Source organism: Ammodytes marinus, assembly GCF_949987685.1.
Source record: "Ammodytes marinus genome assembly, chromosome: 14".
NCBI lineage: Eukaryota > Metazoa > Chordata > Actinopteri > Uranoscopiformes > Ammodytidae > Ammodytes > Ammodytes marinus.
The window spans coordinates 30,588,255-30,702,879 of NC_137218.1; the positions used below are offsets into that span (position 1 = coordinate 30,588,255).

The following is a 114,625-nucleotide window of genomic DNA, read 5'->3' on the forward strand; positions in this document are numbered from 1 at the left end:
AGTCGAAACACCTGACCCTGATCCACGACTCCAAACTGCCTAAATCTTTCCACAGCGCCAGATGGAAACGAGGATACAACCCAGACCTTGTTTGTGTGAGCAGCGAACTATCATCCAGAGCTGTGAAAGAGGTGCTGGACCCTATCCCCCACACGCAACACCGGCTATTCACCATAACCATCCGATCCGTTCTCCAGGCAACAACCGTCCTTCTGCGGAAGGCCAAGTGGATGTCATTCCAAAAGGAGACTGAAGACTCCATCACAGGCATTCCACCACACCCCAACAACTATACCATGTTCACAGAACTGCTGAAAAGGTCAGCCAGGCGACACATACCAAGAGGATGCCAGACTGAGTACATCCCGGGCTGTCGGAAACATCCAGCATTCTACTGGAAGCCTACCACAGGGCATACCACAAGGACCCTTTCTCCTCCACCACCATGGAACTCGGAGAGATCCTGCTGAACGCAGTCGGGGAAGACCGGAGGCAAGTCTGGAAGGAGCTGATAGAAAACACCAACATGACCAATAACAGCAGGAAGGCATGGGCCACAATCCGCCGCCTCTGTGAAGACCATACCACACCGCCCACGCTCACAACAGTCACAGCAAACTCAGTTGCAGCACAGCTGAAGAAGAACTCGAAGTTGCAATGAGCATGCTGAAACCTGAGAAAGCAGCAGGAATCGATGACATACTGGCGGAAATGATACAGCACCTGGGACCTTAAGCGAAGACCTGGCTCCTGGAAATGCTGAACTCATGTATGGCACAGAAAACCATCCCACCTGTATGGAGAAAGGCCAAGACTGTCGCAATTCCCAAACCTGGAAAGGACCCATCATCCCCCAAAGAGCTACAGACCCATTTCCCTCCTCTGCGTCACCTACAAGCTCTACGAGAGGCTACTACTCCAACGCCTTATGCCACTCATAGACCCCAAGCTGACTGAAGATCAAGCTGGCTTCCGCCCTGGCCCCTCCTGTGCTGGGCAGCTATTGAACCTCATCCAACACATCGAGGACAGTTTTGAGCGCAAACGCATCACCGGAGCAGCTTTCATAGACCTCACTGCTGCCTACGATACGGTCCAGCACCGCACCATGATCAGGAAACTTTTGGACATGACTGGTGACCTCGATCTGTGCCAAGTCATCAAAAGCCTCCTCAACAACAGGCACTTCTTCGTTAAACTAGATGATAAGAAGAGCAAATGGAAAGCCCAAAAGAACGGCCTACCACAAGGCAGTGTACTGGCCCCCCTCCTCTTCAACATCTACACCAACGACCAACCACTCCCCCCACAATGCTGCCGTTTCATCTATGAACTTGATGATCGAGTCTGTCCTGGAAAGCGTCCTCCAAGAGATGACAACCTACTACAATAACAACCACCTAAAACCCAACCCTTCAAAAACCCTACTATGCAGCTTCCATCTAAAAAATCGAGATGCAGGAAAAGAACTGAGCATCTCATGGGATGGCCACAGGCTCTCAAACCACTCCCACCCCGTGTACCTCGGAGTCACACTCGACAGGACGCTGTCTTTCAAAGCCCACCTCCAGAACACCAAAGCCAAGGTCAACACCCGCAACAATATCCTGCGCAAACTGGTAAACTCCAAGTGGGGCGCTGATCCACCAACCATCCGTGCAACTGCCCTAGCCCTGTGCTTCTCCACAGCTGAAGGGCGAGGACGAGCGGACAGCACAGAAGACCGACACCAGGCACCCCCTTCACGGACACACAGCACCTCCACCCCGACTGAAATCCAGAGCCAGCTTCCTGCATACAGTCCCACCCCTCCAGACAACCAAAGAAACAGCAAGGACCAACATCTGGAGAGATGAATGGAACCAGCTCTACATACGAGCCCATGACTGGATGGAGAGAGGAATCACTCCTACAGAATGCCTCGCCAGCGGGCACAACCTCCCATGGCCAACCTGGAAGACTCTCAATAGGCTACAAGTGGAGCAGGGGAGGTGCAAATCACTTTTGAAAGCATGGGGCTACCAGCCAGACACATGCAGCTGTGGAGCAGTACAGACAATGTCCCACCTACTGGAGTGTGACGACGCCCCCCAGTGCAGCCCCCAGGACCTGGCTGAACATTTATTGGTACATGGTAAGAAACATTTATTAAATGTGGAACACAACACACAAGGCGGCAATGGTGCGCAATATGAACAGACAGAATACATAGTAGGGGAGAACGGGGTAATTTGTCACACGGGTTGGTTGTCACAATCGTTATATCTCGGAACCAGAAGGCGCTGTCTGTGAAATTTTGGTATGTAAATATCCAGAATTGGGATAAGAGGTCACCTACATAGTCTTTCTTGGAGTTAGACTGCTGAATTTGAGGTGAGAGGACTATTTGTGTTTTTCATGTCAAATTGAAAATATTTAGCTCCTCAGTATTTTTCTTCTAGGCTTTTACACAATGGGTTTATAACAAAACACTTGTTACCCATAAAAAGTGTGAAGGGTAAACTATAGTTTAGATTGTGGTTAGCAAGCTAATTAGTTGTCAGATGGTTGTTGGCCTTGATGCTAGCAAAAAATTCATGTTGGGGTTGGTCGTCACATTTTTGGGGGGACTCTTTTGGTTGTCACAAGTTATCCAAAGGCTACAGCCAGAAAAGGAACCCAATAACGAAATAAATTGTCAAGCTGTATCCTCACTGACACCCCAGAGAAGGAAAGAATAGAGCAGGAAAAGGCAGCTAGCATGCAAAGGAAAAAAGGGCAACAAAATCAAAACAACCCAGTGCATCCCAAACTAGACAAGCTGCCAAGGCTACAGTAAGTTACACTCAACAAAAATATAAACGCAACACTTTTGTTTTTGCTCCCATTTTTCATGAGATGGACTTAAAGATCTAAAATTCCTTCCAGATACACAATTGTACCATTTCTCTCAAACATTGTTCACAAATCTGTCTAAATGTGTGATAGTGAGCACTTCTGCTTTGCTGAGATAATCCATCCCACCTCACAGGTGTGCCACATCAAGATGCTGATCTGACATCATGATTAGTGCACAGGTGTGCCTTAGACTGTCCACAATAAAAGGCCACCCTGAAATGTGCAGTTTTGTCTCACAGCAAAATGCCACAGATGCCACAAGCATTGAGGGAGCGTGCAATTGGCATGCTGACAGCAAGAATGTCAACCAGATCTGTTGCTCGTGCATTGAATGTTCATTTCTCCACCATAAGCCGTCTCCAGCAACTTCGCACAGCCATTGAAGAGGAGTGGACCAACATTCCACAGGCCACAATTGACAATCTGATAAACTCTATGCGAAGAAGATGTGTTGCACTGCATGAGGCAAATGGTGGTCACACCAGATACTGACTGGTTCTGAGTCCCCAGACCCCCAATAAAGCAAAAAAATGCACATTTCAGAGTGGCCTTTTATTGTGGACAGTCTAAGGCACACCTGTGCACTAATCATGATGTCAGATCAGCATCTTGATGTGGCACACCTGTGAGGTGGGATGGATTATCTCAGCAAAGCAGAAGTGCTCACTATCACACATTTAGACAGATTTGTGAACAATGTTTGAGATAAATGGTAATATTGTGTATCTGGAATGAATTTTAGATCTTTAAGTCCATCTCATGAAAAATGGGAGCAAAAACAAAAGTGTTGCGTTTATATTTTTGTTGAGTGTATATAGGCCTATTTGTCAACTTGACAATGCGATTGCATTTTCAAATTTAGTTCTACTTTCTTTCCTTCTTTTCAAGATTATTCCCATTAAGATAACATTGTGACAAACAACCCCATAGTGTATGACAACCGACCCCTTGATGGGGTTGATTGTCACAATGTGTTTAGGTGAGTCAATCTAGGAAAAAAAAGGGCTTAACCCCAAAAAAATTGATACAAAAGGTTTTTCAATGGATTCCAGTAGTATTTGGTGTGCTGAATAACATACTAAAAGTCTACCAAAATCTACCCCCCAGAAAGCCCTCATTTCCAAGATGGCGGCCGAAATGGCGGCAGGGAGCTTGAAATGGCTATATCTCAAATTGAAAAAATGTTGCAAAGGAATTTTCAACTGATTTTGGTACCTCTGGACATGCTTACAAACATACTAAAAATCTAGGAAAATACACCTTCCGGAAAGGCTTAATTTTCAAGATGGCGTCCAAAATGGTGGCCGGCCAAGCTTAAAATGGCTATATATCTCAATAGAAAAAGATTATTCGAATGATTTTTAACTTGATTCTGGTACCTGCAAATATGCTTATGAACATACTAACAATCTAGGAAAATATACCTCCCAGAAAGGCTTCATTTTCATAATGGCGTCCAAAATGGCGGCCGGGAGCGTAGAATGGCTATATCTCAAATGGAAAATGTTACAAAAGAATGTCAACTGATTCTGGTACCTCTATACATTAATAAAGTGCGACAAATCTAGGTAAATATAACTGCTAGAAAGGCATCATTTTCAAAATGACTGCCTGTAAGCTTACATTGGTTAAATGGTTCAAATTGGTTACTATTCAAACTAGAAAGGTGGTGTTGTTGTTGAATAACATAAATGCCACACTTATTGTGGTCTTTATTCATCATCATCTTCGGGCTCCTCTGGAAGAAACTTGTTAAGTGGATTGTCACATTCCTTAAGTTGACATGGTCCACAGACAGTAGTACAAGGTAGTCCATATTTTCTGCAAGAACAGCGGAGTGTCTTGCAGGCAGTGGTACAGTTACAATGAATGACCTTCAAGAGACTGTCTGGAGCAACATTCGTTGTTGACATGAGTGGGACAAATCTATTGTCCTGCAGGCTCCACCCCCAGTTCAGGGCATCCATACCATCTTCTGTTCCCATCCAGACCATGACCTGGTAGTACGCTCTACTATTCAGTTGGTGGCAGACGTTCAGGCGTTACAGTTGATGAAGCTGAGACAACCTTCTTGCTGAAAATGTTATATCGCATTGCTGCAAGGGAATCTGTGCACTTTCCACCAAAGAGGACAGTCATTACTTGGCACCCAAGGTCATCAATCACCTCTGTGGTCTGGTTTGGGACAATGAATGCATTGGCACAAGATCGAAGGACGGGATCCCCTTTTACAAGCTTCTGGAAAGCAGTCTTTTTGCAAACCCCGAAGATCCGAGAAGTTGTGTCACAGCCAGTGAGAGCATGGATGAACATCAACTGAGAACACACATCATGTCCAAGTACTTCTTTTAAATGGTTTACGGCATACACTTTAAAACTGCCATCAGCTTTTGACTTGTCTGATCTGAAATATACGCCCTTACTATCTCTCTGTGCATAGTGAAGTAGTAAGACAAGGAGATCTGTATCTTCTCCAATCAGCGTAGTGGTGTGAAGAAGAGATGATTCCACTGCGGCCCTTACGATGTCTACATCAGCATCTCCAATTGAATTGACCTCAGTGCAACCCCTTTCTTTCAGTTCATCGCTTATCATTTGGATCAGCCTTTGTTTATTCAGATCTCTTGACATGAACTCCTCCTTCTTACCTGAGAACTCTGTCTCAGCAGTGAAGTTGACAATGGGATGAATATTGTTTCCTCTTCTTTGATGTGTGTTGTCTTTAATGGATGGCCCATCCCCATAGCCATCGAACACAATGGTTGTAGCTGAGCCATAATGTTGGATGGTGAAGTCTGCATATGACTGCACAATTTTACTATAGCTTTGTCCGTGCTTCCATGGTATTCGGTGAAGGAGTGAACCTCCATCAAGAACATAATGATCTGTTTCTGGTACAGAATCTAGGATTGCATCACTTGCATGATCACAGATTGCGTGCGCAAGTTGTGGTTTATCAGCCTTGCGGAAGATGTTTCCAGCTTCAAAGAGGGCAGGAGGGAAAGGACTGAGTTCGTAACGCATAACCTCCTCCAATGATAGCTCTCCAGTTTGGGAGACAATCAGGAAACGTTGAAAAAGAAGTGCAAAATCAATTGTTCGATCAGGAGCAACCTTGATAGACGATTTTTGTCCAAGGGTTATGGCTTTATCCTTTCTACTAAATGAGAACGTGAATGCAGGCTGTCCAATCATTTTGTGCATGATATTGCGTCCAACAGAGTCATAATCATGCACGTTCACTCCGTCCTCAGCAACAACACCTGTAAAAACATTCCTTAAAGAAGAGTCTGGAGAGAAAGGTGACCATATAGCAAGTTTTGAAGTGATCTTCTCCAGGTCAGCAGCATCCCTTTTCATCCTTGCCTCTGTTGAGTCCTTGTGCTGTTCTGATGTTGTGTATGTCTGGTTTGTGAACTCCTGCATTGCGGTGTTGTACTGTGATGTTATGCACTTTGACATGGTCCAAAGGGCTCTCTGATTGTCAGTCATTCCACTTCCATGCGTCTTCAATGACCTCATCAATGTCGTCTCGATGACAAGATCTGAGCTGAAGCCTTCCACATCAACAACGTTAACGGGCAGGATATCCCCGGTTCATTTTAGCCGTAAAGCCACAGGGCTTTTCTGTGCGGCGGCTCACACTGGCGAGGTGTCACTGTGAATGACACCGTTACCCACCGTCACGGAGTTTCAACTGGCAACTCGCTATTTCGCTCACGCAAGGCTTTTGTGTTTCGATTTAACATCAGTCTTGGGCGAGTACTTTAACTTTATGCTGAATAAACCATTGCATTGCAATCGCTGAAAGCGAAAGTGTTTGGGTGGGGGCACAGAAGGGTTCGCTGCATTTACCACACAAGACACGGCGTGCGACACAATAATCAATTTATTACGATTATCTTGTTTTCATGATCGAGGGACGCCAAAATCGTAATCGAAATTGAATTTCAATTAATCGCCCAGCCCTCCCCTATACCATCAGGCAGTCATTTTGAAAATGACGCCTTTCTAGCAGTTATATTTACCTAGATTTGTCGCACTTTATTAATGTATAGAGGTACCAGAATCAGTTGAAACATTCTTTTGTAACATTTTCCATTTGAGATATAGCCATTCTACGCTCCCGGCCGCCATTTTGGACACCATTATGAAAATGAAGCCTTTCTGGGAGGTATATTTTCCTAGATTGTTAGTATGGTCATAAGCATATTTGCAGGTACCAGAATCAAGTGAAAAATCATTTGAATAATATTTTTCTATTGAGATATATAGCCATTTTAAGCTTGGCCAGCCACCATTTTGGACGCCATCTTGAAAATGAAGCCTTTCCGGAAGGTGTATTTTCCTAGATTTTTAGTATGTTTGTAAGCATGTCCAGAGGTACCAAAATCAGTTGAAAATTCCTTTGCAACATTTTTTCAATTTGAGATATAGCCATTTCAAGCTCCCCGCCGCCATTTCGGCCGCCATCTTGGAAATGAGGGCTTTCTGGGGGGTAGATTTTGGTAGACTTTTAGTATGTTATTCAGCACACCAAATACTACTGGAATCCATTGAAAAACCTTTTGTATCAATTTTTTTGGGGTTAAGCCCTTTTTTTCCCTAGATTGACTCACCTAGTTAAGGTGCGAACACACTAGGCATTTTACACGCGTAAGATTTACGTGCGTAACGCGGCTAAAATGTTGCTTGATCATTGTGTGTCAAAAAAGGTTATACGCGCGTAATGTGACGAGTCTCCCTCCCGATATTGTATTTCCCTTATCAACTATGGCTGCGATCAGAACCGACCCGACACAACAGCGTGCATGTCCACACAAAAACAACAACAATACGGCCAACAACTGTGCCAAAAGACAAACTGAACAGCACAAATAGCCTAGCATTAAAACAGCATTGCATATTCACGGCAGCTACATAACAAACACAGTTACAGCAGCATCGGTGCACGGCGGCACAACATAAAGGCAAGTAGCCAAAATTACCCTACCTGGCTGTGACAGGGGACCGTGACAGGGGACCGTGGCTGGCGTAGATCAACACCGGTGCTTCGTGTACTTGTCGTGAAAGTCCCGCGGACAGTCGTCATGTTTGGGTTCATAATATGAGGCGCTAGCCGCCCGCACACAACAGGGTGAGTTAACTAATGCTATACGGCGCTAACTTTGTTTATCGGCTAAAGCACAGCTACACATATTCACTGAATTAACCAGGAAGTCCATTCTCCTGGTTTACTTTCCCCACGTATAACCCCGAGCGGCTTCATACAGCACCGGCCGCCGCAATACATTTACTCCTCGGTGTCTCGCATCAGCCTCTGTGTACAGTACACTATTCTCCGACCCTGCCAATGTATGTGACGTAGGGTCAAGCTCAACGCTGATTGGCCAACGCGGCTAATCGTCTCGCGTAGGAGCAACAAAAGTTCAATTTTTTGAACTCCTCGCGTAGCTATACGCGCGTAATATATACGCACGTAAAGCTACGCGCGTAAAAATGTTGCTTTAGCGCGAGTGAAAATGTTGCTTTAGCGCGAGTGACGCATTTACGCGCCATGTACGCGCGTAAACCAATGGTTCCCTATGGAAAAGGGGCGGGTTTCATACGCGTCTGTACGCGTGTAAAATGCCTAGTGTGTTCGCACCTTTAGGGTGTCTTTGATGATTAATTTCTTCTTTATTACAATAAGATAGAAAAAGTGAGGGGTACACATTTCAAGCCAACACTTTAAGCTTCAATGTAATGTAGGAATGACTATCGAAAGATGTTTAGGTGATGAGCAATTCTCAGTAGAGTAAAAAGTGTGCCTACTTACCCCATTCTCCCCTACTTCTGCTTCATCAAAATAAAACTTAAGCAGACACTTTATATAAATTGTCATTTGTTGGAGAGAAAAAATAAGTAGATTGTTCAGGCTTAATCTTTAAGTGCAAATAAAAAAACATGAAATTAAAAAGTACCCATATATTTTTAACGAAAATGAAATATATATTTATAAGGAAATGAACTAAAAGGGGCTGGATAAATACATTCTGTAACACGTTTACTTGGTTATGTCCTTGTTGTGCGCTAGGAAAACCAATATATTGACCTTATGTTTCTCCGCCGTGGAAAACGGCACCATCTCCTCAATCAGATGTAAGGCGTTTATGTATCTCGCTTTCGGTTTTGTATTTGGCAACTGGTGCAAAGGCTTCATCGACTCTAAGCTGTCGGCTTGAGCTGCTCTGCAACTCTGTGACGACGAAGGCTCTTATTCCCTCTTTTGGCAGCAATCTTTTTAGCACATATTTTACATATGACTGTCTAAATTTGCTGGTTCTCCCTTCCACCTGTTTTTGGTGGTAAAACACGTTTTATAATAGGTAGGACGTCACGTGCGGTTGTTGCGGTGACCGACCATGCACTGCGTTTGGCTTGTAAATATTGCAGTAATTAATTTCTGCGGTTATCGTGACAGCCCTACGGTCTGCAATGCCTAAATTGACCCCTGCCATGGAAAACATTGATGATTATTATTTATTTTTTCGGACGACCAAGGATTATGCAATGCAATGATCAGATAGCCAGTAGGATACTGATCATGATGCAAACTGATCATTTCCTATAGCTAGTCTCGCAAAGCCAGACCAAACTACATCAAATACATTAAAACAATTTAACTGGCGTAACGTGAGTTTACTTTTATTTTGAAACAGGCAGGAAAAAGCAGTTAGCACTTAACAGCTCCACAGCGTTTCAGTCACTACTACTAGCAACATGTCTGCAATGTGGGCGTTATACTCGTTGAAAGAATATCACAGAAAGCATGTAGTTTGCAATACTTATCTAGCCTGGTCCTATCCGGTCCTACTAGACCATCGTGCTTAATTTAATTTGTACAGACGGTCTGGAATCGCTCAATTGACAAACGTTAACTCACTTGAAGGCGGGTGTCTGTTGAAGTTTAAAACTATTGGAAGTGCCCAGTGCCACTCTGGATCTGCCAACCAATCGTATAACGTTTGGTTGTGACGTATGACATGCGCCGACTTCTGACTTCAACTGAAACTGGCGCACGACCTCAACGTCATTGTTCTCAACCACTCCCTCTGTTCGCTGATTGGACAGCCAAAAATCTGCCAGGGAGAAAACCCGCGAATATACCGCGGTCCCAGACTGACTACAGAAGGGAAATGAAAATTGAGCGGAAGTAGGTAAGCGAGTGGTGCCAGGCTAATACTTATCCCTGTTGGCTCATAATAAAAGCTTTGTGAATGTTATGGCAGCCATTAATTTTCTATGTACACTCACAGGCGTAAACGCCACATGAAGCTCTATGCTTCAAAAGTCTATCTTTTCAATAATGTGCGAGTTAGCCCAGGTTGATGCCCAATAAAAAGGCACTGAATAGGCTAATATAGTCTATTATCTGAATTTTGCAACATATTCAGAGTGATTGAGAATCTCCAATGATACCAAGATGATGCTAAAAGGTAATAATTAGGTAATTGTTTGTTTCATTACCAAGCACCTTGGCAAATAACACTGAAGTTAAAACCAGATAGTGACACTAGGCCTTAACTACAGCTGATACAGTGCTGCTCAATAGTGTGTGAACCCTACAGAGATATTCGGTTATTGTCCTTAAAAATACTAACTAAAGTTATAAATGATCATTTATTCTCCAATTCATGACATTGACTTTTCACATCATGGATTCAAACAAAAAGAAAGTATATGTTGTCATTGTTTATTTAACGATGAAAGAGATTCATTTACGAAAAAGGCTAATTTCATGAGTGCAAAAGTATGTGAACTTTTGCTGCATAACGTCAACCAAACGGTTTTTGTAACAACTAACTGGCTTGAGGTTTTGTTCCAGGATATTACAGAATTCATGATTCTCTGGAATACGTGGAGTTGTCCAGGCCCTGAGGAATAAAAGCAGGCCAAGATCTGTGTAACTGTTGTGAGAAGGATCTTTTGGTGGCAGGCATTATTGCGTTTTTGCCTATATGGCGGTTTGGTTATGACCAAGCAGGTCAATTTTGGGACTAATCTGTCCATAAAATAGACTTCCAAAAGGCTTCAGGTTTCACCAGGGGCTCTCTGGGAGCAAAGTCTTCTTCAGCAACCCTCCCATGAAAGCCATGTTGACTGAATTGTCTTCTTATTGTGGAAGTATTCGCATGTGTCCAACACGCAGCAAGAGAGGTCTGCAAATCTCTACTACGTAATGTTTGGGTTGGCTTATACCTGAATTATCACTTTTCTTGCGTCTCTTGTGGATAATTTTGAAGGAAGTCCACTTCTAGGCAGATGTTCAGTCACCATTTGTAGATTATTTGCTTCACAGTGGACCGATGGAGCTCAAACTTTTTTTTAGATTAATTTATAGCTGTCCTCAGACAAATGTGCTCTCACAACTCTCTTCCTGAGATCCTATGAGATTTCCTTTTCTTTTTGCATGTCTGATCTGTATGACACTTTGGTGAGCCTAAACTGACCTGGTTTGATCTCTGCATTATCTAGTGATGCTGAATTTCTTCCCTAAAGATCTCTCATTCATTTTTGCATGTCTGATCTGTATGACACTTTGGTGAGCCTAAACTGACCTGGTTTGATCTCTGCATTATCTAGTGATGCTGAATTTCTTCCCTAAAGATCTCTCATTCATTTTATTTCATTTCATTGATCCATTTCATCACTCAATTTGTCCCACCTTATTGTCTTTACCTGTTCGGTTTCAGCAATGCAGCTCAGGGTTCACTAACTTTTGCACATAAAAAGTTAGCAAATATTTTGTTTTATTTTAGTCTTTTGACTACAGTTGATTTCCTTAAAAAAAAATTTTTTGGAATTGATAAACACACACCTGTTATTTAATAAAATACTGATATTGATAAATGGAATTAATTATGGTTAAACTAAATAAAACTCCAAAATGCTCTAGAGGTTCACATAGTTTCAAGTAGCACTGTGTATATGCATATGTATGTACAGGTGAAACTCGAAAAATTAGAATATCGTGCAAAAGTTCATTTATTTCAGTAATTCAACCTAAATGGTGAAACTAATATATTATATAGACTCATTACATTCAAAGTGAGATATTCCAAGCCTTTATTTGTTATAATTGTGATTATTATGGCTTACAGCTTGTGAAAACGCCAAATTCAAAATCTCAGAAAATTAGAATATTACATAAAATCAATAAAAAAAGGATTTTAAATACAGAAATGTCGGCCCTCTAGAAAGTATAATTATGCATATGTACTAAGTACTTGGTTTGGGCCCCTTTTGCACAAATGATTGCCTAAATCATTATTTAGGCAATCATTTGCCTTTGGCTTCTTCCGTCTCCCTTCGGACAACACAAAGTATGATGTATGAATATTTGCAAGAGAAAATTGTGTATTGTGTGGAATTGTCCGAAAGAATAATAAATAAATAAATAAATGCGGCGTGGCATGGATGCTATCAGCCTGTGGCACTGCTGAAGTGTTATGGAAGCCCAGGTTGCTTTGATAGAGGCCTTCAGCTCGTCTGTATTGTTAGGTCTGGTGTGTCTCATCTGCCTCTTAACAATACTCCATAGTTTCTCTATTGGGTTCAGGTCAGGATAGTTGTCTGGCCAATCAACACAGTAATACCATGGTCAGTCAACCAGTTACTTGTGGTTTTGGCACTGTGGACAGGTGTCAAGTCTTGCTGGAAAAAGTAATTCAGCATCTCCATAAAGCTTGTCAACAGACAGGAGCACTTGTGGTGACTTTGGACTTGATAACACAGTGGACCAACACCATCAGATGACATGGTGCCTCAAATCATCACTGACTGTTGAAACTTGACAGTGATGTTCAAGCCCCTTGGATTTTGTGCCCCTCCACTCTTCCTCTAGACTGTGGGACCTTGATTTCCAAATGAAACGCAACATTTAATTTGGATCAGTGATGATTTGAGGTATCATGTCATCTGCTGCTGTTAGTCCACTGTGTTATCAAGTCCAAAGTCACCACAGCCATCTACCAGAAGATTTTAGAGCACTTCATGCTTCTGTCTGTTGACAAGCTTTATGGTGATGACAATATCCATTTCCACTTGGCACCTGCCCACAGTACCATAAGCCACTGGTAACTGGTTGACTGACAATGGTATTACTGTGCATGAATGGCCAGACAACTCTCCTGACCTGAACTCCATAGAGAAACTATGGACTATTGTCAAGAGGAAGATGATACACACCAGACCCAACAATACAGAGGAGCTGAAGGCCACTATCAAAGCAACCTGGGCAGTGGCGTAACTTTGATGTTCATATTGGTGGGGACACATTTTGGCGAAACGTCACACAATTTGGCGAAACGCCCTCGCCCCAGACCCAGCATCCAACCGCTCACTAGTTTATTAACCAAACCAGTTTTATCATGTATGTACAGTTTAGTCAAGAGTTGAGCGGCTATCAATCGTTTTGTACTAAAAAACGTATTATATTCATCAAGGACGTAGGATTATATAGGGACGATAGGGTCCCGACCCTACCAAAATCCAGCCTCTACTGTGTAGTCCCTACCAATAATACACCCGCTGTCCGTATTGTTTAGGCAATAATTATAGTACACAAAGGGTTAAAAATCAGTCTCTGCTAGAAGTCCCGCCTCTAAACAACTATCGCGCTTTGATTGGCTGTAGCGGTTTCCCGCAAACCTATATTCAACCTGATTGGCCGTCCCCGCTGTCACTCCATCTACTTGTTAAAAAAAAAAAAAAGCTACCGGCAACTTGCTAGTCCCAGACAGGAGGAGCAACAGGACGCCTCAGTGCATAGCTAATATCTGCATCTGCGAGTGTAAGTTCTGCCTTCGGTCACGTCAGCGAGACGGATTGCGTGCGTGCGTGCGTGCGTGCGTGTGCGTGTGTGTGTGTGTGTGTGTGCGTGTGTGTGTGTGTGCGTGCGTGTGTGTGCGTGCGTGTGTGCGTGTGTGTGTGTGTGTGTGTGTAGGATGTCGAAGAAACGAAAACTGGACATAATAGACTTCTTTGGAAGTGAACGTGTAAGTTAATTAAAAGGTTATATATTTTAGAGCCATAACAATACTGATATTGATTATTAGTCAGCATAGGCTATAATGCCAAAGAGATCCGCATTTTAAGGTATAGGCCTACCATTATTTTCATGTTTTATTTGTGTGGAAAGGGAGCAATGGTTTAAAAAAATGTTTTGGGATAAATAAACATTAATTAAATTTAATAACCTTTATTTTCCTTCAAGGTTTCCCTCTCATTTACAGTAACAACAAGCACATTGCAGATGCTCATGTGATTTTATACATATATATTTTGGGGGAATAAAACATAATAATTGTGTGAACATTTTGTCTACCCATGTATGTACCCTAATATATCTGTTCATATGTCATGCATCAACATACTTCTGCCAGGTGACAGTGGAGAGACTGGAGGAGATAGAGGAGGAGAGACTAGAGGAGGAGAGACTGGAGGAGATAGAGGAGGAGAGACTATAGGAGGAGAGACTGGAGGAGAGGATAGAGAAGGAGACAGAGGAGGAGATGCTGTAGAAGATGAAGGAGAGGCTAGAGAAGGAGAGGCTGGAGGAGATGGAAGAGAGGCTGGAAATTCACAGGTGAGGTTCAATAATGATTAATATGTTAGTCATGAGATTCAGTTGCACCAGAGTAAAGTTGAAAACTCTTCTAAGTTGACTCATTTTCTTTCATTAGTTGCTTTAACCTATAACATTACAGAATGCATATTCTCTTTTGATATTCAGATATGCATTATAAACATGTTAATTAAGCCGATTTATTGATTTTTTTTTCAATTATCATTGCGAATACAAAAAAAACCTATCAACTTTAGGAAGCACTTTCATATCCCACGGACCCCACCAATGTCCAAATCAAACCTACTCCCTTGGTATTCATACATCCTTGGCTGCTTATGTTTCACAGTAGGGCTGTCCCCGACTCGGAATTTCAGTTTACGAGTGAACCGGGGAGTTGGAGCGCAGCTGAAGCGCGAGCGTGCCCGAGCCTCGACGAGCCGGTGAGAGAGAAACAACACAGAGCCGGTGACGGCTGCAGAGAATGGTGATTTGCGCGAGTAAAAAAGACAAGATGCTCGCGGTCTACGGTCTACGGGGGCTTAATTGTTTCCAAGGCGACCTATCTTTACTACAGCACATAGCAGAGCAAAATCAATAGGCATATATGGTGCGAAATTTGCACAGTGCTATGGTTCTGCTTTCTCCTTTCCAGTGGCGTGGCGTGGGGATTTTTTTTGAGGAAGCCAAGTGAGACAACACCTTTAATCTACATGTGTATTGGAAGGTGGGGGACAGAAAAGAGTAGGCTACGTCGCAGCTTGTATTTAATGTAACTACAAGAGCTATTATAGCGCCTGGTCACTTTACCAGGACTTACACACGACTGTAATCTGTCCGACACCGCTCGTTCGCTCTCTCTCTCTCACTCACTCACTCACTCATTCACACACTTCCTTATCGTCTTATTAAATTATAAATTTTATTATAAATGCACCCCCCACCCCGACCGGAATGCACAACTAGCCGCTTAATGCCCAATGCAGATTCGAATTCATTCACAATATAATTAGGGAACGTTTAAGGCTATTTTAAAGAGGACCTATGATGCTTTTTGACTTTCATGACCTATAAACGTTGTTATGATGATTCATAGTCATGCTTAACCATACTAAATTATCAAATAATGACTTACATGCATTTCGACGTATTCCCTGCTGACCGTCTGGGGTGTCTGTGCAGAGCACTAAACACTATTCTAGCCAGTCGAGAAGTCACGTGTTCAAAGCGGTCTACCCTTTGTAACTTTGTGACGTCGCATGTAACTTTGTGAAGTCACCACGCGGATGTTTCCATGTATGGTAATGCTGTCACTTCCCTGTTCGCGTCTGCCTCGCGCCCTTATAGGTCCATGCTCGCGCTTCCCGCCACTGAAAGTGTTCCGGAAAGAAGGTAACCAATCACAACGGAGTGGGGTTTGCAGGAGGGGGGGGGGGGAGGGGAGCGGAGATTGCCGAAGCACAGGCGGAGATCGCGGGGATCGCCGAAGCACACACACTCAAGTGTTGACAGGACGTGCTGGATCGCCAAAATAAGAGAAAGAGCTTCCCGAAAATCTACATAGTTTTTTGTGATGTGATTCGTGTCAGGTTGCTCTATAGCAGTGTAAAACAAGAAATTAAGACCAGAAAAGTAGTATAATAGGTCCTCTTTAAGTTTCACGTTCACATGAGACACGACTCACACAATCAGTTGTAGGTGCTTGACATACACACATACTTTTTATACATCCTTTTCGTTTAAGAACTAGGCCAAATGTTCATTACAACACTATACTTAGACAACCCAGAACAACTTCAGTGGATATACAGTAGGCCTACCAATGCAACTTAATCCAGGCAATCAAGGCACAATTAGCAATAAAATAACACAAAACATAACACACATAGTTACACAGACAGTTAAGGGAACAGTTAACCCGCGCCGGGAGAAGGTGTGTATTTTACTCACTATTTGTAGAGGAAGGCCATTAGCTGAAGTTTGCCGCTACCAGCTAGCCACTCGGTGCGGACATAGTTATTGTTGTTAAATTTCAGTGACGTTGATAATGATGCTTTGATTTGATTGGTGTGAAGCCAAAGGCCGAGTGGCTTCCCTTGGCACCCTCCTGACACCCTCCTGACCAATCACAGAGGGCAGTGTCATGGTAATAGCCTCACCTGATTGGTCAATTATTTTTCTTTTTTTTACCAAGGGAAGCCAGCTCGGCCTGGCTTCTCGGCTTCCTCGCAGACATACAGTGTGCAGTGTCGTGTTTCGCCGTGTCTTCAGAATCTAAATGTAAAGGGGCGCTGTTTCGCGCATTGTGAAATGCTCAACGAGAGGAGAGAAATGGGGAAGAAATGACAGGAGCACAGCACCAAAGATTACCAAAACTGTTAATATAAATGTTTGTATTGGATGACAACTACAGCCTAAAAAACAGGGAAGCCTTGGCCACCGGGAGAAAACGCCACTCCTTTCCTTTATTTCCCCGACATTCTTCCTCAGTTGACGTCAAACTTCAGCCGCATTCATAGCGCAGCAGCTGAGCTGATAGATTCCGAAATGACAGCAGAAGCTGTTTTGCCGCTCTCAAATTAAGCAACCAATCACCGCTAACCGAAACACAACCCACGACAACCAACAGGAGGCAAAGCCAATCACAAAATACTTAAGGCGGGACTATAAAGAGGCAACGCATTAACCCTTTCTCGTCGTTGTCATATCCTTCTCATATTGGTGTGGACAATTTCAGCACATTTGAATATAGGTATGGACACGTCCACACCGTCCATACGCAATTTTACGCCCATGAACCTGGGCTTCCATAACACCTCAGCAGTGCCACAGACTGATAGCATCCATGCCATGCCGTATTGAGGAAAGAATTCGTGCAAAAGGGGCCCAAACCAAGTACTTAGTACATATGCATGATTATACTTTCTAGAGGGCCGACATTTCTGTATTTAAAAACCTTTTTTTATTGATTTTATGTAATATTCTAATTTTCTGAGATTTTGAATTTGGGGTTTTTATAAACTGTAAGCCATAATAATCACGATTATAACAAATAAAGGCTTCACATATCTCACTTTGCATGTAATGAGTCTGTATAAGATATTATTTTCACCTTTAAAGTTGAATTACTGAAATAAATGAACTTTTGCACGATATTCTAATTTTTCGAGTTTCACCTGTATATTAGGGCTGTCAAACGATTAACATTTTAATCACTTTAATCACAGGATTCTGTGGATTAATCACGATTAATTTTACCATTCGAAATATGCCCGAAAAATTTACATTTTCTCGGTATATTGCTGTATGAACGGAAAGATAAATGACAGAAGGTGGATATGTACATTTAAAAGTAGTATTTTTGTTCATTTAAAATCCAAATGATGGTTTTAATACTGAACCACACCATAATTCAATCAGTTTCTCTCACTATGTCTTTGGGCAAATATAGGCTATATAATGGCATTTATTTGGTGAATCTATATGCATTCTTGAATACAGTTGATTACAGTGTGTGTGTGTGTTTGTTTGTTTGTGTTTGTGATTTTCTTTTTGATATTCTGTCTATTACTGTTAAAATAAACCTAGCTTTAAAATTATAAACCGCTAATTTCTGTGGGCAAATTTACAAAATCGGTGAGGGATCAAATACTTATTTCCTCCACTGTATACACCAAAATACTTTCAAGCAGCACTGTGTACAGGTATATATATATATATATATATATATACACAGTGCTGTTTGAAAGTTTGTGAACCCCTTGGGCCTTTTGGAATTTTATTTATTTCAACCATTATTAATTCATTTTTATCAATACCAGTTTTTTTATATGAAATAACAGATGTTTGTTAATCTATTCAACATTTTTCTCTTCAGGAAATCAATTGTTGACAAATTATTTGACAACTTTTGCATGTGCAAAAGTTTGTGAACCCTGAGCTGCATTGCTTAAATTGAGCAGGTAAACATAATCAGATGGGCCAAATTGAGTGATGAAATGGACCAATGTAGTGATAGATCTTTAGGGAAGAAAATGGGGCGGCACTAGATAAAACAGAGATCAAACCAGGTCAGTTTAGGCTCACCAAAGTGAACCCATAGAGGTCAGACATGCTAAAAGGGAAAACAATCTCAGAGGATCTCAGGAATAGAGTTTTGATGTTGCACATTTGTCTGGGGACAGGTATAAATTCATATAAAAAAAAATCAGCTTATTGAGCTCCACAGAATAAGACTTCAGGTTTGAGATTTGTTTCCCCTTTTAGCATGTCTGACCTGTATGGGTTCACTTTGGTGGGCCTAAACTGACTTGGTTTTTTCTCTGTTTTTACTTGTGCCACCTAATTTCTTCCCTAAAGATCTCTCATTACATTGGTCCATTTCATCAATCAGTTTGGCCCACCTGATTGTTTTTACCTGCTCGATTTAAGCAATGCAGCTCAGGGTTCACACACTTGTGCACATACAACAGTTGGCAAATTATTTGTTTTATCTCTTTTAACAATTGATTTCTGGGGGGCGCCCTTAGCTCAGTTGGTAGGGCGTCCCCCCCATGGGCCTCGGCCAGCAGCGGACCCGGGTTCGATTCCAGCCCGCGGTCGTTCTTTCCATGTCACTCCCCTCTCTGCCCCATTTCAACTCTGTCTCTACACTATCAATAAAGCATAAAAATGCCAAAAGAATATTGTAAAAAAAAAAAAAAAAAGATTTCTGGAAAAGAACAAACATCTGTTATTTCATATAAAAAATACTGGTATTAATACAAATGAATTAATAATGGTTAAATTAAATAAAACAGCACATGCTGAACCCATACAGGTCAGACATGCTAAAAGGGAAAAAAATCTCAGAGGATCTCAGGAATAGAGTTTTGATGTTGCATATTTGTCTGGGGACAGCTATAAATTCATTAAAAAAAATTGAGCTCCATCGGTCCACCGTGAGGCAAATCATCTACAAATGGAGAGCTTAAAAGGTCACATATTATGCAAAACACACTTTTTAAATGTGTTGGAACATAACTATGGGTCCACGGTGTGCCTAGGGACTGCCAAAGTTAAAAAAAATAAAAAAAATCTCTCCATTCCTCACCCTCCCCCTTTCTGAAAACCTCTCCAATATACTCCAGTCAGAATTCTCGCCGACTGTAACGTCAGTCGGCACAGCCACTTCCCCATATTTTCTTTATATGTCCATGCTTCCCCCACATTAGTAGTCTATGATAACCCCACCCCCTCCATTTCTTATTGGTCCACGGCCACGAGATCCGATGGAAAATTTTCCGAGCGACAGCCATGTTGTTTTCCCCGCTAAGCGACAAGATGTCCGCAGTACAGCAAAGCATGCTGAATGTTACATACACCAACACAGAATGCTTTTGCTCATACTCCACTAATTTATCTTAACCACAGCAGTCTATTAATGTCTCGTTTTTAATAACACAAAGAATAGTAAGCTACTTGTGCTTTTTTTAAACGGTGAAACTAAAATATTTTTTTTTTTTTTTTTTTTTTTAAAGATATTTTTTGGGCATTTTTTTTTATGCTTTATTGATAGTGCAGAGAGACAGAGGTGAAATGGGGCAGAGAGGGGAGTGACATGCAGAGAACGACCGCGGGTGGGAATCGAACCCGGGTCTGCTGCTGGGCCCGGCCCGGGAGGGGGACGCCTTACCAACTGAGCTAAAGGCTAGATTCCAAACAAAATAACACAAGTGTTGTGGTTAGTCGGTTATCTAAGTATGTTTAATCCAATAGGTATAACCGAGCTCACAAGAAATGTCGATCGAGGCAGGAGCGTCTGTTTGGAGTCTGGAAGAGCAGGTAGCCTAAAGGTCTAGATATTCGGGAAACATTTACACTCAACAAAAATATAAATGCAACACTTTTGTTTTTGCTCCCATTTTTCATGAGATGGACTTAAAGATCTAAAATTCATTCCAGATACACAATATTACCATTTATCTCAAACATTGTTCACAAATCTGTCTAAATGTGTGATAGTGAGCACTTCTGCTTTGCTGAGATAATCCATCCCACCTCACAGGTGTGCCACATCAAGATGCTGATTTGACATCATGATTAGTGCACAGGTGGGCCTTAGACTGTCCACAATAAAAGGCCACCCTGAAATGTGCAGTTTTGTCTCACAGCAAAATGCCACAGATGCCACAAGCATTGAGGGAGCGTGCAATTGGCATGCTGACAGCAGGAATGTCAACCAGATCTGTTGCTCGTGCATTGAATGTTCATTTCTCCACCATAAGCCGTCTCCAAAGGCGTTTCAGAGAATATGGCAGTACATCCAACCGGCCTCACAACCGCAGACCACGTGTAACCACACCAGCCCAGGACCTCCACATCCAGCAGGTTCACCTCCAAGATCGTCTGAGACCAGCCACTGAGACAGCTGCTGAAACAATTGGTTTGCATAACCAAACAATTTCTGCACAAACTGTCAGAAACCGTCTCAGGGAAGCTCAACTGCATGCTCGTCGTCCTCATCGGGGTCTTGACCTGACTCCAGCTCGTCGCCGTAACAGACTTGAGTGGGCAAATGCTCACATTCGATGGCGTCTGGCACGTTGGAGAGGTGTTCTCTTCATGGATGAATCTCGGTTTACATTGTTCAGGGCAGATGGCAGACAGCGTATGTGGTCGTGTGGGTGAGCGCTTTGCTGATGTCAATGTTGTGGATCGAGTGGCCCATGGTGGTGGTGGGGTTATGGTATGGGCAGGCATCTGTTATGGACGAAGAACACAGGTGCATTGTATTGATGGCATTTTGAATGCACAGAGATACCGTGATGAGATCCTGAGGCCCATTGTTGTGCCATACATCCATGAACATCACCTCACGTTTTAGCAAGATAATGCACGGCCCCATGTTGCAAGGATCTGTACACAATTCTTGGAAGCTGAAAATGTCCCAGTTCTTGCATGGCCAGCATACTCACCGGACATGTCACCCATTGAGCATGTTTGGGATGTGCTTGACCAGCGTATACGACAGCGTGCACCACTTCCCACTACATCCAGCAACTTCCCACAGCCATTGAAGAGGAGTGGACCAACATTCCACAGGCCACAATTGACAATCTGATAAACTCTATGCGAAGAAGATGTGTTGCACTGCATGAGGCAAATGGTGGTCACACCAGATACTGACTGGTTCTGAGTCCCCAGACCCCCAATAAAGCAAAAAAATGCACATTTCAGAGTGGCCTTTTATTGTGGACAGTCTAAGGCCCACCTGTGCACTAATCATGATGTCAGATCAGCATCTTGATGTGGCACACCTGTGAGGTGGGATGGATTATCTCAGCAAAGCAGAAGTGCTCACTATCACACATTTAGACAGATTTGTGAACAATGTTTGAGATAAATGGTAATATTGTGTATCTGGAATGAATTTTAGATCTTTAAGTCCATCTCATGAAAAATGGGAGCAAAAACAAAAGTGTTGCGTTTATATTTTTGTTGAGTGTAGTAATATAAAAAGTCAATGTTGATGAACTGACAATACCTCTAAACAGTGCATGAACCTAATGTCTAAAATCTTTTTAATCAGATGGAGATGCCATGACACCAGTGGAGGCTACCTCCAATATTCCCCAGAGAAAGTGGTGTTGTTCATAAAAGCCACAGCAGTGCTTCACAACATCTGTAGATTGGCTAATCTTCCAGACCCTGAGATTGACGCAGCAGAACCAGAAGGCCATGCTGTTGAACAGGAGCCGCAGGGACTTGTTGCTGGGGTCAACACCAGGAATCAATTGATTCATGATTTCTTTGAAAGACCTAGCCAAGATAATTAGCCAAAAATCTAAACTAAAATAATAATGAGTAATGATAGTGTAAAGATACAAAAATATATAGTTGAATAATACCATTTAAGAGTGTAATATAAATTAATTGATAGGACTAATACACAGGTGAAATATTCAATGCACATTTAATTATATTTTATATCTTATAATACTAATGATAACAATATATACATAGGACTAATGATTTAAATAAAAAAATCTGTTAAAATATAACAATTGTTAGGTATTATTAAATTTCTTGGCAGCACTTTCTGCAAAGCCTCTGTCTGGTCTTTTCCCACTCAAATTTTTCTCTCTCCAGCTCCAGCCTCTCTCTCTCAACAGCCAGCCTCTCTCTCTCTAGCTCAAGCAGGGCCATGGTGTCTGTTGATGAGTTTTTTCTTTTTGCTGTAAAATCAAAGGGGATATAGCTTATTAGACATTGATGACAGGCATTTGAAAAATGTCACAATGGTAGTGCAATTTAGTTTACTTTACACATATCTGATAATCATTATTGGTTTATTATTATTGGTTTAATTATAATTACCAGGGGGTGGTGCTATTTCGGACGGAGGGGTCTCACAGGTTGCCCCCTGGCTGCACTCCTCTAGGCCTACTAGCTCGAGTGTAATGAGGCCGTCGGGGAAGAGATTGCCGCCAACCACTTCCAGTCCAACCTCACATCCACCAGGAATACCTGTATGAATATGGTATATGTTAGTCTATGCCTATGAGCACAATTAAAGTGTGAAGAAAGATAACAACTAATAAACAAGCAGCCTTTCTTACCTTCATAGTGGACTTTGTCCAACAGCCCGATGATGCGGCACTCAGCGGGTGTAAGGGGAGTAGCAGGGGATGAGCCCCCACCCGTTTTCTGCTGTTCCTTGGACTGGAAAGCAGCTTTCTTTTTGACATCGCTTGTCATTGTTGACAATTTATTTTTTATTGTTTCCACGCTCCGCCGGACCCCCGAAACCGCGGTGACAGCGTCCGCTATTTTTGCCCATTCAAGGTGTTTCTTTTCGGCGCTCAGAGTAGGTGATAATTTACCAAACAAAATGTTCTTCACCTTCTCCACCGACACAACCAACACCTCCAACTCGTCCGCTTTGAAATGTAATGCTCTCCTATTATTTTCCATCTTTTAAAGAGATTGTCTGTGTAAACAAAGAGATGTCCGGAGTCAGATGGAATAAAGTGGTGGCGTTTGCTTAGCAACAGACATAAACGTTGCGAACAGAGGTTGAATTTAGCAGTTAGGATTTCCTAAACAGACTTAGGATAGGATTTGGTAAGATAAGATAGGATTCCTAAAGTTAGTTAGGATCTGCTTCTGTAATACCAAATCCAAAAAAATCCTATCTTGGACCATCCTATCTTAAATTAGGACTTAAGATAGGAAGTTTCTGTAATACGGCCCCTGGTGTATAGCTATTAGCTTTGGGACATGCAACCAGCTTTTGCTCATAACACGCTGTTTATATTCCCCACAGCAGTCTGAAAATGCCTCGTTTTTAGCAAGACAAAGCATAGGAAGGTAATAGAGTCGAAGTCTAACTTTGAAGCTAATTTTTTCACTGATTTTCGTGATATTTTTAGCAGTTAGCTTCTGAGCTGGCTTCGGGGAAAACATTGATCTTTTGCCCATAACTGTCACAACTTCAGCCAAAATGTAGTTTTTCATATGTCTGTTTCCTGATTCTAAACTCTCATGTCATTTCAGACCCTGCCACTCCCTCCTGCTCTGCACTAGCTCCTAATTACATTCACCTGGTCTGCCCATACTCACCTGCTCCCCATCAGCTAATCAGCCCCTCAGTATATATTCCACTCCATTTCCCTCAGTTCTCTGCCAGATTGTCTCTCCAGCATCCGTTTACTATCCTGCAACCTGTCTGTATACCTGCCTGCCTGTTTGTGTTTTTGACCCACCCTTTGGATTTTGGATTACCCTTTTGCCTGCCCCTATTGGACTTGTTTGCCACGCTACTACCTGGTTTGACTTCTTATTAAACTTTGTTTCTGCACCTGAACTGTTTGCTGTCGTGCTATTGGGTTCTTGCCTGCCATTTTGTGTAAACCTGACAGTACAATCTGGCCAAAAGATGAACCCAGCCGACACAGAGCTAATAAAGCAAGAAGTGGCAGCACAAGGTGCCGCTCTACACCAGCATTTGAAACAGTTGGAAGTGGCTTTCCGGGAAGCTTCTGCACACCACAATCAACATTTTGAGACTCTGAGCGGCCAGCTCCAGCAGCTCACGCAGGCCAGTCAGACCCCAGCGGTTCAACCACCCCCCAGCCCTCCTGTTCCTGCTGTCTCCCGTCCAGAGCCCCGCTTAAGTGCTCTAGAGCGCTTTTCTGGAGCTCCAGATACCTGCCGCTCCTTTCTGACTCTGTGCTCATTGACTTTTGAACTACAGCCCCTCACATATCCCACGAAGAGGTCGAGAGTGGCTTTTATGATCACCCAGCTTACTGGGCGGGCCCGGAACTGGGGTGCCGCCGAGTGGGAGAAGCAGTCGGCTCTCTGTTCTTCTGTGGCTGCCTTCTCTGAGGCTCTTCGGAAGGTGTTTGACCCCTGGTCGAGAGGCTGCTCGGGTTCTGTTTAACCTGGCTCAGGGGAGCCGGAGAGTGACTGATTATTCCATTGAGTTCCGGACTATCGCTGCGGAGAGTGACTGGAACTCTTCCTCTCTGGCTGACGCCTTTTACAACGGACTTTCTGATGCCATCAAGGACGAGCTGGCGGCCCGGGACCCTCCAAAGGATTTGGACGTTCTCATCGCCACCGCTATCCGCATCGATGGACGTATCCAGAAAAGGAGACGAGAGAGGGCACTGACCAGCACTTCCCGTAGCCTTCCACGTCCTCCAGCTTCACCTTCCACTTCAACGTGTTTTCCTACCGCTGCTGCCTCTAGTGACCCAGTTGAACCCATGCAGCTTGCCAGGACCAGGCTGTCAGCTGCTGAACGACATCGGCGCCAAAGGGAGAACTGTTGCATGTACTGTGGGGAGGGAGGCCATTACGTGTCATCCTGTCCAGTAAAAGACAGGGCTCACCAGGAATCCAGAGGGCGCTCGTGAGCCGCATCTGGAACTCTGAAAGGCCCTCTCGAGCACTACTTCATGCCCAGCTCAACTGTAACGGACTATCCCATACTGTCACTGTCCTCATTGACTCTGGAGCTGACACTAACCTTCTGGATCGGGGCCTTGCCATGCAGCTGGGTATTAACCAGGAACCCTTGGCCGAGCCTATTGAGGCCACTGCTCTCGATGGGCGTCTCCTCTGCACTGTAACCCATCGCACTGTTCCTCTCCATCTGGGCATATCAGGTAACCACACTGAATTACTAACCTTTCACCTGATAAATGGACCTCAGCAGCCAGTTATCCTGGGGTATCCTTGGTTGATTAAACATAATCCACACATTGACTGGAGGACTGGTTCCATTCTACAATGGAGTGATCAATGTCTTGCGGTCTGTCTGAAATCTGCTTTGTTACCTGCCTGCAATACCCCTTCTTCTAATGAGTTCCCAGATCTCTCAAGTGTCCCGTCGGAGTACTACGACTTAAAGGAGGTGTTTAACAAGGTACGGGCCACCTCTCTTCCCCCACACCGCCCGTATGATTGTGCCATTGACCTCCTCCCTGGCTCATCCCCGCCCAGGGGGAGACTCTACTCTCTGTCAGTTCCTGAAACCAAGACCATGGACGAATACATACACAACTCACTGGCAGCAGGCCTCATCCGTCCCTCTTCATCGCCTGCTGGAGCAGGGTTTTTCTTTGTGAATAGAAAGAAGGACAAATCCCTCCGGCCCTGCATCGATTACCGCAGTCTGAATGATGTCACTACTAAGAACAGGTACCCCCTCCCACTCATCTCTTCTGCATTTGAACTTTTGCAAGGGGCCTCTGTGTTTACCAAGCTTGATCTCAGGAATGATCACCTAGTTCGCATTCGGGAGGGGGATGAGTGGAAGACAGCGTTCAATACCCCTAGGGGCCACTACGAGTACCTGGTAATGCCTTTCGGACTTACACATGCTCCTGCAGTATTCCAAGCCTTAGTGAATGATGTGCTCAGAGATTTTCTCAATGTATTTGTGTTTGTATATCTTGATGACATCCTCATCTTCTCCAAGTCTGAACAGGACCATGTGCAGCATGTCCGCAGGGTTCTCCAGAGGCTCCTAGACAACCAGCTGTTCGTGAAGGCGGATACGTCTGAGTTCCATGCCACTGAGGTGTCATTCCTGGGTTATATGATTTCAGTCGGTAGCATTCACATGGATCCCACCAAGGTTAAAGCGGTTGTGGATTGGCCGGGTCCCACCACTCGGAAGAAGCTCTAACAGTTCCTGGGGTTTGCCAATTTCTATCGTAGGTTTATCCGCAACTATAGTTCTGTAGCAGCTCCCCTGACAGCCCTCACTTCCCAGAAGGTAGCCTTCCAATGGTCCCCTGCCGCAGGAAGGGCGTTCAGCGAGTTAAGGTCACGGTTCTCTTCTGCTCCCATCCTCATCCTACCTGATCCAGAACGCCAGTTTGTCATAGAGGTGGATGCGTCTGACTCCTGGGTGGGGGCAGTCCTGTCTCAGCGGTCAGCTAAGGACCAAAGGTTACATCCATGTGCCTTCTTCTCCCGCAAATTGTCCCCAGCAGAGAGGAATTATGATGTTGGAAACCGGGAGCTATTGGCAGTCAAGATGGCTCTCGAGGAGTGGAGGCACTGGTTGGAGGGGGCGAAGAATCCATTTGTGGTTTGGACCGACCACAAAAACCTAGAGTACATTCGGTCAGCCAAACGGTTGAACTCCCGTCAGGCCAGGTGGGCATTATTCTTTAATCGTTTTGATTTTACCCTGTCTTATCGCCCAGGTTCAAGGAACATCAAACCAGATGCCCTGTCCCATCAGTTCCAATCCGAACACTTTCCCACACAGCCTGAGAGCATCCTCCCCACTAAGATGGTCATCGGCGCAGTTACCTGGGACATTGTGGACAAGGTAAAACAGTCTCAGGCCGACCACCCGGCTCCCAGTACTTGCCCTGATAATAGTCTGTATGTACCTGTTAATCTCCACTCTCAGGTCCTTCAGTGGGGACATTCTTCTCGCCTTGCCTGTCATCCAGGGATTAGGCGCACCCTAGCTCTGCTGAATTAATGGTTCTGGTGGGCTACCATGGAAGAGGACACCAAGGAGTTCATCGCTCCTTGCCGTGTTTGCTCTCAGCACAAGATCGCTCGCCATGCCCCTTCCGGCCTTCTTCAGCCACTGCCTATTCCTCATCGTCCGTGGTCCCACATATCGATCGACTTTGTCACCGGACTGCCTCCCTCTGAGGGTAACACCACTATTCTTACTATTGTGGACAGATTTTCTAAATCTGCTCAGTTTGTTCCATTGCCCAAATTACCATCTGCCAAGGAAACAGCTGAACTTATGTTGCATCATGTTTTCCGTCTGCACGGCCTTCCCTGTGACATTGTCTCCGACCGGGGGCCGCAGTTCACTTCTCGTTTCTGGACAGAGTTTTGCCAGCTGTTGGGGGCCACGGTCAGTTTATCCTCTGGTTTCCATCCTCAATCCAACGGCCAGACTGAGCGGATGAACCAGGAGATGGAGATTGCCTTGTGCTGCATCACATCCCAGAACCCATCCTCCTGGTCCAAGCAGCTCCTATGGGTGGAGTATGCTCACAATACACTTCCAAGCTCAGCAACAGGTCTTTCCCCCTTCCAGTGCTCTCGAGGATATCAACCTCCATTGTTCCCTGAGCAGGAGCGAGAAGCCAGTGTCCCATCTGTCCAGGCGTTCGTCCAGCGATGTCGGCGCACCTGGTTGCGGGCCCGTGCTGCTCTTGCGGGCCCGTGCTGCTCTCCGCCGTCGGATCCCTGCTCCCGACACTCCGGGTCAGAAGGTTTGGCTGTCTACACGGGACCTTCCACTCCGGGTGGAGTCTAGGAAGTTGGCTCCTAGGTTTGTGGGTCCGTTCTCCATCAGTAAAGTCATCAACCCTGCTGCAGTCCGTCACCGTCTTCCTTGCTCCATAAGGATCCATCCCACCTTCCATGTATCCAAGATCAAACCCGTTAAAGAGTCCCAGCTCCAGCCCTCCTCCAGACCCCCGCTGCCCCCCCAGCTCATTGATGGGGGGCCTGCTTACTCTGTTCATCGTCTCATCAAGTCGCGACGACAGGGAAGGGGTTTCCAATACCTGGTTGATTGGGAGGGTTATGGCCCTGAGGAGCGCTCGTGGGTTCCGGCTCGCCACATCTTGGACCCTGACCTCATCGCTACGTTCCATAGGGACTAGGGATGGGCATAATTAATCGATCATTGCTCGTTAAGAATATTGTCGATCGCGTGAAATTGTTATCGATTATATAGCCGTTGTTTTGCGCAGTGTGAGTCCGGCAGCACAGCAATGAGTTTCACTATGTGGCAGCACCAAAGACTGTATGGGCAGCAATTAAACATCCTACCAGCAGGGGGAGATACTTAACTAGTAGTAGGAGACAACAGAACAGGCTCAGGCAGCAGCCTGCGAGCTGCCGTAGATGTCAAAACATAAACAGGAAGAAGTTAAGGCGAAGTTTGGCATCGGACCGGACAGCTTTAGAACCCGAAAATAACTAAGTTCATTAAGCATTGTGAAACCTTGTATAAGTACAACACTTAAACAAACCGAATAATGTACCACCATTGAAGCCTACATCCGACCCTGTTTAACGTGTGACGTTAGCGCCGCTATCATTAGCGGCTAACTTTAGCGTCTATGCTTTCCTACTTCGCCTTCATCAGGGAACTAATTTGCACATTTTAGATGATGATTAGATGAAGTAACGTTAGGTCCTTTATCACTCAGAGAAACGTGCCGTGCCCTTATGCAGTCTTTGGCAGCATCTTAGGAGGCGCATATGTGTTTAAACTTTAAAAGGTATCGTAGCATTGGCTCCTTGTTGGCTCATAGCCTCGGGCTTTAACCAGCGCCGCATTTTATTATTATTTTATTTTAAAAAGTTGCCTGTCTTAATAGATTGTTGTTTGCCTAGAAGATCTTGGAATAAAGATGTAATTGAATAAAAACCTCTTGTATACAGTCCATGGTAAAAACGCTGTATTTTGGATGTTCTGTTGGTATTTTTTCATATGTAAAAAAAGATAACGATTAATCGATAATTGCTCGTTAATTTTCCCGATGATCGATCAATTGAATTTCTTAAAATGCCCATCCCTAATAGGGACCATCCTGACCAGCCTGGTGGGACGTCAAGAGCCGTCCCTAGAAGGGGGGGCTCTGTCACAACTTCAGCCAAAATGTAGTTTTTCATTAGCCTGGTATTCCCAGACCTGCCACTAGGCGCTGGCAAATTAAATTTGCTGCGCGTGTTGGTCTGGACACGCTCCGTTGAAGCTTATCAAGAAAGCCAGAAATCTGGCGGGCGCGCCAGAGCCCCTTATATGGTACTCTGGGGAGGACGTAACCGGATGACGACAGTGACGTGCATGCGACGTCGAAGCCGTGATAGTAAACATCAGAGATGGCTGCGGATATGTTGTGTGAGTTTGAGACTGCTTTGGCCTCGACCCTTAACGATTTGGAAGACGGCACTCAAATCTTTCATTAGCAAGTAAGTGGAATGTTCTATTTTGCCGACCGACAACGGCAAACGTTTAATTTAACAGTTTAACAGCTGTTCGCTAAACGAAAGGGGCTTACGTCGCCTTGTGCATCGCTCTGATTGGTTGTAGTGCTATCCAACTGCGTGCAGTGGCATTTGACATGCACGAGTAGGAGCCGCCCCTTGAGTTGGAAATTACAATTGATCGTCGCCAGACCCTCTATCGTTCAAGATATCAGGGTCTGGATTTCCAGGCTAGTTTTTCATATGTCTGTTTCCTGATTCTAAACTCTCATGTCATTTCAGACCCTGCCACTCCCTCCTGCTCTGCACTAACTCCTAATTACATTCACGTGGTCTGCCCATACTCACCTGCTCCCCATCAGCTTATCAGCCCCTCAGTATATATTCCACTCCATTTCCCTCAGTTCTCTGCCAGATTGTCTTGTGTGTTCACATACAGGTGAAACTCGAAAAATTAGAATATTGTGCAAAAGTTCATTTATTTCAGTAATTCAACTTTAAAGGTGAAAATAATATATTATACAGACTCATTACATGCAAAGTGAGATATGTGAAGCCTTTATTTGTTATAATTGTGATTATTATGGCTTACAGTTTATACAAACCCCAAATTCAAAATCTCAGAAAATTTGAATATTACATAAAATCAATAAAAAAACGTTTTTAAATACAGAAATGTCGGCCCTCTAGAAAGTATAATCATGCATATGTAATAAGTACTTGGTTTGGGCCCCTTTTGCATGAATTCTTTCCTCAATGCGGCATGGCATGGATGCTATCAGTCTGTGGCACTGCTGAGGTGTTATGGAAGCCCAGGTTGCTTTGATAGTGGCCTTAAACTCCTCTGTATCGTTGGGTCTGGTGTGTATCATCTTCCTCTTGACAATAGTCCATAGTTTCTCTATGGAGTTCAGGGGCCGTATTCACAAAACATTTTAAGGCTAAGAGTAGGTCCTAACGTGCTGATTTAGGAGTAACTCAAAAATAAGGGGCGTTTCACTCCTAATTTTAGGACTCCTAACTTTTTAAGATAAGTGTAATTCACAAAGCATTTTAGCGCTAAAACTAGCTCCTAAATCTATAAAAAGCTAGTGACATCATTCAAAAAAATATTTATTAAGTTCCTTTTCCTCCAGTTGCTTTGGGTTTACGATGCACTGAAAGTTACTGTTGGTGTCACGTTTGGGTTTAATTTCCTACTAGAGTAGGCCTATATGTGGCACTTCCCAGCATCTCCTCCGTTCCACAGGTCTGCTACTGTATAGTTGCGCGTCTCGCCTTTTTCCTTCCTCATGCACTTTACGATTTTGCCGGCTGTTGTTTCTAAATTGTGAATTTCCTGGTTTGTCGCTGTCTGACTATTGCTGCATAGTCCACCATTGAGAGAAATACAGTGAGAGTGCATGGCGTGCAGCTGTTCAATGAGGATATTTTTTCCGATTCAAATCATTGTAAAATTTTAAATGAATAGACCTATGTGGCGCTATTGTAGGTTAATTGTGAACAAATGTGTGGGAAACCCTGCAGTATCTTGGTTTCATGTTAAATCAGTGTCACTTGTCATTAATTGTATATAAAAACTCTTTACTTTAATACAGCGACACGATATGGATATCTCCCACAGTGTTTCCATCATAAATTCACTCTTAGCTCTCATTCCCTCTCAGCCAATCACTGTGGGCATAGAAGGTATGAACATGACATCATCCATAGCAACAGGGTCAACACCGCCCTCTAGTCTTAGCTAAGGAGTCCCTCCCATTCCTTAGTAAAAGTTGGTCTTATCAGCTTTGTGAATAGGTTTTAAGAAATTACTCCTTACTAAGAACTTTTAGTGCTCCTTAGGAGTACTCTTAGCGCTAAGATAAAATGTTTTGTGAATACGGCCCCTGGTCAGGAGAGTTGTCTGGCCATTCATTCACAGTAATACCATGGTCAGTCAACCAGTTACCAGTGGTGTATGGTACTGTGGGCAGGTGCCAAGTCTAGCTGGAAATGGAAATTGTCATCACCATAAAGCTTGTCAACAGACAGAAGCATGAAGTGCTCTAAAATCTTCTGGTAGATGGCTGTGGTGACTTTTGACTTGATAACACAGTGGACCAACATCAGCAGCTGACATGATACCTCAAATCATCACTGATCCAAATGAAATGTTGCGTTTCATTTTGAAATCAAGGTCCCACAGTCTAGAGGAAGAGTGGAGGGGCACAAAATCCAAGGGGCTTGAAGACCACTGTCAAGTTTCAACAGTCAGTGATGATTTGAGGCACCATGTCATCTGATGGTGTTGGTCCACTGTGTTATCAAGTCCAAAGTCACCACAGCCATCCATCAGGAGATTTTAGAGCACTTCATGCTTCTGTCTGTTGACAAGCTTTATGGAGATGCTGAAGTACTCTTTCCTGCAAGACTTGGCACCTGCCCACAGTGCCAAAACCACAAGTAACTGGTTGACTGACCATGGTATTACTGTGTTGATCGGCCAGACAACTCTCCTGACCTGAACTCCATAGAGAGTATACTATGGAGTATTGTCAAGAGGCAGATGAGACACACCAGACCCAACAATACAGACGAGCTGAAGGCCACTATCAAAGCAACCTGGGCTTCCATAACACCTCAGCAGTGCCACAGGCTGATAGCATCCATGCCACGCCGCATTTAGGCAATAATTCATGCAAAAGGGGCCCAAACCAAGTACTTAATACATATGCATGATTATACTTTCTAGAGGGCCGACATTTCTGTATTTAAAATCCTTTTTTTATTGATTTTATGTAATATTCTAATTTTCTGAGATTTTGAATTTGGGGTTTTCATAAACTGTAAGCCATAATAATCACAATTATAACAAATACAGGCTTGAAATATCTCACTTTGCATGCTATGAGTCTGTATAATATATTAGTTTAACCTTTTAGGTTGAATTACTGAAATAAATGAACTTTTGCACGATATTCTAATTTTTCGAGTTTCAACTGTAGCTCTCCAGCGTCCGTTTACTATCCTGCAATGTATACCTGCCTGCCTGTTCGTGTTTTTGACCCACCCTTTGGATTTTGGATTACCCTTTTGCCTGCCCCTATTGGACTTGTTTGCCACGCTACTACCTGGTTTGACTTCTTATTAAACTGTGTTGCTGCACCTGAACTGTTTGCTGTCGTGCTATTGGGTTCTTGCCTGCCATTTTGTGTAAACCTGACAATAACAAGCTTTTTATATTCCCCACAGCAGTCTGAAAATGCCTCGTATTTAGCAAGACAAAGCATTGGAAGGTAATAGAGTCGAAGTCTAACTTTGAAGCTAATTTTTTCACTGATTTTAGTGATATTTTTAGCAGTTAGCTTCCGAGCTAGCTTCGCAGTAGCCTCCATCTTTTGCTGCATTTTTATTGTGAACATGCCGTTTCCATTAGCTTGTGGCTGTCAGTGCATCTGTATGAACATAGTCTTTCATGTAGACAAGGATCGGTCATGTCAAACTGTTCAAAGTGCGGGTGAGCTCCTGCGTTACTAGCACTAGACATGGTTCTTCTCATGGGTAAACCCAGTGTTGCCAACTCTTCAGTAAGGAAAGTAGTTATTGGCTGTCCAAAAAGTCGCTAGAAGTCGCCAGATGACGTCATCGCCTAATTTGCATATTTGTAGACAGGGGTTTTATACAGTAATATTTGAATAGGTGAGGTTCTAGTGTCATGAACATGACAATCGCATAAACAACCAACGTGATAATGTTAAGTCTAGCAGTAATCATACATGCTCATTGCTCATAGTTTTAAAAAGCACTGCATGACATTTTGAATTGCACTACTGTTATAGACTGTAGAAGAGAGGGGTGGGGGGGAAGCTGCTAATACAACTGCTAATAGGGATGCTTAACGGAACACTAGAGCGGAGTGTGTATCTCCTGCTCTGACCGCAGCTGGGAGGGGCTGCTGCGCGAGGACCGGGCCGCCTGTCAGTGCTCTGGGAAGGGGGAAGGGCCGTGGAGGCTCCCGCTGCTCGTTGAGAAGCGTTAAAAGTTATACTTGCTTTGGCGGAAAAGTCACCAATATCACCAGAAAAAAAAGCTAGATTTGTCGCTTGTCGCTGTTTTGAAAAGAAAGTCGCCAGGGGGGCTGAAAAGTCGCTAAATATAGCGACAAAATCGCTAAGTTGGCAACACTGGGTAAACCTAACCGTGGTAACAGTACAGGCACGGCAAGCTATGGACCTATGGGCAGACGCCAATGGCTTCGCTTCCAGACAGGGACGGGGGGAGCTCATAGATTGTATATTTACGAGGGGAGCTGCAGCTCGGTTTCAAAAATAGGCCATCGTGAGATTAGCTGAAAATCAGGGTATAGAGGCATACTACAATAAATGATCTGAACGTTTTTTTCAGCAAACAACTAAAGAAAAACGTATTAGGGACCTCTAAGACCATAGAATATTGACAGAAAAGTGTATAATATGAGACCTTTAAGAGTGATTAACATCTGCCTAGAAGTGGACTTCCTTCAAAAATATCCCCAAGCGCCAGAAGAAAAGTGATTTTTCAGGTAAAAGCCAACCCAAACATTACATCTGGAGATTTGTAGACAATTTGACACCACAATTCTTCACTTGGGAGAAGGTTCTCTTGGTGGTAGGCAGAGTTGCGTTTTTGCCCAAACATGGCGGTTTTGGTTATGACCAAACAGTTACATTTTTGACTAATCTGTCCACAGAATAAGACTTCAGGTATCTCCAGGTGCTCTCTGGCAAAGTTGTGACGAGCAGTTCTTTTTTGAGAGCAGAGGCTTCTTCAGCAACCCTCCCATGAAAGCCATTTTGACAGGGTTTTCTTCTTATTGTGGAACCATGCACATCTGTCCCAGATGCTGCAAGAGAGGCCTGCAAATCACTAGATGTAATGTTTGGGTTGGCTTTTAACTGAAAAATCACTTTTCTTGTGGCGCTTGTGGATATTTTTGAAGGAAGTATACTTCTAGGCAGATGTTCAGTCACTCTTAAAGCTCTCCATTTGTAGATGATTTGCCTCACGGTGGACCGATGTAGCTCAAACTTTTTTTTAAATTAATTTATAGCTGCCCCCAGACAAATGTGCAGCATCACAACTCAATTCCTGAGATCCTCAGAGATTTTTTTCCCTTTCAGCATGTCTGACCTGTATGGGTTCCAGTGTTGGGAGTAACGCGTTACAGGAAGTAATGCATTACTGTAATGCATTACGTTTTGCTGTAACGCGGTAATGTAAGGAATTACAGCAAAAAAAATGGTAATATGTAACGCGGTACATAGCTCAGAAACGCGCGTTACAATGCATTTTAAACCCGAAATTGACTGGTTTGTTGTTTTTATACAAATTGGCCAACACTGCGAGTTTCGCAGAGGAGAAAAAAACCCACGCTAATGTTACTGCTAGAGGAGAAGAAAACTCGATTTGCTGCTACAATTGATTCCAAAGATGCGCTAGCCTACTGGCTTCCGTCTCACTGCCCAAGTTATTGAAAAATTTTGTGGTGTTTGGAGACTCTGACGTGAAAGCTCTTATCAATCTGTGCTCAACGAGCAGCGGATGCTGCCGCGAGCCCCTCCCCGTCTAAGAGCACTCGGAGGCGGTCAGTCTCGGAGCAGCCCCTCGGAGCGAGTCCCTGCCTGCTGTCAGAGCAGAGAGGTGACACACCTCCGCGTCCAGGCTGCAAATGAATCGCGCTGTTGTTAGGTGCGAAATCAGAGATAGTGTGCCACGAAGCTATTTATGCTTAAGCGGTATTGCTGGATTTAGGAGTTATTTAGAGTTATGGCAAGCAAAAAGTTGACGAGTAGGGAGTTGGTGTTCACTCTTTCTACGGCCCCGGTCACGGTGCGTCCATGCGCAGCAGTGGTGCAGCCATGCGACGCAGCATTATATATATATTAATATTATCATATTATAATGATAATAATGATGATAATAATAATAATAATGAAGAATAGAAGAAAAAAGGAAATAAAAATGGTGGTGGGTAAAAAAAATCATAAACGCCTACTGTTTAGGCTATATGAGTTTTGTGGTGTAGTTCTAGTTCTAGTTTACAACTGTTGGCTTACAACAAAGTGGACATCATTACAAATGGATGGAGGGGTGAATCTGATTAAATAAGTTCAACTCTCTTTCAAAATATCAGGTATTTCATGGAAATTACATAATAGCCTGGCCGCCACCATATGACGTCATAATATGCTAATTAGATGGGAAAATTTACTCCCCAGATAAACTTTAGGTCATTCTCAATATTTGTCTCATTTACACTTTGTCTCCATCTCAAACCACTTTCAATCCAGAGCCTTCTGAAATTTAAGTGTCAAAATCTAGTATTTTTAAAAATAAAACCCGGCGCCTAAAGGGTTTGCTTTGATGCAAATTATGAAATCTTAACATAACGGCGGCAATGATGGTGCGTAAAGGACAGCGCAGTTGGCAAGCTCTCCTCAGCACTAAAAGTGCTGCAGCAAAAAAGTCACAATAAGAGTTGATCGCTTTGTCGATTCATGCCTCTGACACACACGTCGACTCCCAACATAATGAGTGGATGCTTTGAATTAGCAAAGGAGATATATATTTAGGCTACTATTGTTATTATAAAATGTCACGCAAGAGAGACGATAAACAAACATAATGGGCTGTTATCATTTAGATTAGATGGCAAGATGATAAGGCAGATTCTTTGGAACAACTAAAAAAGGCAAAAGTTGATGATGATGTGAACAACTTGTTTGTGCTTTTAAGTCGCCAGAACGCAAGAAACAAATCTTTGAGGCTCAATTTACTTTTTCAATCTACAGTAGTAGGCTCTAGCTCTATTGATATTAATATAGGCTAAATAAATACCTAAAGATACAGTATTTCTATTATAAAATGTATTGCACCATGAGCCATAAATGTGACCATTATATTATATAGCATATGCCTACTTGTGTTAGCCTTAAGCCTAGCTCAGTCATTATGCCATACCATGTCACCTCCTGCTGTGTAATGAGCTGCATTGAACACAAGAAGATCTATTGAGAACACCAAATCCATATTTCATGTTATTTTGGTGAAAGTAATGCAAAAGTAATGTAAAAGTAGTGTAATGCCTTACAATTCAAAGACAGTAATATTGTAATGTAACTAATTACTTTGAAATGCCAGTAATAAGTAATAAATACCGCATTACGCTTTTGAAGTAACTTGCCCAACACTGATGGGTTCACTTTGGTGAGCCTAAACTGACCTGGTTTTATCTGTTTTATCTAGTGCCGCCCAATTTCTTCCCTAAAGACCTCTTACTACATTGGTCCATTTCATCACTCAATTTGGCCCATCTGATTGTGTTTACCTGCTCGATTTAAGCAATACAGCTTATGCTGGGCTTACACTACACGACTTTTCACGCGATTTGACAGTCGCAGACAATCTTCCAATGTCGGACTGAAATCACGGGAGTCGTGCTGGAGTTGTGGTGCGCGTACGTAATTTCAGTCGTTTGGTGTATGGTGGTCTTCTGACCCGATTTCAGCCAGTCTTCTTCCCGTCTTGACGTTCCGACATTATCAAACATGTTTGATATTATCGCTAGTCTTAGGGGGTTGGCTCAAGCGAAATGACGTCACACTCTCGCATGCACCAAGCACGACACAGGAGGAGCGGCATTAGTTGCGACCTGTGTCCGCCTGGTGAGGCACTTATTTTGGATACTTTTTCATAGAAGCTTCGGTGGAGAACCAGGCTGACAGCCGCGCAAACCTGAACACTCTACCGTCAAATACAGGGTTAGGAGTTAAAGTTATTGGGGGATGAGATCAGCAAATAAAGCTGGTCAAATAACTAAAGGAAGTCCCCCGCTCCGCTCGGAATATTGAATTAACTTGTTTTTAATTAAATAATCACAATCGCGTCTGCGGAAATAATATTAATCTCAAAAGGAATCTAGTTGTAGTCTTGCAATATGAGACCCCTGTCTTTTCAAAATCTCACTCTGTGACTGAAAACTAATGACTAGTTGTCTTCAGGTGTTCAAAGTCCTCTAGTGTAAGCCCAGCATCAGGTTCACAAACTTTTGCACATACAACAGTTGTCAAATAATTTGTTTTATCTGTTTTAACAATTGATTTCTGGAAAAGAAAAATGTTGAATTGATGAACAAATATCTGTTTTTTCATATAAAAAATACTGGTATTGATAAAAATTTATTAATTATGGTTAAAATAAATAAAATTCCAAAAGGTTCAAGGGGTTCACAAACTTTCACACAGCACTGTATTTGGTGAATAAAAAGTAAAAGCTGCTTCTCCTTGTTTAGTCCTAAACCTGGGGACTGTAAGTAGACCTGTCCCAGACGACCTAAGGGCTCTGGACGGTTCATAACGTATCAGCAGATCAGTAATGTATTTTGGTCCTAAACCATTTAGGGCTTTATAAACCAACATCAATATTTTGAAATCAATACTTTGAGTGACAGGAAGCCAGTGTAAAGACCTCAGAACTGGGGTAATGTGATCCACTTTTTTGGTCCTAGTGAGGACTCGAGCAGCAGCGTTCTGAATCAGCTGAAGCTGTCTGATAGATTTTTAATAATTGATTTACGGAAAAGAAAAATGTTGAATTGATAAACAAATATCTGTTATTTCATATAAAAAATACTGGTATTGATTAAAAAAGTAATGATTAATGGTTAAACTGAATACAATTCTAAAATGCTCAAGGTGTTCACATACTTTCAGGCAGCACTGTGTGTACAGTTGTGTTAAAAATAATAGCAGTGTGTTTAAAAAAGTGAGTAAAGATCAAAATCCAAATAATAGCTTGTATTTCCATATACGCAAATGCATTGGGGACACTGCACATTCTATTCCAAATCCAAGGATGCAGAAATATTTGTCAAACACACCAGTAAGCGAGCAAGATTTTGGTTCCAGACCAACAAGATTAACGTTATGGAGTGGCCAGCCCAATCCCTGGAACTTAATTCAATAGAAAACCTATGGGGTGACATGAAAAATGCTGTTTCTGAGGCAAAACCGAGAAATACAGAGGAATTGTGGAATGTATTCCAATCGTCAGTACCTGTTCACATGTGCCATAAATTGGTTGGCTCCCTGCAACACAGACGTGAAGCAGTTCTCAGAAACAGAGGTTATACAACTAAATATTAGTTCAGTGTATCACAGGAAAGCTAAATCTTCATGCACTTTTCAGTTGATACAGTAAATGTTTGAGTTTGTAAAGAAAAATGCAGACACTGCTATTTTTTTGAACAGTCTAATATTCATTTTTCTTCACTTTCTGTAAAGATGAAGAAACATTTGACAAATGTTTCTGCATCCTTGGATTTGGAATAGAATGTGCAGTGTCCCCAATGTATTTGCGTGTTTGGAATTAAAAGCTATTATAAGGATTTTGAATGGGAAGTAGGAAGTAATGTGTTACTGCTTTGTAAATAAAGTTTTTTTTTTTTTTAATGCAGCCATTCCACAAAAAGAGGCGGGCAGTAATCCGGCCCACACAGAGGCTATCTTCGCACACAGTTGCCCAATCAGCTTTCTCTATTCCTGACAGCTGGCCAATCACACAGCCTGCGTCCGACGGAAAACTATTCAACATGGAGCTAACAGTTGAAAAGTTCGAAGCGATGGTGAGAACAGTTTTACACTACTTTTTTTGTCTGTATTAATATGTTTTGTAAAATTGCTCTTATGCTTGTTAAACTATTCCAATAACTATCAGCAACTCATTAATAATCGAGAAATGTTGGTATTTCTCCGCAAGAACAGCCAAGCCATGGTTTTCTCTTCGGATTATTAAACAATTGAAACTCCTCTGCGCCATTCAGCTGCCCGTCCTTACGTAATATCTCCAGACATTACAACCTCTCAGTTCAGACACATATGATTTCTCCTCCTCCTTTCTACTGTCTTCAAAATCTGTTGCGCCATTTTCTCGATTGGCATTATAACATCATGCCGGTGTGGTGCCAAAAAGTGATCGGCCGCCATAAAGTGATTTCAGCCGCGGGAGCGCGCACAGCCTGTTTAAACTGGGCTATATCGCCTCGAAACGTGTGTGCGGCAGCAACTTCTGATCAGTCATACTACTCAATAGCACTACAGGATTATTGTCCGCTGTATTAACACATACATGTCTTTTTAAGGCGACCAGACATCAACGTTGTACGGGGATCGACCCCGTTTTTGGTGGCTCTCTGTGCATCAAGGTGACATAAAATAACGTGATTAATGCAGGCATATAGGCTATTGGTTTTTGATTTGTTTATGTGCTCCATGAATCAATTATCCTGCTTTTTGTTTTTAAACCACTGTAATTGAAATTATTTCTGTTTTATATACCTTAAAATGAGTTGTAAACATTCATGAGTATGACAATTAATATATTTTATCCCATCCAGTGTCTATTACTAGCTGAAACACCCTTAAATGGTCAAATATAAGGTATTTCAGTCGTTTTCTTGCTGCCAGAAATTGATCTCAAGTCCTATCTTGATACTGACATGTTTTATATGCCTTAAAATTAGTTGTTAACATTCATGAGTACAGGGACGTTGGAACTACTTTCTTAGGGGGGGTGCTGTACATTGGCCGAGGTGCAGCGCTATCAGACAAAGCAGTAGGCTACTGGTAAAATTAGCAATCTACTATAACCATGATAAAATAGCCTATTTATATTTAAAATAATTTGATTAGAATTAAGTTATTAAAACTAACTATAAAAGCAAATAACATTTAAGAATTTTCCAAAGTTTCCTTATAGCCTTTAAAAAAAAATCATGAATTTGAAGGACGTAGGTTTTGATTAAACATTGGGTTGTGACAATTTATAAGTGGGGGTCTGGGGGTACTCCCCCATAATTTTTGGAGCATTACATCCTTAATTTCCTGCATTCTGGTGAATTTTTATTCACCAATTTGTTCCTTTTCTGCATACATTTGTATTCTTGAGCCCCGGCGCTGTGATCGGTGAATGATAACCGGGGTAGAGCACGTCACGTTGTCGAGGTGAAGGCTTCCGCGATATCCGTTAGTTTCAGTTTACAGCCGACAAAGTTACAATCACAACGACCGCATAGACAGCGCATGGACAGCGTTTTAATGAAGCCTCTCATTCTTATTATCATAAGGGCGTTGAAGCAAATTATGAAATCTTAACATTACGGCGGCCCTGCTGGTGCGTAAAAGGACAGCGCAGTTGGCAATCTCTCCTCAGCAGTGCAAGCCACAGCAAAAGTCCATCGCACAGCTGATTCCTGCCTCTGATACGTTGACTCGCAACATAATGACTCAAGGCTTTGCATTGGCTTTGGCGATTTCCCGTGCCTCTTGTTTTCTCTCCACACAAAGCGTTCTCTCTCCCATTGCACACACACTTGCCCCGGCCGCTTCTGAGAGCACAGCCAGTGTTGGTTCCACCCGAAAAAATCAAATAAACACAAGTTGGACACAGGCCCTGAAGCTGAATGACCGCTCTGGTAACGGGCATTACTGGACGCCGAATACTAGACCCCGAATATAAGACGACCCGACTTTTTTACGACCTTATGAAGTGTTAATATTCTCGCCTTTACTTGATGCATGCGCGTTCACCGGCCGGCGGGGACACAATTCTTATCAGCGGTAACTTGGCACGATACCGGCACACACCTTGGAGGAGCAGGTGCGCAGGTGAACGTTGCATCCTGTCAGCGCGTCTCTCTCTCTCTCTCTTTCTCTCTCCACCCTGTGGTAGGGCGCTTAGCAGACTGGATTTTTAATGATAACCTAATGCTCATTAGTGTGTGCCCCTCAGCACTCTCACCTACCGAAGTGTGCATGGGAAGGCGGGGCACAACCGTAATCTCGTCCTGGGCACGGTGAAGAAATGCGACGGGCATATAAATAATCTAGCCTATATAGTATATAGCCTATAAACTATATAGCCTATATTATAGTGTATATATTTATGCTCTGTCAAGTTGATGTGAGGGAGCAGGAGATGGGAAATAGGACATAGGCTATGAGACTGTTTACAGGAGCAATCGCGGGAGCACAGGGCAAAGTGTAGGGGGGCGGAGAGGGGGTGCAGGCGGTGGTGAGGGGGGGTGCGGCCGCACCCCTACTTCCAAAGTCCCTGCATGAGTATCACAATAAATATATTTTATCCCATCCAGTGTCTATTACCAGCTGAAACAACTTTAAATAGGCAAATATAAGATATTTCAGTTTTGCTCCTGCCAGAAATTGATCTCAAGCCCTATCTTGATACTGACATGTTTTATATGCCTTAAAATTAGTTGTTAACAGTCATGAGCATCACATTAAATAGATTATATCCTATCCAGTGTTTATTACCAGCTGAAACAATCAAAGCCAGTTCCAGGAGTAGGCCAGTTCTGCATTCTGAATGAAATGTTTTTACTTTATTGGAATAATCTTATAACTGGCACTATTGCTAAAGCTAAATAAAAAATTGCAACTCATTATTAACTTTCTCTCTCTCATTTAGTATCTGTTACACAAAAAAACAACTAACTATCTGTTCGAATACAGTTAGGATAAGTCAGTTAGAATAAGAGACTTAACTAAAAGGTGTTTTGAGCTTATTCTTCTTTTGAAATTACATGCTTGTGCGTTCCGCTTGAGCAATACTCCCTCAATATACTACTAATTTCCCAAGTATCCAGTACAACTATCTCTTGTGGAAAGCTTTTCCAATTCAAAACTAGAGGGATACAAGATGTAAATCATTAAAAAATCACTTAAGATAATACTGGATGTGTATATCACTGAAACTTAAACAAATGTGTCCATAAAATTCTCTCATTCTGCATTTAGTGTTCCTTAAAGCGCTTTCTAATGCATATTGAAATAAAAGCAAATTTAGAAAAAGGATGTGAAAATGTGTCCATTCAGCTATCAGATACAGTCAGTGAAATTCCAAAAAAGAGGGAAATAAAACTTTGAGTAAACTTGTTAATCTGTAACAAGATACAGATGTTGACCTTGAAGCTACAATCGTTCAAAGTTTTTTATTTGTGCTCAACAATTACAATAGCAGTTGTTGAAATGGTAATTCTTGTTTTCCCAGACTTTCAACAGTGCCACATACATACAGAGTGCAAGTTAAGTAAATGAATAATATACATATACAGTATGATGTGGCACCACATGTCAGACGGCATCTGGCAGAACCACTTGAACAGGGGTTTTTACTTGAATAGTTACACAAATAATGATGTATTCAAAATAAATCCATTTACTATTTAATTTTTGTAAGCTAAAGTGTTACATTGGCTGTATGGTCGTTGGTAGTGTATAACCTACCACACTGTTTTGTAAAAAAATTATATTTTCTAATCTCTTTTTCAAGGTTGGGAGGGGTCTTAGATTGTTTTTCTGCCATGCTGATAATAGACTTTTTAAAAGGCTCCTGTGTAGCCTAAACCAACATTTTGAAGAACATCACTCACTATGACTATTTTACATCATAGGGCTACTAACTGGACCCAATGCTTCTTCAAGTAATCTGAAAATCACAGTGGCCATCATTAAATCCCAATAACAATATCAAAGATGAAACATTTCAACAAATGTAGGCATGTTGACAAGTGAAGACAGTAAAAATGACTTAGGCCTATTTGCACCCCCTGCTGCCCAAAAATGAAAATGTTGCTTTTATTTGAAAATGAGATTTTTTTATTTATTCTTCATCTAAATCTGATCTAAATGTAAACTATGATTTTACCCATATTAGGTTACATTGCTATTTTTTTTACATGGGCCTAGCGTCTGTATTATGTGTCCCACTGATTCACATTAAAAAAAATTACATTTTGAACTGATCTTGAGAATAAGTGTGGACAGCTTTGTGTTTATAACTGCATCTGTTGGAAATAATATACATTTAGGCTGGGCCTATGAAATGGATTTCAGAACTCCTAGCCAAGGACACCTAATTTGATAGTTTGCACAATAATCTTTTTTTTGTAGGAATACAAACTTTTGGTATAATTACAAGGAAAAATCTCTGAACACAAATATTAACTTTAGAGACAAGTACAGCACTCATGTGATTTGCTGAAAGGAAGAGACAGGAAGGAAGACATGTTCTCAAAATTGAAAATCCTTTTTTCAAATTTCAAACTGGCAGGCTTTGCAAATAAATTTGCCCCTCCTGCGTCTTTGCACAGCTTTTGTGAAACCATTGTTCACAACTGTCACAGCCAATCTGGATTAGAAAAAACGAGATAAAAAACACACATTTAAAGTTAAGTAGTTGCAAAACATTTCTCAGTTAAAAGCTGACCATCGTGAAAACTATTGTTTTTTAAGTTTAGAATTAGGCTACATTTAGAAATATTGTGTCCATTTACTGTGGACTTTAAATATAATGTCAAGTTGATTTTTGAAGATGATCCTTTTAAACTGAACCTGAGAAGTATGTAAATTGCATTAAAGATTTGTGAACCATCAGATTGAGAGCCAGACCATCATTCAGCCGAGGAAGCTTCAAAGTACATATAGTATAAAATATAAGCCTTTACCCAGTGAGTGTCACCATCCCTCTCTCCGCAAAAATGACACAGGTCTTTCAAGTCACCTATAAAGACAGGTGGATAATAATGAACTTTTACTAATCATAAGCAATGTTTTTCTGCGCAAATAATAATTATATGATCAATTTAATGATAGGTCTAGTTAAACAAGTATTCACAGCTAAAATCAAGTTGCCATCCAGTCTTATCAATGATATGTGGTTTAACATAATGTATAATATTTTTATGTTTTAAGAGACACCTGTGTTTTGAAGGAGAGACGGCAATCTGCTGTCTCATGTCTTCAATGCCTGCATTGGAGTTGTCAAATGCCATAGGACAACCCCCCAAGATGCACTCGGCAAACTGTGAATAAAAGGTACAAGAATAGATTTATTAAGGGAAAGAATAGCTTTCATACAAAAGGATCTTAGAACATATTGAATTATTCTTTTTCAGAAGAATAAACAGCTGCATAATTCATTATTCAAGTATTTAAAATCCAGTTTCAGATCAATTTCTGGCAGGTGCAAATCGTCTGAAATATCTTACATTTGCCCATTTAAAGTTGTTTCAGCTGGTAATAGACACTGGATGGGATAAAATTTATTTATTGTGATACTCATGAATGTTAACTAATTTTAAGGCATATAAAACATGTCAGTATCAAGATAGGGCTTGAGATCAATTTCTGGCAGCAAGAAAACAACTGAAATATCTTATATTTGCCGATTTAAAGTTGTTTCAGCTGGTAATAGACACTGGATAGAATAAAATATATTTAATGTGATGCTCATGAATGTTAACAACTCATTTTAAGGCATATAAAACATGTCGGTATCAAGATAGGGCTTGAGATCAATTTCTGGCAGCAAGAAAACGACTGAAATATCTTACAGTCATATGAAAAAGTTTGGGAACCCCTCTCAGCCGGCATTATAATTGACTCTGCTTTCACAAAAAAAAGATAAAAGTGGTATGTCTTTAATTTACCAGGAACAGCTAAGTACTGGGATGTTTTCCAAACAAAGATTTTTTGAAAAGCAGTATTTAGTTTTATGATATTAAATAAAATGTGAAAAACTGGCTGTGCAAAAATATGGGAACCCTTGTGGTCTTGCTGATTTTAATGCATGTAACAGCATGTAAAACTGAGGACTTTAAACACAAAATTGGTTGGATTATGTTGTTAAGCCTTGAACCTCATATAAAGGTCTGTTTAATCATGATAAAAGGTATTTTAGGTGCCTAAATGCAAGTTCCACTTCTCTTTGACTCTCTGCAGAAGTGAGACAGAATGCGATCATCAAAACAGCTCCCAAAAGATCTTAAAACAAAGATTATTCATTGTCATGGTTTAGGGGAAGGCTACAAGAAGCTTTCCCAAAGGTTTCAATTGTCAATTTCTACTGTAAGGAACGTTGTCAGGGAATGGAAGGACACAGGCACAGTTGCAGTTAAATCCAGGTCTAGCAGACCAAGAAAAGTACAAGAGCGGCATATGCGGCGGATTGTGAGAATGGTTGCACACAACCCAAAGGTCACCTCCAAAGACCTGCAAGAACATCTGGCTGCAGATTGTGTATCTGTACATGGTTCTACAATTCAGTGCAATTTGCACCAAAACATCTCTATGGCCGGGTGATGAGAAGGAAGCCCTTTCTGCGCCCACGCCACAGATACAGTTACATGGAGTATGCAAAAGCTCATTTAGACAAGCCAGATTCATATTGGAAGAAAATGCTTTGGACTGATGAGACAAAAATTAAGTTATTTGGTCTTTATAAAAAGCAGGTGTTTTGGTGCAAATTGTGCTGAATTGTTGAACGATGTACAGATACACAATCTGCAGCCAGATGTTCTTGTAGGTCTTTGGAGGTGATCTGTGGGTTGTGTGCAACCATTCTCACAATCCTCCACCTATGCCGCTCCTGTTTTTTTCTTGGTCTGCCATGCCTGGGTTTAACTGCCACTATGCCTGTGTCCTTCCATTTCCTGACAACGTTCCCTACAGTCGAAATTGACAATTGAAACCTTTGGGAAAGCTTCTTGTAGCCTTCCCCTAAACCATGACAATGAACAATCTTTGTTTTTCAGATCTTTTGGGAGCTGTTTTGATGATCCCATTCTGTCTCACTTCAGCAGAGAGTCAAAGAGAAGTGCAACTTGCATTTAGGCACCTAAAATACATTTTCTCATGATTAAACAGACATTTCTATGAGGTTCAAGGCTTAACAACATAATCCAACCAACTTTGTGTTTAAAGTCATCAGTTTTACATGCTGTTACAGGCATTAAAATCAACAAAACCACAAGGGTTCCTATATTTTTGCACAGCCAGTTTTTCACATTTTATTTTATTTCATACAACCAAATACTGCTTTTCAAAAAATCTTTGTTTGGAAAACATCCCAGTACTTAGCTATTCCTGGTAAATTAAAGACATACCACTTTTATATCTTTTTTGTGAAAGCAGAGTCAATTATAATGCCGGCTGAGAGGGGTTCCCAAACTTTTTCATATGACTGTATATTTGCCCATTTAAAGTTGTTTCAGCTGGTAATAGACACTGGATGGGATAAAATATATTTATTGTGATACTCATGAATGTACTCTTTCAAAGGTTTTTTTATTCATAAAAAAAAAAATTTGCAAAGCAAATACAATGATTAATTTTTTTCCCCTTCCCCCCCCCCGAACACACCCCTCCCACATCTCACCCCCACCCACAACCAATCCTGCAGCACACAAAGAAAAAGAGAGAAAAAAAAAAAAATAACAATACACAATGTTAGAAAATGACATGGACGAAATACACGCTACAAAAAACAAAAATAAACAATCGATGAAAAAATAAAAAAAATAAATAAATAAAAAAAATAAAAAAGAGGGGAGGGGGTAGCTACTCCTGTATTATTGTAGTTGGTTTTTCAAAATAATTTATGAAGGGGCGCCAAATTTTGTCAAATTTAATCTCGGATCCCTGGGTAATATAAAGTATTTTCTCTAGATTCATACATGACATAATGTCTTTAATCCAGTGTGAGTGGGAAGGAGGAGCAGGATCTTTCCACTTGAGTAATATAGCCCTACGAGCAAGTAGCGAGGTGACGGCCAGTACCTTCAGCTTCACTTTAGGCAAGCCCGGATTTGGAGCAATGCCAAAAATTGCAGTAAAAGGGTTCGGCTCTATTTGATACTGCAGTACTTCAGAAATTGTTTGAAAAACTGATGTCCAGAACTCAGTCAAGGTGGGACACAACCAGTACATGTGAAAGAGTGATGCCGGTGCGTTCTTACAGCTATCACAGGTCGGGTCTACATCGGGGAACATACGAGCTAATTTAGTTTTAGACATGTGGATACGATGTACTACTTTAAATTGCACAAGAGCATGTCGGGCGCACATGGAGGTAGAATGTATCTGATCCAGGACTGAATCCCACATGTGATCTGTGAAGGCAGAACCAAGGTCCTGCTCCCACAGAGTTCGTATAGCTGCTAATGAGGGGCTATGCAACTTCGAAATAAGGTTGAAAAACACAGAAATTGGGCCTTTTAATGTGGGGTTTATAGAAAAAAACAGATCGACATGATTGGCTGGCGGTTTGTGAGGGAATTGGGCAATTAACTTCTGCGTAAAATTCCTGATTTGCAGATATCGGAAAAAGTCTTTTCTATACCAAAATGTTTTGTCAATTGAGAAAAACTAACAAATAGATCATTAATAAATAAGTCACCGAAGCATTTTAAGCCTTTTTTATGCCAGATCTTGAATGCACCATCCACAGTCGAGGGAGTAAACAAATGATTAGCTGATACTCATGAATGTTAACAACTAATTTTAAGGCATATGAAACATGTCAGTATCAAGATAGGGCTTGAGATCAATTTCTGGCAGCAAGAAAACGACTGAAATATCTTATATTTGCCCATTTAAAGTTGTTTCAGCTGGTAATAGACACTGCACAGTAAATTCCCCAGTGTTAAATATGCAGTGTCAAACTCCATTAACTCTATCTGAGTTAATATAACAACAGCTGGAGTAGAATGCCTCCTAGTGTTGGTGTCAATTTCGGTAGTTAAAAGACGGGGTGTAGAAAGTACTCTATAAAGCTCCGCCCACCCCTTTCTCATTTCAAAACTTCCCCGACTCTCTCCATTCCGCCATTTTCAACAGCTTTCGTCGTGTCGACGAAGTCTGGTAAGTTTCTCCTCTTCTTTCATTTAAGCAAACATTTAGCATATCTACATGACTAATGTTTTTAAACTGCCTTATTGTCATTTACCGTGTACTGCAGTTAGTTTTGTATGGTAAAAATAGAAAATCCAGTTGTGGCTAGCTGAACAAATAAGCAGTACCTAGCTTCTTAATTTCGGCTAACCTGCTACCATAAAACAGGATTTAGTCGGTAAGAGGTTACTTTAACATTATGAAGGTTTATAAAAAGTGCATTGGTGGTTATCCTGTAATAATTTTAGACTCCAGTAGGTAAAGTGGGAAGACTGCATATGTGGGAAGTGTACCAAATTGCGCGGGCAATACAATTGTGTAGCCTTACTAGCATAGCCACTGAAATGTTAACTTAGTACATTAATTTTGGATTTACAAGTGTAAAAAGTGTGAAAGTTATCCAAATAAAGTTACTGTTAATTACTTTCACCTCCGCTTAAAGTGTAGGCATTCTCTTTCTGATGCCTGGCAGTTTTTACGTGATTTCGGTGTAGTTACCTGACAGTTTGAAACAGGCTTATTGCATGTCAAAGAACGTGGTTTGCAGCCGCACGCTCCAAAGTCCACCATTTTGCTTTGTCCGCCATCGGGAACAGCACATCCAAGTGCAACGCCGCTGCTTTTGCCTTTCACTTTGTCACAGGATAGCCATCGGTGGAGGCAGACATTTATCAATAATCTAAATCATCATTTCTTGCTGAATTTTCAACCGATTTTCAAGCCGTTTGCTTTACATGGCACGGGTATTTGCGGTGAAGGATACTTGGTTACCAAAAAGTAAACAGTAGTTCTGTATGAATGCATATTATTCTATAAATTATTATAAAATATACATTTTTGTACATTTTGGACACACAGGTATGCTATAATACATTTCAGGTTGCTCTAAAATATAAAGTTTATAACAACTAAACTTTGCAATGATGCTGAAATATATTATGGATCTTAACTGTGTGTGTGTGTGTGTGTGTGTGTGTGTGTCAAATTGCACCCAATTATGTATTTTGATTGTAATAATAAGCCTGAGACATTAATTGGGAAATGTTTTTTTTTCTCTGCAGGGAGAATGTTACTGAAAGTAAAACTGGGTGACTGCCAAAAATGTGTCCGAATACTGGAGCCGACTCTGTCAGAGTTTCTGATTGCAGGTAAGCTTTTGACTTAATGGAATCGATATTTGTGATCAGCTTTAAGTGACTTAAATTTATATCTACATGGCTTTGGATACACACATTACTCTGCAGTTATGATGCTATATTTTAGCAATTAAGTTGTTTTATTTCACCTTAAAGTGTTACAGATTTAGAGAAAGTGAATAGTAGATTAATTTGAAATTACACTTTCTCTTTACATATGCTTTTATTTTTGTTTCCTAGCTTTTGCGAAGTTTGGTGTTCCTCCAGTAACGGAAGGTGTGAAAGTGGTTGACAGTTCAGGCACTGAATTGGATGAAGATGTGTTTGAGGACATACTAAAGGATCCTTCAACAGGGGTACTAACCATCAAGTATGACACAGGTTTGTTTCAGTAAAACATTAATCTATATTTAATTCACATGTTATGTATTTGTAATGTTAAGCTTATATTATTGATTAGATATGGTAAGGCTCTATGAAAAAGTGTGTAATTTTCTTTCTTTATTCTGGTTCTCCAATCATGGTTAGAACCTGTCCACACAGTGGCATCCTCTTCTGAGCCATCCCTGCCATCATCACTCGATTTGTCTGACTCGCAGGATACAGTTATCCTTACAGAGAGCCCTTCCAGAAAACGCCAGAGGTTTGATACAGAAGCTAAACAAGTAAGAGTTGACACACAAACATCAATGCTTTCTTGTGAAACAGTGTGGTCTGTTGTTGAATATTTTTTAGAGTTTAGTTCAGATTAGCACAAATGGAGGTTGTATATTACATGGGTTGAAGACTTTGTAGAAGCAATGATGTTATTTAATTAAAGCATTATGATTTAACTTTGAATTCAAGTCGATATATTTTCCAATATTGCTGAATTGTTTTGCATTGTGTTTTAAGTTGGTGGAGTCCATCCTTTCCACAAAACCTGGAGGGGAACGTATACTACAAGAATACAATCGAACCAAGTCTTTGGTGGACGAAACCAGGAGGAAAATGGTCAACATACTGGCAGCTGACTTGACCGAGAAGAATGGGTAATTTGATGATTGTTTTTAGTCAGGCCTTATGTCCTTTATCTAGCTTTCTTGGGGGTAAGGTGAACCTAGGGAATATGAGTAACAAATATTTTTTTTTGTTGTAGAACATCACCTCCCAGACAGTTGAAAGAAAAGTACGCCAGAGGAATTGTGACATTATTCCCCTACCTCAGTGACCCATACGCTAAGAATGGCTATGTGAGTTGCGTACAGTAATAGTTTTTGCAATGGAAAATAGTGTATTAAAGTTTAAATCCTACCAGCTTTTATTAATTGTATTTTTGTTATCCTTTCCTCTGCCAAGGAGCATTACTATGATGGGGAGAGTGGCACTGGGTACTTGGCTTGGAGGATTAAAACCATTCAAAGATCTACTGCTAAAGACAGACGAGGTAAACCTGTAATAAAACTGGCTAACTGTGTAAACAGAAACAATCACAAGATGAGTTATTGCCTCTTTGTACATTATTTCTCAAGATACATATTTTTCCATTTGTTTAAACATACATAGAATCAGCGGAAGGATCATCGGGTAAAGACATGTCTGGAGGACCAACGGGCAGAAGAGAGACCCAATTTGTTCCTGAGGCATCCGTAAGTGAAGATGAGTGCCAGGAAGCAATGTCACTGATGAGACATTCAGCTGACGAGGACTTAGTCAAGAAGAAGATGAAGCTGACATTTTTCCATCGTCGCAACATGCTCCTCGACCCCCAGCAGTCAAGCAACATACTATCTGACTTTCCACGTTTCAAAGACGTCAAAGGCTTGGTAATTATCTATTATTACTGTTGACAGGAGTATAACAAATAAATTGTATTTCATAGTCAAACAACTAGCACCTATGCGGTCATGAAATTCTCACCCACTGCCCCAATCCAGGTTGAACAGGATTTCATTCTGATGTTCGGTGAGGGTGTGTCCGACAAGTTTCTGGAGCGATGGCCAGGCACATTCAAGAAAAAGATCATCCAACAATGCAGAAAGCTTCCCAACATCAGTGAGCTTGAAGAACTCCTGCTGGCAGCTGATCCTCCTCTGGATGGCATTGACGTGGACGAAGACTTAGGTAAGTTATCTGTAAACATACTGGTATTGAGTGTACTAGACTTGTAGGCTTAAAAGGATACTTCCGTATTTTTGGTGTTGCATAGGGTACTTATGCATAGTTAGTATTTTACCTTATGGGAGATGGCAGTCAGCGCAATCATTTTAAGGAGCAATGCCTTTATGAAAAATGTCAGACATTTTTCTATACAGTAAAAGTCAAAAACGTTATTCCCTTGAATGACACAATGCATTCTAACTTTTGACTGGTACAGTATATTTAACAAAGTTTCAAATGAAAGAGTTGGCAAGATTTCTAGTCTGTGGCAGGTTTTTCTGCAGATTTAAAACGGCTATCCATTCTTTTTTGTGAAAATGCTTACATTGCAGATGAATTGTAATGTAAAGAGTTCACATAATTCAAACCTGTAAACAAAAAACTGGTGTTACAGGTTGGGACAGTGACCTCTCATCGGTTTTACTGCTGTCACACCTGATTCCACCGTCTGCCCAGGGACGGAAGAGACCAGGGAAAGTGTCCGCGTCCCAAGCAGAGAAACATCTTGTCATCTTCAAGAAGGTTAATATTTTTCCTAATATTGCATCCATTGTAACGTCCATTGATACATGCAAGACTCAGTTCTTTCCACAGATGTTTAATGTTGCACTTGTCGTCTTCAAAAAGCTGCATTCTTGCATTCTTTAGCTTGCCAACACGTTTCACCATGACATCATCACACCCAAACACCATAGGACTACAATTCAGACATACAATTAGCTCAAGCTAACTTCTGGAAGCTTCCAGGGAATAATAAAAGGGTCAATCAAAGAAACAAAGCAACAGGTACATTTACAAAATACTACTATTCAGTCCACCTTGTGGTCAAAGAGTGAAATTACACATATAGTCCACAGGGCAAGAAAACACTGCCTGAAGTTACTACCATGTTCATTTTATCATCTATGTGTGCATATTTCTTCCCAATAATATATAAAAATATTTATTAATACATAACAACCAAGTTAATTTTGTCGTCTGTGTGTGTATCTTCTCAGACTGGAACAAGCATCCAAGAACATCTCGACACCATTAGTACTAGCGCTCAACCATATCTCCTGGCTGTTGGAGTAAGGAAGGATGCAGTCCACCAGTTCTTCATCATTCTGGATAGGAGTGCCATACCTTGCAGGTCAACTTCTTCTCTAGGGGCTTTCGATGAGCTGTTTAAGGCACATTTTGTGTTCGGCACATCATACAACTCCATGCTCCATAACATGTACATGTTCATCCAGACCACGGTGTACAACATCGATGTTGGGAAAGTCAAGGAGAGTCCTCGTGTTGCTGAAGTAAGGGCAATGTTACTCAATTAGTGCTTGAGGTTGTTCCTCCATCATGAGGTGCTTTGTTTGTCAGGCTGAATTAAAAAGTTCCAATATGCTTGTTAGGCACTTACGTTTAGTTCATGGTTACTTGCCTGGAAGAAACCTTCGCCTTAAATGTGTTCAGACTGGATGTGGATCTGTGTTCGGTACTTTTTCTGGTTTTAGGAAGCATTTAAACACCAAGCACACAGAGTATTTAGACCAGCAGGCTGAAACTGATGTTACTTTAAACGGTGCAGGAGAGGTTGTGGCAAGTAATGTAGATGAGACGCCAACATCATCTGAACCTTCTATAAATTCTGAGAAGAGCACTCTTGATATGTGTGCCTCTGCTGTTGCACAACTCAAGGCAGCTGGATTAAGTCAGTCTACTGTAAACAGTTTTGTCTCATCCATGGAAGAAGTGTTTTTTGAGATTAATAGTCAGGCTAAAGATGCAGCTTTACAGTGCTTATCTCCTCAGGACACTGAAAATAAGAATAAAATACAGGAATCCTTCAAACAGTTGGAAAATGGAAATCCCTTCACATGCTTGAATACAGAAACCAAACGAAACAAACACTTCAAAGAGAAATGGGGAAACGTTGAACCTGTTGAAAAGGTGCTCGGCACAAGATTTGACAGCAGAAGAAACAAATCTACTGGGACATATGACCAGGTCATTATAACAGATAAGTTTTCATATGTTCCCATCCTAGAAACACTTAGGAACATTTTTGATAACCTAGAACTGACCAACATGTTCAAGCCCAGACACTTTCCCAAAGAAGGTGTTTATACAGACATAAGAGATGCCAACTATTTTAAAGAAAATCCGTTATTTTCTAAAGAGAACGATGCATTGCAGATTCAACTGTTTTATGACGACTTTGAAACAGCAAATCCCTTGGGCTCTAAAAAGGGCAGTGTTTCCCCTACCATTGTACAGGCCTGGCGGGGCCGCCAGGCCAACGGGACCCCCCGCCAGGCCAACAGCAGCCTAACTTTAAAAAAAAATAATAATAAAAAAAAAAAAATTATTATCAATTTTTCATTGATTCCGTAATAATAATATGCGAGCGTCTGCGCGGCACTGTCGGTCTACCCCTCGTGTGCGCCTGTCTTTACAACCTCTCGTTTGATCATCCCATCAGCTGATCTGTGTGTCTGCGTGTGTGTATGTGTGTCTGCGCGCGGCGCGATGCGCGTGTGTATTCGGTGCGGGTGCGCACTTGTTAAAACACGGAAGCCAATGAGCAGGAGCATGACTAGCAAGCAAACGTTGAACTAGTGGCGAAAATAAAACCAGCGCCTGCTCTATGGAGATACTAAGGACTCAGTAACAGGGACGTTGAACAGGAAAAAGTGCTGCGCAAAGTTTAGAAAGTTAAAATCGCTACGTCGCCGTGGCAACACAACCAATCTGTATCAACAGCTGAGACAGCGCTGAAAAAAACGGCATGCACTCGTTTCAGTAAGTTTACAAAAGTGCCACACTGCTACTGCCTTTGACATTCTTCTCAGAAAAGCATTCATTTATTTTCAAGGGACATATTAATTTATTTATTGTTTTAACTGTCAAGTTATCTTGAAAACAGCAGGCTATTGTAGGCCTACAAGCTTTATGTTTTTGTATTTTCAATGCTACTTTATTTGTATGTTTTAAATTGAGAAATAGGCTAGATGAAATATAATGGTCGGAATAGGGAATTTGCCTTATGTAGCACACATGTTGATAGGCTAATCATGATGTGTAGCCTATGTTAATTCATTTATTTTCAACAAGGCTATTTGCATTAAAAAAAAATAAAGAACATTTTTCAATAGGCTAGCTTCAAGGTGAGGTGATTCAGATTATTCCAGAAATGAGTCTAAACAGGACCTGTCTATATTAGATCTTAGTGTTTATTGTTTTTTTATTGAAATCCATGTGTTTTTCTTCAATAGGTTACGTGGCTTGTGTCTCCAAATTATTACAGAAAATAGTTATAGGCAGGGCATATGTTGTTTACAGAGCACAGAATTAATCAGATTTCGCCTCTCAAAGTGCACCAGATTGATGCATTTAACTTTAAAAAGGATAAGGTTTCTTCTGCAGGGGCATGCCCCCAGACCCCCCTAGAATGTCCATTCTCACCCAGCAGGATCTAAAAATCCTGTGAGAAACACCACATGTACAAACGTACTGAATGTGAAAGCATAACCCTATGCCCTCATTTTTAACAGGCTGTCAAAAGAGGCTCATCCCAAATGGGGTTCGTTTTGGTCAATTTCTTCTAGAAATTTGGTACGCACGCGGCACGCATACTCTTTATCAGCTCTTACCACCGGGCCTAAAAAAAATTCTAGGGGAAACACTGAAAGGGTATCCATAAATTAGGGGCTATATATTTCACTCTGAGAAATTTTCCCCCAATCTTTAATTCGGCTTTGATTAATATTCATTTATGTGCTCTTTTCCACGCACAGGACATAAAACGTTATGGTTTTAATCTGGTACTTGAACCACTGGTGAATGATATAAAAGTACTTGAGACAGAGGGACTTAACATTTCCATGTCTGAAAGTGTTATTCATGGTACCATTGTCCAGGTCACTGGGGATAATTTGGGTTTGCATGGTCTGTTTGGCTTTGTGGAATCATTTAGTGCTCGCTATTGCTGTCGTTTCTGTCTCCTTGAGAAAACTTGTTTTCAAACTGTGTTCTGTGAAGATAATCCTGAAGTTGTATTAAGAACTATTGAGATGCACACCCAGCACTGTCAAACTTTACAAACTAACTCTACGCTACCTCATACATATGGTGTGAAACGCACTTGTCTGTTGAATACGCTACAGTATTTTAACACATCAAACAACTTTTCTGTAGATATAATGCATGATATCTTAGAAGGGGTTGCTCAGTTTGAGGTCAAACTTGTTTTACAGTACATTCAGGGCAACTTCCTGAATGCCGAACAACTGGCTGGTAGAATACATGCTTTTGACTACGGTTATATCAACAGCGAAATCGACCACCTAGAGTAAAAATGCTTGATGGAAGTAATGATTTGGGACTGAATGCTATACAATCCTGGTGCATATTGCGCAACATGCCTTTGCTTTTTGGTGATTTATTTCAGACAGGTGATGGTTATTGGCGTCTTCTACTTTTGCTTCTACAGATTGTTAACATTGTTTTTTCACCTGTCCTCTCAGAAGGCATGACCATATACCTCAAACACTTAATCATTGATCATCATCAACTCTTCAAGCAGTTATTTCCTCAGCTCAATCTCTTACCAAAGCATAATTTCATGATTCATTACCCTCGTATTATAAGGACCATTGGCCCAATTCTGCACATGTGGTGCATGCGTTATGAAGCCAAACATAATTTCTTTAAGAAACAATTAAAAAGCTTTAAAAACATTACACAAACATTAGCCAAAAAGCACCAGGGTTGTATGGCATTCTATCGAGAATCCTTTACCAAGGAAAGACTAACTCTAGGCCCAGGAAAAATGCTTCCACTAGGTGAGCTCAAAAATGGCCCAGACATTGCGTCCAAATTTGGAGTTGAATTGTCAACCAGTGTTTTTTCTGCCAAATGGATTAAATACCATGGTACCGAGTACCGCCGTGACTTCATTATCTGTACTGAGGTAGCATTTGAGATGCCTGTGTTTTGTAAGATAGAGTCTATTGCTGTGAAGGATGAAAATGTATTACTCTGTGGAAGACTGATGGAAACTGTTTGTTTTGAGCATCATTACCATGCCTTTAAGGTCAGACTGCATCCAGACAATGTTCAAAAAGTGTTGCACATTGATGAGCTATGTTACTTTAAACCATTTGATGTTCAAATGACTTATGGACAAATAGATTGCTCAAAGTACATTATTCCATATTGCCATTTTATGTAGCCCTCAATGATTTTGAATGTATGTTTCCGCCATGAGATTTAAGCATGTCTGCCTGACCGTTTGCACTAAAATAAAGAAGTTGAACTGCATTATTTTCTGATAACTTGTCATTTTTAAATATTCTGTTTTTTTAAATTTAAACTAGAACATTCAGAAGTTTTAATGACACTGCAGTGTTAGTGTCATTATTTTACTCTACTTTTACTGTTTTTTTCACTGCACGAGAGTAACTTTTCAACAAAGTAGTGTGTAACATCAACACTAGCCAGAGCTACTTTTTCACTGCAATAGAGTAACTTTTCAACAAAGTAGTGTGTAACATCAACACTAGCCAGAGCTACTTTTTCACTGCAATAGAGTAACTTTTCAACAAAGTAGTGTGTAACATCAACACTAGCCAGAGCTACTTTTTCACTGCAATAGAGTAACTTATCAACACAGTAGTGTGTAACATCAACACTAGCCAGAGATGTTTTACTGCCCAGTGTTATCTTCAAATAACTCAATGCAGTGTCAATCAGCTTTCAAATGAACACCATCAGAGTTGATTTGTTATCACAGAAGAGTTATTTATTAACACTGCTGGGAATAATATTAACACTCTAGAGAGTTGTTTAACCTTTAGTGTTACATTTAAATAACACTATACAGTGTATACGAGTGTTAATTTTTAACTCTATTTTGAGTTAATTTAACTCTAAAATTCTAACACTTTGAAAAGAGTTAATTTAACTCCAATTCTGAGTGGGACCAAATACACTCGGAAATAGTGTTAAATTTAACTCTTTTAGTGTTATTTTAACACTTCAAAATTTACTGTGTGGATAGGATATAATCTATTTAATGTGATGCTCATGACTGCTAACAACTCATTTTAAGGCATATAAAACATGTCAGTATCAAGATAGGACTTGAGATCAATTTCTGGCAGCAAGAAAACGACTGAAATACCTTATATTTGACCATTTAAGGGTGTTTCAGCTGGTAATAGACACTGGATGGGATAAAATATATTAATTGTTATACTCATGAATGTTTACAACTCATTTTAAGGTATATAAAACAGAAATAATTTCAATAGGATAATTGATTCATGGAGCACATAAACAAATCAAAAACCAATAGCCTATATGCCTGCCTTAATCACGTTATTTTATGTCACCTTGATGCACAGAGAGCCACCAAAAACGGGGTCGATCCCCGTACAACGTTGATGTCTGGTCGCCTTAAAAGACATGTATGTGTTAATACAGCGGACAATAATCCTGTAGTGCTATTGAGTAGTATGACTGATCAGAAGTTGCTGCCGCACACACGTTTCGAGGCGATATAGCCCAGTTTAAACAGGCTGTGTGCGCTCCCGCGGCTGAAATCACTTTATGGCAGCCGATCACTTTTTGGCACCACACCGGATCGCAGGCGTTCAAATGTGGGTAGATCGCCATTGTCATTAGTAGGCTGTAGTTCGAATATTGTTCCACTGTTTTAGTGTAACAACAGTCTTCCAGCTGTATAGTAGCCTATTTGCAAACCTTTTTCACTGTCAAAATTAGGATTATCCTAAATCCACTGAAAGGGTGGTTTCAAGGTGGATATAAAGACATGTAGGAGGACACATGGGACACATGTCATCATTTTATTATTCAGTGCGTGCAAAGTGAAATAACAGAGACCATGCCAAGACAATATCCAATCTTTTTTCTTCTTTTTTTTTGCAACTTTTTGGGGGGACATTTTTTTTCTCGATTAGACAGTTTTGGAGAGTTGAAATGGGGCAGAGAGGGAAAAGACATGCCGACGCGACCAAGGGCCAGATTCTAACCCGGGAAGAGGACTGAGCCTTAATTGAATAACTCAATACTAATAATAATCAAGTGTTTCCAAATCAAATGTAAGACTTTTTATGACCTTTTTAATACCACTTAGAATTAAATTAAAGGGCAATTTCAGATTTTGAGTGGCATTTTGCACAAAACCCACAGCAAGCATGCAAACATAATTCTTGCCTGCATTGTGCTTAATTTTGGATTGCTATAGTGAACCATTACATTTTTTTGTGGGGCGGCAGTGGCGAAGTGGGTAGGGAGTTCGCCTCTGGTGTGCAGGGTCGGAGGTTCGATCCCCCGTCTCCCCGCCACATGTCGAAGTGTCCCTGGGCAAGACACTGAACCCCGAATTGCTCCCGATAGTTAGCTTAGTTAGCTTAGCACCCTAGTGCTAAGCCTACCCTGCGTGGTAGCTGCTGCTATCGGTGTATGAATGTGTGTGTGACTGGGTGAATGTGTACAAAAACAATGTAAAGCGCTTTGAGTCTGTGATAAACGGAGATATAGCGCTATACAAGTCCATTTACCATTTACTTTTCTTTTGATCAATAAAAACATTAGTATGCTGACAAAACATTTAATATACGTATATTAAATGTATGATGCTGCCCTAATCAAAGACTGCAGATCTAGATTATGTAATCATGATCTTGTGGTATCTGGATCAGAATGACCCTATCTGAAAAACCTTTTGAAAAACCTAGGATAGCAAAAAAAAAAAAAAAAAAAAAAAAAGATTACACAATCCGGAACATTCTGATCCTGAATAAATGTTTAGAAAAACTGGAGTAGCCAAGGGCAAACTACTTCTGTCCTCTGCACTGCCATGTTGTACTGCTGGTGAGCCTGACAGAAAAGTAGTGCAAGGGGGCACCCTTAGCTCAGTTGATAGGGCGTCCCCCCCCATGGGCCTCGGCCAGCAGCGGACCTGGGTTCGATCCCAGCCCGCGGTCGTTCTCTGCATGTCACTCCCCTCTCTGCCCCATTTCAACTCTGTCTCTACACTATCAATAAAGAATAAAAATGCCCCCCCCCCCCAAAAAAAAGGCAGTGCAATGTTAAAGAGCACCAGAAGTCATTAGAAGCAGAGGAATCGTTTCCAAATTCTGAATCTTCAGCTGTTGGCAGGTGCTCTGACTTCATTGCACTACTGTATCAGACAGCTAGCAGTGCAATAGTATTGTCAAAGCATCTGAAAACTGCAGAGCTGCAATTACTTGTTTTACACTTTTCAACTGTATCATGTGTACATCGTGATAGAAGGAGCGGGATGAATATTGTACAATTTGAGACGTCAATGAAAACACATACAGTGAGTCTATGTGTTGGCTCTCCTGCACCCCACACGGTAACATGATGGGGCTTGTTTAGAACTACTTCCACAGCTTTTCCTTAGAGAAAGTATAAGGTAGTAAACTTGAATGAAAAAGCTAATTTTACTTCATGAAATATCATTTGTAGAATATATATCCTAAAGTGAGTCTTTAGGATACAAACACTGGCCAATGTTGATTTTCGAAACAATGGCTGTTAGACCTATTAACCCTTGCCATAATCAAAACCCAGACCTGTTTTATCCACAGAATATGCTTACCATTGCACATTATTGTTGACTTTTTAATTATGATAAATATTTAATATTCTAATTTAACATGTAAACTGCATGAGTGACTGAGCATATAACTTGTATACTTAGTAACCAAATATTGAAAACTAAATACTAACAGTTGGCATTGAAATTTGTCAGATTTGTAATCTTGTTAACTGATTCTTTGATCAGATAGTTCCTGTCTTGACTGAGTAATCATTTTTAGTTTTAGACAGTACAGCTCCTTGTGTCATGCTTAACCATACTCAAGTGTCAAGTAATGACTTACATGCATTTAGACGTATTCCAAAGCGCTATACACTAGGGCAGTCGGTCGCGATTCACTTGTTCAAATTTCCGGGATTTGTTATGTAGAGAATCCGAATTTTTCCATGTATGGTAATGCTGCAACGTGCTCAGGCACGCTCCGGCCATGCCCCCACCTGCCTGCTCAAATCTGCCCGCGCGCTGCTGAAAGTGTTCCAGACGGTAACCAATCACAACAGAGTGGGGTTGGCAGGAAGGGGGCGGAGAAGGCCGAAGCCCAGTGTTGACAGAGAATGCTGAAAGCCCCAGATGAGAGGAAGAGCTTCCCGAAAATCTACATAGTTTTTTGTGCAGTGATTCGTGTCAGGTTGCTCTATAGGAGTCATTAATGAGAAATTAAGACCAGAAAAGTAGTATAACAGGAGATCTTTAAGCTCTTCAAAATAAAAAGGAATTGGTATCAGTAAAACTGAGATAACATTTCAGCACTCTGACCAGCAGCTGACCTTGTCTTTGCAGTTCCTGAAGTCAGAGACCGACCTGGAGTACATTGAGAAGAGGCTGAAGTTGGACTTCATCAACAACACAGCAGAGAATGGATGTCCTGCAGAGGTGGGAACTGATACTACTACTACTGTTGTTTCTGTTAACATTTTTCACACAAGACAGGAACAATGTGAGAAAAAAAAAGTGAAATAGCTATTGTAGTTCAGATGCCATATCTAAATGATTGGATCGACAATATGCCTTGGCCAGTTTTTCTCTGTTGCTTAAAAGTCATTGTCAGTGGCTGATAGCCTTCAGCACAGTGTAGTTTTCAATAATTATAATCTTTACTGAGAAAATAAACCTCTATATGGCTGCATCATTCCACACCAAATCAGGCGGTGAGACTTAATCGTAGGTTTAGTCATTCATTTGAACTAGGCCCGTCCGTTTTGGCTGCAGCAGAGTGCCTGTTAATTCCTGCTTGTTATGTTCCTATTTAAATCTAAACAGATTTTGATGTTAAGCTTTCCGTTAATTTGACCAATGAGTGAATTATTTTGTTCTTATTTTAACTCTTTATCAAAGGGATCTTTGTCTTTTTCTGCCCTTGCAGTTGAACCCCCAACCAAAACACTTCTATTTTGCCAACCCTTTATAGAAACATCTGTTTGTAAACAGTACTTTGTTCAACCCTAAAGCATGAAAGAATTCAGAAATATAGAGCGGTACTCTCAGACCTTTGACTGTACATCATCATGATATTGTGGTGATTCCAAACATTTAAATGGTTGTGTACGGATAATACAAAAGTCACTCCCTGGGGTTTGGTTTCTCTCCCTAACATGGACATTTGGATTCTTGTAAGTTTCTTTAATACCAATATTAACTATGACAAAGCAGAACAGATTGCATAAACAAAAACAAATTAATCAGGCGAAGAACAGGCCCTAACAAAGAAGAAAAAGGAGCTCAAAGTAGTGTACCACATAAATATCACATAAATGGGGGGTCATATTCTCATAATAGTAAGGATGAATATCCCTTCATATTATGTTTGTGTCTATTCATTACAAAAAAAAGGCCATACAACTCCCCTTGGTAATTATTAGTCTTTGCCGTTGGATATTCAAGAAGCAATGGCCATCATTCATTCTAACCACCAAAAGCAGGCTTTGTCTGACTCTGTTAATTACATCCAATCATTTAGGTGACAATATAGCCTTCCATTGAAAGTTCAATTTCTTGTTTGATACTTTTCATCACAAATATCAGAAATCCTATCAGTGATTCTTGAGAACCGGGACAAAAGGCCGTCTTCCATATGTAACTGCTGTTATCTTTAAAAATAAAAATATTTAACATAGTAGATGTTATTAGGGATTAAGAATAGAATGTCTGGAGCACAATTATCCCCTTAAATTGAATTGTATCATTATTATGTCAAATATATGACACTTGTTATCTTCTCACAACGTCCAAAACGGTGTGTCCACAGAGAGGGTTTCAGTCTTTCATATGCAATAAAACCTATTAAAAATGTACTTGATTGATTAAAAAGTGATTTTTTTCATCAAAGGCAACACTAAATAATCTCTCATATCAATAAAAACTGTTTTTCTTCAACACATTCATGTTTTATATGGTTTCAAAGTGGTGGGACACTTTTTGTCACCACCGTCAGATAATGTTAGGGTCGCCACCGACCCGTTTTGGATTTCAAATGCATAAAAGAACCACTTACATTTTGTTTATTAAAATAAATAAATAAAAAATGTTTCACTTAATTATAAAATGCTCTGGTGGAAATTATAACACTGGTGGTGTTAGGGTCGTTTTCGACCCGGTTATAGAATAAGATGTAAAAAACAATAACTAGAGCCAAAAATGAAATCATAAGTGCACTGTCAGCCAACACAATGACAGTCAGCTCCTCTCCCAATCATGTGAGCTCTGGGGGGGTTCTCATTTTGACTTTTTTTGCCCTCATACCTGCATAAAAGCGAAACAAACAGACGGGCATATCCAGACATGTGAGGTCAATTCAATATAGAGTTGGTGACTTGCACAGTGCACATCTCCTATTTTCAGCATTCAAAAATGAGGAGATATACAGTGAGCCAAGTTCTGGATCATGTTTTTGGTGAAAATGGCCACCTGATTCTAAAAATAAGAGGTGTCAGGTCTGCCGAAGCACTAAGGACGGAAAGATAAAAGTATTGTGCTTTACCTGCAAGAAATATTTCTGCAAAGAACACTGAAAGTGTTGCTCTTTGCCACACATCTGAACACACAACCAAACATATGCAAACAGAGACTTTTACTCTGTTTTCTTTTACTAGTTTTGGAACTAGTAATTGATTTCGATTGGTTTGATTTGTTGATTAGTTGTTGTTTATTTGACCTTACAAATCTATATTTTGTGTTGTGACTTGTTCTGGTTTTCATTGTGTGTTTGTATAATGCTGAAATAAAAGTTTTTTTGCTGTTTTCTGAAATAAATATATATGGGTCGTAATTGACCAGTAACACCGTAGATGTTAAAAAGGTCAATAATATTAATATGAAAAAATAAATAAAACAAATTTAGTTAAAAAATGTATTCTCATATCCCTCAGTAATAATCAGGTAACACAACAACCAAATATTTATTTATATGCAGGGGTTGACACTAAGGTTTCAAATGCACTTGCCCATAGGGCAAGTACAGGTAATGTTTTACTTGCCCGAATGTTGTGTTCACTTGCCCAAACAAAAACAAAAAAACTGTTAAACAATGATATGTACTGTATAGGCTAATTAAATTATAAATTTTAGCGAACCGTATCTCTTAAATGCAAACACTGCTTACTTGTCTCATCCTGACCACATAAAACGAACAACAATTCATATAAGCCTATAGATATCATGACATCACACAACACCAAGCGCTTGGTCCTGCTGCAGCATCGTGAAAGGACCTCTTTTTGCCATGCACCTGGCCCAGGGGCTCAGAAAACTCAGTCTAGCTCAGAGTCAAGCTGAATGTTAGCTTCCTCAGAAAAATTTAACTTATTTTACTTATTTAAAACAGTCACATTGTGCCAAAAAGTGATTGTGTGCCATAAAATGATTAAAGTCCACCATGTTAAAGCTATTGCCCAGTTACACTGTAAGTAGGGAGGGGGATCATTAATTTCTATTCATATTGATACCATTATAAAGACTCCACAATCCAAATCTTTATCGATACTTTTCTATTATTTTGTTTAAAGAGAACTGGTATTATTGCTTTAATTGCTTATAAGATGAGCAGAGTTAAGGATAGGACTTTAAGCAGGTCATAATTCCATATTTAGGCCTACTATTTAGTTTATATTGCTGGGAAAACAAGTGTTTTACCCAAACTGTAGGCTATTATTCAAGCTTCCCGCGAAAAACTCAAATTTCTTATTTTTTTGATGTTACATTTGAACACATCATGATGTCATTTTATTGACCTTTGCCTAATAATCATTTTACCGAGCCGACCTGAACACATCACATTTGAACCGTTAGGGATTTTTTTTAGCTAACTAGGTCTTATCCTGCAGATTTTAATATGGATTTAAAAACTATCAGATTTTTTAACTGCGGGACTTGCTACAGAGTCTCTCGTTTGTTGATCACCGCTGCATTGAATGAATGATGAGACGGTGCCGAGCCCGTCTGCAGCGGCTCAGCAGACAAGAGTTTTTTATTTTTTTGGGAGATGGAGCAGGTTGAAGGAGTTTCTTCAAGACAGTCGAAGGTAGAACACTTTTACAGTCCATGATGCGGTCGAGTGATGGAATAATACGCTGAAGTAGGCCTAATTAGATGAAGATGACCCGACTCGATATTTAAAATTACATAATGTGACGTAGCCTACTGGACTCCATAGCGGTATCAATAAGCTCAAACGTTATTGATTTCTGGGTTTTGAATATAGCGGAACCAAGTCCGTAGGATAGAGCCGGCTTTCGGAACGTAGACAGCGAAACTGCGCGCACACAGGCTGTGTGTGTAGTGTGTGTGTGTGTGAGAGAGAGAGAGATAGAGAGATCGAGTGCGAAAGAGCGACCGTGATGCTGCTGGCTGCTGCGCGCAGCTGCTCAATTGTGAATATAGCCGATCTATTTTGTGTGAGTTAGCGGGAAAAAAAAATGTTTTGCAGACTGTAAAACACGATTACATAGCCTAGACTACAGACAAACCCTTTAAAATCCACTTGCCCGTTCGGGCAACCAAAAAGCAATCTCAACTTGCCCAGACATTATTTTCAGTTGCCCCAGGCAAGCGGGCAACTGTTAGTGTCAACCACTGATATGATTCTCTTGAGGTTAATTTTACAATTTTTTTTATTGAAATTGAGGCGGATACTGACAAAAAAAAGGCCCAGCTGCCTACACCAAAACTATTAAAAACAATATTTTCATGGATAAGGAAGCCTAACAAGGTAACCAAGAGATGAGAAACAAACTGGATGATAGATAATTGTTTTTAGTGTTTTTTACAGCTGATTTCAGACACGGGTCGAAACCGACCCGCTAACACCATGGATGGTAGCAGAAAGTTAACACAGGAGGAAGGTTAAAATTTAAGAAAATCATCCAAAATAAGGGGCAGCTGTCACTATGAAGGACCTCTCTTCACATTCTACTTTCTACCATTTTAGAATATTTTACATTCCAAATCTTGAAAGTCCTGCGTCACAACCATGATATGTCAACACCGACTTACAATTTGTGAAGAAGTTATTTGAAATGTTTCGACCATTTTATTTTCCTGAAGTAGTTCATACTAGCACTTATCATCAACAGAAAAACCAAATGGCTACTAAAAAAACTCCATTTGTTCTGTTTAAGAAACGTTAAATATGCCAACACCGTCAGATGTCAAAAAAAATGATATTCATATACATTTTTGAAATATTTTTTGTGGCCTCTGTCAGTCTTGGTGAATATTTGATCACTAAACATCTCATGGGTCTAGCATAAATTAAGGGAAAATGTATTTGTGTTTTTGGTGTCTGACGGTGTTAACACAAAATAAGGAATGGCAAGCTAAAAAGCCCATTTTGATAAAAAGGACAATCTGGGAGGTTGTGTCAAAGCTTAGCTCAGTAGCTTAGTATATGTTGGATACATACATGTAATTTAACTTGCCTAAACATAGGGTTTGTATTTTTTCAACATTGCACTCTGTTTTGTCCCACTTCTCAAGAATCACTGCTATGTTTTCTTCATTGTCTGATGACCTTCAAAGACTTGTGTTGCAACTTATAATGTAATAAAGACTCATAATGTAATAACGGCTCATAATGTAATAATTTCAATGTAATAAAAGTTCATAATGTAATAATCGTCACATAATGTAATAAAATCACGGACGCGTAACGTAATAAGGGCTTTGCGCATAATGTAATACTGTAATAACTTATTACATTAAGAACCTTATTGATAACATTGCTCATAATGTTATAACAGCTCATAATGTAATAATAGCACATATAGTGACAAAAGTGTTGCATTATCATAATGTTTACTTCTGCCATCCCTGCAGGAGTGGAAGGAAATGCTTTCACCTGTGTCTGTCTCCAGCAAGATCACACATTTCTGCAAACATGCTGGAGCATTAGCCAACTTAGATGCCATATACTGAACCTCGCTCCCAATTAGTGGAAGGCCTCATAAAAAGGAAGAGAAGCCTTAATATTTTACGCATCATCCTCCATGGGTCAAATCCATGGTATAAAGGCAACAACTGTATACTGCCAACTAATGCACTTTTGGGCACAGGTTTGTTTTTGAGTTTGACTATGATTTGTACATAGGTTGCGCTACAGTAACCAACTCAAAAGCTGTCAGGAGAAGAGGTTGGATTAGGGAAGAAGGAGGGGGACTGTAGTTCATGTAGTTTAATGTTCTTTGCTACAATAACTAATAACTCGTGCAATGAAAACACATTTAAAATTGGACTTTTCAAAAAAGTAGGTGAACACTCTTTCCTTCCATACAACCTTATGAAGACCTTCCAATACAAATGTAGCAGTTTTTTTTGTTTGTCTTTAATGCCAATTTAATAAAGGCTTTTAACATTATTTTCCTACTACTTACGTGAAATACATGATACAAGCAGCATAAAATGTTAATTCAAACTTCTTTTATTTTGGAACTTTTGAACAATAACAAAAAAGTCATCAAAAACGTTGGAGATCTGAACATCAAATTAGTCTCACAATATCTACCAGCTATATACAGTATGTGAGTCTAGAACAGATATAGGGATGTCATAGAAAACATGAACCAGCTCAAAGGCTCTTTAAATGTAAACACAGCCTGTCAGGACACAAAAGTAAAAATATAAGTCCAAATAAATTTAACTAAACAATATGCCTATAAACATGATCATAAATTATAGTTGCCAACAAAAATAAAGTCAAGGGGGCTCCATTTGTCAGTGGTCAGTGACTGTGCCAGTGATCACTCAAATCACTTTATTTCTTCCAATGAATGTCTTTAATATGGAACCATCCAAAGAATATATGTCGATTCACGATCCATGCTGTAAACCACCTGGCATTTTGGCTGAAGAGCTGCCTGATGTTGGATGCAAGGCCACTATTACGTCCAGCTGCTTTATATTACCTACAAATACCAATGCTACAGTCTTAATCCGTCACAATATTTAAACATTCCACCAAAGAATCACGTATAAAAATTCTTGGTAGGAATGGCAGGGTTAGCTCTCTGAACAAGTTGGAAACTCTGTTGAAGGTGCCCAGCATTGTCATATCCATCAACAGGCAATACTGGATAATGGTTGACAGTACAATCAAAGGCAAATAAGGGCTAGCAATGAAGTCAGGGTCAGCAGGGAAGATATGTTTTGGCACTGTAGGACATGCAGAATCAGTCTCAGTATCAGGGTCAGTGTAACAGACAGTGTGGAGGTCACCATGTAGGACATCACTGAAATCTCCAGGAGGGTAATTGGTGGGGTCAGAGTGATGGTCAGAGTCAGGGTTTGAATGGTGGTCAGAGTCAGGGACAGCATCAGAGCCAGTATTATAAAGAAGCACCCTCTGCTTCTCTGCTCTCTGAATTCTTCGAATGAATGGTCTGACTGGTCCATCAAGACTAACATAATGGTCCCCACAACCTTCAGCAAAATGGCCTAGAATCAGCAATGGCAGACTTTCATCGTAGTGACCATGTGGGGATACTATTGCTGTTGCATCAACTCCAAGCATTGACACAATCATAAACTGTACATTGAATATGGTGGATGTTCTTTGTAGAGTCAAATGATCACCATATGTACCACTGTGCTGCATGCTTTGCACATAGTCATCCCATTGCCCTTCCACAAAATTAGAAAGATGTATTCCATTCATGGCATGTGGGTGAAGCATTAGGTCTGATACAATTTCTTGCCTTAAAGATGTTGCAGACCGAAAAATTCCAAGTGAGGCAAGTTGGTCAACCATGGCAGCAAACTGGCAGCTGCCATCTGAATTAGGGTCCAAACAAGTCCTGAAACCTAGTGATCCAAAGGATTCTAACCTCATTCCATGGGTGATGGGCTGTAACAACTGTATGCGTTTATGTTTTCTGGCCTTGTGCTCAGAACGCTGCTTCTCCCGCTCCCTTGTGACACTTGTCACATCACATACTGCAAACCATTTGATATGTTGATGGCCTGGGTTGCCTAGCATTCGGAACTTGACTTTGTATTTCGACAGATCTGCATTTCTTTTGACAACTATACCTGGTATCACAGCGTATCGTTTTGAAAATCTGGGACCTGTGCTGACCCTCACCAACACTTTGTCCTGTAAGTTGTAAACTGATGGTGGTGGATTTCCCCTTGATTTAATCGTACGTTTCATGCAACGCTCCGTAGCCTTTAATGCCCTCCTTCGTATCTTCCTGCGGTTTTGCTCAAACTTACTCATGTTCTGTTCTAAGTCTTCAGGAACTGCATCAGAAACTGAGCCGGGGCTAGCATCACCTGTATTGCTGGATAAGTGAAGAGTCCTGATGTTATTCTTCCGCCCATAATACACTTCAAATGGAGACATCCAGTTGAGAACCTATTTTTTGTCCAGATTCATAACTCTTGCATAATTTGGCATATGTGCTGCCCAGTTAACACCTCCTCGTTTGAAATTCACAAAGTCATACATGATTTTTCGACGTAGCACCTGGTGTGTTCTCTCAACTTTACCTTGGCTCTGGGGGTGGTATGGAGAGCTCTGAATGACTTTGACCTGATATGATACCATCAGCTTCTGGACTGCACCTTTGAATTCTTTGCCCTGATCATGCTGCAAAATGTTGGGTGGGCCATGTTCAGTGTAGATTTCAATGAGATGTTTAGCAATCTCTTTGCTCTCTTTGCTCTTCAGAGGGCGTAGCCATATGTATCTGCTACACACATCAAGGATGGTTAGAATGTACCTATATCTAACGTTTCTATGCTTGACAGCCCATCTCCCCATGTCGAGAAGGCCGATTTGATGACGCTCTTGAACAGTTTTAGCCCTGATCGGCTTGGGAATGGCCTTGTTTTGAAAAGTAGCTCTGCGAAGTTGATAGCGCCTGGACCTGTCCAATACCTTTTGCACATTTTGTGTACTGATGCCGGAATACGTATCCTTTAGGTATACGTTAAGTTTTCTGGCACCACAACCCTTGGTCTCTTCAAGCCCTGTCTTCACAATGCCTTTGAAGCTTGTCTTTTTTGCCACCAATTTCCCATCGTATATCAACGTCTTGCCGTCTTCCAATAGCCCAAACAAGTGCTTATTCCTCCAGAGACGAACAAGGGCAGCGCGTTGGACCCAAGGACGGATTAACATGACCACGGGCCCTGGACACAAACCAGTCATGGACCCCTACCAACACACGCACTAGCACACCGTGCAATCCACAATTACACACATTATAATACAGTGCACGGCCTAGAGAGAGATAGAGCGAAATACAATTCTATAAAGTCTCTCTGGTGCTGCGCAAGAGAAAGAGACTCTTTGCGCCGGAGCCTACTAGACAGTTAGATTGGGGCAGAGACACCGACGATGCGAGCGCGCGCTAAGCTAAGTTATTGAGCGAGCCTACACTCAATGTCTGAGCGAAGCAGCGCGTCACCCGGTGAAACGCTGTGTTGGTGTCGTTCACAGTGAGACCGACACACTGTGGCCTTTTTTTCTCTAGACACATCGTTCTCTCTCCAAGCGCACACACGCTTGTCCCGGCCGAATATATAAGACCCCGAATATAAAACAACCCGACTTTTTACGACCCATTCTCAGGGGGGAAACCCCCGTCAAATTTTTTTAATTAAAAAAAAATAATCAAGGGCCCCCCTATTGGCCAGGGCCCTGGACATGTAACCACTTTGCCCATGCGGTAATCCGTCATTGGTTGGACCCTTGTCCTTTCTTTAACAGGAATGCCAAATTCTCCTCTCATAGGCCTTTCACACCAAAATGAACCAAGAGTCAGTTCCAGGCTGGTGTTGGGGTCAGTTCAAAACTGGTTACAGCCTTATCCCAGTTATGAACCGGTTGGTTTCACATCGACCGGAGACAGCCATGGAGCCGGCAAGAGAGCAACGTGATGACGTCACTGTAAACGCGTGTGTACGTCACCCGACGCCGCTGCTCTTGTGGCTAACGCTAAAGCTACCGCTAGCTTTAAGCACAACAACAGCGGCGAATACGTCTTATTTTTACACTTGTTGGCTCTCGCTTTGCTTTCTTAAGCAAACAGGACCCATACAGCGTATTCTCGCCGGTCAATTTGATCGCTACGTTCGGTAATTATGTTATGTTTACGTCTCGTAGTAGCGGTGTTTTTAAATATGGCGGGCATGAGGTTTGAGTTGCTCTGGTTGGTCAGGATAATCCCTCCCCCAACCGTTTGCGCAAGCAGTTCTTATCAAACCCTGCTCAATCCTGGGGTATGAGTTCCCCCGGTTTTTACGGCCCGGAGCAGGCTCTCTGGCGGTGTGAAACCAAAACACTGGCTCTAACTCCGAACAAGCCCAGAACTAGCGCCGATTTTGCGGCGGTGTGAAAGGCCTATCAGTGCTTTAACAATGACATCATATGTCTCATCATCCATTTCTCGACTTCCATGGCCTTGATTGTCACTAACCAAAAGGGCCAGTGTGAATAGGACCAAGATTGTCATGCCCAGTTTCATTGTTCCTTTTCTGTGAATAAAACAAAATTCAGTGAATCAGTAGACATTGAGGTGGGGTATGCAGAAACTCTTTATATTCAGCATCACTAGATTAATGTAAATATTTATTTTTAACAAATCATTTACAGTCATATGAAAAAGTTTGGGAACCCCTCTCAGCCGGCATTATAATTGACTCTGCTTTCACCAAAAAAAATATAAAAGTGGTATGTCTTTAATTTACCAGGAACAGTTAAGTACTGGGATGTTTTCCAAACAAAGATTTTTTGAAAAGCAGTATTTGGTTGTATGAAATAAAATAAAATTTGAAAAACTGGCTGTGCAAAAATATGGGTACCCTTGTGGTTTTGTTGATTTTAATGCCTGTAACAGCATGTAAAACTGATGACTTTAAACACAAAGTTGGTTGGATTATGTTGTTAAGCCTTGAACCTCATATAATTGTCTGTTTAATCATGAGAAAATGTATTTTAGGTGCCTAAATGCAAGTTGCACTTCTCTTTGACTCTCTGCTGAAGTGAGACAGAATGGGATCATCAAAACAGCTCCCAAAAGATCTGAAAAACAAAGATTGTTCATTGTCATGGTTTAGGGGAAGGCTACAAGAAGCTTTCCCAAAGGTTTCAATTGTCAATTTCGACTGTAGGGAACGTTGTCAGGAAATGGAAGGACACAGGCATAGTGGCAGTTAAACCCAGGCATGGCAGACCAAGAAAAAAACAGGAGCGGCATAGGTGGAGGATTGTGAGAATGGTTGCACACAACCCACAGATCACCTCCAAAGACCTGCAAGAACATCTGGCTGCAGATTGTGCATCTGTACATCGTTCAACAATTCAGCGCAATTTGCACCAAAACACCTGCTTTTTATAAAGATCAAATAACTTGATTTTTGTCTCATCAGTCCAAAGCATTTTCTTCCAATATGAAGCTGGCTTGTCTAAATGAGCTTTTGCATACTCCATGCAACTGTATCTGTGGCGTGGGCGCAGAAAGGGCTTCCTTCTCATCACCCGGCCATACAGATGTTTTGGTGCAAATTGCACTGAATTGTAGAACCATGTACAGATACACAATCTGCAGCCAGATGTTCTTGCAGGTCTTTGGAGGTGATCTTTGGGTTGTGTGCAACCATTCTCACAATCCGCCGCATATGCCGCTCTTGTACTTTTCTTGGTCTGCTAGACCTGGGTTTAACTGCAACTGTGCCTGTGTCCTTCCATTCCCTGACAACGTTCCTTACAGTAGAAATTGACAATTGAAACCTTTGGGAAAGCTTCTTGTAGCCTTCCCCTAAACCATGACAATGAACAATCTTTGTTTTTAAGATCTTTTGGGAGCTGTTTTGATGATCCCATTCTGTCTCACTTCAGCAGAGAGTCAAAGAGAAGTGCAACTTGCACCTAAAATACATTTTCTCATGATTAAACAGACCTTTTATATGAGGTTCAAGGCTTAACAACATAATCCAACCAACTTTGTGTTTAAAGTCATCAGTTTTACATGCTGTTACAGGCATTAAAATCAACAAAACCACAAGGGTACCCATATTTTTGCACAGCCAGTTTTTCACATTTTATTTTATTTCATACAACCTAATACTGTTTTTCAAAAAATCTTTGTTTGGAAAACATCCCAGTACTTAGTTGTTCCTGGTAAATTAAAGACATACCACTTTTATATTTTTTTTGTGAAAGCAGAGTCAATTATAATGCCGGCTGAGAGGGGTTCCCAAACTTTTTCATATGATTGTATGTACATACATTTTAGGATGTTGTGTACCCCTACAAATAATTTGATAACAAAACGTCTTCTCAACCGCCAGTCCACATCATACTTTTATGGTCCTAGTGGGACTTGAATCGGCAACCTTTAAGTCCCCTAGCCAAGTCCCTACGGACTGAGCTATTGCCGCCCCAGCTAAAACATACAACACTATTATAACAAACATCTTAATACACAATAAATAGCTGCTAGCTAAAACACAAGAAATAGCTGCTAGCTAGAACACAAGAAATAGCTGCTAGCAGTGCTAGCTAAAACACAAGAAATAGCTGCTAGCTAAAACACAAGAAATAGCTGCTAGCTAAAACACCAGAAATAGCTGCTAGCTAAAACACAAGAAATAGCTGCTAGCTGAAACACAAAAAATAGCTGCTAGCTTAAACATACACATTATCCTACAAACATCTTATTAATACACATAATTTAAACAGATAAGGTGTATGGCTTGGTTTAACAAATATATTGAACTTTAAAGGTCACAACTAGGGCTGCTTACCTGCAAAAGTCACAGTAGAAGTGAGCACGGCGTTCTCAGAATCCCAACTAGTGGCTCAACTGTTATTTCACATCAATAAAATGTGAGAGTGCAATTACTATTAAATAATACTTGGTTTCACACATTTAGTTTACTAATGCACTGAAGCCCATGCCTTTTGCTTTTAGTTGCAGCTTTGTTTGAGAGGTTAAATTATTATTATTATCACTATATGTGCTATTATTACATTATGAGCTGTTATAACATTATGAGCGGTATCAATAAGGTTCTTAATGTAATAAGTTATTACAGTATTACATTATGCGCAAAGCCCTTATTACGTTACGCGTCCGTGATTTTATTACATTATGAGACGATTATTACATTATGAACTTTTATTACATTGAAATTATTACATTATGAGCCGTTATTACATTATGAGTCTTTATTACATTATAAGTTGCAACAACTTGTTTTTTTCGCCCCACAGTATTTGACAATACACTATGTGTGAAAGGTGACACAATCAAGGTTAGTTGCTTGAACATTGAGGCTTTCCTGGCTAATTCTAGACACTGTGCCAGCAGGAAAACCCAGCTCTGATGCTGGAGAAGCTGAGGAGCATCAAGGCCAAACACACAGAGCTGTGCTCTCAGGTGAAGGAGATTGCAGTGGCACAGAGAGAGTGTATGGACTCCATCAGAAACAACCTCAGCAGTGTCATAGAGCTGATCCAACACTTCCACCAGACTACTGATGTGGAGGTACCCACATAGTTAATTTACTGTTAAACACCACCCAATGTACTTCAACTGTATAAAGAGAGTAAAGTGTCGTGGGAAGTCTTTCTTTTTCTAAAGCTTTTTTCAATGTCATACACTTGTCTTCACCTATGATTATGACGCCAGGGTTGACTTTTGGTTTATTTAGCCTTGATCGGGGCTCGGCTGGACTCCTCTGCCAAGCTTCTGTCACCACGCTAAACCCTGGAACATGGCATTCTATGTGAAAAAACCCTGTTTAGTGCTCAGTGATACAGCAGCAGTGTTACTGCTAATGCAAACTGAACATTTCCTACAGCTGCTGCTTCACATTACAAGACTCTAACTGGCAAACTAGAGATGCCTTTTATTATTTTGAAGCAGAAAATATGTGGCACAAAAAAAATTGAAAAAGGCAAAGGTACAAGTCTGTGCACACGTTTTTGTGGAAGCGAAGGAACTACTCATTCCACAATCCATAGCGATTCCCGAGCTTTTCCCAAAAGAAAATTGTTTAGCACGGTTATTCAAATTACACAGACCATCTTTCCACATTCATCATTTATGAACTGCTGTTTCTCTGTAATATATGGAATGAATTCAGTCTCAATATTAATGAATGCACAGAGAAGGATTCACACTTGTATTTTGTGATTTATATATAAATGACTCTCTTCTCACAAATACATTTCAATGCACACACAAATGAAAACCGTCATATATAAATGTAAAATAAATCCATCTATAAGAAAAACGTTTCACAAACACATTTCCGATCCACACACAAATGTGTCTTGTTTTAAATAAATGTTATATAAATCCATAAATATATTAATTTAAAAAAGATTTGCAATTTTCATCAAAAATGTGTTTGGATGTTATTACATTTATATACAAACTGTTACATTTGAATTTACAAAATGCTTTTAATTTGTGAACTTCCTTGCATTCATGTGTGAATTGGTCTGTATTTGTGTGTGGACTTTTGAGACTGCCCTGAGGTCGCTGGTTTCACAAATGTGTTTTTTTCAACCAGGAACTACCTATAGCCAATCGGATGTCTTCCTCGTTTTCAGCCAATCACATGAGCGCAGTCTCACAGGGGTCCGTTTACGCCCAGAGACAGAGGACGGTACGGTACGGCACGACTGAATGAGCTCAACCTCAATGCATTATTTTTAAAACTGCCGTGGAGTTGTTTTGCTGCAGTGGACCACGTTTTTGGTGAGATGAGAGGTTCAGGCTCAATGTTGCATTAGCCCTCAACACTGGCATTCACTCTGGCACAGGCTGACTGTAATGCTGTAATACAGAGATATTCTGTTAGGGTATAATACAATTCTTAATTCAGTGGTTATATTTTGTGTGATTGTCATCAAGGTAGCTAGCATGACATGCTAAAAATAAACATTTGGTAGTAGGCTACTATGATAACAACGTTAGCTACGTTAGCTTCAAACACTGGGCCTAGGGCTAAATGTTAGCAACACACACAAGTGAAATACACTGTAGTAGCATAACTAAAGCTAATGAGACAGTAAAATGTAATGTACAGCTAAGCTGATAAGTGACTTACATGATCGGCAATCAGCACGGGGTCGGTGAAGTCTGAAGGAAAGAAAGGCAGCTCCAGCAGGCATCAGCTAGACATAGCCGCTCTGCAAAGCCAGCAGCCTTCTAGCCAAAGTTACTAAACTCTTCTTTGGAGAAATGGACGCTGCAAATGCTGGAATTTTTGGTGACTCGTTTATGATTCACCAAAAACGTGGTCCACTGCAGCAAAACAACTCCATGGCAGTTTTAAAAATAATGCATTGAGGTTGAGCTCATTCAGTCGTGCCGTACCGTACCGTCCTCTGTCTCTGGGCGTAAACGGACCCTTGTGAGACTGCGCTCATGTGATTGGCTGAAAACGAGGAAGACATCCGATTGGCTATAGGTAGTTCCTGGTTGAAAAAAACACATTTGTGAAACCAGCGACCTCAGGGCAGTCTCAAAAGTCCACACACAAATACAGACCAATTCACACATGAATGCAAGGAAGTTCACAAATTAAAAGCATTTTGTAAATTCAAATGTAACAGTTTGTATATAAATGTAATAACATCCAAACACATTTTTGATGAAAATTGCAAATCTTTTTTAAATTAATATATTTATGGATTTATATAACATTTATTTAAAACAAGACACATTTGTGTGTGGATCGGAAATGTGTTTGTGAAACGTTTTTCTTATAGATGGATTTATTTTACATTTATATATGACGGTTTTCATTTGTGTGTGCATTGAAATGTATTTGTGAGAAGAGAGTCATTTATATATAAATCACAAAATACAAGTGTGAATCCTTCTCTGTGCATTCATTAATATTGAGACTGAATTCATTCCATAGTAATAACAAGATAATGACTGTTAACCATACCTTTAACAGCCCACAGCCGAGCTTCTTTATCCTTCTACTCTGTTTTTATGGCAGCCACCCAAAAGCTGAATTCCACGCGAATAGTAAACATTTCCGTGGTAACCGCGGGCTCCACAAATCAGAGACATCGCTGTGACGCTCTAGGATCATGGGTAGCGCGAACAAACCATGTTTTTCTTAAAACAAGGTTGATATCATGCAAACTTGTGTCATCTACAGCAGTGGCTCCCAACCTTTTTTGTCTTGTGTACCCTTTTAGCTGGTCGCCAAGTACCCCGTCGCTCATGTGTGATTATTTGCCATAATTTGTGCAAAACCCTTTGTATCTAATCCAACTGCTCATTAAATGAAAACCATTTATATAACTCCCCCTTAATAGAAATGCATTTACACTTGATATTTACAATTATTGTGAGTGAAAAATAATAATATTCATACGCACCAACAGCTGTTACCAGGCTGCTCTCCACATTAAGCCTGTTCCTCTGCTTGGTTTACAAGCTGACCTCTCCTATAACGTTTGATTGGTGAAATCAGAGGTTATAGGAGAGCGGAGACAATGGACCAATCAAAGGAGAGAAAGGGAAAGGACCAATCAGAACAGAGGAGAGGATATGGACCACTCATAGGAGAGGAAAGGTAACAGACCAATCGGAGGACAAGAGAGGGGAACAGACCAATCAGAAGAAAGGAGAAGGAATGGACCACTCAGAGGATATAAGAGGGAAATGGACAAATCAGGGAATAGAGGGGAGGACATCACGTCATATCAACAACATATCACGAACAAAGAATCATCAACATAAACCAACCTGATCTGAACAGAACAGCACAAACAACAGCAGAAAGCTACACCTACACTAAAATAGATGGAACAGAACACTAAGACATTCAGTCCAGGGCAAGGCATTGTGGAAATGGGCGGTCGCTACAATATTTATGAAAACTTTTTTGAATTAAACATAACAAGTGAAACAGTTTTGCCAACTAATTCTCTGTCATACAGATAGCCTCTGAGACATGCTACTTCACACATGCTTTTAAGCACTGGAAATAACTCGATTAATTAAAGGCCTACTTCACCGGTTTGAATATGAAGGTGTATTGAATTCTGAGATCCTATGTAGTATAAATGTGCGAAAAAAAATTAAATCGGTTCATCCTAGCCTGAGAAAAGGCAGAAAGAGTGTTTTTTTAACCCTATATTTCTCTTTCTCGTGACATCACAGAAAGAGAAATATAGGGTTAAAAAAAAAACTTACTTTGTAAATATTACTGTGATGTCTTTTACTGTGACATCACAGTAATATTTACAAAGTACGTTTTTTTTAACCCTATATTTCTCTTTCTGTGATGTCACGAGAAAGAGAAATATAGGGTTAAAAAAAACACTCTTTCTGCCTTTTCTCAGGCTAGGATGAACCGATTTCAATTTTTTTCGCACATTTATACTACATAGGATCTCAGAATTCAATACACCTTCATATTCAAACCGGTGAAGTAGGCCTTTAACCTTCTTTAGTCCACCAACTTCTAAGTTTTCATTTTTACCGTGCAGCTGGATGAAGCCAGCAATAATACCTATCGAATGACATTATAGACAACAATATTGCTGCTCTTGTTACAAACTATTGTCTCTTCCTTCCACTGAAGGTTCTGCCACTAACAGAGTCAGTGCAGGAGTCAGCAAAGCTCGTGGGTACAGCTGTCAGTCAGACCAAAACAGAGGTAAGACCCATCAGCTGACATTTCACTTTTTCTATTTTTCTAGCCTTTGCAACAAAGTCAGGGGCCTGTTTTGGAAAGCTTGTTTGGATTATTTTTAGTTGAAACCTGCATGCTGATTGAAGTGTCAAATAAAACTTGTCCTTTTCTTTTTGGAAGCAGATAAAAGCACAAATTCGCATATATCTCTGTATGGATGTTTGAGCACTTTCTGTAGATCTTCTGTGTGAGCATTATAATTTTTCTGCACAATCGATCATTTATCAGTTCAATATTCACATCCCTCATATTTTTCATATGACACATCGTGGACATGCTTTGAACCAGACTTATACAGTCATATGAAAAAGTTTGGGAACCCCTCTCAGCCGGCATTATAATTGACTCTGCTTTCACAAAAAAAATATAAAAGTGGTATGTCTTTAATTTACCAGGAACAGCTAAGTACTGGGATGTTTTCCAAACAAAGATTTTTTGAAAAGCAGTATTTGGTTGTATGAAATAAAATAAAATGTGAAAAACTGGCTGTGCAAAAATGTGGGTACCCTTGTGGTTTTGTTGATTTTAATGCCTGTAACAGCATGTAAAACTGATGACTTTAAACACAAAGTTGGTTGGATTATGTTGTTAAGCCTTGAACCTCATAGAAATGTCTGTTTAATCATGAGAAAATTTATTTTAGGTGCCTAAATGCAAGTTGCACTTCTCTTTGACTCTCTGCTGAAGTGAGACAGAATGGGATCATCAAAACAGCTCCCAAAAGATCTGAAAAACAAAGATTGTTCATTGTCATGGTTTAGGGGAAGGCTACAAGAAGCTTTCCCAAAGGTTTCAATTGTCAATTTCGACAGTAGGGAACGTTGTCAGGAAATGGAAGGACAGGCACAGTGGCAGTTAAACCCAGGCATGGCAGACCAAGAAAAAAACAGGAGCGGCATAGGTGGAGGATTGTGAGAATGGTTGCACACAACCCACAGATCACCTCCAAAGACCTGCAAGAACATCTGGCTGCAGATTGTGTATCTGTACATCGTTCAACAATTCAGCGCAATTTGCACCAAAACATCTGCTTTTTATAAAGACCAAATAACTTAATTTTTGTCTCATCAGTCCAAAGCATTTTCTTCCAATATGAATCTGGCTTGTCTAAATGAGCTTTTGCATACTCCATGCAACTGTATCTGTGGCGTGGGCGCAGAAAGGGCTTCCTTCTCATCACCTGGCCATACAGATGTTTTGGTGCAAATTGCACTGATTTGTTGAACCATGTACAGATACACAATCTGCAGCCAGATGTTCTTGCAGGTCTTTGGAGGTGATCTTTGGGTTGTGTGCAACCATTCTCACAATCCGCCGCATATGCCGCACTTGTACTTTTCTTGGTCTGCTAGACCTGGGTTTAACTGCAACTGTGCCTGTGTCCTTCCATTCCCTGACAACGTTCCTTACAGTAGAAATTGACAATTGAAACCTTTGGGAAAGCTTCTTGTAGCCTTCCCCTAAACCATGATAATGAATAATCTTTGTTTTAAGATCTTTTGGGAGCAGTTTTGATGATCCCATTCTGTCTCACTTCAGCAGAGAGTCAAAGAGAAGTGCAACTTGCATTTAGGCACCTAAAATACATTTTCTCATGATTAAACATACAATTCTATGAGGTTCAAGGCTTAACAACATAATCCAACCAACTTTGTGTTTAAATTCATCAGTTTTACATGCTGTTACAGGCATTAAAATCAACAAAACCACAAGGGTACCCATATTTTTGCACAGCCAGTTTTTCACATTTTATTTTATTTCATACAACCAAATACTGCTTTTCAAAAAATCTTTGTTTGGAAAACATCCCAGTACTTAGCTGTTCCTGGTAAATTAAAGACATACCACTTTTATATTTTTTTTGTGAAAGCAGAGTCAATTATAATGCCGGCTGAGAGGGGTTCCCAAACTTTTTCATATGATTGTATATAAAGCATAGCCTGCCCTAGAGAAAGCTCAGCATTTCATTTGCTGTTCATGTTAAAATTTTGACTTTTATAACATTGACTTGGCTATAAAACAATACTGTAGGCCAGGGGTCTGCAACTAATCGGCATCGGGACGATATTTCTTCGAGCCAGGGAGCCAGAACATAATCAAAGTCTAATTCAAGGAATTCATTAATGAAAAATGCATCTGATATTCGCGACATACCACTTCATGGGCTACGACACACGTGTGATAAATGCAGGGAATGAATTAAATTAAAACAATCAATAATAAATGTGTATCATTTAAATTTTTAAATTGACAGGCTAGTTGTTATGCTAATTTTTTATTAGCCAATTATTTGTTAGAAAAAATATAAATTGAAAGAGGAGAAAACGGTTCTCTTTTTTGCCATTTGTGGGAGCAAAATAAAGTGTAATAAAGTAAAGATATGTTGGAATAGGAGTTTTAAATGCACAGAGAGTGTGCATGCATAACTCTGTGCTCTATGGCACATTTGGGCTCCTCCAAAACTCTCACCATGACCTCTTTTAAATACAGTATTCAAAGAACTGGCTACTGACAAGTCATGGAAGGTATCATTGTGTCAGTGGAACAGGTGCCTGCCAAGTCAATTTCCGTGACCAAGCAGATTCTGCTCGTTTGCAACAATATGTTGTGTTGCCTTCTTCAATATTATTGTTCTCACATGGCGTCACCATTTCCCACAGCAAATTTTAATTTTCTTAGCCTGTTGGTCTGGACACATTCCATTGAAGCTCATTAACTATGTCGGAAAATTCTGATATTATCCGGATTTATCCGGCATAACGTATCTTGCACACTATTTTAGTCTGTTCCAAAACCAAAGTGTTTTCAGACCACACATTGGTTTTTCCTTTCTAAACTATCAGCTGAAAAAAGGTTTTGCTGCTATACATGCCTCCACACCACAGAAATGGACATCCCTAGTTTACATTACACACCCTGAAACATCACAGCAAAACTCTTTTTAAGACTATCAGTTGCCTAGATTAGTGATTATTTCTGGCTGTTGTTGCATATATCTGCTTTTGTTGTAGCTGAACTTGCTAAACTTGTTGTCTTTCAGGTTCCTCCTGCTGTAGCAGCCTCTGGCCCAAATCAGCAACTGAGTGAGTGTGTTACCTTCTAGTGTTCTACTGGGTTTGGAATGACAGTGGTGTCTGTCTGTCTGTCGCCTTGTCTGTTTGTTTATCAATCCAGACTGAAATACCTCACCAACTATTCTGTACAGATGGGTTCATGGTCCTTTAGGATTAATTGTTAACAGTAGCCCCTCTTACACAGAGATTGCGGCATATTGACGGAACAACAGCACGCCAATATGCCGGCTCTGCTTGCTTCTGTGTTATTTACACAGAACCAAGCAACGCCGGCCTGCTGGCGCATCAGTGTGCCATTTTACACAGCATTCCACATTCCGGAATGAAAGAGGGGTGCCTGTAAGCAGCGTCAGGTGTGACGTAAACATTTAGCGCCGCGCCGGTCAGCTGCTTTACAACAACACTGGCCGGTGAATTGAGATAGGTTGTGTTTAGCCCCAAAAATATAAAATACACAAAATTAAACTTTGTTACACATCAAAACCTGCTGGCACACTCACTTAACGTATGAAACTACAGAGTGGCTGAACAAAGAGACCACTCTCAGACTCTCACACAGCCAGACTGGGGCATGCGAAGTGAGTAGGCTACAGTGTGATTGAGAGCTTGCGAGTGTGTGAGTTTGTATTTGAGGCCAGGGGTGTGGCTATTGCTCCTCGGAATCAGCGGTTTCTTCCATTTTCTCGACTCTCCCAGATAGTCGGTAAAATATGCGTTTAACGTACATGGCACGGCCACGGACACAACATCGGTGCGGAACCGCAGCCTTTAAAAAAGTCCGCGGACATTGTTGAGCCCATGGTTGAGCCCTATGACAACATGACAACACTTGTCATGTGACTGAAGTGGCTGCATTTGATTGGCAAGCATTTGTTTTTTTTAAACATTTTTTATTGGTGAGAAGCATGGATAAACAAACAGAGTTCAATACACAGGTCACCGTTTTTTCATTTTTTTTCCCCTAGCCCCCCACCCCTAGAACGTACCCTCAGAAAAACCGGAAACAACAACAAACATCAAAAGACAGTACATTAAAGCCACTACGAGTAAGTCGGCACGTTGGCGACACCTTTGAACAAAAGCGGTAGTATTATTACGACGCCAGCTGTCGTGAAGCTGTTTTCTAGCTCGTGCAGGCAGCGTGCAGATTCAAATAATCAGGAAGCAATATGGTGCGTGTCCGTGTGTTGAAAGCAAAGTGTGAGGGCACCGGACTCTTTTCGGCTCCGTGAGTCCATGGGTGACACAGCATCAACTAATGCCAGTAAGTGCTAAACACACCTGATTGCAATGAGTTGATGCATTGTCACCTCTCACGGAGCTGAACGAGTCCGTGTCCTCACACAAAGCGAATGAACGAGAGATGGCAGTTAGTTAGTATCACGATGAGGTAATGTGTTTATGTCATGGACCTATAAAGAAATCTGATGATGCTGGTGAGGCAAAGTAAGCTTTGTTTTAGTAGGCTACCGCTCATTCATTTAGGAGTAAACACTGCAGTCCATGCTGCAGTCTAGGTTCGCTGCGTGAAATTGTGTATACGTTGCTTGGCAACGCCCTCCCGCCCGACTATCACTCTCCCTTTTTGCTTTTCTTCATTGCATTTTCTTTTTTTTCTTTTATGGTTCAGCCCCGTTATCAGTCATTATGACGACAAACAACTGTCTCAAACAAGGCTCCCGCTCCCCTTCCCTCACCTGGAGGGATAGGCTTCTCAAATCGCGTAACTGCGCCACACTGAAATCTGTGACCAATACGGATATGTGACCATAGAGCATGCACGCGTGAACCGAAAATCAGACTGGGTGTACGACCAGATCAAATGCAGTAATAAAAACTATATAAAAACGTCTTTCTTTGCACTGATGGTCTCGTTTGCTGTTAAAGGTAATTTATGATTATGAGAGGAAACATGAGGCTGTTTAAAAGATATTTAAAAGTTACTCGTTGCCGCTTTAATAGACAAAAAAAAAAAAAATACAAAAAAAAAATTACAAAAAATTACAATCATTACAAAATTAGTTGAGACAAAAAATAAAACAATAAATAAAAAAACAAAAAAAATATTCAGTCAGGAGGAAGAACAGTTAAATCATTAAAGTATGAGACAAAGGGTTGCCATTTTTTCTTAAAACGCTCACTAGATCCTCTGAGTGTAAACTTTATCTTTTCTAGTTGCAAAAATGACATCATGTCCTTCAGCCAGGCTGAGAAAGCAGGGGGAGTAGGCGACTTCCAAGACAGAAGTATCCTTCTCCTGGCTAAAAGCGTTGCAAAAGCAATCATGTCAACCTCATTAGAAGTACAAGGGAGGGGCTCTGCAGGTGTTGCAAAAATGGCAAGACACGGACATGGCTTTATGCTGCGCTTTAACAGCTTTGAAAATAGATCAAAAATTAAAGACCAATATGTTGTAAGCTTTGGGCATAACCAAAACATATGTGAAAGGTCTGCCTCTGCCGTGTGGCAGCGATCACATTGTGGATCAGAATCGGGGTAAATTTCATGAAGTTTGGATTTGCTAAGGTGGGCTCTATGCAATACTTTTAACTGGATCAGACTGAGTCGAGCACAGGATGAGGTGGAATTCACCCTAGCCAAAGCCAATGTCCACCAATCAGCTGCCAATATCATTCCCAGTTCTCCCTCCCATTTGGACTTTAACTTGAGGAGTGTATCATTATTAAGTGACATTGTGCCTTGATAAATTACAGATATAAGTCCCTTCTGGGTAGGAGATAGCTCAAAAAGGCTCTCCCATTGTTTTTCCTGGGGGAGCCCAGGGAAGGAATTGGATTTTGTGCGCACAAAATTACGGACCTGAAGGTAACGGAAAAAATTTGTGCGTGGCAGATTAAATTTAAGACATAAAGTGTTGAAACTAGGGAAAATACCATCAACAAAGAGGTCTTTGAAGCTATTAAGGCCTAGCCTGGACCAAAGAGTAAAGGTTGAATCCAAAATGGAGGGAGCGAATAGATGGTTGTTGCCAATAGGCCCAAGAAAAGAGGCTGAGGAAAACTTAAAATGTCGGCGGAATTGTATCCATATTTTTAAAGTGGACTGCACCAGAAGGTTGGAGGAATGACGGGATGGGGAAAGAGGGAGAGAGGAAAAGACCAGTGCAGATAAGGAAGACGAATGACATGACTGGTCTTCTAGGCTACACCAGTCCGCATCAGGATCTTTTAGCCAGTAAACAAGTTTATGTATGTTGGCAGCCCAATAATAGTGCATGAAATTAGGGAGCGCAAGGCCACCACTATTCCTTGGCTTCTGCAAAACTGCTTTACTGATCCTAGGGACCTTTCCTCCCCATATAAATGTAGTGATTTCCTGATCTAGTGTGCGAAAGAAACTCTTTGGTAAAAATACAGGAAGGCATAGAAACACATACAAAAACTTAGGCAGAATATTAATTTTAACGCATTGCACTTTGCCTGAAAGTGACAGGGGCAGACTACTCCAACGTTGAAAATCTGATTTCATTTTGGCTACTAAAGGAGTGAAATTGGCCTCCAACATGGAATGTAGTTTGTGAGTAATCTTGATACCTAAATATTTAAAACCCTGCTGAGACAAATTAAAAGGTATTGATGACTGTGGGATAATCTGAGCCAGAGTGTTAATTGGAAAGCATTCACTTTTATGAAAATTTAGTTTGTAGCCCGAAAATGAGCCGAACTTTTTAAGGACGGACTGAATCAAAGGAATAGAGGACACTGGGTTGGTTATATAAAGCAGAAGATCGTCTGCATAAAGAGACACCTTATGCTCCACACCATGCCGTGAGATACCTTGATAATGGGGTAAGGCCTTAAGCGCTATAGAAAGGGGCTCAATTGCTATGGCAAAAAGTAGCGGAGATAGCGGGCACCCTTGTCGCGTCCCCCTGGAAAGTGGGAAATATGGGGAGCGTATAGAGTTGGTGGTAACGCAGGCCAAGGGGGAGGAGTAGAGCAGCTTAATCCATGAAATAAGTGTGTCACCAAACCCAAATTTGTGTAAAATAGCAAATACATACCCCCACTCTACACGGTCAAAGGCCTTCTCCGCATCTAAGGAGACAATGACCTCCGGGAACAGAGAAGGGCCAGAGGTATTGATAATATTTAAGAGCCTTCGGATGTTAAAGAAAGAGTGCCGACCCTTGATAAAGCCAGTTTGATCCTCAGAGATAATCAGAGGAAGTGTGCTTTCAAGACGTTTAGCTAAAACTTTGGCAATGATTTTGCTCTCTATATTAAGCAGTGAAATTGGACGGTAAGATCCACATTCTGTGGGGTCTTTGTCTTTCTTAAGTAAGAGTGAAATTACTGCTTGACTAAGTGTTTGGGGCAGGGAACCATTCGCCAATGACTCGTTAAACATATCTAATAAGATTGGAGCAAGCTTGTCAGAAAATGTCTTATAAAACTCAGTCCCATAGCCATCTGCACCCGGCGCCTTGCCACTTTGCATGGATCTAAAAGCCTCTTTAATCTCATTAATTTGCAAAGGTCTGTCTAAATCGATGGTCAACTCTGGATCAATAGTGGGGAACTCCAAATCGTTAAGAAAATTGTCCATACAACTTGTGTCAGAGGGCGGTTCAGATTTATAAAGGGAGGTGTAAAAGGTCTTGAAAACTTTGTTTATGTCTTGGGGGTCAGAAACAAGATAATTTGACCCGTCTCTAATTTGAGGTATTAGCCGAGAGGCTGCCTGGCGCTTGAGCTGATGTGCCAATAGCCGACTATTTTTTTCACCAAATTCATATGATAAACCGCGAGAATGTAAGATCAAGCGTTCCGCTGTCTTTGTAGATAATAGATTAAATTCAGATTGTAGGTTTAGTCTTTTTTTATACAGCTCATCGGAAGGGTCTCTAGCATATTGTTCATCAAGTTTGAGAATAGAGTCAGTCAGAACTTGCAGCTGTTTTTTCTGTTCACTATTCTTGTGAGAAGTGTAAGAAATAATTTCTCCGCGCAAAACCACTTTTAATGTCTCCCAAAATAACGAATGTGAAATTTCATCAGATTTATTAGTGAGTATGAAAGTGTCAATAGATTGAGATATTTTAGCACAGAAATCCTTGTCGGAGAGTAGTAACACGTCACATTTCCAGAGAGGGCACACCTTTTTATGTAGACTGAAAGAAATATCTAACTGTAACGGAGCATGGTCTGAGATCACTATGGCCAAATACTCAGCTGAATGGACGGAGCTCATAATAGTTCTGTCAATAAAAAAATAATCTATACGGGAGAAGGAGTGGTGGACCCCCGAGAAAAAAGAGAATGATTTAGAAACTGGGTTTGAGGTTCTCCAAGGGTCCACACACCCGTTCTCATTCATGAAGGTTGATACGGAAGTGGACGTTTTAGAAAGAGTTAAAGATTTGGGGCTAGAGCGGTCTAGAGCAGGGTTCAAAACACAGTTTAGGTCACCCCCGAAAATGAGACGATGCGTATTCAAGTTTGGGAGGGAGGAGAAGAGTGTATCCATGAAATTTACATCGTCCCAATTGGGTGCATACACATTAACTAAAAGAACTGGGGTCTGGTATAGAGTACCTGTGACAATTATGTATCTGCCATTTTGATCAGCCAAAATGTTTGATGCTGTAAACTGGATCCTTTTGTTCACCAGTATTGCTACCCCTCGGGCTCTTACGTTAAAATTAGAATGAAACACCTGACTGATCCAAGGTTTATGAAGCCTTACATGGTCCGCTGTTTTTAAGTGCGTTTCCTGTAAGAACATAATATCAGCCTTCAAATTCTTAAGGTGAGTAAAAACCCTAGAACGTTTAACTGGACCATTCATAGATTTGACATTCCATGAAATAAATCTTACTGGGTGGTCCCTTACACTACCAGAGTTAATGGTGGTCATAATTTAGGTTGCTGAGTGGGCTGGCATGGAAGGAGTGTGGCAAGACAAATAAAAAGATAAGTGTGTGGGCAAACAACCATGAGAGTAGCAACAAATGTATATAATATATAAAAAAGAAAAAAAAAAAACACAACATAACAGCAAAAACCCAAAACGACCCAATCCTAGGTCCTCTTTCCCAAACAAAGAGAACCGCAGGCAAACATAGAAGAACCACCAGTGCATCCACCTTCTATTACTTGGTTAGTCTAGCTAACTAGCTATACTATCCTCCAAGAGCCTGGCTCCATATGAGGTGGGTGTGTGTAAACAAAACACATTATTTAACATATTAACAAGAGCTACAGCATATTTAACATAGCATATTTAACACTGCGACAACAAGGTCACAAACGTGTCACCGTTGACAAGTGAGAGGCAACTTAAGGGCGTCTAAGTGAGGCCAGTTCAAGAACTATAAAAAGAAAAAACAATCGGGGAATACAAAAAAAAAATAAAAAAGGAGCCACAGAAACACAGTGAGAACCTCACATGGTGTTCGGCACATAGTCATTCACTTTGCGATTTCGAATCAACTTCCAATGTGTAAACAGTGTAAATGAAGCTACAAAATGAAGTAACCAAAATATTTGTATATAAAAACTAAAATAAAAAGGTAGTGGTTTAGATTAAATTGGCGATTTAAACCAAAAAGAAAACGGTTTCCACATTGGCAATAATAGCACACTTTGAACCCCGAAACAATTGGCCTTAAATTCAACATTACAGGCATCGCCACTCAGTCCTCTATATCACTTTTGAGTTACATACCATCAGTCCTGCAAGTGGGAATCGTAGAACGCTTGGGCAGCAGCGGGAGAGTCAAAATACAAAGTTTGTCCCTCATAATCCACGCGGAGGCGAGCAGGGTGAAGAAGACCGAAGCGGATATTTTTCCTGTACAGTCTGGCTTTGATGTCGTTGAAGGCTGCGCGTCTCCGGGCCAGGGATGCGCTGAAGTCGGGGTAGAAAAACATCTTGTGCCCACGAAAACACAAGTTGTCCCTTCTCTTCCCAAAGACACGCTCCTTATCCTGGTAGTTGTGGAAAAGCACAATAAAAGCCCGAGCTCTGTTGTTATCCCCTCCGGCGGCATTCGCTCTCCCCAGCCTGTGTGCGCGGTCCAGCTTCAGCGGTGTGGGGAAGAACTCGGGCCCGAGAATCTCTGTAAAGAGCTCCGTCATGAACTTGGCCGGGTCCGAGCCTTCCATTTTCTCCGGAATACCCACCACCCTTAGGTTGGATCTACGTGAACGATTCTCCAAATCATCCACCTTGTCAACGAGCGCATTGTACTCCGTTTTCAGCGTGGCATAGTCGCTCTCCAGCACAACAATTCTGTCACTGTAGTCGGATAGCCCAGCTTCCACATCGGTAATGCGCCGAGCATGAAGGTCCATTGTGGATTGGATGGCACCGAGGGATGCGTTGACTGGGGCCAGAGCTTTGGCCAGCAGGGATGAGACGGTTTTGGTGAGGTCGGTGAGTAAAACCGAGCGCAGATTTTCCAAGTCCGCTGGTAGTAGTTTTGTAACGCTGGCCGAGGAGCGTGTCTCCGTAACAGTTACAGGGCATTTAGTCGGAGTGTTGGCTAGCTTGCTGGCCGGGCCCGTGTTAGCTAGGTTGCTAGCAGTGGCCGGAATCTGTGCTTTGTCAATCTTCTTTGACTTCCCCGACATTTTTGAGGACCGGTGATGCAACAAAAAGTATTTGTTTTAAAAGGGGTAACCCCAAAGTAAGCTGTAGCTCCAAAAAAGGAAAATTAAAATGAAAATTGTTCTGGAGCCACGATTTGCCTGTCTACTCCACCTTCATGCTCAACCGGAAGTCCTGGCAAGCATTTGTAATGTGATTTTTATTGGTTGAAATAGTCACGTGATAGAGATGTTGGCTGAAGACGTCCCCGGGGAGAGAAATCATGAGAGAAATAGCTCTCGCATGTAATAAATAAAATATATAAAAAAATAAGGTAACGACCGTCACGTAGCCAAATGGAACGGCGTAAAAGTACCGTTCTTTCTTCAAATATTTACTCAAGTATAAGTAAAAGTATGTTGCAATAAAACTACTCCTAAAATTACAATTTATTCAAAAAGTTACTCAAGTATTTGTAACGGAGTAAATGTAGCGCGTTACGACCCACCTCTGCTAAAGCATGTATCGCTCTTAACTTCTAAACGAGCAGCGGGTGACTCCGCGGCCACTCCCCCCGTCCCAGAGCACTGACAGGCGGCCGAGTTCTCACGCAGCAGTCAGAGCAAGAGATAAACAGCTCTCCACTCTAGTGTTCCGTTTGCATCACTATTAGCAGTTATAGTAACCCTCGTTTACAGTCTATCAGTAGTGCAAATAAAGATGTTATAGGCCTACAGTGCTATCGAACAGAGAGCGAACTGCATGACGAAAGTCAACAGGAAACCGGAGCTTGCAGGCGCCCCCTGTCATTCAAATCCCGTTTGAGAGATAATTTAAGATTCCAGGTGAATTATGAAAACAGTGATAGACGTTTGGAACTATGTCGGCAGAAGGGGCATTGTTTCACTGCGATTGCCTATGCGGCAACACGTCGAACATGCATACGCATTTTAGAAGGCACCATCCAGGTGTTTAGGCTACTATCACCGTTACTGTGAAGGGCTCTGTCTTTACATCAACGACAGGTGGTGTAGCAACATTAAAACACACCGGAGGGTCTGTTCGCCTGACCTGGAAATGCTCACCGTGTCCCTTCGCCCCTACTATCTCCCTCGGGAATTCCCAACTGTTGTGGTCAGCTGTGTGTACATCGCACCCAGCTCTAACGTCAACGTAGCGGCAGAGCTGGTAGCCGAGGATGCTAACGCTATGGCAGCTAAGTACCCCGGAGCGCCAGTGCTTATCCTTGGGGACTTCAACACCTGCAGACTCGACTCCGTGCTCCCAACATTCCAGCAGTATGTTGACACTCCTACCAGAGGAAACATCATATTGGATTTATGCTACGGTAACATCTCAGACGCCTTCAGGACAACTTCATATCCACCGCTCGGACTCGCAGACCACAACGTCATCTGTTTACTTCCGCTGTACAAACAAGTACTAAAACGCCTCCCCCCACAGTCCTACAGCGCCCCACAATGGTCGGAGGACTCCACTGCACAACTCCAAGGTTCCCTGGCATGCACCGACTGGACTATCTTCGACGGAGATTTGGACAACAAAGTCACTGCCATATCCGATTACATCAACTTCTGCATACACACCACCATACCAGTGAAAGCAATAAAAAAATACCCCAACTCAAAACCCTGGGTTACCACTGAAATAAAAAAATGCCTGAAAGAGAAGCACACAGCCTTCAGGCTCAAGGACTCAGCTGGTCTCCAATCTGCAAACCGCAATATTAAAAATAAAATCTTCATGGCCAAAATACAGTTCAAAAACAACCTGGAACACAACTTTAGCAGCATGAACACTAAGGAAGCCTTTCAGATGGTCAACACACTCACTGGTTACAAACCCACTCACAGAAAAACAAATTCACACACCACACATGCTCTCCCCACTGAACTGAACACATTTTTCAACCGGTTTGACTCACAGGATTTCACAAACAACTGCATACAAGCACTGCAGGCTCTCCCCCCAATAGATCCCAATGAGTCTGCCCCCTTCACAGTGGAGGAAGTTCGGCACCAGCTCAGCCGGTGCAACCCATCCAAGGCCCCAGGACCCGACGGCATCCCAGCAAGGGTGCTGAAGACCTGTGCCGCTGAGCTGGCTCCAATTGCCCACTCCCTCTTCTGCCAATCCTACCTCACAGCCAAAATACCCCTCCTCTGGAAAAGTGCAACAATAATCCCGGTACCCAAAAAATCACGACCCACCGAACTAAATCACTACCGCCCCATCGCCCTCACACCCATAATTATGAAATGCTTCGAAAAACTGCTGCTCAGGACCATCCTCCCATTCGTCAAACCTCATCTGGACCCCCTTCAATTTGCCTACAGGGAAAAAAGGGGCACAGAGGACGCTGTCGCCTGCCTGCTGCATCTTCTCCTCCAGCACCTGGACTCCACAGGCAATTTCGCCAGGATCCTCTTTGTGGACTTCAGCTCCGCCTTCAACACCATCCAAAGACACCTGCTCATCCAGAAGCTTCACCACCTCAACACTCCACCCATCCTGATCCATCTCCTGCACAACTTCCTCAGCGACAGACGGCAAGCTGTTCGGGTAGGCACATCCACATCACCCATACTCACCACCAACACCAGAGCCCCCCAGGGCTGTGTGCTCAGCCCTTTCCTTTACACACTTTACACCAATGACTGCACCAGCCCCTCCCACTCCACCACCTACCTCAAATACTCCGATGACACTGCCATCCTCGCACTCCTATCAGACAATAACTCTGTATCAGATTACCACAACACTGTCACTCACTTCTCCCAATGGTGCACACATAACTTCCTCCATCTCAACATAGCCAAAACAAAAGAAATAGCAATAGGTAGGGGAGAACGGGGTAATTTGTCACATGGGTTGGATGTCACATTCGTTATATCTCGCCACCAGAGCGCGCTAGCTCTGAAATGTTGATATAAAAAAGGTCCAGAATTGGGATCAGAGGTCACATACATAGACTTCCTTGGAGGAAGACAGTTGCATTTCAGGTGAGAGGATGTTTTGTGTTTTTCATGTCAAATTCAAAATATTTTGCTTCTCAGTATTTTTCTTCTAGGCTTTTACACAATGGGTTTATAACAAAACACTTGTTACCCTCAGAAAGTGTGAAGGGTAAACTATAGTTTAGATTGTGGTTAGCAAGCTAATTAGTTGTCAGATGGTTGTTGGCCTTGATGCTAGCAAGAAATTCAAGTTGGGGTTGGTCGTCAAATTTTTTGGGGGGTTGGTTGTCACATGTTATCTCAAGGCTGCAGCCAGAAAAGGAACCCAATAACGAAAGAAATTGTCAAGCTGTATCCTCACTGACACCCCAGAGAAGGAAAGAATAGAGCAGGAAAAGGCAGCTAGCAAGCAAAAGAAAAAAGGGCAACAATATCAAAACAACCCAGTGCATCCCAAACTAGACCAGCTGCCAAGGCTACAGAACGTTATGTAGGCCTATTTGTCAAATTGACAATGCAATTAAACATTCAAATTCTGCCTCCTTGCCTTCTTTTTAAGATTTTTCCCATTAAGATAACATTGTGACAAACAACCCCATAGTGTGTGACAACCGACCCCTTGATGGGGTTGGTTGTCACAATGTGTCAGAGTGTCTTTGATGGTAAATTACTTCTTCATTACAATAAGTTGGAAAAAAAGAGAGACACACATTTCTAGCCAACACCTTAAGCTTCAATTTAATGTAGGAATGGCTATTGACAGATGTTTTGGTGATGAGCAATTCTCACTAGAGTAAAAAGTGTGCCTACTTACCCCGTTCTCCCCTACCCCATCAGCCCAGCCCCCCACTCTCATCAACAATGACACAGTAGAAACAGTTGACAGCTTTAAATACCTTGGACTCACACTGGACAATAAACTCACTTTCGACCAGCACACAACGGACATTCAAAAAAGGAGCCACCAAAGACGGTATGCCATCCGTAAACTTAAAGGACTCTATGTTGCACCCCATCTCCTGCTTCTGTTGTATCAAAGTATTGTCCAACCCATCCTGCTCTATTGTTCCATCTGTTTCTTTAACATGCTCACTGTCAAAAACCGGGTCAAACTCACACGTGTCACAAACATTGCTGCCAAATTAATCGGTCTCCCCACACCCACACTGTCAGAGCTCAATGTCAAGGCCATCTCACGCATCGCATTTACAATAGCACAGGACAACACTTACCCACTCAACTGCCACTTCACTGTCATGCCCTCCGGACGCAGGTACAGGTCCCTGTTGTGCCGGAGGGCTCGCTACGGCAAAAGCCTGGTGCCTGCAGCCATAGCAGCCCTCAACAAAAGGCCAAGATAAATCACCCCAGTCCCACCCTGTTTATACAGTCATATGAAAAAGTTTGGGAACCCCTCTCAGCCGGCATTATAATTGACTGTGCTTTCACAAAAAAAATATAAAAGTGGTATGTCTTTAATTTACCAGGAACAGTTAAGTACTGGGATGTTTTCCAAACAAAGATTTTTTGAAAAGCAGTATTTGGTTGTATGAAATAAAATAAAATGTGAAAAACTGGCTGTGCAAAAATGTGGGTACCCTTGTGGTTTTGTTGATTTTAATGCCTGTAACAGCATGTAAAACTGATGACTTTAAACACAAAGTTGGTTGGATTATGTTGTTAAGCCTTGAACCTCATATAATTGTCTGTTTAATCATGAAACAATTTATTTTAGGTGCCTAAATGCAAGTTGCACTTCTCTTTGACTCTCTGCTGAAGTGAGACAGAATGGGATCATCAAAACAGCTCCCAAAAGATCTGAAAAACAAAGATTGTTCATTGTCATGGTTTAGGGGAAGGCTACAAGAAGCTTTCCCAAAGGTTTCAATTGTCAATTTCGACTGTAGGGAACGTTGTCAGGAAATGGAAGGACACAGGCATAGTGGCAGTTAAACCCAGGCATGGCAGACCAAGAAAAAAACAGGAGCGGCATAGGTGGAGGATTGTGAGAATGGTTGCACACAACCCACAGATCACCTCCAAAGGCCTGCAAGAACATCTGGCTGCAGATGGTGCATCTGTACATCGTTCAACAATTCAGCGCAATTTGCACCAAAACATCTGCTTTTTATAAAGACCAAATAACTTAATTTTTGTCTCACCAGTCCAAAGCATTTTCTTCCAATATGTAGCTGGCTTGTCTAAATGAGCTTTTGCATACTCCATGCAACTGTATCTGTGGCGTGGGCGCAGAAAGGGCTTCCTTCTCATCACCCGGCCATACAGATGTTTTGGTGCAAATTGCACTGAATTGTAGAACCATGTACAGATACACAATCTGCAGCCAGATGTTCTTGCAGGTCTTTGGAGGTGATCTTTGGGTTGTGTGCAACCATTCCCACAATCCGCCGCATATGCCGCTCTTGTACTTTTCTTGGTCTGCTAGACCTGGGTTTAACTGCAACTGTGCCTGTGTCCTTCCATTCCCTGACAACGTTCCTTACAGTAGAAATTGACAATTGAAACCTTTGGGAAAGCTTCTTGTAGCCTTCCCCTAAACCATGACAATGAATAATCTTTGTTTTTAAGATCTTTTGGGAGCTGTTTTGATGATCCCATTCTGTCTCACTTCAGCAGAGAGTCAAAGAGAAGTGCAACTTGCATTTAGGCACCTAAAATACATTTTCTCATGATTAAACATACAATTCTATGAGGTTCAAGGCTTAACAACATAATCCAACCAACTTTGTGTTTAAAATCATCAGTTTTACATGCTGTTACAGGCATTAAAATCAACAAAACCACAAGGGTACCCATATTTTTGCACAGCCAGTTTTTCACATTTTATTTTATTTCATACAACCAAATACTGCTTTTCAAAAAATCTTTGTTTGGAAAACATCCCAGTACTTAGCTGTTCCTGGTAAATTAAAGACATACCACTTTTATATTTTTTTTGTGAAAGCAGAGTCAATTATAATGCCGGCTGAGAGGGGTTCCCAAACTTTTTCATATGATTGTATATCCTGTATGTATGTTTACTTTGTGTCTGTCTATTGTCTGTCGGCGTGCAGCCCATAAATGTACATGTGATGTGAAAAAGAATTTCCCCTTGGGGACAATAAAGTCTAAAGTCTAAAAAAAAGTCTAAAAAAAAGGAGCTGTGCAAACCCAGGCAGTAATTTCTCTTTTATAATGAATGTACATATGCTGTCATTTAATTAATGCTGCAATTTTTATATTGATAAGAGAACAGCTTAACCCATTGATGACGGCTGCTGCTGCGCGATGCCACATTGTATCTCCTGCCTGATGCTGTGTAACAGCATTGTTACTTTATCTAATTTTCATGGCGTGCACAACATAGAATGCACCGTCACTGGTTCAAATACACATGAGGTGGGTTTTGTTGATTTTTTAAGACCACTTGACCACCCAAAAGTTGTGTGGTTTGCCGAAAATCACGCCAATCAAAAAAAAAAAATAATAATAATAATAATAAAAAAAAAATACGGGGCGATAGTGTATTACAGAACAGTTAGTGGCGTTCGGAGCGCAGAATCTAGGTCTACTATAGGCTATTGACGAAAATCACACAACACATTGCATCTATTTATTAACAATATTTATGAATTTAGGCTATATTTTGCTGCTCCAACTCAAATTCAGCCCAGCCAGGCGATAGTTAAGTTTCAGTTTCGTTTTCATCTCCGTGGTATACAGCCGTTTGGACCAGCTGATCGGCTCCCGACAGCAGGAGTCAGTCTGCGTTCCAGTTGTACTGGGAAGTCGGATTTATGGTGCCAGTGACAACTGAACTAAATGATAAAATAAAGCGATCTTCTCCTTCCTATATCTGTCTATCTTTATCCCTCCACTGCACACTCAGTCACTACTATCCATGCTAAAAGGAAGCAGGATTATAACCTCATTTAGCACATTATTTTTAAATATTTTATATTATTTATTTATTTATTTTCTCCCCCATCTAATTTTGACGATTTTTAGAAAAATGTGTTGGTCTGTAAGCGCTAAGGGAGCATGTTTAAATAAAACCTGTGAACCTTAACTTTTAAATGTATTTTATTTCATGTTTCTATGTGCTACGCAGGCTTAGATATTAAGGTTTTGGTAGACTTGACAATTTGTACTATTTTTTCAGAAAACCCTCAGGCATTAAGGACATGCATCCTAGATTGCAATAGTCATCAATGGGTTAAGAGAGCTGCAGCAATATTTTCTTTTTTTAAAGTCAAAAAGACCCATTAATAGCCTACTGTATATTTTTTCATTGCAATTTTAGTTTATGCTACACCTACACTAGTATTTAATAAGTATTTTATTTATTGGAGAATTGCAGCAGTATTTTTATATTTGTTATGCATTGTATTTGTATGTTACATACTGTCAGCTAGTTACTGACAGCTAAAGCTGTTCATTCTCCCTTAACTATGAACCGTACCGTACTGTACCGTACCGTGACTTCAAAACCGAGGTACGTACCGAACCGTGACTTTAGTGTACCGTTACACCCCTAGACAGAAATCTGTTTAATGTCACAGATGTTATAAAATTCCCGTTAATAAAAAAACGATGAACTGCAATACAAATAATTAATTCTGAATGTAGAGCATGTTCACGGTGTATTGTGTTATATGAAAGACACGAGGGCTGAGAATATTGATCAAATAAATGATCAATCAAACAGAAAATCATCAGGCAATGATTTCTGTGGAGTATTTTTGCTTCAATCTGTACATGGAAACGCTTTCTTCAGTCGCAGCTGCAGCTAAATGTGACAACAAACTCAGAGTTGGTTGCCACAAACCTACCAGCGAGCAGGTTACAATTGTTTCCTGAAACGTAAAACTCAGAAACCCTGAAAAGGAAAACTCTGAGTTCCCACTAACTCTTGAGTCAACATTCTCTCAGTTCTCCTCATAACCCGCTTCCTGACACAGACCCCAGGTTCCATTTTTAAAATATTGATTATTAAAAGTGTTGGCAAAGAATTTCATTATCCATTCATTGGGTCACTCGCTATTTCACATTGCTGTTCTTATACAGACAGAACGTGGCGGATGTTGTTCAGACCATTCAGATGAAAGGCGATTCACGTGCCTGCCAACGCATTTTCAATTAGACGCTGGTAATAGGGAGGCACAGACGTTCTGACAGCCAGACTATATTATTTTTTCATTTAGGTGAACTGCTCGCATTTGATTTTTTTTTTTTACCACTTTCAAATCAGTTGGATTAAGTGGATTTCTGGTCTCTGTTTGTATTTTAGGATGTGAGTATGAGGAGCTGAATGGAGACATGTTTGAGGCCGTTCCTCTTGCCATACGCTCCAACATCCAGCTAGCTGACCTCAATTTGTTCCACCAGCAGCTGCAGCAGCACCTCAGCAGGTAGGAGATCAACTGCAATTAGCCCAGTTTAGTTTAAATGTTCAAGTTTTGATTGTCATTGTACCATACATGATTGCACAATAAAATGCCCCATTCTCACTACACAAATAAATGTGCAAATGGCTTTCTAATATTTACCCCTTTGGTGCACCAGCTATGCAAACCCCCCTTCTAATGCAAAAATCAAAAATTACCCACATTCATTTACATTTGAATTGGCCACACAGAGGTGGAGCATGTCAATGAACAACGTAGTCTATGTGTACATTGTTCCTCAACACTCAAAAAATATGACATGCATTACATTAGACTATTCCTCAAATCAATAATATGATGTTATGAATGTTGCTCATCTAAGGGATATGGGCTGATTCTCAATAAGATCCAAGTAACGGCACAGTCTTTTTATAGTTATATTTGTTTTATTTTATTTTATGAATTTTTCAAACACGTAAAACGAGCACTTTGTTTGTTTTATCTCATTTATGGTTGGAACATTTGTTTAAGCCCTTTAGCCCTATTAACAATCATTTTATATAGTTAGATAATGAATTAGGGGAGAACGGGGTAAGTAGGCACACTTTTTACTCTAGTGAGAATTGCTCATCACCTAAACATCTTTCAATAGTCATTCCTACATTAAATTGAAGCTTAAGGTGTTGGCTTGAAATATGTACCCCTCACTTTTTCTATCTTATTGTAATAAATAAGAAATTAATCATCAAAGACACCCTTACACATTGTGACAACCAACCCCATCAAGGGGTCGGTTGTCAAACACTATGGGGTTGTTTGTCACAATGTTATCTTAATGGGAATAATCTTAAAAAGAAGGCAAGAAAGCAGAACTAAATTTGAAAGTTTAATTGCATTGTCAAGTTGACAAATAGGCCTACATAACTTACTGTAGCCTTGGCAGCTGGTCTAGTTTGGGATGCACTGGGTTGTTTTGATTTTGTTGCCCTTTTTTCTTTTGCATGCTAGCTGCCTTTTCCTGCTCTATTCTTTCCTTCTCTGGGGTGTCAGTGAGGATACAGCTTGACAATTTCTTTCGTTATTGGGTTCCTTTTCTGGCTGCAGCCTTGAGATAACATGTGACAACCAACCCCACAAAAAATGTGACGACCAACCCCAACTTGAATTTCTTGCTAGCATCAAGACCAACAACCATCTGACAACTAATTAGCTTGCTAACCACAATCTAAACTATAGCTTACCCTTCACACTTTTTATGGGTAACAAGTGTTTTGTTATAAACCCATTGTGTAAAAGCCTAGAAGAAAAATACTGAGGAGCTAAATATTTTCAATTTGACATGAAAAACACAAACAGTCGTCTCACCTCAAATTCAGCAGTCTAACTCCAAGGAAGACTATGTAGGTGACCTCTGATCCCAATTCTGGATATTTACATACCAAAATTTCATAGACAGCGCCTTCTGGTTCCGAGATATAACGATTGTGACAACCAACCCGTGTGACAAATTACCCCGTTCTCCCCTACCTATATCTATGTGAACTGAAAAAATGTGTAACGATGATATTTAATATGGAGTGCTCCCAAAATAAATAGTAAGATGCCCCGGTGCAACCAAAGAAAAGGTTAGTCTGGAGCCCTGGCCTGACAAAAGTGAAACACTTGTATCAATGCACGCTATGTAAATCGATGCGTTGTGTTTACCATCGCCCCAACCCAAGACATGACCCTGCTTGGATCAGACACTTTTACTTACAACCCCAATTCCAAAAAAGTAGGGGTGTTATGTAAAACGTATATAAAACACAATGTGATCATTGGTTAATACTTTTTCACATACACTCAAGTTGAAAACAATACAAAGGCAATATATTTGAAGTTTTACCCTATCTATTTAATTGTTTTCGTAAATATATGCTTATTCTGAATTTGATGCCAGCAACACATTTCAAAAAAGTGTGGACAGGGGCATTCAAAGATTGGGAAAGCCGTAGAATGTTAAAAAAAATACTTGTTTGGAACATAACTCACATAAACATGTTAACTGGTAACAGATGATATTATCATGAATGGGGCATCCGTAAAGGGGTATCCCGTGGAGAAGCACAAAGCCGAGTGGAGACAGACTGCTGTGCTCGCTCAGATGAGAGGAAGAGTTTCCCAAAAATCTACATGGTTTTTTGTGATGTGATTCGTGTCAGGTTGCTCTTTAGCAGTTTTTAACAAGAAATTAAGACCAGAAAAGTAGTATAATAGGAGATCTTTAAGTCTTCACAAGCAACAGTGGGGTGAGGCTCACCACTTTGTGAAGAACTGCAGAGGAAACAGTTTAAAAACAACATTCCTACAAAAATTTAAGGATTTCACCATCTACAATCCATAATATAATTTTTTGCGATCTGGACTACCAAAGTCTGATCTATAATGAAAAGCGAAAGTGTATTAGTTATGTCCTATTAAACCCGTATTAACCAACTTTGTAACACGATGCTCTAATTGTACATTATTTATTCATAAAGAAGTCTCCCCTCTCACCACGGTTTCTGCTACGAGCTGCGAACCCCGGCCTTTGCGGTTAAAAGCGCAAGATTTACCCTCTAGTCTACCTGAGATACTTCTAAATAAAAGACAATGCCCAATAAGTACCACCGTGTTCAGCGTTTTACTTCATCAGAACCCATTCATCCTTAACCCTTTAGGCGCCAAAGTCGCAAAATTGCGACAAGACGCTTTACTGAATCAAACAGCTGTTTTCTCTAAATAGTGTTATATTTTGTTCAAACTCCCCTCCACTAGTTGGCAGACATCCCATACCTAGACCTTAGCTCAGAAAAACGTCATCCTTCAATGCAAAATATTCGCGGAAATCCAGAAATCCCATCCAAATTTTTTTTTTTTTAAATCCCATCAACTTTTTTTGTCATATCCTCCTAGCGATTTTTTCTGGTTTTATTGAAAACTTTTGTGGTGTTTGGAGACTCTGACGTGAAAGCATGTTTCACTCTGCAGTTACTGCGAGCAGCGGGTGTTGCCGAGAGCCCCTACCCGTCTCAAAGCACTACGAGGCGGTCAGTCTCGGAGCAGCCCCTCAGAGCGAGTCCCAGCCTCAGCCTGCTGTCAGAGCAGAGAGGAGAAACACCTCCGCGTCCAGGCTGCAAATGAATCGCGCTGTTGTTAGGTGCGAAATCGGAGTGTGCCACGAAGCTATTTATGCTGCAGCTGTATTGCTGGATTTAGGAGTTATTTAGAGATATGGCAAGCAAAAAGTTGACGAGTAGGGACGAGTGTTCACTCTTTCTACGGCCCCGGTCACGGTGCGTCCATGCGCAGCAGTGGTGCAGCCATGCGACGCAGCATTATTATTATCATATTATAATGATAATAATGATGATAATAAAAATAATCATCATATTAATAATGAAGAATAGTAGAAAAAAGGAAATAAAAATGGTGGTGGGTAAAAAAATAAAAAATCATAAAAAACGCCTACTGTTTACATGAGTTTTGTGGTTTAGTTCTAGTTCTAGTTTACAACTGTTGGCTTACAACAAAGTGGACATCATTACAAATGGATTGAGGGGTGAATCTGATTAAATAAATTCAACTCTCTTTCAAAATATCAGGTATTTTATGGAAATTACATAATCCAACATGGCCGCCACCATATGACGTCATAATATGCTAATTAGATCAGAAAATGTACTCCCCAGATAAACTTCAGGTCATTCTCAATATTTGTCTCATTTACACTTTGTCTCTATCTCAAACCACTTTCAATCCAGAGCCTTCTGAAATTTAAGTGTCAAAATCTAGTATTTTTGAAAATAAAACCCGGCGCCTAAAGGGTTAATTGTGATGCCGATTTCTGTGTAGTATAAACCCTTTTAAATTTGCTTCAGAAAATCCTCCTCCTTTTTCACGGAAGATATCATTCACAAGTTATTGATATTAAGTTGTATGCAACTTAGTTTTGTAAACCACCCTTCCTAATAAATAGAACAGATATACTATTTTCAGAATTTAAACATCATGTTAAACCTGGGAAGGTATTATTACCTATTCTTTTATTTTTAAAAGATTAGGTGTATGAGATTGTGTGTGTTTTAAATCAGTAATGTGCCGTTGTGTGGAATCGAATTGTACTTACCTCCCCGAGGACGGAACCATCTCTTTGAAGAAAAAACCTATACCCAAAGTCCTTCTGTTCCAGTTATAAACTAATTCACAACTGAGGCTTTACAACATTTAAGGGATTTTATTTACAAAATACAAGAGAGTATAGGTATATTACATAAAATGAACAAGAAAGGAAAAGAAAAGAGGTTGTGTGCCTGCATACTCCTCAATTGGAGTTATTTCTATTTCCCATTATATCTGTTGACTTGATCTCTTTTCTAAATTTTTGTAAAGCCTGAAACGATAAAAGGGTATGTGCATGCCCGCCAGTATCGTCTAAAGCTTTACCCCATCCCAAACAGTTCTATCAAGCTCGAGAAAGAAAGGGACTTTCATGCTCGCCAGACTTCCTTCCGCCTATTCTGATCTAAATTCCCCGAAACCTTTAAAAATGATAAGGACTTCAATAGGTATTGCCCAACTAAGGAGCCATTTTAGACCACCAATATCCTGTTAATTCCTTTCATCATTCTATGAGATTTCCTATTCTTATTTTTCCCCCTCTAGTCGTTTACCATTTGACCAAGTCATCTGTGTCAAGAGTTTCAAAGAAGTGTTTTTTAAAAGACTTTGCCTCTAAGTACTTGGAAGTCCAACATCTTTCAGAGTATTTTGGACTCACAAAGTTTTTTCAAGTTTTTCTTCTGCCTCCATGGTTGAAGGGACAGATATAGTCTGCTGGAACAGAGTGTGACAAACTATAGGCGTATATAGTAAAGCCCTGTTCTGCTCCAAACGGGCTGTTATATAGTGAACTGAGAACCAATGAAACTTGGGAGAGGGAGGAGTGAAAAAGGAACAGCTGCACGGGGGACCCCGGTAGCCTCCTCCCTCTACTCCTTCCTACTGTATGGCCATATAAGGTCCTTCCCCCTACTCCTTTCTATGGCCCTATGGTCCTCCCCCTTCCTCTGGTCAACTTTAACCTGATGAGCCTTCACATTCTATTCTGTTTCATTTAACATTTCCTACTTTTACTTATGACAAAAATAAATACAAATGTCACAGGATATGCACAAGTAAAAAGCTACATCATGTTCAAATATCACAACAAATTAAAATATTTCGAAAATCCAGAGAAATCTTTGCACGTAAGGTGGTACTGCATTAAAATTGACATGATTTTATAAAGGATATGACTACATGGGCCATGGAACACTTCAGAAAACCATTGTCGGTAAACACAGTTTGTCACTACATCCACAAATGCAAGATAAGACTCTACCATGCAAAGTGAAAGCCATATATCAACAACATCCACAAATGCTGCAGACTTCTCTGGTCCTGGGCTCATCTGAGATGGACTGACACAAAGTGGAACAGTGTGCTGTGGTCTGACGAGTCTACATTTCAAATAGTTTTTGTAAAGTTGAAAGGCCAGCGTCTGTAACGGTATGGGGGTGGGTTAGTGCCCATGGCACTTGCACATCTATGAAGGCACCATTAATGCTGAAAAGTACATACAGGTTTTGGAGCAACATGCTGCCATCCAGACAACGCCTATTGCCTAGATCCCTGCTTATTTAAGCAAGACACTACTGAGCCACATTCTGCATGTCTTAATACAGCTTTTCTTCGTAGGAACAGAGTGCAGGTACTAGACTGGCCTGTCTACGGTCCATACCTGTCTCCCATTGAAAAAATGTGGTGCATTATGAAGCACAAAATATCTCATTGGAGAGTCTCCATTGAGATATTTTGTGCTTCAACTTCAGATGCTGAATCTGAAGTTGTATTTAAGCAAGAATGGGAAATAATTTTGCTTTCAAAATGTCAACAATTAATGTCCTCAGTTCCCTAACACTTAGTGTTGTTAAAAGAAAGGGTGAGGTAACACGGGTAAACATGCCCTTTTTTTCATTGGATGTTTAGTTACTCATAAACTAGTAAAATATCACTTTTTTGAAATGTTAAAATGTGTGTATATTTACAAAAAACAATAAAGTTTGTCAGTTTAAACAAATACATATGATGTTTGTGTACTGTTTAAATGGAATACATGTTGATAATGAATGGGTGATGTTTCAGAAATCAGGTGATGCACTGAGAATGTATAGGTTTTGGATAGATGCATATCTAAATCTTTTTACAAGACTGAAGCTTCAATGCAAAAGTTTTTTCTAAAAGGAAATGCCTAAAATGGATTTGTTTAATCAGAAAAGTCTCTGATGATTACTATAAACATGAAATAGGAAATCAGTTATTACATCAGAAGAAACACTTTGTGTTAAAGGCTTGTGTGTTTCTTCTTGTCTGCTGCAGTGGCTCCCTCAGTGTGCAGAGGATGAAGCAGTTGAAGATGAAGGTTAGCGATGCCAAGCTGAAGGTCCTTCAGCACCTCTCTGTAGTAGAGCTGGACAGCAAAGGGCACATACGTCTGGTGATGTGAGGTGAACTGGAGAGTGTTGACATGCTGGATGTTGTTGTGGTGGGACTGCCGTGCTTTGGGCACAGCAGTCATAGCAGTCATATTTCCAATCCAGATGCTGATTACTGTTGCAGTTCCCCAAGTGATGCAAATAGCAACACCTGCCTTTCATCCAAATGTTGTCCTCATCATTGATTCACCTCCTTCTGCAGCTAGTGTAGTGTGGCTTAACCCAGAGCCATTCTTATGCCCCTTGGCATAGAGCAAGAATCTCTCATGTTTTGATGAGGTCCAGCTGATCACAAGAAAATGTCTCACAATTCAAAAGCTACATGGTCAGATCTTATGAAGAAATATCTTATTATTTATATCTCGAGTATTTCCCTGTTTAATGAAGATCATAAAACACTCAGATATTCACAGTAGAAGAGTACATATTCTTAAAAATAGATGCTCACAGTCCATGAGGGGGGAAAGGGTGAGCTAGAAGCGGGAATGGACTGACAGAAAATAGCCCAAAGAGTAATTTAACAGGAAGCTGAACAGTTTTGTGTTTCCCTGCACTCTCATTTGAAGTTTCAGGCCCGTTTCACCTCTGTCAACAATAACAAAATGATAGGTGTGGTAACCAGTAACTGTAAACCCATACATACACTTGTACATCAATGTAGCAAGGTGAGAAGTCAACAAACTGGTTTTCATTGGATGTTTAGTTACTCTTAAACTAGTAAAATATCACAAAATGGAACAGATGTTTGTCTATCACAGTTGCACTATGGATTATATAACTGTAGAGTAGAGTGATCCCTGCAACCTACTTCTAGACTGACTTTTAGTGTCTGAAGTGGTCCTGTCTGTCCATTGGCACATCAGCCATAATGGCTGATCAGAGTTATATTCTAAGATAGCTGGTCCTTTTTGTGATGAATGTAAATACTTGTTCTGTATTTTTAAATGTTTTCTTTGTAACGGAATATTGAAAACTGTCAAAATTGGAAGTAAAGATCAAAATCTTGTTTACTTGATATTTTATCAGTTATGTTATGAGGAATGTAAAATTTTTTATATTTTTAAAGGTCCCATATTATGTTAAATGCACTTTTTAAATGTGTTCTAACATATCCATGGGTCCACGGTGTGCCTAGAGACTGCCAACATATTTAAAAAAATAACAATCTCTCCTTTTCTCACTCTCCCCCTTTCTCAAACCCCCACCCCTCCCCCCCAATATACTCCAGTCAGAATTCTCCTCGTTTCTGACCTCACAAACTGGAAAGCCAGAAGCTTCCACTGTGCAGCCCACACCCCTATTTCTTATTGGTCCACGGCCCTGACAGACAGAGGGCGAGGCGTATCTGGCTTCGCTTCCGGACAGGGGGCGGGGGGAGCTCAAAGATTGTATATTTACGAGGGGAGCTGCAGCTCTTTTTAAAAAATAGGGCATTGTGAGATTAGCTGAACATCAGCATAGTACAATAAATTATCTGAAAGTTTTTTTCAGCAAACAATTAAAGAAAAACGTATTAGGGACCACTAAGACCATATAATATGGTGTATAATAGTACCGAAAAGTGTATAATATGGGACCTTTAACATTTGTTATCAATTCTTCATAAATGTCTATGGAAATTTGCATTTGTATCTGAACAGGCTTTTTGTATCAAATATTTCTGTAACAAAGATGGAACCCATAGAAGCACTATTGATGTCAACAATACCTACTTTTCCACTATAAGAAAATCTTCAAGAAACTAAAAGGTTATAGTGTTATAAAGCGCATGTAAACGCTGGTGGGAGGTTTTATTCTGAAAGAAACCAGAATTGTTCAAATAGAATATTTGAGGGTCAACAGATTATTTCTGTATTTTAGTAGAGACGTGCGTCTGACGGTGGTTTCCCAGCCTTGCTTTGATGTCTTTTGATGACCCGCTGTCCTTACTGATGAGGCAGCCCAGTGATGGAATTTGACAATCACAAGACGAAGCACCTACGTCTGCCAGATGTCCTTCAACATGAATAACAGTAAAGATTGGTTAAATTTAAAAAAATGTAAAGGATTTAATGCCGGCAACAAAAGCTTACTATAAAGAATATAAATTAGCTAAATACCGTAAACTAGCTGGCATAAACAATATTCAGTTTCAAAGGCTTCAAAGTTACAGAGCAGTGACAATTCTAGGGGGGGGAGGGGGGTGCATGGTCACCCCTGTTTTGCTAATTTTACTATTCATCTGAACTGAAATAAATGTTGACTTTTTCCTTAATTCTCTTGACCAGAATGCTTCAATTACATCTGCCCCCAGACCCCCCTACAGGGGTTTAGTTTTCCGACAAACAATACAGTGGATAGTAACATGATTTGGGCATTTTGTGTAATTTTTAGCAAAGGCCTAACCAGGGACAAGGGTTGCAAATTAGTCTCGACTATAAACCTGTATGCATGGCATCTATTTTATATTTCATATGAAACAATGTACAATGCATTTGTCCCTGCTCAATAAACTTCTAAAAAAAAAATTGGGATTATAAATAATCTTTGCTTTGGTTAAACAGCATATCACATGCCATTCATTCAAAGTTTGTGATGGCCACCAAACTCTAGGTCTGTGTCCCACCTTGGCCACCCCAGTCAAAATGTCCTGGCAACGCCACGGTTACAGAGTAAAAGCCTTGCATAGCGTTAGCATAACAGATTTTGTTGATAATTATCAATCATAATTTCACACTAAAGCCTGTGTAGTTGGTTTTATTATTAAAGATCTCCTATTATACAGCTGATAAGTCATCACCAGGGGCCTATTGCATAAAAGTGGAATAAAGACATCCAGGATGATTGATAAAGCCAGCCTTGACAAAGTCTAGCCTGGGCACTTTGGATTAGTCAGTTGCATAAACGCCAATCCAGGATGTAAAGGGGCTGCTTTGTCAAGCCAGGTGTAAGTAATTCTGTTAAGTGCCAGCCCACAGCTTTCAGAAGTAGACCCAAAGATCGAACACAGATTTACTGATGGAAAAATGGAAAAGACGGCCCATTTTCCCACAATGCCTTGCTAGTTTAAACCGTAAGTCAGGTGGCAGTTCATTTCATACAGGAGATGTATTCTCTGCCAACTGTTCTTGATGTCCCTGCATTGTTTTATGATAAAATAGTTGACAGTGAGCAGTCTGCAGGTGCATCTAAAAAAATTTGTATCATGGAAAGTCCATTCAAAAAGTGAAACTTTCATAGATTCATTACAAGAAGTGAAATATGTCAGGCCTTTTTTTGGATGATTGATTGATCATGGAATAAAAAGTATCCAGTATCTCAAAATATTAGAATGTTACATACAACCAATCAGAAAAAGGATTTATAATACAGAAATGTCGACCTTCTGAAAAGTATGTTTATTCTAGATTAATTTCACTTCATGTGTAATGAATTTCTAGAATATATTTAAGTTTCACTTTTTGAATTCAATTACAGAAAAAAGGAATTTTTCATTGATATTGAATTTTGTTTCAGGTGCACCTCGATATAGTTATAAGTACAAAGTGAATTTATTTGACCCACACTTGCAACGTCATCTGCCATCGATAATCAATTGTATAAATATAGCCTGCAATATGAACAGACTATCACATAAATTATTATAATTTATATCATTGCATCTTAATCTAATTATAATTAAGTTAATTATAAATGGTTCAGGTTAAATAAATAAAAAAGAAGAACTATTTAACTAAATGACAATGCAGTCTTTTATGTGGTACCTTAACCCATTGATGACGGCTGCTGCGCGATGCCACATTGCCTCTCCTGCCTGATGCTGCATCGTGCAGCATTGTTACTTTATCTAATTTTCTTGGCATGCGCAGCATAGAATGCACTGTCATTGGTTCAAATACACATGAGGTGGGTTTTGTTGATTTTTTAAGACCACGTGACCACCCTAAAGTTGTGTGGTTTGCCGAAAATCAATCAATCGAAAATAAATAAATAAAACAAATTAATTAAAAAAAATAAGCCGGCTGTGTCAGCGATAGTGTATTACAGAACAGTTAGTGGCGTTTGGTGCGCAGAATCAAGGTCCACTATAGGCTACTGACGAAAATCACACTAAATATTTTATATTATTTATTCTTTTTTTTCTCCCCCATCTAATTTTGACGATTTTTAGAAAAATGTGTTGGTGTGTAAGCGCTAAGGGAGCATGTTTAAATAAAACCTGTGAACCTTAACTTTTAAATGTATTTTATTTCATGTTTCTATGTGCTACACAGGCTTAGATATTAAGGTTTTGGTAGACTTGACAATTCGTACTATTTTTTCAGAAAACCCTCAGGCATTAAGGACATGCATCCTAGATTGCCATAGTCATCAATGGGTTAAAACAGGCTAATGAAAATAAAGCAATACACGGAAGATCATGGAATAACTGTTAAACACCTTGATTTCAGATGAGTGACAACTGACAGGCAACAGAATAAGTTTATCCTTTACGTTTAGCCTGGTCGGGACCAGGCTAAACGTAAAGGATAAATCTCCATGGTAACTTATGTCCCTCCGCTTTTATGCAACCAGATCATGGCTAACGCAAGCCAGGATAACCGAAATATCCTAGGTTAATCCCTTATCCTAGCTTTATGCAATAGGCCCCTGCTGTGTTTTCAGTTATTTGTGTTTTCCTTTTTTTTGTGTGTTTTTCTTTCCCTCTGTATTTTGCTACTCTTTTTCTTATCGGAGCAACTCTTTTTATTCTCACTATAACTGAGCTAGATGAAGGGCAATCTTAATTTAATTAGTTGGAATGTCAAGGGGCTAAATCACCAAGTGAAAAGGGGTAAGGTCTTAACCCACCTAAAACGGCTCAGGGCTGGAATAGTTTTCCTTCAAGAAATCCACTTGCATGACTCTGACCATGGGCGATTAAGTAAATGCTGGCGTGGACAATTTTTTCATTCTAATTTCAGGGGTAAGGCTAGGGGCACAGCTATTCTTATTGATAGTAATATTCCTTTTGAGTCCTCAAACATTATATCAGATAAAAATGGACGTTTTATTATTGTTTCAGGCAAACTTTACAATAAGTCAGTCATCTTGGCTAACGTCTACGCGCCTAACGTCGACGATGTAGAATTCTTTAAGAGATTTTTTTCTCAACTCCCCGATCTCAATTCCCATTCTCTTATTCTTGGTGGGGATTTTAATTGTTATCTAGATCCAGTCTTAGACCGCTCTTCCCCCAAACCTGCCACTCTTAGCAGATCTGCAGGTTATATCAAATAATTTCTTGCTGATTATAGCCTCTCTGATCCATACAGGTTTTTATACCCCACAGGAAGAGAATATTCATTATTTTCACATGTCCACCACACTTACACCCGAATTGATAATTTTTTTGTTCATAATTCATTGATGTCAGACCTAAAGTCATGCAGTTATGAAAGTATTGTGATCTCAGATCACGCTCCTCTGCTCCTTCAACTGGCTTTCCCTGACGTTGAGTATACAAGAAGGCAGTGGAGACTGGATCCATTGTTGCTCACAGATGAGAGTTTTCTTTCACACATCTCTACACATATTAAAACTTTTTTGAGTATAAATAAAACACCAGATGTGTCCAATGCAACAATTTGGGAAGCCCTGAAAGCCTATTTGAGAGGTGAAATTATATCATTTGCAGCATACAAAAATAAGTGTACAAAACAGAAACAAACTGAAATTGCTGATCAGATTCTGAACATAGACAGACAATATGCTAATTCACCTTCATCTGAACTTTACAAAGAACGTTTAAAACTTCAGACAGAATTCAACCTTCTTTCCTCTCGTCAGGTTGCAGACCAGACCAGACCAGGAAATTATTGCAGCAATAACATCTATGCAATCAGGCAAATCTCCTGGTCCAGACGGACTTCCATCTGACTTTTTTAAGAAATGTTCAGCCGAATTGTCGCCTTTTTTATGTTCAGTATTCTCAGACTCATTTGACTCAGGTAAACTCCTGCCTTCGTTCTATCAGGCCTGTATTTCCCTGTTGTTAAAAAAGGGTAAAGATCCTCTAGATCAGGGCTATTCAATTAGTTTTGAATGGGGGCCGGTTGGTGGAAATGATCCAACATGAGGGGCCAGAAAAAAATGCCTAAAATTGATGAGCATCACATCAATAGCTACATATACTGTAAAACACTACAACGACATAGGAGTGCATATATTGTCTTTATTTTATCAAATAGAGTTCACCAGCTTATCAAAAAAAATCCCTATTTGATTAACATAGGTTGCCTGTTGTTTAAGTCAGGGCTAATCAATTAGTTTTGAATGGGGGCCGGTTGGTGGAAATGATCCAACATGAGGGGCCAGAAAAAAATGCCTAAAATTGATGAGCATCACATCAATAGCTACATATACTGTAAAACACTACAACGACATAAGAGTGCATATATTGTCTTTATTTTATCAAATAGAGTTCACCAGTTTATCAAAAAAAAATCCCTATTTGATTAACATAGGTTGCCTGTTGTTTAAGTGTTTAACAATCTTATCAGTTCAGGAAAACACAATAGGTTAACTCTTCAACAGTTTATCAAAATACATAGAAATAAATGTACTCTAAGTGCAACAGCTTATCAAAATACAGGTAGGCCTAGGTTTACTAAGAGTGCAACAGCTTATCAAAAAACATATAAATACATGTAGGCTACTCTAAGTGCAACACCTTACAGTGGTCCCCCCCAAAAATGTGTTTGTCAAGGGGTCACTGTCCAGGGTCAAGTGCGCCGCGGCAAAAATTTTGGCTGTATTTTGCTCAAAGATGCCAATGCACAGTACAGAAATAAACAACTGCTTATTTGAATACAAAACAACTACAGACACTGACCTTACAGTTCTGCAATTTTGTTTGCTATGTGAAGGTACAAATTTTGTGCAAACATGCAAAGTTCTACTGGTGCAATATTATGCAGACACACCAAATACAAATAATGGACCATACACTTACACTGCGGTACAATCGCGCCCGCAAAGCTGCATACACAGAGCAGCTGATAGAGAAACGCTTGGAGACACATGTGCACATTTATTTACTGCAGATCGCGGCCTTTCGTGCAGTTATGACCATGCAAAAGCACACATCACACGTGCTAGTACATTGATTGTGCACCACTAAAAAAAAAAAAAAAAAATTTATTTTTTTGGGGTCGGTTGGTAGTCAAGGCGGGGGCCAGTAAATATTCCTTCGCGGGCCGCACCTGGCCCGCGGGCCGCCTATTGAATAGCCCTGCTCTAGATTGTGCATCATACCGACCAATTTCACTATTAAATACAGATGTGAAGATACTTGCTAAAATTCTCGCCCACAGATTGGAGGATGTTCTCCCCTTTATCATATCCCCCGACCAAACTGGGTTTATAAAGGGACGCCAATCATTTTATAATATCCGCCGGCTAATGAACATTTTATATTCCCCCAGAAATATTGAATCAGAATGCCTTGCTTCTATGGATGCTGAAAAAGCATTTGATAGAGTAGAATGGAATTATTTGTTTTTCACCCTTGAAAAATTCGGTTTGGGTCCTGTTTTCACTTCTTGGGTTAAATTATTATATGCATGCCCTTCTGCCTCAGTATTAACAAACAGCCGTTACTCAAGTAGTTTTGATCTGCACCGTGGGACCCGGCAGGGTTGTCCTTTGAGCCCGCTCCTTTTTGCTATTGCAATCGAACCACTTGCGATTGCCATTCGCGGTAACAAACAGATTCAGGGGATATGGAGAGGAGGAATTGAACATAAGGTATCATTATACGCCGATGATTTACTTTTGTTTGTCGCCAAGCCAGCCACCTCTTTACCGGAGGCACTTTCTGTGTTGGAGGTCTTTAGTCAGTTTTCTGGCTATAAACTTAACCTGAGTAAGAGCGAACTCTTTCCGATTAACCCGTGTGCCACCCTAACTTTTTTGTTACACAGGAGACCCTGGCGGCCACAAGAAGCCACTCCCAATTAACTTCCATAAAAACCTTATACAATAATGTTTTTTTTTACTTTTTTTTTTTATAAACCATTTACCCCACTTGAGCTCTGTACATACATATTTAGTATTAGTTGATTTTCATTTGCTTTTAATGCTTAAAATGATTGTTTTTGTGTCAAAGTTGTATTTTTTCCCCTAAAAACAAAGAAAATAATTTTTTTCTGATATAATAGATGCAAAGTTGATTTTTTTAAGTGGAATAACTAGAGTCTAGGGTATATGAATGATTTACACAAAGAATTATTTTGATGCATGTTTAGTTTTTGCGCATGCTCAGATGCAAATAAATTGTTACACAGGAGGCCCTGGCGGCCACAAGAAGCCACTCCCAATTAACTTCCATAAAAACCTTATACAATAATGTTTTTTTCTACTTTTTTTTATAAACCATTTACTCCACTTGAGCTCTGTACATACATATTTAATATTCATTGATTTTCATTTGCTTTTAATGCTTAAAATTATTGTTTTGGTGTCAAAGTTAGTATTTTTTTTCCCTAAAAACGAAGAAAATGATTTTTTTTCTGATATAATAGATGCAAAGTTGATTTATTTAAGTGGAATAACTAGAATCTAGGGTATATGAATGATTTACACAAAAAATTATTTTGATGCATGTTTAGTTTTTGCGCATGCTCAGATGCAAATAAATTGTTACACAGGAGGCCCTGGCGGCCACAAGAAGCCACTCCCAAATAACTTCCATAAAAACCTTATACAATAATGTTTTTTTTTACTTTTTTTTTATAAACCATTTACTCCACTTGAGCTCTGTACACACATATTTAATATTAGTTGATTTTCATTTGCTTTTAATGCTTAAAATTATTGTTTTGGTGTCAAAGTTAGTATTTTTTCCCCTTAAATCAAAGAATTTTTTTTTTTCTGATATAATAGATGCAGAGTTGATTTTTTTAAGTGGAATAACTAGAGTCTAGGGCAGGGGTCTCCAACAGGTCGATCGCGAGCTACCGGTAGCTCGCAGGCGGGCTTTCAGTAGCTCGCCTGATAGGTTGACCGACTTGTAAAAAAAAATAAATACATTTTTTTTTTACAAGTTAAAGATCAGGGGCCGTATTCACAAAACATTTTATCTTAGCGCTTGTCATGGTCTGTCTTTGTTGTGTCTTGTTTTGGTGATCCCCTGTGTTTCCTGTTTTATTTTGGTATGTCTGTCTTGTTCCTCCCCATGTCCTGTCAAGTTTCCCTCCTGTTTGATTGCTGTTCCCGCCCCTAATGTGTTTCACCTGTCTCTCGTTGTCTACCCTGTCTTGTGTGTGTATATAACCCCCAGTGTTTCTTTGTTCCCTGTGCGAGCATTGTTTCCTGTTGGTGAGTCTGTCCCGTGCTTGTTCTATGTTTTCCTGTTTCTCCTGGATGTTCGCCTGTTGGCCTTTTTTGTTAAGTTTTTGGACAATAAATATCTTTTAGTTTTACGTCTTGCATTTGGGTCCTGTTTTCCTGCCTGCCTGCCTGCCTCATCTTAACAGAATGCTCGCACCCAGATTGGACCCAGCAGACGCTCTTTTTTGCCATGAGCTGGAGGACATGCTATCTTTTATTATCAGTGCCATGGACGGCTGGGGGAACATTCCCAGTAGGAGGGAGCAGGGGTATGTGTTGGCGGGTATTTACACGCTGCTAAGCCCGAGTTGGAGGGCGCCTTACCCGAGTGGGCAGTCGAGCTTCTCAACCCCACAGTTTTTTGGCCTGAGAGCTACACGCCACTGCCACCAGATTTTTGCAACCGTCCTAAGCCTCCACGCTCCAGCCTCCAGCCACTGCCTCCGGTGTTCAGCTTCAAGCCTCAGCCCCCGAGTCCCAGCTACCAGCCGTCTCCGGCTTTAAGGACTATCAGAGTGGGGGTGGTAAGTTTGGATTGCCATCCATTCTGCGGATGCTCTCCAGCTCCCGAGTTGCCCTCGGCCTCCAGCAACAAGCTCCAGGCCCCGGTCTCCAGCAGCAAGCCCCAGGCCCCGGTCTCCAGCAGCAAGCCCCAGGCCCCGGCCTCCAGCAGCAAGCCCCAGGCCCCGGCCTCCAGCAGCAAGCCCCAGGCCCCGGCCTCCAGCAGCAAGCCCCAGGCCCCGGCCTCCAGCAGCAAGCCCCAGGCCCCGGCCTCCAGCAGCAAGCCCCAGGCCCCGGCCTCCAGCAGCAAGCCCCAGACCCCGGCCTCCAGCAGCAAGCCCCAGGCCCCGGCCTCCAGCAGCAAGCCCCAGGCCCCGGCCTCCAGCAGCAAGCCCCAGGCCCCGGCCTCCAGCAGCAAG

At 40.8% G+C, this 114,625-nt stretch overlaps 2 protein-coding genes across 3 annotated transcripts; both read left to right on the plus strand.

The window, feature by feature from the left end:
- Positions 1-39,510: 39,510 nt before the first annotated feature.
- Positions 39,511-106,842, plus strand: ska2 (spindle and kinetochore associated complex subunit 2). 2 transcript variants are annotated; one of them, XM_080040448.1, is made up of 7 exons: positions 39,511-39,608; positions 61,420-61,512; positions 74,442-74,621; positions 78,697-78,771; positions 81,848-81,890; positions 97,704-97,824; positions 104,239-106,842. In XM_080040448.1, the coding sequence occupies exons 1-7, from the start codon at positions 39,576-39,578 to the stop codon at positions 104,363-104,365; spliced, it is 672 nt and encodes a 223-aa protein (XP_079896574.1). In that variant the 5' UTR covers positions 39,511-39,575; the 3' UTR covers positions 104,366-106,842. The 2 variants fall into 2 exon arrangements, with proteins under 2 accessions (XP_079896574.1, XP_079896575.1); XM_080040449.1 differs by having other exon boundaries at positions 39,519-39,608; positions 74,445-74,621.
- LOC307260538 (uncharacterized protein) lies at positions 49,754-56,521 on the plus strand (the record flags this gene model as incomplete). The annotated part of the gene is made up of 11 exons (XM_080040810.1): positions 49,754-49,880; positions 50,109-50,249; positions 50,397-50,533; positions 50,763-50,899; positions 51,007-51,100; positions 51,207-51,294; positions 51,414-51,673; positions 51,785-51,971; positions 52,402-52,529; positions 53,006-53,299; positions 56,513-56,521. The coding sequence occupies exons 1-11, from the start codon at positions 49,799-49,801 to the stop codon at positions 56,519-56,521; spliced, it is 1,557 nt and encodes a 518-aa protein (XP_079896936.1). The 5' UTR covers positions 49,754-49,798.
- Positions 106,843-114,625: the final 7,783 nt, after the last annotated feature.

What these genes read in the sequence shown, in the direction of transcription:
- ska2 (XM_080040448.1), top strand. Translation starts at nt 39,576, where the DNA reads ATGGAGCTAACAGTTGAAAAGTTCGAAGCGATG. An exon ending in ACCAGACTACTGATGTGGAG is followed by an intron (nt 74,622 to 78,696) that starts GTACCCACATAG and finishes CTTCCACTGAAG; the next exon opens with GTTCTGCCACTAACAGAGTC. An exon ending in TCAGTCAGACCAAAACAGAG is followed by an intron (nt 78,772 to 81,847) that starts GTAAGACCCATC and finishes GTTGTCTTTCAG; the next exon opens with GTTCCTCCTGCTGTAGCAGC.